At 35.9% G+C, this 142,008-nt stretch overlaps 11 protein-coding genes and 4 long non-coding RNA genes across 51 annotated transcripts in view; 9 read left to right on the top strand and 6 right to left on the bottom strand.

Annotated features, from left to right (window-relative positions):
* Positions 1-1,437, bottom strand: part of LOC103415608 (uncharacterized) — a 4,341-nt gene extending 2,904 nt beyond the window's left edge. For 5 of the 8 annotated variants that reach the window (XM_070813614.1, XM_070813615.1, XM_029094841.2 and 2 more), the window contains exons 1-2: positions 773-1,172; positions 463-534 (exon numbers count right to left, since the gene is read on the bottom strand). In XM_070813614.1, the coding sequence (XP_070669715.1) occupies positions 463-522 (60 nt within the window). In that variant the 5' untranslated portion in view covers positions 523-534; positions 773-1,172. Of the gene's footprint in view, positions 1-462; positions 535-772 lie in introns of all 8 variants that reach the window. The other 3 variants (XM_029094840.2, XM_029094842.2, XM_070813616.1) reach the window with 3 other exon arrangements.
* Positions 1,438-10,450: 9,013 nt separating this feature from the next.
* Positions 10,451-14,876, top strand: LOC103455997 (serine carboxypeptidase 1-like). The gene is made up of 8 exons (XM_008395618.3): positions 10,451-10,751; positions 11,522-11,632; positions 11,750-12,024; positions 12,677-12,949; positions 13,596-13,705; positions 13,891-13,977; positions 14,086-14,194; positions 14,480-14,876. The coding sequence occupies exons 1-8, from the start codon at positions 10,451-10,453 to the stop codon at positions 14,636-14,638; spliced, it is 1,425 nt and encodes a 474-aa protein (XP_008393840.3). The 3' UTR covers positions 14,639-14,876.
* Positions 14,877-17,280: 2,404 nt separating this feature from the next.
* LOC103415609 (uncharacterized) lies at positions 17,281-20,108 on the top strand. Its single transcript, XR_011576038.1, has 3 exons — positions 17,281-17,419; positions 19,137-19,244; positions 19,999-20,108. It is a non-coding gene; the product is annotated as an uncharacterized lncRNA (long non-coding RNA).
* Positions 20,109-22,279: 2,171 nt separating this feature from the next.
* LOC103455996 (uroporphyrinogen-III synthase, chloroplastic) lies at positions 22,280-26,143 on the bottom strand. Of its 6 annotated transcripts, none has more exons than XR_011576037.1 (10): positions 25,858-26,131; positions 25,147-25,234; positions 24,800-24,866; positions 24,590-24,708; positions 24,147-24,242; positions 23,847-23,902; positions 23,278-23,363; positions 23,043-23,154; positions 22,761-22,833; positions 22,280-22,618 (listed from the first exon to the last, which is right to left on the bottom strand). XR_011576037.1 is itself a non-coding variant. In XM_029094666.2 (10 exons), the coding sequence occupies exons 1-9, from the start codon at positions 26,053-26,055 to the stop codon at positions 22,785-22,787; spliced, it is 894 nt and encodes a 297-aa protein (XP_028950499.1). In that variant the 5' UTR covers positions 26,056-26,143; the 3' UTR covers positions 22,280-22,618; positions 22,761-22,784. The 6 variants fall into 6 exon arrangements, 4 of the variants coding, with proteins under 4 accessions (XP_028950499.1, XP_028950498.1, XP_028950500.1 ...); XR_003769366.2 differs by having other exon boundaries at positions 24,800-24,869; positions 25,858-26,130; XM_029094666.2 differs by having other exon boundaries at positions 23,043-23,177; positions 25,858-26,143.
* Positions 26,144-28,233: 2,090 nt separating this feature from the next.
* On the bottom strand, positions 28,234-32,332 carry LOC103455995 (polyadenylate-binding protein RBP47-like). Of its 2 annotated transcripts, none has more exons than XM_008395613.4 (6): positions 31,588-32,332; positions 29,740-30,220; positions 29,173-29,240; positions 28,956-29,086; positions 28,760-28,856; positions 28,234-28,605 (listed from the first exon to the last, which is right to left on the bottom strand). In XM_008395613.4, exons 1-6 carry the CDS (start codon positions 31,966-31,968, stop codon positions 28,429-28,431), a joined length of 1,335 nt encoding a protein of 444 aa, XP_008393835.2. In that variant the 5' UTR covers positions 31,969-32,332; the 3' UTR covers positions 28,234-28,428. The 2 variants fall into 2 exon arrangements, with proteins under 2 accessions (XP_008393835.2, XP_008361011.2); XM_008362789.4 differs by having other exon boundaries at positions 28,234-28,602; positions 31,588-32,235.
* Positions 32,333-66,210: 33,878 nt separating this feature from the next.
* Positions 66,211-73,802, top strand: LOC103455994 (uncharacterized). 2 transcript variants are annotated; one of them, XM_008395610.4, is made up of 16 exons: positions 66,211-66,554; positions 67,164-67,552; positions 67,698-67,923; positions 68,054-68,296; positions 68,428-68,543; positions 68,698-68,796; positions 68,904-68,991; positions 69,559-69,788; positions 70,747-70,931; positions 71,024-71,223; positions 71,750-72,082; positions 72,203-72,304; positions 72,488-72,785; positions 72,930-73,078; positions 73,151-73,435; positions 73,523-73,802. In XM_008395610.4, the coding sequence occupies exons 2-16, from the start codon at positions 67,254-67,256 to the stop codon at positions 73,733-73,735; spliced, it is 3,066 nt and encodes a 1,021-aa protein (XP_008393832.2). In that variant the 5' UTR covers positions 66,211-66,554; positions 67,164-67,253; the 3' UTR covers positions 73,736-73,802. The 2 variants fall into 2 exon arrangements, with proteins under 2 accessions (XP_008393832.2, XP_028949899.1); XM_029094066.2 differs by having other exon boundaries at positions 66,243-66,554; positions 67,164-67,307.
* Positions 73,803-74,196: 394 nt separating this feature from the next.
* LOC103455993 (probable inactive heme oxygenase 2, chloroplastic) lies at positions 74,197-76,443 on the bottom strand. 4 transcript variants are annotated; one of them, XM_008395609.4, is made up of 5 exons: positions 75,784-76,443; positions 75,445-75,668; positions 74,951-75,058; positions 74,711-74,846; positions 74,197-74,606 (listed from the first exon to the last, which is right to left on the bottom strand). In XM_008395609.4, exons 1-4 carry the CDS (start codon positions 76,352-76,354, stop codon positions 74,745-74,747), a joined length of 1,005 nt encoding a protein of 334 aa, XP_008393831.2. In that variant the 5' UTR covers positions 76,355-76,443; the 3' UTR covers positions 74,197-74,606; positions 74,711-74,744. The 4 variants fall into 4 exon arrangements, with proteins under 4 accessions (XP_008393831.2, XP_017178586.2, XP_017178587.2 ...); XM_017323097.3 differs by having other exon boundaries at positions 75,427-75,668; positions 75,754-76,427; XM_017323098.3 differs by having other exon boundaries at positions 75,754-76,424.
* Positions 76,444-76,811: 368 nt separating this feature from the next.
* LOC103455991 (uncharacterized) lies at positions 76,812-82,959 on the bottom strand. 2 transcript variants are annotated; one of them, XR_532215.4, is made up of 10 exons: positions 82,019-82,928; positions 80,526-81,683; positions 79,220-80,374; positions 79,083-79,124; positions 78,806-78,845; positions 78,186-78,270; positions 77,996-78,079; positions 77,763-77,864; positions 77,583-77,681; positions 76,812-77,380 (listed from the first exon to the last, which is right to left on the bottom strand). XR_532215.4 is itself a non-coding variant. In XM_008395608.4 (10 exons), the coding sequence occupies exons 1-10, from the start codon at positions 82,772-82,774 to the stop codon at positions 77,270-77,272; spliced, it is 3,669 nt and encodes a 1,222-aa protein (XP_008393830.2). In that variant the 5' UTR covers positions 82,775-82,959; the 3' UTR covers positions 76,812-77,269. The 2 variants fall into 2 exon arrangements, 1 of the variants encoding a protein (XP_008393830.2); XM_008395608.4 differs by having other exon boundaries at positions 78,769-78,845; positions 82,019-82,959.
* Positions 82,960-86,359: 3,400 nt separating this feature from the next.
* LOC103400169 (patatin-like protein 2) lies at positions 86,360-88,617 on the top strand. The gene is made up of 7 exons (XM_008338840.4): positions 86,360-86,528; positions 86,701-86,882; positions 86,987-87,176; positions 87,344-87,505; positions 87,630-87,932; positions 88,049-88,221; positions 88,321-88,617. The coding sequence occupies exons 1-7, from the start codon at positions 86,397-86,399 to the stop codon at positions 88,397-88,399; spliced, it is 1,221 nt and encodes a 406-aa protein (XP_008337062.2). The 5' UTR covers positions 86,360-86,396; the 3' UTR covers positions 88,400-88,617.
* A 1,329-nt stretch (positions 88,618-89,946) lies between these two features.
* Positions 89,947-96,005, top strand: LOC103455990 (uncharacterized). Of its 9 annotated transcripts, XR_011576036.1 has the most exons (6): positions 89,948-90,597; positions 90,867-90,986; positions 91,092-91,155; positions 91,495-91,564; positions 92,420-93,541; positions 95,578-96,005. It is a non-coding gene; the product is annotated as an uncharacterized lncRNA (long non-coding RNA). The 9 variants fall into 9 exon arrangements; XR_011576035.1 differs by having other exon boundaries at positions 89,947-90,597; positions 91,495-93,541; XR_003769545.2 differs by having other exon boundaries at positions 90,867-91,155.
* Positions 96,006-96,934: 929 nt separating this feature from the next.
* Positions 96,935-97,233, bottom strand: LOC139192155 (uncharacterized). The gene is made up of 2 exons (XR_011576029.1): positions 97,140-97,233; positions 96,935-96,997 (listed from the first exon to the last, which is right to left on the bottom strand). It is a non-coding gene; the product is annotated as an uncharacterized lncRNA (long non-coding RNA).
* Positions 97,234-102,022: 4,789 nt separating this feature from the next.
* Positions 102,023-119,244, top strand: LOC103425034 (glutamate dehydrogenase 1-like). 11 transcript variants are annotated; one of them, XM_070813602.1, is made up of 13 exons: positions 102,053-102,234; positions 102,408-102,613; positions 102,689-102,843; positions 103,115-103,291; positions 103,422-103,535; positions 103,655-103,708; positions 111,754-111,801; positions 112,900-112,945; positions 114,350-114,410; positions 114,931-114,987; positions 117,201-117,246; positions 118,150-118,242; positions 118,879-119,244. In XM_070813602.1, exons 4-8 carry the CDS (start codon positions 103,184-103,186, stop codon positions 112,906-112,908), a joined length of 333 nt encoding a protein of 110 aa, XP_070669703.1. In that variant the 5' UTR covers positions 102,053-102,234; positions 102,408-102,613; positions 102,689-102,843; positions 103,115-103,183; the 3' UTR covers positions 112,909-112,945; positions 114,350-114,410; positions 114,931-114,987; positions 117,201-117,246; positions 118,150-118,242; positions 118,879-119,244. The 11 variants fall into 11 exon arrangements, with proteins under 11 accessions (XP_070669709.1, XP_070669706.1, XP_070669710.1 ...); XM_070813608.1 differs by lacking the exons at positions 111,754-111,801; positions 114,350-114,410 and adding an exon at positions 104,035-104,109 and having other exon boundaries at positions 102,023-102,234; positions 102,530-102,613; positions 102,770-102,843; positions 103,163-103,291; positions 103,655-103,875; XM_070813609.1 differs by lacking the exons at positions 111,754-111,801; positions 114,350-114,410 and adding an exon at positions 104,035-104,109 and having other exon boundaries at positions 102,046-102,234; positions 102,530-102,613; positions 103,151-103,291; positions 103,655-103,875; positions 118,155-118,242.
* LOC139192154 (uncharacterized) lies at positions 105,502-108,045 on the top strand. The gene is made up of 2 exons (XR_011576028.1): positions 105,502-105,658; positions 105,755-108,045. It is a non-coding gene; the product is annotated as an uncharacterized lncRNA (long non-coding RNA).
* A 3,729-nt stretch (positions 119,245-122,973) lies between the features above and the next one.
* Positions 122,974-125,538, top strand: LOC103447536 (patatin-like protein 2). The gene is made up of 7 exons (XM_008386736.4): positions 122,974-123,166; positions 123,556-123,737; positions 123,872-124,055; positions 124,190-124,351; positions 124,508-124,810; positions 124,930-125,102; positions 125,203-125,538. Exons 1-7 carry the CDS (start codon positions 123,059-123,061, stop codon positions 125,282-125,284), a joined length of 1,194 nt encoding a protein of 397 aa, XP_008384958.4. The 5' UTR covers positions 122,974-123,058; the 3' UTR covers positions 125,285-125,538.
* An 11,186-nt stretch (positions 125,539-136,724) lies between these two features.
* Positions 136,725-139,216, top strand: LOC103424691 (patatin-like protein 2). The gene is made up of 7 exons (XM_008362788.4): positions 136,725-136,956; positions 137,418-137,599; positions 137,695-137,884; positions 138,013-138,174; positions 138,262-138,564; positions 138,694-138,866; positions 138,979-139,216. Exons 1-7 carry the CDS (start codon positions 136,822-136,824, stop codon positions 139,037-139,039), a joined length of 1,206 nt encoding a protein of 401 aa, XP_008361010.1. The 5' UTR covers positions 136,725-136,821; the 3' UTR covers positions 139,040-139,216.
* The last annotated feature ends 2,792 nt before the right edge of the window (positions 139,217-142,008 follow it).

The following is a 142,008-nucleotide window of genomic DNA, read 5'->3' as shown; positions in this document are numbered from 1 at the left end:
GAACTGGGCAGAGAAGAAAACTTGTAAAATTTAAACCCCATGTTGGAAATGGATCAAACAAGTTAAATTCACTTTCTTGTGTTGAAAACCAGTAGAAGGGTCAACGGAGAATTGGAAGAAAATATTATATAATTTTCCCGAGAAAATTTCGTGAGGCAGGGGAGATAAACAACTACTGAGATTGAAGTGGAAGAACCATCACGGAAATCTATCTAAAGATGTCAGCAATTTAAATTTTTTTGGGAGGCTCCAAACTTTGAAGCCATGATTTTGGTGAAAAACGGTTAAAGCTAAAAGTTGAAATGATAACAAATTCGCGCTCCATGGAAAATTTCCATAGGCTCCTCTCACAGTGAAAGCACTGAAAGGAAAAAAAAAATCGTTTTTCGAAAATTATGATTAAAAAATGTGAGAAAGGTGCATAACGTAAGCTTAGCTCAGAGTTCAAAGTATATGATTTACCTTTTGATTCTTCTCAGGTGGCTTCATAGACTGCAGCCTTGTCCTCACTCTGGTGTTCATCTTCCAACTTCTCTGCAAAATTGTTAGCAAACCAATCCAACTATTTCATTAGAGAAACAAACTTTGAAATGAGCAAAATTCAATTAGGATTTTCTAGTAATACTCCGGAGTTTTTAACGGTTAGATTATTGGTCAATGATAAAATGACCAATATCTAACTGCTAAAAACCTTGAAGTATAGATACTTTGGAGCACCATAGAATTTTCGAAGAATATGAGTTGAATTGCTATAAAGAGATCAGATTCATACCCTTTTACAGAAAATAGTTCATTCCCTTAAACAAAAACAGAGACAAGAAATTCAAGTTTCAATGCCACTAAACAGTAATCACTCTCCAATCTCTCCTGCCTTCCTCGTTCAAGGTGAACTAAAAAGTGCAAAACTAACCCAACCCATGTCACAAATTCTTGGGTATTTGAGCTGGGATGCTTTAGATTAAGCAAAACTTAGAGAGAGAGAGAGAGAGAGAGAGAGAGAGAGTGAGCGTTGGGTTTTGGATATGCAGAAAGATAAGGGGAAGAGAGCATCTAAGAGCAATGTGCAGAGCCGCACAAAAAAACTAGAAGCAAAGTGCACTACAGCAATGGTGCTCTCTCACTTCTTTGCGTCATCATGAACAACGTGCACCTTTCTCTTTTAAGCTCCTGCAGCGTAGCACCGACTCTGCTGCCTTTTATTTCACACCTTCTTCTTTCTTTCCCTATTTTTTTGTAATTCCGAGAATGCCCCTAATTCATGCCATACATATCAAAACTTAGTGGGGGAAAATACACTAGGAGACATAAATTGTGTTACCAAAATTATAAAAGTTTGTATTTATGTGTTCATAGTTCTAACAAGATGATGTAGTTGACTACTGGGGAAGATCGAGAGGTATTTATATATTTCTGGTTTTTCCACAATTTATGTGGAGGTCAAGTGACAAGTATGATTTGTTGATGCATTAAATAAGATTGTGGGGGTGTTTATTTGAAGGCAAAAGCTGCCCAAATCACATGTTTTGCCAACCAGCTAAATGGGTTTTAATCGTGGAAAAAGAACTAAAATATATGGGCACTAGCTCCTGGATTGCTTGACCATTCAAGATTTGATTCAGAGTTCAGACTTGTTCTTCTTAATTTACCATGTGTCACCGATTCTTCATTCATGCATGCTTAGTTAATGTTGTTATTTAATTCCTTATGTGCAGACGCTCCAATATTTAATAGATTGGATCCTATTTTCTTATGTTCTTTTTATTGGAGACTATATATATGATAATTACAAAGATCGTTATAATGAGATGACACATCATAATAAGTGTAAATTTCTCACAGATAAATCCTTTTTTGCAGTTGAGAATTACTTCCTTCAACTAAGTGAAGGTAATTACCATTTTCAATTAAGTAAAGTCAATTAATTACCAAAAACTAAAACTGGTTTGTAATATTTATTCAGTTAGGGGAGACAAAAAACTTTGCAGCTGTGAAATACTGAAATTATTGTTGGGGCTTCTCAACTTAGCATCATAATTCAATACTAGGATACAGTTAATAGAGTAAGAACCTGAGAATTCTAATTAGAGTAATGACAGTACTTTCACTTTTGGTTGAACTGATCTTTAAAAGAAAATTGAGAAAATAAACAATTCAAATACAAGAAAGTTCAATGAGAAGGTTGGTAGCATTCATTTTTATGACTACTACTATTAGAATAATACTATAACATACTTTAACCATAAAAATTTCTTAAAGCAACTGTTTAATTTCTTAATTCTCATGTGAAGATTATGCCTACAAAAAATCATTCGAAGCAAAGTACATTTATTCATTTAAATGTATCAAATATATCAACATTTAATTACCAAGTAACATATTTAATAAATTAATAAGTTATCAATTAGTTGATAAATTAATAATTAATCATTTATTGATTATTTAATCTCTACTAATTAATGAAACCCTCCTTGTCAACCAAAAGAGGGTGAAAAAATAATTTAGTCTTCTATCATACAAAAAAAAAAATGATGGGCAATAATTTTATTTCACATATCCAAATTTTACTGTTTTTTTATTGAAGCCTCATCTACAGGTGATGGTAAAATATCTCTAATATTTAAAATTAAAAAAAAAACCTCTCACTCTCCCTATGTTCTCTCTTTCTCTCTCTCTTCCTCTCTCCTTCTCATTTTCTAAAAAAATGTGTTCATACACACAAAGTGTGTAGACAAATACTAGTATTTATTAGCTTAACATATTTTTCTATCGAAAAATTTATTAATTTATAGAAATTTAACTGTATAATTGTGATAAGAGATGATCATGCACACATGGGATATTGGAATTGGTGTTCTGAAAGGAAAGCTATCATGATGTTGATGGCAGGAAATTACAAATATGTGAGTATATAAGTAAAGTGACACAAATTCTCACTCCAAATGCAAGCCCAACGCATGGCCAATTAGAAAAAAAAAAAAATCCCAGGAATGGTCCAACACTTTCAAAAACAAAGAGAAAAATAAAAACTACAAAATATGGACACGGCATTCCAGCCACGTGAGACCGAGTCTCAAGCACAAAAATGAAACCTATTTTAATGCTTATTTGATTACTTAATTATTAGATTAGTTTAATTGTCCATTATCAAGTAACTAATCAACTAATTAATAATTTAGTCGATTATTGTGAAATGACCTCAAGCAACCTCTCCTGGAAGGGTAGTTTCATCATTTTCTTGCAGGACCAACAAAAGCGCAACGAAACAAAACTCAGATCAGCTAGACCTTTCGTGCAAATTAATTTTCCCTTAAAAAAATGAGATTACTTTCTTTAGCTTCCTTTAAATATTCATTTATTTGTCTTCCAAAAATGGGTAATTGATTTTTTCTGGATTTGCTGAGGAAGCTGGAGCCAGTTTTTTTTTCAAGAAATGTACGTAAGGTGGAAAAGATTATGCAAATTATGGCGTCCTAGTAAATGTCATTTTCGACTGCCATCAAATTCATTACTTATCTAATTAATAATTGAATGGAGCTGTTTAACGTGATGGCAATGTGAAGTACATATGTATGAAAGCCGGTTTACATTAATTTAGAGGGGACCTGATGATGTATCTTGCGCTGCAGGAAAAACCAGGACATATATACTTTTAGTATTGTTTGTGAGAAATTCTAAAAGTTCTGTTACCCTTTATTTTAATAAATTTAGGGTGTGTTTGATTGGCTTCTCTAAATTTCACTGGACTAGCTAGGATACTTAGATCATGTTTAGTGCAAGTAGGGATTGTATTTAATGAGACTAAGCTGGAATCGTTGGGATTAAACGCTTCGCTAAGGGGCCTTAGCGAGACCCCCCCCCGGGGAAAAGGAGAGGATTGCTAATCCCGTCTCCTACACTTGCTTTGCTTCATCTCAGGCTCGTCCAGGACTTCAATATTCTTCACATAGTCCTCGTAGCCATCCGACGATCGACGACGGACCTGCATTGTCGTCGAAACCCAAATCCCTAAAAGACAAGATATTTGAAAGAACGTTGCTGGAGGAGCGCTGTTGCAAGCGCAACAACGGCCATAAGTGTTCTCAATCCCCGCTTCAACAACGGCGCTGCAAGCACAAACCACCACTTCAAGGAGGTCGGACCCAAAATCGAACGGATCTAAGCCAACCAAGCTCGCCCATTCAGGATTCCACGCCCACCGAACAAAAACTTGAAAAACCAAGCTCGATTCTTCGTTTTGTAGAATTTTTTTTTGGCAATTAATTGGAAAAAAGAGGGAAGGGAAGGAGAGCGTGGGACGAAGACAACGAGGGAGATAAAAGGGAGAAAAAGATGGACTGATGGAGGCTTCCAAAGAGAGATAGAATTAATTAATATAATATTATTAGATATAAATTAAAAAAATATAATATTGTAGTTTGGTATTATCCTTCTTTTTAGTCCGACACTGCACCAAACGCTTTACTAAGTCAGTCCAGCTTAGTGTAGTCTAAGGCAATCTAGCTTAATCCCTAAAGCTAATTTAGTCTGAGATAGTCCGGTGCAACAAACACACCCTTATATTATTGGTAAGGTTTACTAGTGGTGAAGCCAAAATTTCAGTTCATTGGGATCGTGAAGGGAGATGTTGTAACATTTTTTTGTATATATAATTCATGACTCGTTCTTATATTATGGACTCATCGTTGTACCGTTGTACGATATCATTTTCAATATCGACACTATTATTTTGATGTATACAATCAAATTATAACTACATATTGATCTTCACTATATGATTAGCCTCTTTCACTTAAACAATCGCAACCGTTAATTTGATTATCATAACCAAATACACCAACTTTTGCGAAAGATCAATCCTTTCAATTGATTGAACTCACTATGAAAGACTATGGATCAATCATTTCAATCGATTGAACTCACTATGAATGACTATTGTTTAATAGAGTGTTTGAGAATAAAGGAAATAAAATAAGAAATCAAACGCATGAAGACATAAAACTTAAGCTGAACCTAATTATTGGAAGTTTTTATTGGGATAATGGGGATCGGTAGCAAGAATTATATGGAGTAATATAGAGCTGCTGGGGGTCATGTTATATGGTACATGATAATGCTGATATTATAAAATGTTTATTACACTACTAATGTTGATAGTTACACAATAATTGTATTGTTAACAATATAGATATAAGCTCTACCTTCACGTTTAATGGTATTATAGTATGACATTAACATTCAATGTTCGAAATACAATAAATGTAAGTTACATTATAATCGGCTAATTTTAAAGTCCAACGTTATAGCAAATAACATAGAATGTCATTACTGTAAAATGCTGATTATTACATTATTCACATCATATTAGTATACAACACTGAAAAAGTAGGACTTGCCGCGTCACCTCATTACATTACAAAAGCATCGTTTGATTAAAAGTATCATTACATTTTTTTAAGAGAAAACTAATGAAAAGACTTTAAAAATTTTGAGTTTTAATGATAAGGACGAAATAAAGGGTAGAGTGAATAGTATGAGGATTGACTTTTTAGTGTAAAATTATGATTTTTCGTTAAAGTGAGAGATTTTCGTTAAAGTTCCATTTTCTTAAAGGTATCATAAACTAAACTTTTTCTGTAACAATTATTTTTCTCTTGGCTGTAGCTAGGCATCCTGTAATTTTTCTTTTAAATTGTCTATAATAGATTTGCTGCTGTTCTATCCTCATATTCTAATCCCATGCACGTTATTTCTGGTTTGACCAACCATAAACAAAATGAGAAATTGAGAATGGAAAATATAACAGTTCGTGCGCATTAGATTTCTATCTATTTGATAAATGACCAAAATTAAAAAAGAAAACTAATGAAAAAGGCTTGAAAACATTAAATTTTAATCAAAAGGATAAAAATGTGTTGTAAGTGAATAGTACCATAAGTGATTTTTTAGAGTAAAAATGTCATTTTTCGTTAAAGTGAACAGTATCAGAAATGTTTCGTTAAAACTTCCAAATTAAGAATCGTTAGGGGCCATTAGACACACAGAAACTATTGCTTGATCATACAACAATTAAGATATGTTGTCTCAACCGACTTTCAACAGACCATTCTCTCTGGCAAAAGAGATTACAATTTTTGAAAAATCTAATTTAAAAAAAAAACACAAAAATTACTACTATTATAAAACTACACATCAAATTTCTAATCTGAGTGAAAAAGGATTTGCCATAATATATAGGAGAACATGTTCCAAAATGGTTCATAATTAATCTTTGATTAATTCGTAGTGGTGTCCCGGCTTCAACTGAGAGCCTTATATACACTACCCCACAAGTCATTTCGTGCACACAGCCATCTACTCAGCCATGTTTTCTATAAAGTGCTCATTTTTTTGGTCTTTTAAAAGCTCTTCAGTGTGGGGACTTTGATGAGTACCGAAGTTGCTCATTGAGGCCTATCGAGCTCATAGCTTTTATCTAATTCCTTTTCTCCTCTCTTATTTGTTTCCATAATTGCAATGTAATTGTAATAAAACTAACACACTTTTTTCATATTACATTACATTAGAAGGTTTCAAATTCTCGACCTAGCCTAGTCATACTTATTACCCTATCCACTTTCACCACTAAACTAACCTCAATGGCTTAAACTCACACACTTGCATAATGCCAGCCAACAAACTCGAATTTGCAGTAAATCTCCAATTGTAACATGTCATAGCTCAATCCTCATCAAGATATTGTAACCTTTAAGTCATATTGGCACGGTTTTGTTGGCTTTCAGATTCACAATCAAAGATGTCATCTAAACATATAAAGCACAACACTATTACCACAATCTACCTCGAAGGGGGCCTGAAGTTCCTGTCAGCACACTTCAGGTCAAGTCTAGCTATAACTTCCATCTTAATCCAACTTTATGAATAAAACATTTCCGAAATTTAAAGGTGACAAAAAACATGAAACTAATAATCAATATATTTTTTTTTTTGGAATACTAATTATGGAGAGCAAAGTACAATCATTCTGGAAAATGATGGTTGATAATTTAGGAAATACATGGCAAACAAATAATCATGGAATGTGGTCCAAAGCTGGATGTGGGCTTGATCAGTAACAGGTCTTACTATCCTTGCATTCTAAATAACTGAGATGAATCTGGTTCTAGGGTTTCTGGGAACTTTTTAGGTGCACGTCTGGCCAAAATAGAAAGTGAGAAACGTATTTTTGCAGTACTAGTAGTTCTGATAAAAGAGAAGGAAAAGAAGCTACATGTTTAAAAGTCTATTTTTCTTCTCTCACTTTTAGGTCCACCACATAAGAATCAAAGCTAGCATGCTTTGGCTTGGGGCTCTTTGTAGTTTGTATGTTAATTAAGGTCAATTGATGTTTGGCTGTCTCCTATGTAAGGGTCCATTGTTAGACCAGCCGAAGTGACACCATACAAATCCACATTATTGGATTATTGAATGATAAAGCTAGCTCAAGATCGATATATGTGTGCTTTTATCAGAATAAAGGGAGAGATTTGGTATGCTTTTTACACTAGGATAAAATAATTCACCAGGATTTGTTCATAGCTCTCACAAGGACAAAAGTTTTGCCAGCTAGCTGAACCATTTTTGCATCCTTTACTCTACACTTAACTTTGTCTTCTAATCACAAGGCAGGGCATGTCTCAATGTGTACTTCATACAAAAAAAATCACACTACATTTATGTATACGCCGTATTTATTATTTAATTATGATGAAAGTTGGTGATACATATCATTTGTTTATTTTTTCATATATTATTATTAGTTGAGGGAACATTAGGAAACCCCAATCTCTAACATGTTAATAAGAGATCTACATTGCATGAACTTACAAATGAATTGCAAACTTCCTAGTTTTCCAATGTGGGACACTTTTCACATCTTTACACATCCTCTTCTAAAACCATGAAACAAGTTGAGATTTCTTGCAAAGCAAATAATAAAGCGAGTTGCATGCACGTGAGCTAGTTACTAATGAACGGAAATGGATATTTATATGATGAGGTAACTTTGTCCAAAGTTATAATATAGGATTTCTTTTTGGCCTTTTTGCTTCTCAAAGATTTAAATATTGGTGGTGGATTTAGTAGAGAGGAAGAGTCCAAGATTTCTCAGGGTGACGAGGACGGGAAATGAGACAAAGCTGCAAGTATACAATGAGAAATCTCGAGAGGTTGTTCAAAGTTTCAAGGACCCGTCATTTTCTGCTGATATGTTTTTTGGGTTTGCCAGCTCGAACCAGGGAGTACTGGTCCCTGCTTATTTGTGTTTCTTCTACTATTTCTCTAATTATATATCTACTTCTTCTCTCGCAACCAACAATGTCCATCAATGGTTTGCTCTCACATCCAAATTCCAACCCCAAATTATGCAGTCATTTTCCGATCAAGTAAATTAAAAGAACTGGAGCAATTAATTCAGGTGAACTGTTAATTTAGATGCTGGCCCTCCACAGTGGAGGGTAGTCAAGCCTCAACCTTCTTTATTTTGTTTGTATGTTAAAATTTTGAAGATCTTTTTGAGTTTTGGGTGTAGTGATGACATTGTCGGGTGCATATGCTCCCGAGACAAAACTAGTTGTATGTCATAAATAACTTTCTAATCCAACATCTTGGCAGGCTTGTTGATTACGTCTAGAGTAGAATTGGGCCACAAAGTTAGCTTGGTTGTGTTGAAGGATTACCTTCAGCTTTGTGCAAGGAATTAAACACCAAATCAAAGATTGGAGGGAACATGTTGATACTAAGATAAACAATTGTATAGTAGTAGCACAGATTTTAGAGATGTAAGTTTTAATTGAAAGATATGAGTTGAACATCAAAGTTGAATATCAGAGTGCCCATACCACAATGAACGAACAAACGGATTACAAAACTAGAAATATTATTGATATCAAACACTACAAAATCGCCGAGACGGCTACATAAACTCCAAGAGGCTACATTGTGAATAACTTATATCTCAAACTAAATTACAAGCAATATTTATAGAGAACTAAACCTAAGAAACCCTAACTAGGATGGGCTAGGCCCAAATCATAAACTAACAAAGAAAACCCAAATACTAAAATAAACATAAATATTAATATTTTCCAACATCCCCTTGGTCAAACTCATGGTGGTACATGACATGGGTTTGCCAAAGTAGATGTGAATGCAAGACTCCAAATTTCAGTGCCAATGTCAATGCCAATACCATTGCCAATACCAATGCTAATGCCAATGGCAATGCTGATGTTGATGCCAATGCCAATGCAAATTCCAACTTCCGAACAAAAAAAAAAATTCCAATTTACTCTGTCCACAATGTCATTCGAATAGTTACCAATCCAAATACTCGAACGATCGTCACGGTGGGCAACAACATGTTTCCCAATACAAGCCAAACAAACCATATTTCTTTCTTGCCCGTGTAGACCTAAAACCTCCAACTTTTTTCCTTTGCCCGTATGGGCCTTAAACAAGCAACCAATTTTGTATTTTAACATTTTCTTGTTTCTTCCTCTTTTTGTTTTTTTAGCTTTTCGACAGACCATTTTTTTCCTTGTGAACAATCAATACCAACTAACAATCTAAAACGAATGACGAGCAAGACAGACAAATTGATACCAATGATAACAGATTAAATCCCAAAGGATCAAACCTGCTCTGATACTAACTTGAATATCAGAGTGCGCATACCACAATGAACGAACAAATAGATTACAAAACTAGAAATATTATTGATATCAAACACTACAAAATCGCCGAGACGGCTACATAAACTCCAAGAGGCTACATTGTGAATGACATATATCTCAAACTAAATTACAAACAATATTTATAGAGAACTAAACCTAAGAAACCCTAATTAGGATGGGCTAGGCCCAAATCCTAAACTAACAGGGAAAACCCAAATACTAAAATAAACATAAATATTAATATTTTCCAACAATATGTAGGCTGCTAAGCTAGTATCAGCAAATGAATTGAGATGATTTATATGTTGGAAGCATATTAGGAGATATACCATAGCATAGTAGTACTCTTGTGCAAGAACTGAACAAGAAGAACATACTCATGAAACTATTCTGTAGTTGTACACTCAATTAAAACAAACATATGAGACTCGAGGATTAGCCTATATTTACAATGTTTCGTCTCATATGCGAAGTGCATTGGTTTCTCCAATTTAAAAAATTTACAAATCCGAATACATAGTTAATTACACGCAAACGCCTAAGTAATCTCGTCTAAGCACTTGCATGGCTTATTAGGTCTATAAATTGAAGTTATGGTTTAGTCGATATATCAGATCCTCAAGTCTATTCTTAGCAGCAAATAGTGAAAAATGAAGCTTTCATTGCTTTCATGTTTGTTGCTTCTCTCTTGCTACCAGTTGGCCTTTCTCATATTATCATGCAATGCGACCATTTACCAAATGAAGAACCTCAACAAATTGATCAAGTCTCGCAAATCTGGAAATCCTCTTCATTCTAAATCATGGGATCGCTTAGATGTCGCACCAGACCACTATTCTCCGGTGTATGTCGGATCACAAGAAGGGTTGATGGAAGCTGATAAGATTGATGCCTTGCCAGGACAGCCTGAAGGAGTAAATTTTAATCACTATGCAGGCTATGTTACTGTGGACCCTAAAGCTGGGAGGGAATCGTTCTACTATTTTGTAGAGTCACCCCAAAATTCTTCAACCAATCCTCTGGTGGTGTCATTACACGGAGGTAAATGTTACTAAAATTTTTAACTAGTCCCACGTCGAAAACATGACTAAATAACATATAACTTATATTGAATGGTTTCACTTCTAATTGTACTCAAGCTTTTTATGATAAAACTCAACACTTTTGTATATTGGATTACACATGTATTTAAGTTGAGGGCAGTGTTAGTGCGGTTAGTATAGTGGACTTCTAGCTGGTCAGTCTTTGTTGGTATTTCAAAGTTTACTAACTCAATACCAAAAATATGTGGGTGATAAGTTTTCTAACTTTATCACATCTCTCACTATCACTCTCAATAAAATTGGACAAACGAAAGGAAAGAAGTAGCAAATTTGTTGATAACAACACACTTTGAAATATTAGAAGAGTTTATAACTATTAAAAGGTTACAAGCTGAAAAATGAGAATGGGAATTACAAAGAGCCTTACAGGAAGGCTTTCTTATACTTGCAAAAACAAAAGGAACCATACAAGTGCTTTTAATAAACAAATACAACATGTCCGCTTTCCTAAAAGCAGTTCAGCTATCACATGTCAGCACACTGCTGTCTTGTAATCACCTTTCGGTTGACAGATAGAGGGAGCAATGATGTTTGTAGTTGTAGGTGAACGACCTAAAAAAACAACATGCTAGCTAAAAAGTGTTCCACCACTTTTTGCCACTGTATTTGATTTGAACTTCCAACAGTCTTCACAATTACTCCTCTATCTCTGAAACAAGTAATTTCAAATGTAAATAGGGTAAATTAATATTGTTGTCTCCGTCACAGGACCTGGAGGATGCTCACCTTTTGGATATGGAGCCTTGGAAGAACTAGGACCATTCAGAGTTAGCAGTGACAACAAGACACTAATCTCTAATGACTATGCTTGGAACAACGGTATTACATACATGTAGCACCTTAATTATATCTTCTTTCTTAATTAACTAATGTAAAATAGCGTCTTAAGTCGATATGTAGATTTGATTATAAGAGGAACAAATGAATGGCTTGCAGTGGCAAACGTGCTCTTCTTGGAGACTCCATTAGGGACTGGGTTCTCATATTCAAACACATCGTCTGACTATGAAACTGTGGGTGATCAGAGCACAGCTGAGGACAACTACGTTTTTCTTGTAAACTGGCTGGAGAGATTTCCCCAATATAAAACCAGGGATTTGTTCATCACTGGAGAGAGTTCTGCAGGCCATTACGCACCTCAACTTGCTTACACCATTCTCTCTAACAACAATGTCACCAATCAAACAAAAATCAATCTCAAAGGAATTGCAGTGAGTACTCGATTAATTTGGATTTATTTGCGTCCTAATGCTAAACCATGACATTTTTTTTATCACAAAAATGCTTATGTTATTCTACTCTTATAGTATTATAGTAATACAGTGTAAGAAGTTGAGGTTTTATCATAAAACTAATTGGTAGTTAATATAGGTAGTAGTCTAATTCTTTATATGCACCTGCAATGTTGGTATACTTCCAAACTGGGACATTTCTTCACCTCCTCACACATTCTTACGTGTGCTGAATATTCAAGTCTAACAAAAAGACAACACAGATTGGTGGGTGACATGGAGTACGTGTGTGCACTGTGCTTTACAGGTGGAGCAGTATTGTTGAGGCCAATGGCCTATGTGTTGTTCATGTGTCTGACTTAAGTAACACCACACGTAAATGATGTTTGAGAGTAGAAATTCCATGCTAGGATATTAAGGACCTTGCATTGCATGTATTTACAAAAAGTTAAACTACTCTCCATATTGCTAATCTATTTTATAATGGAGTCTTCTTACCTGAATGCATGGGTGTGGTCCACATTAATTTACTGGCAACATAAGGATGTGCATGGTAATATAAGTCTTTCAAATTAACATCACTCAATATACCGATGATATTAATGCATGGTTAATTATTTTATACTTGCAGATTGGGAATCCTTATATCGATGATAATACCGCTCTACTAGCCATTTTCGATAATTTGTGGACACATGCTTTCAACTCTGACGAAACCAATGCAGGAATACACAAATATTGTAACCTTACTAATTTAGGTGATAATCCCTCCGAAGAGTGTCGTAGATATGTGTCTCAAGCAGTCATGGAGCTAGGAGAAGATATTGATATTGCCAACATCTATGCTCCAGTTTGCACAACATCAGAGGACGATTCAGAACCCAAATCTGCCTCAACTGGTTCTGTAAATCTCTAAACTGATTTTAACAAAATAAAGCACGAAAAAAGAACAAAAAAATAATCTGATCGGAAGTTATTAATAAAAAGATACATAAAATCTTCTTCTGAGTATATTTGATGACCGTATATAATTTGATAGTGGATGTGTTATTAACAGTTTGGCATGAAGCTGGCTGATGTGATCAAATGGTAATAAGGCCTTGGCTCCGTTTTTGTATAACACTTATGCTCATAAGGAGTGCTTTTATTAGAAATATGCATGTTTGAATTTTATCAAAAAGACATGCAATTCTTGAAAAACACTTGGAGATGTTATGGGAAGCATCTCTGCAACATTAGGAAGCATATAACAAGTGCTTCTCCATGAAACATTTCCATGATCTAATAGTACTTTTTTTATTTTTTTTATCATACACAGTCATAACACTTTTGATTGCCAAAAAACACTTACAGTCTTTCTAGATTTAGTCCCAAACATCCCCTGGCTGTCATTGAGCTAATTATTTGACCAGAAAATATAATCCTTTTAACATTTTTCCTGCTGTCAACACTGTTTGAAAGGAGAGCTGTTTCCCATTAGGTTACATACACTATGAATCAATTGCAAGGACTTAATTATGACTTGGATTTTATGTTACATGCATTATCAGGTTGCTGCTGATTTTGATCCATGTTCTGACAACTATGTGGAGGCCTATCTAAACCTTGCCGAGGTGCAGTCAGCTCTTCATGCAAGACCGACAAAGTGGACTGCTTGCAGGTAAATATATAAGAAAGTTCTGTTTGTTCTGCAGCAAATTTTCACTTTCACCAAGAAAAAAAGCAGCAAGATTTTTCACCTTGGTTCACAACTACAAATCAACTTAATTGAAATGTATAGTGCTGGATCATCTGAGAATAAATACGCGCACACACACATATCTAACCTTTTCTTGTGGTCACTAGTGATACTGATTGGACGGACAGCCCAACAACCATGCTACCCACAATACAACAGCTCATTGAAAGTGGGATAAGCTTGTGGATATATAGGTGAGGCACCTTGAGCTTGAATTGTTAAGCTTCTATAATATTTGCTAAATTGTATGATCACAGATGGAATGGGAACTAAATAGTTTTTATGTTGAATGCAATTTGCAGTGGAGACACCGATGGGTACTTTTCAGTCACATCTTCTAGATACGCCCTACACATCCTCAACTTACCAATCCAGACACCCTGGAGGCCATGGCACTCTAGTACTGAAGAGGTAATACTTAATTCTTTTATTGATAAGGATGGTAGGATGCCCTATGAATTTTTTTTATGTTTATTTGGAACGCTTGTCAAGTGATGTATTGTTTATGTATTATGTTATAAGTGGTGATTTAGTCAATATATATCCTAATTCTAAGATATATATTACTAAAAAAAATACTTATTATAATTTGAATAAAATAATAATTAGAGAAGACAGTGTTCAAGTACATTGATATATTAATTAATTAATTTCCCCATGATCATCTTTGGCCTATTGGCACATATGGCAATCCAGGTCGGAGGATATGTGGTTGGGTACGAAGGGCTGACATTTGCTACGGTGAGGGGAGCTGGGCTCATGGTTCCCACCTACCAACCAGAGCGAGCACTCACCTTGATCTCATCTTTCCTTCAAGGACAGCTTCCTCCTCTCCCTCCCCCTCCCTCTCCCTAATTCCAAGAACATCATTTTCCGCCGGCACCGCTGCCGTCGTATGGAGCTATTCACTCGGCCAGATAGTCATTTGGTTTAGGAGGTGTTTTCAATAATATAAGCCCAATATAATAGGCTTTAGGCTTCAGTTTCATTAATATTTGCTTTTCCGGAGCTGTAGGGTTTTCATATCCTACATCGATGTTTATTGTCTCTTTTATTTAGAAAATAATACAAGCTTCACATTCCTACTTAATAATATGAATTAAAAGTTGAAAAACGATTGAAAGTGGGGTTGAAGAGAAGAGCAATATCTCACAATTCACATACGTATCTACATGAAACAGTAAAGCGATGATTTCACACTCAATTTTTTTCTTTGATATTACACCTTTGTTATTTTTTATTATTTGATTCTCATTTGATTATTTTTTGTTTTTTGATTCTCATTTAAAAAAAAATTTATTGTACATTAGAAAATATTTCAATATGATTGTCATATAATCATGAAATATTATTTATCAATTCATATTATAATATGTATATTTACTTATTAATATTATAATTCTAGAACCATGACATCTATATTATTAATATTATAATTCTAGAACCATGACTTATAAACCCTACTGTTTATTTATATTATAACACATAAGATAGTAGAATTAAATAAATGCGAACGTCACACTAAAAAACTTCTTCACGGTTTACCAATTCCTTTAAATAATAAAAAGATCCAAACTTGCTAAACTAATTATCCAATCAAAGGATTGGAATCTGCGGCATTCAAAGCGAATAGGATCCTATCCGGATCCTATTTGTTGGATCCAAAGAATCAATTAATCGTGTCCGTTCATCATACATTATGCAGTTAAAAATTATTTAAAATTAAATATAAATAGTACCTAACAAAAATTGACCGTACGATGTACGATGAACGAACACGATTGATTAATTCTCCGGATCCCCACAAAGAGGATCTGGAGAGGACCCTCGTCCCATTTAAAGCACAAGTACCCTTGTTCTACGATATTTTAATAATGGACACATAAATCGTAGCTTAGAATCTTTAGATGTGGCATTTTAATATGAACTATAAAGACACTCAGTACTATGGTTTGATGATATTCATTTTCACTTGAAAATGAGAGGTCTTAGGTTCAAATCTCGTGGATGGCGAATTCGATACCAAATTAGGTTGCCCATTGTGTGGCTTAACCGAACTCCCCTTCCTCATAGTGCAAAAAATATTGATGTACTAAAAAAAAACAATAAATGAATGAACAACTGTATTCACATTTAGCACAAAGCTACGATGAAAATACAGTTGTGGGATATGTTTAGTCCAAAAGCCGATAATTCCTTATTTACCAATCAACAAGGAAAGTGCTCTACAATCTTTCTCATTTATGTTGACCACATTTTGATTACATGAAATGATTTGCATGCCATTGATAGTCTTAAAAGTTCTTTAAATAACAAGTTTTGTATCAAAGATCTTGGTAGTTTAAGGTATTTTTTGAGCATAGAAGTGCACTCCATGAAAGGTATTTCATGATTTGAGAATAAAATCAATGGCCGGCCACTCCATTTTGTGATATCAATGAAACAGCTCCATATTGCCATAAATCCCTTGTTTTATAAACGAACAAGACGCATAAAGATTGTTTGCCATTTTGTTCAAGATAAGATTAAGGAAGGAAAGATTGTCACTGGATTCGTTCCATCCAAATCCCAGTTGGAAGACATTTTACCAAGGCCTAAGGCAAGGAACGCTTTTTTTGTTCTTTGTTAGACAAGTTTGGTGTTTATGATGTTTACTCTCCAAATTGATGGACAATGTTGAGAAAGTCAACAGCGTACAAGATATTTGCATAGATTAGCATCCAATCAAGCAAATATGTTGGAATGATTACCTTCCTACTTAGTGTTGATTATATCAATTAGCTAAATATTTACTTTCTTGCTTTGTACCAATTGTACCAATTGTAAGAATCAATTATAGGATTCTTTCCTATTAATATTTGTATATTGTAACTTATGAAAATAATCAATCAAGAAAATATTCAAAAATACTCAAACTATCAAATTCAATTGTTTCCGCATATATGTGTCCAAAGAAAAATCCTCTCGAGACAATGATAGGATGTGTTAAATAATAATTATTTTTCATAATTTTCTAGCCATTGAACCTAGCCATTGTATGTATTCCTTTTTTAGCCATTGTACTTAGCCATTGTCTCTAGCCATTGTATGTATTTCTTTCCTAGTATGCCTTATGTTGTCCCTAAAGCTAAGGCCTTAGCATTCTCATCCCAAACTTTCAGTTCTTGAAATTTATTCCTACAAATAGTATAAGCTAGTGTTTGATACTACTAGTTCACCAGCATATTCAAGCAACATAAATAGTGGAGATCATGAAGCTTTCACTGCTTACACGTTTGCTTCTCCTGTCAAGCAACCTATTAGCCTTTCTCATAATATCATGCAACGGTAACCAAATCGACAACCTCAAGAAGTTTTTTAAGTCCCGCAAATCTGCGAATCCTCCTCGGACAGACTTGTGGGATATCTTCAATGTTGCAGAAGGCCAATTTTCTCCGGTTTATGTTGGAGTCCAACATGGGTTGAAGGAAGCTGATAAGATTGGTTCTTTGCCAGGACAACCTCAAGGTGTAAACTTTGATCAATAAGCAGGGTATGTTACTGTGGACCAGAAAGCTGGGAGAGCATTGTTCCACTACTTTGTAGAGTCGCCGCAGGATTCATCAACTAAACCATTGGTGCTATGGTTAAATGGAGGTAAATGTTGCTTTGAAGTGTTACTATACAATTATTCATCTATCCTATAAGTTCCTTACCTTTTTAATTATGTTATCGTGGAGGTATATATGCGTATTAATATTCTTCAATCGATCAAGAGAGATGAGGGCGCGGGTCTGTGTATGAGGAGGGTTAGTGAGATGGGTTAATAAGAACAGCAAAAATTTAAAAATTGAATAATCCGAATTTTTGAATCCTTCTGCTTTGGGTCATTCCTAATAAAACATTTATTTGTAACAAACTATATATACCTACTCTTACTTTTGGTCAAAAACTATATAACCACTCGGAGCAAGTTGTAGTTATTTTCTAGGAAAACAACAAATCGGTGGATCGATGGATAACATGATAACATCATTTGTGACAGCAGTACTACTTTAAGGGAAAATAATACTTGAAAACAGTTAAAATTGTTGAAATATCTCACATCGACAGTATTTAGGAGAAAAAAAAGTGTTTAAATATCTTAATCCTTTCAACTAATACCAAGATTTTTTATGATAAAACTTCATATCTGACGGATTGTGCATGTGAAAATTACCAAATTGGAGATAATATTGATGTTGTTAGAAGTAGACCTTATGTCTGTCTCGCTGATAATTTCACTACTATAATAATAGACTTAAGGCGATCGATCAGTCGGTTTGTTGTTTAGCTATCAACCAAATTTGATATAAACAGCCACGATATATATAATTAATGCTTAAAGTAAAAAAGAATGCATGGGGTTTACATCCCAAATGTTTCCTGGCCAGCCAAGCGAGCTAGGTGGACAACACTTGCAAGAATTTTCCGAATAATCTTGTATTCTTGAGCACCAACTATCCCTGTACGTACGTAGTGTGTTTCCCAATATACATAAATCAAACACGGTTTGTGGTACAATTCTTGTGGAAACTCATGAGACATCATCACTTTTAATAAAAAAATTATGATGTTTTGTAATATCGGATATTTTAAACTTTTTAATTGTTAAATCTTTGATTAAAATTATAAAAACTATAACCTAACAGTTGAAAAGTCCAGTGTATAATTATATACTCGAGAGCACCATTAAATAGTCTAATCGTCAAAAAGTACTAGGGTGATAGTATCCACCACTAAATGAAGATATTTTTATGTCCATGGCAGCAGATTCTATAGGTTTGAAAATAACCGTTACTAAGTTGTTTGAATGGTTTTGAGCCATGTAATGTGTTGTATATTCTGATTTCCACTTGTAAAGGGCATACTATTTTCTCTCTTCATGAAAAGAAAGCACATACAAGAGACACGAGAGAGAACAAACAATCAAAATTAGCAAAAAATGGACAAGAACGAAGAACTTTTTGGCCAGTTCTCATTGTTGTTGCCACAACTACTTATGAAGTTATGAAGTCTAATGACAGTTTGACCATAAAATTGTGAATAACTCCCATTACATGACACAATTTTATGCTACAACAATGCCACACTCCAACAGTTCACATCTCTTATATAGTCTCAGAATTAGAGCTAAAACTTCTTTGGCTTCAAGTACTCACTATAATTAACTGGCTAAACCATCTTCTAACAACTCAAAGCTGACATACAATATTTTAACACCTCAATGCTGACTTGTCAGTCAGTATCAGACAACAGTTTCATGCCACGTACAACGATGCCACCTCCAATAATTTCATGTGTATGATTTACGTTGTTGTGTACATATATACAGGACCAGGATGCTCATCTTTTGGATATAGAGCCATGGAAGAACTTGGACCCTTCAGAGTCAACAGTGGTAGAATGACACTATTCAGAAACGACTATGCTTGGAACAACGGTAATTACAAAAATTATGTCAACTTCAGCAATTTTTTTCATAGAACGTAGCAATTAGTGGTACGAAAAAAAGCTGAAATTAAAAATAGAAAACTTAACAATTGTGGAAATCAAACAACGACTATAACATTCATAGCATTGAGTGCTATGGGGCACTGAAGCCACACAATCCCCAACTTTAGACTCGTTAGAATAATAAACACCAAAAAATGTAGCAGTGGTACACGTGATCTTCTTGGAGTCACCAGCGATAGTTGGGTTCTCATATTCAAACACAACGTCCGACTATGAAAACGAGGGTGACAAGAGAACAGCGGAAGACTCTTACAAATTTCTCATAAACTGGCTGGAGAGATTTCCCCAATACAAATCCAGGGATTTCTTCAATACAAATCCAGGGATTTCTTCATTATTGGAGAGAGCTATGCTGGTAATTACGTGCCTCAACTTGCCTCCACCATAATCTCAAATAATAAAGTCACAAATCAAACAAAAATTAATCTCAAAGGAATTGCTGTGAGTATCGTACATTATTTATTAGTTAATTAACTGTAGATCTTATATTATATTTTTATCTGATCTTCATGTGTTAATTATATATATATATTATATGAATAATCACGTGTTTAGATTTACCGAATTAGGATAAGTTCAGAGTTCAATTCCCTCTAACTTAATAAAAAGAAACATGTTTAGAATTTAGATAGTTCACAGTTCATTTCCTTCCAATGTAACAAAAAACACACTTTGTGCAGATTGGAAATGCTTGGATCGATGATAGTACGGGTGAGCTGGGGATTCATGATTATGCGTGGACACATGGTATGAACTCCAACGAGACGAGTGCAGGGATACACAAATATTGTGATTTTTCTTCCGGCAATTCCTCCAGCGCATGTGACAAATATCAAAGTCAAGCAAGGGAGGAGCTTGGAAATATATAGATTTATAACATCTATGCTTCCCTCTGCAAAACAATATCAGAAGCCACTAAATCTCTCCCAAAATCTTCTGTAAGTCTATCTGCAGCTAGCTAGAGAGCTCAAAGGAGTATAATATACATTATATTAGACTGAGTTAATCAAGCGTTCAAAGTAAATGATTAACTGGGATGCTATCATGATACAGGTTGATGATTTTGATCCATGCTCTGACAATTATGTGGAGACCTATCTAAATCTTCCGGAGGTTCAAGCGGCACTTCGTGTAATACCTACAGAGTGGTCAGCTTGCGGGTATATATATTTTTGGACAACTTTGTGCCTTAATGGTACATTAAAATATGCACTACAACAAGGGTTGCCGGGAGCTAATTTTATCACCTTAAAAATGTCATTCTGCACTCTAATTCTATAGAAAACAAGAGAAAAATTGTATAATAAAAGAGAAAGGCGTGCCACAGGGCGGGGGCTAGGGAAATTCTGCCCTGATGTGGCTGTTAAAGTCCCACATCGGTGGGTTCAAAGAAACCCAATAGGTTTAAATAGAATTGTCCTACTCTAACTAATATTGAGTTTTTTGTGGTAAAACTCAACACCCGACGGATTGGGCAGGTGATTAAGTTGGGAATAGTATCAGCATCGTTAGAGTGAGACGGACCCATTGATCCAAAAATGGTGATTAAGTTGGGAATAGTATCAGCATCGTTAGAGTGAGACGGACCCATTGATCCAAAAATCGAACAGTGTCTTCACGGCTGATAAATTATTTTAAATTGTCAGACAGGGAAAGAGAAAGACGTTTTATTTATAACTAACTCACTCTTATTTTTCATGAGTTGCGTCTAGTGGAGTTGGATGGACGGACAGCCCAACCACCACTCTACTCACGATAAAGCAGCTGATAGCAAGGGGGATAAATTTATGGATATACAGGTGAAACCCTTCAGTTGATTAAGCTAAGTTTAATGATCCCAAAGTTCCCCTTCCACTTCAGAAGATTAATTTTCATGAGAAATGCTAATGAGACTCTTTTAATGTGAGATTCTCTGTCACCTCATAGTTTAACATTAATTTCGGTGCCAATATTATAAAACATTGTGCAAAAAATATGACAGATGGTCTATGGAGAGTCTCATTTTAAGAATCTCCTTAGCATTTTTCAATTTTCATTCACTAATTGATTAAGGTTATATTATTTCTGCATTTATGTTACATAGATATAAACACATGCATATTATAATTATATTTTAGTAATCTATAGCACCTGAGATTTTTCATGTTAAATATGCAACCCGCAGTGGAGATACTGATGGGAGAGTACCAGTCACATCTTCTAGATGCCCCATAAATTACACTTTGAAATTGCCTCTACAAACTCCATGGCGACCCTGGTATCCAAATGGACAGGTACTTAAACATCCACATCCTGTTAGAGTATGTTTAGTATTAACAGATAAACACGTGTTATAACAAGAGCAAACTATAATACCAGTAGATATGATACAAAAGCGTAACTCCATACACTAATTTATATATGTCAATCCAAGATGGTATGACACATAATTGGCTGGCAGGTTGGAGGATATGTAGCTGGGTACAAAGGGTTGACATTTATCACCATAAGAGGAGCAGGTCATATCAACCGCAGCGATCATTTACCTTCATCTCATCTTTTCTTCAGGGGAAGCTTCCACCTTCCTCCTAATTAAATCATATCAAATTCCCAACCCCACTTGATTAATCCTAGGTTAATTATCTGAATATACAGATATTTACGTTCAAATATTCAAAAAGTATATATGGTTTGTAACCACATATATATTTAAATTCAGTAATTAAAACAATGACCAAGATGATCGGATTATATAATTTATTGGGTTTCTTCTTGTTTTGAAATTTGTGTTGGATGAAAATGATTCATGAATAAAATTTTCTGTTACAAAGCTTATAGATAAGATAAGAGGAAGATTTGTCTCATTCAAAATTTTTTTTTTCTTTGCCAAGTTTTTTTTTTTTTTTTTTTATTGGGGACGGGGACAGTGCTATATACAACAAATTCATGCACTAAGTGATGTGATGCATTCAACACGAACAATGACAAGAACTCTCGAAAAATTAAGAATAAAATGTACAAATAATTATACTCGTATCTCGTTACTACACATGAACTGGCAGTCAAACATAGCACCAAAACTGCTGTTACATAGCGTAATTGAATAAAACAAAATTTACATAAACACAATAGTCTCTTCAGGGACCAGGAAGAAGCTTTGCCTAATGAATATGATCCCCTCGGGGTGTTGAATATCTTGACGCCTTCCATTCATACTCTTTGCAAATATTTCGTCCTCGTTCTGCAGCTAGTTTATGCAGAAACTAGGAAATTCAACTTCCCATTTCTGCTCCGGCTATCTCCTGGTCAGCCTGCCTGGGCCTGGGAGAGAATTGAAGACACGCAGCTTATTTAATCTATACCACCACAGGAAAAAACAAAAAACAAAAAACAAAAAAACAAAAAAAAAAAGAAAAGAAAAGAGGATGCAAGTTACTAAACCGTAGCAGAAGGAAAACTCAACCTGCAAAACAGACCGCCTACAAATTTACAAATGTACATTTGCTTGCAACGCTTCAAGTATGCTACCCACCCACCTGTTGTCCAAAACAAAAAGGTTCAGAAAGAACAAGAAAAGAAAAAGGATATAAGAAGGCATCTCATAGTAGCTCAGTACAACGATCGTCTGGGGAAAAATCAGATATAAGAAAATCCGAACAATGAAAACCATAGAGTATATTTGAATTCACCATCTCTTCACATCGGATGAAAAGGATAACATACAGTAATGAAAAGTCAATATTACCCTTCAAGACCTGGGTTTGCCGGGTAGTAAACATTTCTCAGGCCTAATTTCTTAGCAGCCTTAGCAGTTGTCTGACCAATACAGGCAATTGAATTGCTCCATTTCTCTGGCTCTGAAATAAGACCGACCCAGGCACTGTTGGAGAAAACAGATAGTGAAAAACAAATAACTCTTTAAGTAGCTTCAAGAAAGTATCCACATGCTACATATGACAAAAAAGCAACCAGTTACTGACCGAATAGCTGAAGGAGAAGCAACTGCTATGACAGGAGCGGTGAGTGCCTGCTTTAAAACTGTTTGGTCGACACGATGGACAGGTCCCTAGAAGGAAGTATCCCAAGAAACATGATAAGTTATGACGGAAATAAGTCATTAGCTATCAAAAGTAGTCCTATTCAATTAGTGCTAATATAACATCAACTGTCGACCTGCAACCTATAACAAAAAGGTTCAGACAAACATATCAAACTCCAAATGTCCACATTACACTGTAGCAAGGCAATGATTGAGAAGAGGAGCAGGGACGCCTATTGATCCTGAATGACGTACTAACTTTTATGGTGGACAACTATAATTTCCAAAACCAAAAACCTGGAAAGAGAAATTATCTTTGATGGAATCCAACAGCAACACAGAAAAGATGACCAATCGATGACAACAAATATAGAAAAGTGAAGTGTAAATATCTTGTCGTTAATCTACAAGAAATTTTTCACAGAACCGTTAATAAAAAGTAGAAATTATAGATCACTTAAAACCAGTATAAGGAGACCACACTTGCATGCCAAAGTTGAGTAAGCACACCGTTGTGTATGTATTTAGCCTTGTGACCTCAAACCCACGATTGGACAGGCCTTCCTCTGAAACAAATACAAAAGATGAAAATGGTGAATCAAAGATATGTGACAGCGCACATAATCTTATAAGCCACTACAACTCTAAATTGACCAAACTGCAGGCTTCATCACGTGACATACCCTATGTATCCCAAAAATAAGACTTGCAAAAGATTGCAATCATGAATATGCCTAATCCTAAAATGGTGAAAGCAATAAAAACTCTATCCAAAAGAAGCAGGCATCCAGATTGAAGCATTCCATGTACCAATCTCATTGCTGGCCTTCGCAGAAGCAGGATATAAAACAGTGCATTTTTCAATCCCATTCTTAGGAAGCTCTGAAGCCAAAACCTTGCCTGTTGCTGAAGAGTTGCAGTTATTAAAAAAAGAGCAAGAATCATCAGAATCCAGCAATGGCATGGAGAGCATACCCACAATATTGAGTCTTAAATTAAACAAAAGAAAATGATAATAAAATCAAGCTCAGCAATCTAGAAAACTTTTGTTCAGATATTCAATATTCAATGAATCTCATACTTCGATGCATCTACATTTGGAGAGTTTTTAATTTAATACTTTCCAGAGGTTTCATAATGTTTTTAAGATGAAGTTCGCCTTTCTTGGACCTTCACATTGATTGAAGGAAGCATAACAGGCAATAGTACAGTTTGCACAAACTAAATTATTGCCTACACTGTTTCATAAGTACCTTTGGATGGCACAAAGGCAATGTTGAGGGATCGCTTTGAGGACTGTACTACTTCCTCAAATATGCTTGCTGTACCAGCCCCCACAACCCCTACTGTAACATTTGGACTTCCAGCAGCCCTAAAGGTCAATAATAAAGTAACAATTTGTATGAACAAGTCTTTAAATGCAAAATACGCCAGGTTTTTGTTTATTGAGTTTTCTCCCTTACTTCCAGGCCTCTAAGAAGACTGAACCCGCTTCAGGGGAAGTTATGACAATCCAATCAAATGTAGTATCTGCTGCCAACAAGGGCCATTAAATGAAGAACGCTATTAGAAAATAGTTGTACATTTGTTTGAACTATGCTAGGTGAGCATGTAATCAAATAAACACAATCCATCACAAATTCTTTTCATACACACGGGACATAACTTGAACTTTGTGAAAAGAAATTTGGAAACATCGAGCTGAAGTTTGAAGGCCAAAGGACAAAATGGGTGAAGTCAACTTGGTTGCATTATCTGTGAAATTACTCAACGACATCGACAAATTAGAAAAGGAAGTTGAAGAATTTACCACTTAACACTGTACAAAGCCTATCCAGATCAGGCCCCCGTGTATGCTGAATGAGCGGAAGCTCCAAACAGCTGATTCCCTGCTTGGCCTGCACTCAAAATTCGAAAATTCAATCACACTGCCACCAGAGCGACCTGTTCTACAAGTACATATAAACACACACATCCATCCATGTAGACATAAACAGGCATACGCGTACATATACGTATTGACTCAAAAAGGCAAGCATTTTCAAATTTCGTGTTTAGGTGCCGAAAAATATGTCAACTGAATATGAAAGAATTAAACTTTCAAATGTGATTGTGTTGGAGAATATCAAAGAATTAAACTTTCGATAAACGGTGGAAATGGCAAAATAAAAAATTGATGATTTACAAATGCTGAAGAACAAAATGCCGTAAACTGCCAATCACTGTCGCATTTCATCAAACACCTAGCTGGTAATCCAAAAGCTAAACTGCGGCCCGAAAACATTTCAAAATATACTTTGAGAATTTTGACAACCCATCAACAGTAAATGCAGAGTATTTCACATTTCACAAGATCAAATTCGAAAATGCAAGAGGGCGTCCCCAGAGTACATTTCCAAAATGCAGAGCCCTAGAAATCCAACACAGCACAAACAGCCAAATTTCCAGTCCCCCAACAAAATCGCAGGTAAAAAAAATGGCAGAGACAGAGGGAAAGCGAGAGGCGGAGAGAAATGCGTACCAGGGAGGCGATGAGCTTGCTGTTCTTGCCGTGCTCTCTAGTCACGACGACTCTCGGCGGCGCGTGTGAATTGGAGGTGGAAGTTACGGAGGCCACTTGGATTCTGGAAGCAACCACGAAGGTTCGCCGTTGAAGTGGCGGACAAGAAGGTGGGTAGGAAATAGGAGGAGAGAGAGAGGAGAGAGAAAGGTGTGCCATTCGAAACGTGTTGCGCAGAGAGGATTGCAGTAGGCCATCAAGTATACAAAATGTCTATTAATTAATTTTTCATTAATCATCTGATTCCGCTATGAAAATTATGTTACCTCCTGCTAATATTTTATATTATTATTTTTTTATTTATTATTTTTATAAAAATAATAAACAAAAGAGCACGGAAAATGAAAGAGCAGGGAATCTGTCTCTGAAAATTATAAATTAGCCCACTATGACTGACCAGAATGGTCGGATGACACGTGTAGGGTGGGTTGGTGGACACGTGGCAGTTCTTGGTGAGATGTGTCACATGGCTGTGGACTGTCCTCCAGGCATCCAACCAATCAGCTTCCTGTCATATGCTTGTCTTTGGAGCTATCATTGTGCTGCACGTAGGATATGGTTTCCTTTTTGACCTCCACCTTACGGGCATCTCCAAGGGACGAATGCAGAGGTGAAGTTGTACGTGGCGGGGCGTTCGGCCGTTTTTGGATCATTCCGTCAAACAATCTCCAAGAACGGCCAAAAATCATGATTACAATGATCTTCCTTTTTAATTGTTAATTATCTTCCTATCCTTCTTCTTCTCTTACACTTTCTTTTTTATCTCTCTCTATTAAGAAAAATGAATGTAAGATGTTAAAGTGACTAAATCGTAACGTTCAAATAAGAGGGAAGAGAATGAGAGGAGAATTAGAAGGGGTGAGAATCATAATTCAAAATTCATAATTAGTGGAGGATATATGGTTTCCTTCCAATATTTATCTTGTCAAAATTTGTCCTTATGGCGAGGGTTTTCGGCCATTCTTGGCCGAATCCTTTTATATAGTCCCTATTTATCTTAAAATTCGACCACATTCAACAATGTGGTCTAAACGTTGTAAATTTTTATGATCCCTTGTTACATGTTTTAACTTTATAACAAAGAAAAACATTTTACATCATGTCATCCTCACACACTACCTGACATGTAGCTTCACTCTTAGGTGAATATATTGCAATGCCATGAAGAAAGTTGAACTTCAGATCCTAAAACCAAGTAGCAAAATTTCTTAATTTTATTGCAAGGATTAAGTCTGTTGAAGGTAGAAATCTGCATAATCATTTTTTAGTTTGTGCTAAATTTTGGCTCCCCATGTGTCCCGAATGCCCAACCCAACTCAAGGGTGTTGTGCGCCCCAAGGTTCCAACACCCGCCAGCTCAATTTTGATTCATGGTAGATTTGAGTCTGTTTATGGCTACTTGATCGTACGTCGATGTGAGCAGTATAATATATATAAGACTGGGACCTGCACAATGATGATGATGGTTGTTGTCAATTATCACTAACGCACATTATTCTAACGGCCCGCTTGCAAATGTTTATTTAGAAATTTAGTAAATGCGCTTTTATCGTAAACACGTTTAAACTTTCAATAAAGCAAAGCGCGATTTTAAAAAACTCATGTGAAATTTTATAGTGCTTTTGATCATCTAAAATAGCGAAACTAAGTTCATTTATGTTACTATATTGACAGTCTAATACTACGTAAAATCCAGTGCATTGGCTTGTAATATTTACCGAATGTAGTTCAAAGATAACCAATCCAACCCGTAAAACTCATTTTGGAGCAGAAAATTTTGGATCCTCTAATGTTTGCTGGCTACCAATGAAAAAATAAGGGAGGTATACTTACAAGATAGCTTGACGCTCAAGTAGCGAGTGTTTGAGATGATTACAGCAGAAAGCATGCAAACAATAAGAAACAACCCCCCACTCGACCCTTCTCTAAGAAAAAACCTCAACATATTGAGTTGGAAAGAGGTTGTCATCAGAAGCCTTGTTGCCTTTGAACAATGCTACTACAACGACAAGCGGTACATAATGTTATTCTCATGGACCGCTTTGTGAACGATGAGAAGGATGTGGAGTTACTCGTTGAGAATGAGAGAAGTGTGCGGCAGCGAAACACCAAGTTTAAAACATAACACAAGTCAAATTTGCCTTGTATTTGCGGCACGGCCTTCTGCAGTACTTGTTCAGGTCTTCACCCAAAAGTAGACTGCAGTCCCGTGTCAAACATAACACAAGGGCAACTTGGCACTAGCATGCTAAAGATTATCTCGCATATTTTAAATTCATGGAGGCCATGTACTGATCGAATAATAGTTTCCCTAAAAATTACGTAAATCTGAAGAAATGATCAACGAAATCCCTTGCATAACTACCTTAAGTTGTCAAAATTCAGTTCCACTCCACAATTAGAGGGATTTATAAGAATTCTAGAGAGCCGAGCAAATTACAGATCCATTAAGTCTGATTTCTAAACTACTTACGCAGCTTACTCGGTTTGCTCACTGATGGTAGGTTGCTACCGTACGCAGGAGCTGCTGTCTCAACTTACTTGTTGTTGGTGGGTGCCATACACCGGATAAGCTCCATATGCGGCCGCAGCTGCAGCATACATGCTTGGGTCATGATGTGGTGGTAGAGCATAACCGTAACCTTCATAAACAGGTCCTCCATAGTAGGAGGCACCTCCCCATTGGTTGCCAAAATCCGATCTGAACTGCTGAAAATCAAAATCAAGGAAAACAAAAGAGTGGTGAGAATAAAAAAAACTAAAGGCATGATAGAGGCGTTACAATTGTATTTCTTCACACAACACGAAGAAGACGAGTTTTGTTGTGGACTTGGGAAGGGGTTATGAAAAGGGAGAAATATACCTGCTTATTTGCTGGATTGCGACCCCATGAAAGGCGGACTGTTTGCTTGCCAATTACTGTGCCATTCAGTTTCGGCAATGCCTCCTCGGCGTTATTTCTGTCACAAGAGGTCAAAAGGATCATGTCCCAACTCGTTGTTAAGTAAAAACTATACCACCACCAGTGTTGCAGACCAATATCATGACGAACAGTTTACCTGTTAGCAAATTGTACAAATCCACATCCTTTTCCAACTGGTATTTTAACGGAAACTATCTCACCATACTGAGAGAAGGGCTGCCTGAGATCTTCATCAGTAACATTAGGATCAAGCCCCCCAACAAATATCTACAAATGACATACACATCAGCAAAGGGGGTAGAGAAAAGCACAGTGTCGATTGGTTAAAAAACCATGAAAGTTAGAAGACTCACTGTTGTGTTCGTAGAATCTCCATCAGATTGGAATCCTTGGGTTGGTGTACCATTTGAAACATAACCCCCTGCAGAAACCACAAAATATAAGCAGATAAAAGAGAACATAACATTCAAGCCATGGTCATGCAGAGATTTATTAGCCTCTTTCACAATATAAAACCATCGTTTGGAAACGGAACAATCTAATTTGAATAGATCACAAAGGACGAGAAAATTACAAACAGCTAATAAAAAATAGTCCAATAAAAGGAAGAGGATTGATGATTACAACTATTCCAGAAAGATACCATCAATTTAATGTGCAATATGTGGGAAAACCGGCTCCTACTTGCCAAAATGAACTTTAAACACCTTAACTAGGCAGTGAATACTTCTAGCAGTAGTTTCAAATATTCCATGATGGAGGTAAAACTACAGCATGACATTCATATAACTCCTTACTACATATATACAAAAGATTTGAAGTACCAAAAATCAACTTCAAATAGAGCAAGTCGAGGCAAATACCTTTCTTACCAAAGAGAAGAACTAAACACCTCCTTATCAAAAAGCAGAACTAAATACCTTGTGAAGAGTATTGTTGCTGATACGCAGATGATTTCCTAGGAGTTGCGGCCCCGATGCGCATAGGCCTGCTGGAACAAAAGCTACCATTCATTTCAGTCATAGCCTGTGACCTTTCATTCTCGTCTCCAAACCTCACAAAACCGTATCCCTTTGAACGGCCAGTATTGGCATCAAAGACAACTTTTGCAGCTTTAACAGATGGATATTTACTAGAAAAAGTTTCGTACAATAAACTATCTGTAACATCTGCAGCTAAATCTCCTACAAAAATGGAAAGATCAGGAGCATTATCTGAACGCTTATCACCCGTGCTAAATGTAGCCCAGTTCAGACGGAAGGGCTGCTCTGTGTTGGGCATTAGAATGCCAGCGTAGTTCTGTAGAACTTTCTCAGCTGTTGCATGTGAAAAAAATTCTACGAATCCGTAGCCCTCTGATAAAAGAGTCTGCTTATTGCGAATAACCTTAATGGAGGCAATCTGCAAGGCATAGGAAATACATGTTATCGAAAAGGGCAGTCATGATCAATTACACAGACAGAAACAATAGGTAACAATTTCTTCAAGAAATCAGCCGAGTTTGTTTCGGAAAAAATTCCGACTGCAAAGAAGAAGGAAAATAAGAAACAAATAAACACAATTTCATGCCTGGACAAACAAAATATCATAACCTTTAAAATCTACCTTCTGACAGAATTAGAAATCAGAACAAGCAATATGCACTCAAAATATATTCTTCCGGTTTGTACTTTTCAGCCTTTTTTTTCAGTAATTGCCTCAAATATGTACAGTTTCCAATACATTTTTAGTAATGCCTCAAAATACCCAAATGAGAAAAAAAAGCCTACAAAAGTACTGTTGTTCGTGCACATTCCTTTCCCATCCAGCATTAGCCACCAAAAGGGCAAAATTTTCCAATAGTATACTACTATAATTATATATCCCCTCTTTAGTCCATCATTAATTGGGTTAGCTTAACACTTTCAGACCTTGTTTGGTACGCTATACTATATAACTATGTCTACTGGATAAACTAATTTGGCATCAGATAATACTGACTATATCAACCACAACAATTGCACCATTTTTTACTATATCAACCACAAAAATTGCACCATTTTTGTCATGTATACCAACAGATCCCTTAACAAGAGGATCCCCATTATTTGAAAAAAAATGAGGATTAGATGTGGAACCCACTTCACATTGAACTTCCATGATCCGAACCGTCTATTTTGTAAGTCTCGATTTATAGATCATCCTTGCAAAAATTCAATTCAATCCGAAACCATTTGCTTATTTAATTATCAAGATAAAATTTCATTGTTTCTTATATAACAAAATATTCGTTAATTTCTTTGAACCCAATTAGATGTCTTAAACATTCCCGATTTGGTTAATATTTTGCAAGGATGATCTATGTGGTACAACTTGAAAAAATTAACGGTTCAAATCGTTGAAGTTCGATGTGGATTGGACCCTATACCTAATCCCCATTTTTTGAAAAAAATGGAGATCCCTTTTGTTAAAGGATCTGTGAATACCAAATGCAGCTCAGATAAATATACCAACCCATAAAACCCAACACAGAACTATAGCAAAATTAAATGAACTAATAAACCATGCAACAAGTCATTAAACCCCAGCTACATGCTTGCAACCCAATTAAGCAGAAACGTCAAAGCATCCAACTTTCAACCCAAACATCAATTTTCACAATAAAACAAAATAAAGGTTTCATCTTTAATATGAATTAATATACCGACGTTAAAAAACCCATACAAATGTGTACGTGAATATATATATATATATATATATAGACAGGAGAGAGAGAAACAGAGAGAGACCTCGCCAGTGGATGCAAAGCAGGTGTGGAGGTAATTCTCGTCCATCCAATGGTGCAAATCGCCCACCCAGATGGTCTTGTTCTCACCGCTAGATCCCAACTGCTGCTGCTGGAGGTGTTGTACGTGCTGCTGCTGCTGGTACTGGTGGTACGCCATGTAGTGCTGCGGCGGAGGCGGAGGCGTCGCGTAATGCTGCGGCGGCATCATCTGGTGCTGCATTACCATCGCCGCCGCCGGGTACTGCATCCCCATCCACTGCTGCTGCTGCGGCGGCGGCGGCGTCGTCTGGGCTTGAGCCTGTTGCGGCTGCGGCCGTTGGTTATTATTCTGTTGCTGCTCCTCCTGCTGCTGCACCGACGAATCAGAGCCGTTCGATTGCATCCTCACACCACAAAAACACACTCTTTATTCTCCCTCTCCTTCCGCTAAACGACGCAGTTGAATTCGAACTTAAGGAAGTTATGGATTCAACGAACTGAGAAGTAGTTCTGGGAGTTCTAGAGAGAGAAAGAGAGAGAGAGCTTTTCCGAATCTGGAGGTTTTAGAGAGAGAAAGTAAGAGGGAGGAGCGAGCGGCTTGGGCTGCGGGAGGAAGGGGAGGATTTATTATTTGTGAGGACGACGGATTCATGGGTTGGCTTCGTAAAATGCGGTTGGTTTCTCCACCGACGGATTAAACGGTGGGGTCTGTTGTCCACCGTTGGATCTCACACACAAATGATAAGTGATAAGCACAAGTATACTGTTTTGTTGATCCGCCGCCAGCTGCCCTTTGCCCTCGTAACGAAAATATTTCCTTTTTTATTTTTATTTTTTATAATATTTTTGGGGGTTTTGGATTTACCGCGTGACGTCACGCTCTGTTCTCGGATTTCAGTGAGGATTTATTGAGGTGAAAAGAAATCCTTATTTTTTTATTGGATTCACCTTCTTTTTCTGTTTGCCTTCCATCTTCTTCTTTTACTCTTTACTTTTTTTACAGAACGCGGATAAGTACGGAGGTCAGGGGAAACCCAGAGGAGGATGTTTGTGTTGGCAAGCTGAAGTTTGGGTCCTCTTCTGGAAAGCTATAGATGGAACAACCAGGAGTTAAAGGTTAGATTCAACTCAAGTTAGATTTTGAGGGTGAGAGGGAAGGATGGAGAGAGAATGGTAGCTGCAATCAACAGCTAGGAGTTAAAGGTTAGATTCAACAGTGATTAATCATTTCGCAATAAATTCATGCATTTTTTTTTATTTATAAATATGGTAACTTTCATTAAGTAAAATGTTAACACGGGCAGCGGAAGCTCGAATAGACGGTCTAAAATAACCAAGTAAAAGCATAGCGAGGTAATTTTCACTTTATTGCTCTTAGATACTGTAATTTTCAAATTTTGATACATAAGATTTTTTTCATTTTAGTTTTATACTTAAAATGCGTATTATGTGACATTTTCTTACTTTTGTCAATTTTTCAGAACCACCTTTAAAGCGTAATATGGCGCTTAGTTGGTGACCATGACTAAGTGACATGTGGCATGTGGGCATTAAATTTTGTTTTTTAATAAAAATCAATAAATTATAAAAATTATAAAACTAAAAACCAATATCTTCTCGTCATCGTCATCATCATCATCGTTGCTACTTCACCGTCTTCAAACCCAAAGACCCCAAAATCTCTATCTCTGTCGTCCAACTCCCTTCCTTCTCCATCCAAAACTCCACCGTTAACTTCACCTTCGCCAAATACATCTCCATCCGCAACCCTAACGGCGCCGCTTTCAGCCACTACGACAACATTGTCCAGCTCCTCTACTCCGGCAGCGAGTCGGGTTCATGTTCATACCTGTTGGTAAGATCAAAGTGGGTCTGACCCAGTTCATGGCCCCCAACTTCGCTGTCTAGTTGTTCTAGTCTTCGATGCTAATCGGGCTTCCAGAATCGTCCAGAACCCAATGGGGCTGACTTTCGGAGGCTAAACCATCTTCAAATTGAATGTTTTTTACGAGATGATCTTTAGATCATGAAAAAGAAAGTATACTGTTCCAATTAAAATGTTGTCCTGTGAAAATAAATCATAAATAAGTAGACAATTAAGTTTCCCATAAGTTACAAACACAAGTACTATCCTTTAATCTTCTACATTTCTTCTACCATTTTTGCTCTTATATATTCCTCATCTTCCTCATGTACTATTTTTCGTCACCTCTAACACAAAAATAAAAAATAACTTTAGCGTAATATGTTTGAGTTTGACCACAATGCACTACCAAATTAGACATTAATTGTCACAGAAATTATGACTAAAGAATGAATTGTGACGTAATTGATAAAAATGTCATTCTTTTTGTTGGAGTATAAGATTCTAAATCAGGTATATGACAAAATAGTATACAATTAATAAATGAGAGTTTCCATCCCATAAGGCTTTGGTGATAAAATCCAACACCTAGTAATAAAGTGATTAAGTTGGGACAATATCGGTGATGTCAGCGGTCAACCATACTAGGGTTGTAAAGTTTACCGTGGTATCAAAGCATCTATTCTTTTGACAGCCCTACACCTGATTTAATGGAGTGGAATTTACCTTTTTAAGTTGAGCTTTTCTAAATATTGTGCTAGCTCTAGCTTAAGAATATTGATAACTGGATCCTCAAAAAGTTGTGTTGACTCTAATCCATGAATGATGACCAGACTCTCGAAAAGTTGCATTAGCTCCTGTACAATGACTTGACAAGTTCTCGATGTGGAAATTGGTTTCCCTTGTGACCTTGTGTGAAGCAACTTGTCAGGGGGCGTATTGCAGAATAAGATCTCAAACCGGGCATAGACAAAATAATATATAATTCATATATGAGAGTTTCACCCTTAATATCATTGAGGCATTTTTAACAAAATTCAACACCTAGTAATAAGCGGTTAAGTTGGGACAACATCGGTGATCTGATGGTGGACCATGTTGGTCCTATAGGACGTGTTTGCTTGGCCTCGTTAAGTTTCACTTGACTAGACCAAATTACATATTAGTATAAGCATGTGTTTGTTACAAGCAGAACTAAGTTTAATAGGATAAAGGAGGACTCACCGCGACTAAATCCCTCACTAGGAGGTCTTAGCGAGACCCCAATGGTCCGTTTGTTTGCACTCACTAGCATTCACTAGACTGGATTGGACTAAGTGGTAGTCTAGTCCCGTGTTTGGCACAAACCAAGACAAGCTTTAATGAGACTCACCCCGACTAAACGAGACTAAGAACTTTGCTAAAGGGTCTTAGCGAGACCCCCCAAAATCGACCAGACTGGTAAGCCAACTCTTCCCTACTTCGTCCCTCCCATTTACTTGTTCCTCACAAGATTTGAAACCCAGGTCCCATATACAAACTATGCCCTGCTTCGCCCCTTTCATCTACCACTTCCAAACCCATATCCCGCAAAATTCAAAACAAAAAAGGCAAAAAAATATACAATATTTCCATTTTCAAAACCAGATCCAAATCCAAAATTCTAAACAAACAAAAAAATAAAATAAAATTTACAAAAATCGTTTTGCGTCTGAAACGCACAGCAATTGCTCTAATCACAGTGCACCTAGTCCAGACTCCTTGATCGCAGACCTTCGCCATTGACGCCAAAAAACAGACCCATTAATACCCAGGTGACCCAACTCTAATTTGGGTTCTGATTCGCTAATTGGGTCCCAGAAAAATTAGGGAGAAAAGAGGGAGATGAATGGAGAGCAATAGAAAGAAAAAGATGGAGATGAAAAGGGAAAGGGACGAAGAGAAAGAGGGAGAGGGGCGAAGAAAAATTAGGAAGAAACATAGAGGGGGACGGAACAAAATTAGGAAGAAAAAGAGGGTTAACGGAAAAGAATTGGGAGGTTTCTATAATGAAAAAAAATAGACAGTAGTAGTAATAAAATATTACTAAATACTAGCCTCTCTGCACGCATTGCATCATGGGCGCTACACGCCCCTAAAGGTGTATTGTGTTAGTTTTTTTTGTTCCATTGTAATTGTAGAGATATATTTTAAATGTATTGTGCAAAGATGAACTTTTTCTTTACCATGCACGTCCTAAAAAGTTGTCATGTTTTTCGTTTTCACTTTGCATAAAGTAATGATTTAAATGTATTCATGCAATTGTCAAACTTACAGTCAAATAGTCTACCTTGTCAATTTTTGTTGCTTGACCTAAAGAGGTGCAAAATTACTCAATCTGAATGCTTTCAAATTGTCCATTTCCCCTGATTTTTCTGTTTTTGTGTCATTTCGAAATGTTTGTTGGAATAAGAGTGCACCCCTAATGGAATCACCAACAAAGTGATTCAAACTCTTGGTAGCGTGCAGTTACACTCTAGAGGCCCCATCATTCTTTGTAATTCTGCAAAGAAAGAAGAAAATAAGGATCGTGATTGAAGTATTCACCAATTCAAAAATTCGACCTTAAGAAAATTTTGTCGATTTTCTCTCCCTTTTTGCATGATCTGTGGGTAGATAATAATTGATTAACCCATTCTCCTCTTCTTAAACGTGTGGATGGCGGTTTCTATGTCCATTATCTGCAATGCACTTTGTTTACAATTAATCTCTATGTGTGGGTGTGTGGGTTTGCTTCATCTAACAGTTGAAAGGTAACTGAATAAGAGCACATCATGTGTTGCTTGAAGGTGAACAAATTGCCTATTGTGAAGACACAAATAACCAGTTAAGGAGACCCGAATTCCTTAAGGAATGACATTCATACCTGCTACCTTAATGCTCGTTAATCAAAGAAGAAAGAAATCAAAATCTGGAATAAAACAGAATGTATAAACTGCAAATTACAAACTAATGTTTGTAAGACTAAAACTGACAATGAATTGAGAAACTAAAATTGTAAAGGAAAATTAATAATAGAGAGAAAAAGAAATATCGGTGTAGCATATTCTCATAGAATTTGAATCAGTATGTGAACCTGTGTAATAAAATAAAAATATAAAAAGCAATGAAAGAAACAAATATATGAAGTCAATAGTTTTTTATATACTTGCTCGGGAAACGAAAGCATGTAAGAGAGAGCAAACCTGAAAGAAATCAGAAATGATTGTTTAGAGATCTTTGAGCGTGCGTGCGATTAGTAAAATTAGAATGAGGCATCAAATCTAATTATCTCTGAAGAGTAGTCTGCATAAAGAAAACACAAACATAAGGAGGGTCTTTTTGTGGCCTAGAAACTGAGTGAAAATAAACCCAGGAAACGCACCAAATATGATAAAAAAAAAACACTCAAAAAGCTAAATTGTTATAAGAAAATAACACATGAAAAATAAACCAAGAGAACCTCTGTTGGAGGATACAACGTACCAAAAGAAAAAACGAAGTTTGTGGTTGAGGCATGGGCTTAGGGTGCCGATGGGTGAATACTAAGTGTTGATGTGAAAAATGGTTGAAAATGAACACCCCAATCTCCTTTTCAGAACGTGGGTTGTACTTGAAGATGACAGTTTCCATCGTCAAATCATTGCAACTACCGTTTGTTTGGATAGTTGGATAGTGCTTATATAAAAAATCGGAGTGATGTTTTCATCGTCCATTTTTTTAATCTAAGGGGCCACATTCATTGATGAAATTTAGGATGAAGCTTTGAGGGAGGGTTTGATTCATCCAACGAATAAAAACAATGTTGGCTAAGAGTGCAGAAAAAGTATATCTCACGTAAGCATCTCCTATGTGTGTTGTGTTTCATTTTACTATGTTACCCCTACTATAAGCAGTTACTTTTGTGTTGTCTTTTTTATTGAATGAGGACATTATGAGAATATTGAAAGCTTCACCAAACTGGGGTTCTCCTTTTATATACTAGCATTTGTCTACACATTTTTTTTAGAAAATGAGAAGGAGAGAGGGAGAGAACGTGGGAGGTTTTTGTTTTTGGTTTGTTTTTATTTTTTTTTGGTTTTTTAAAATTTTTATTTTACATATTAAAGATATTTTAATATCACCGGTAGGTGAGGCTTCAATAAAAAACAGTAAAATTTAGACATGTGAAATTATATTATTGCCCATCATTTTTTTTTGTGTGATAGAAGACTGAGTTATCTTTTCACCATTTTGGTTGACAAAGAGAGTTTTATTAATTAGTAGAGATATAGATAGGGATGACAATTATAACCGTTAAACCCGATAACTGTGATAACAACCCGAATGGATTTGATTTGGATATGAAAATTCGGGTATGGTATGAATATGGGGAAAAACCGTGAACTTTATTCGGTTATGGTTTTAGATATAGTTATAGGGGCCCCCAATCCATATCCGTCTCCGAATCTGACCCGAATATATTGTGTGTGTGTGTGTGTATATATATATTTGATATATAATATAATTTTATTCAATTTACCGAACCCTCCCTATACTAATTCATTATGCATGAATCAAACCCTATACTATCTTTATTATGCACCAAACATCATGCATAGGGCATACCAACAACCTCATCAATTCAATACTCTTATTGTTATACTCAACCAAATTAATTCATTGAATCATTTTATATATCAATTATCAAATGTTCCAAGTTTATCAGATTCATCTCTCTTCAAGAGTCTCACTGTCAAGAAATTAATTCATTGAATAAATTTGTTTTGTCTTCCTTTCGTATTTGCTTTTGTCCTTTTTTTTCTTTTATTGGACCAATTTATCATATTGGCTTATCATAAACAACTTCAAATATATTGTTATGTTTTTTGTAATTGGATGTTACTATTTAATGATGGAATTAGTATCTACTAAAATTTATAGTGCATCAATTGGATTAATATATATATTTTTTAATTTTTTGACGAACATGGATATAACCAATAACCGATTGAAAATCCGTTATCCAGTGGATATGGTTGTGGATAATCTCCGATGCTTAATTTACAGTTATGGATATGGTTAATTTTCGTGGTTATGAGGATGGATATAGCATTTCCGTCCCCAAACCGAACCATTGCCATCCCTAAATATAGATAGATGTATTAAATAATATAAAATATTTATAAATATGAGTAATAATAGAATATTAGAATTTGTTATTGTCAGACATTTTAGTCCGACATTGCACCAAACGTTTCACTAAGTTAGTCTAGCTTAGTTTAGTTTAAATTCAGATTAATTCCTAAAGATAGTCTAGTGTGAGATGGTCGGTACAACAAACGCATTCCAAAAAAACCACGAGTTACTATCCCGTCTCCCTCATCTGCAAGCAGCGTCCCGCGAATCCAGTTTCTCCTACATCGTCTGCGACGCCTCGTCGCCAACTCTGACACCTCACCCAAATCAACCTCGTCGCTTAATCATGTCTCCAAACTTGCGTCCTTTGTATGTTGCATAGCGTCGTCTGCAACAACAACTCTCAAATGATGCCCAAGATGCAGAAACCCAACCGTGCTTAGTGTCGTCATCTGCGTACCGTCGTCTGTAGCACCTAAATCTCAACACAGTAACAACAACAATTCCAATAACAGCGTCGTCTACACAATTTTAGAGGAGGCGCGACGAAGCCTCTGCACAATCTGTGATCCGACGAAGTCTGCACAATCCAACAAAGCCTTTGCAAATTGAAAAAAAACAATTAGGGATTTTTTGGGGTTTGATTTGAATTCATTATTGTAATTACTATTAGAGAGATTGGGTACAATGTTTGGCTTTTGGGGTGAGATACTTTTTCATAATTTCCTAATTTGTTGATAGGAAATGAAATGAAAAGAAGAAGAGAAATTCTGGACTAGCAGAAAAATCCTGGAAGAGAAAGGAAAGGAAGGTAGAGAGATGGGAGAGAGAGTGAGTCAAATAAAAAAGTGATAATAAAAAAATATTGGTAAGATAAATTGATAAATGACAAAAAAATATTTAAAACCAAAAATAATTTAATTATTATTTAGTTCGATACTGCATTAAACTCCTCATTATTCTTATACTACTTAATTCATGTCAAGCTAATCTAGTTTAGTTCCTGAAGCTAGTCTAGTTCAAGATAGTTCAGTGCAACAAACGCACACATAAAATTTATCACTGTTGACTGATCATAATTACAAAATGATGGAATGTCCAAATAGTTACGTTTGTTTGTTTTTGTTTTTGTTTTTTTTTTACTTATTATGTTCCGGGTTCAGACCCTCTCCCTCTTCCCCTCACCCTTAATTTAGACTAACCGATATATGCACGCCGTTCATGCGACATGCTTTTTTTTATTAGCAAGGGCGCTACGCTCATGGGTGAGAGAGAGAGGTGAGAATCACAAATTTCCTTTAATTAAACATTTTTCTTGAGTCGTGTGATTATACGTTACTAGCCTTTCTGCACGCGCCTTACCCGTGCGAAAGGCTTTTTTTACGTCACGGCACGCTACGCGCGGCAGTCAGAGTTATTTTTCCCTTCCACATTTGGTTCGAGTGGAAAAGTGTTTTAATTTTGTTTTTGTGAAGGCAAATGAACCATACTAATATAACCAAAATATAAATTGAACTATTAATTGAAACACACTAAAATTTTAATCAATACAAAAAGGAATAATGCAGATAAGGTGATGATCTATGATATGTTACTCCTATCATTTCCCTACATACTTGATCTGTTGAAGTCCATTTTAAATCCTTTTGGATTCCTACATTTAAAAAAAATGGACACAATATAATTTATTTGACAAAAGAAAAGACAACATGATGAGGAAAATTACTATAATAGTTAAGTAACATATGAAAGTGATCAATAATAAAAATTCATGTCACATATTTTGTACATTACCATTTATGTTAATGTTGTGAGGTTAGAGGAGAAAGATACATTTAATAGCACCGCTACTTTTCATTCTAATATTCATGTAGTCTAAGGACACTTGTCCATAATATAACATCAATTCATAATTCAACCAATAAATCAAAGTTTATATTGGTTTTGAATTTGTGTAGCATGTGGATCAACAAATCAAAGTTGTTGGTGTGCAAAATGAGATTGTCTAATTTATTGTAATTGGTATTTTTTTTTTCATCAAAAGGTTTTTTGATGCAATTGCTGTTGCTAAAATTTTGAATGCCTCTTTGGTTATTCCACACCTTGATGTTAATCCCGTGTGGCAAGTGGCAAGATTCAAGATATAAAGTGAGTATGCTAACCTGGAATTGTTCCTAGATGTTATTATTTCTATCCAAGGGGAGCCATTGATGGGAAACTTCTCTTGCAACCCGTTTGATCTTTCAACTATTCCACATAGGGCTATCTGCAAGCCAAAACCTAAGAGCAAAAAGCAAAAAGTCGGCGGCGGCTTCATTTTATATTGAACTCTTCTAGTTGGACAAAGAGAGAAAAAGAAGAGAGTGAGTGAGTAAAAAAATTAACCAAAGAGAACACAGAACAATGAAGACCGAATTAACTTCATTACCTTGAGGAATATGAGTCAATGATTAAAGAAGAGAGATCCAGAGAGAGAAAAGATAACATCGAGGCTACAACACCCTTAACAACTAAGGTACATCCTTGTTGCTACGTAAGGGGAACTCGTGCACTGATACACATTAGTAAGAGCTAACCACATGCTGTAAAATAAAGTGAAGCAACACAAATACAAAGAATTAACACTTCAAAATATTCATCATATACATCAATCTGTCTCTTGTGCTTGAATTGGGCATATGTGTGTAAATTCCAATTCACATGTCTAAAAACGAAATTCCCTTCTTTTAGCAAATTCCATATCGAATTGTACCTGTACCAATAACAATTTGAGGCAACTGAACCTACACATTTAGGCCTTTCGACTATTAAAAAATAGATTTGTAAGTCAAACAATCTAATAATCCAAGCACAAAAATGCAAATTGCAAAAGCTAAAGCACATACCTTAGTGGGCAAAAGTTTTGATTACCTGACATAATTCCTTTGATATCACTACAAATTCCATCGCATTTAGAATCGCACACCTCCATCAACAAATGGCAAAGCAAAAAAATCAAAACAATTGAAAAAAGAAGAATCGATGAATCGAGAAGACGTACTTGGAGAGGTTGAGATCGAGATCAAGGTGATCAGACGTTGGTTCTACTCGTTTTATCCCATGTTGGAGTCTTAAAACTGCACGACAACATGTTGATAGCAATTGCAAAACTGAATTGAACATGGTGATCCTAAACCCACGTTAATTTTTTTTTTGAGTTTTTTTAAACAATTTTAAATTTCTAAGTGTGTTTTTAAATATTTTATTTTCTGACAAAATTGGCCTTGTGTTTTTTATGTATCAAATTCGGTCAGTTTTAGTTTTTTTTTTTTTTAGGAGCTTTTTAGTTCAATTATTTTCGGTGAAGCCTTGAGACACAAAAATGTGCTTCTGGCATTCTAATAATAGAGATACATATTAAATCACATATCTAATAGAAGTGAAACTTATCGATCCATATGCATAAGTATCGATTTAATAAATTAAGATGTGGTTTAAATTGTGCATATGGTCTCAGAAAATGATTACAAAGTAGTGAATTATCCTGATGGTTGCGGTCTTTCTTTTTAACTCAGTATTTTTCGGGTTTAAACCCTCTCCCCACCTGCACGCGCATGTGAGAGGCCTTGTTATTATCATGGGCACTACGCGCCCCTTAAAATATCTATGTAAATCGATATCACGTGTCATATGGTATTAAGGTTTTTTTTAATCAAACGCACCACGTGCTAGTTACATATATGCGAGAGACCATTTAAATTACGTGAACTATACATTACTTACAAATTTTTCTATCACGACGTTGTTAGAAAATTTAATATTATTATTATATTAAATTAAATAATTGAATGGAAATTAGAAGTGGAGCCTTTTGGTAGAAAGATGCGTTTATTCAAATGTAGAGTTGCAATATTTGACTCTTCATGAATAATTACATACTTTCCAAAGAGGTATCTCAAATTCTATAAATAGGGAAGTCCCTTGTAATCATAAAAAAACTTTTCATTTTTACATAATCATACATAGAGAGCACTAAATATTAGAGAGTCTCATTGAGTGCCTATGAGAGAGTTTTCAACACAATCGTGGTTCATAGAGCTTTGTGATTTGGAGTGCTACTATTATAAGGACGTGGTCGTTGTATCTTAGGAGACAACCGCCGATCAACTATAAGCACCGTAGTGGGGCGTAAATTGTCTTAAGGACAAAGTGTTCAACACTTGCCTCAACCGTAATTCTAGGTTTTTCTAGTCCATTATGTCATGTTCATTTAACATTGGTTACTCATGTGCATACATTACTCTGATATATAATTGCATGAATTATTTCTTGATTTTCTATGTGATTTAATATAGTAATTAGACCTAATTTTTTTAACACGCGTTAAGCGTAACTTATCCCTATTTTCAATTGGACGATGCAAGTATTATTCATATATAAAGATCCTTGGTAAAAGCAAAGAAAATAATTAAATTGAAACTATAAATTTAACAATGCAGAAAAAGATAAAGGGTGAAGAGAATTATTATTTTTTATTATTGAGATACCATGGGATATTACATTTAACATGATCCTGGTGTTGTAGGTAGGAGACAGGTGCCTTCATCTACTGCCGCATAGCACTGGGGTATTTGGTTAGTATTTGGACAAAGCAGTCGGCTTTGCTTCATGCAATGATGCCGGCATAGGCGGCATATGATCTTGAACAGCTGAATTTGTGTCTTCTGTGTTCAACAACCTTGCTTCAGCTGCAATGATTCCATAAGACAGAATTACTGCAAGAAGAAACACATTTGGCCACAAAAGCTTGGATCTTTTGGCTACGAGCGCCATGAGAGAGAGAGAGAGAGAGAGATGGAGGTGTTCTTTCAATTGAATGTTAATTATGAAGGGTATATATAGGATAGTTAGATGAGCAGCATTTTACTGCTCTCACAGTACACTCTTTCTTCAAGACTCACGAGGAAGAGAAACTTACTACTGCCATTGCATGGAGAAGGAAAGAATTGCTTGGTGTTCCGGAAAAAAAGGCTGCAGACCTGTCAGAATTTCAGGTTTGTCAAAGCAGTTACATCCTTGTTTTCCAGTAAAAAATCACAAATTTCCTTTAATTAAACATTTTTTCTTGAGTCGTGTGATTATACGTTATGTTCTGTTCGGGGGCGTTTGTTTGACCGGATTAGGGGGGACTGGACTAGACTAGACTGTAGTCCCCTGTTTGGTCTGGACAAGGATTAGGTTTAATGGGACTAAAGGGGACTCGCCCCGACTGAATGTTTCGCTAAACGTTCTTAAGGAGACCCCTCGATTTCAAGCGGACTGCTAGTCCCGTTCTCTCCCCCGCCGCTGATCCCTCGTCGTCTCCCTTCTCCTTCGCCCTCTCCCTTCTGATTCGCACCTTCGCCCACTCCCTTGGGCCTTCACTATCCCACCCAAAAGCCTAAACCTAGACCTCGAACAAAAATTGAAAAACAATCCACTGATTCTCTTCCTTTCTTCTTCGTTCAATTCACTCTCTTTCTCAGCAAAATCGTCATGGTTGCAACCACCAGATGACCATCACCAGAAGCTCGTTGTCGATCTCCGCGTTTGTGTGTGACCCATACGCAAGTCGAAACCGAAAGTGTACCAAATGCCCAGGTACCAGTTGGGGTTTTCGTAGGTGGTGGGGAAGAAGCTGAGAAACTTGTGAAATTTAGTAGAAAGTTGTGAAATTTGGTATTTGAATTTTGTGATCTGTGAGAAACTTGTAAAATTTGGACCTTATGTTTTGTGATTCATGAGAAGTAGAGGTGGGGTTTGATGGGAAAAGAGGTAGAGGGAGAAGGAAGAGAGGCTTGACACGGGATGGGAGTAGGCCTGGCAAACGGGTCGTGTCAGTCGTGTTCGTGTCGTTTTCGTGTAACACATGTTATCTTAACAGGTCGTGTCGTGTCACACCCGTTATCTTAACGGGTCCTTAACAGGTCATGTCACTTTACCCACCCGACCCATTATGACCCGTTATGACCCGTTAAGAAAAATATATTTTTTTTCTTAAATTTGCACATACCACACATTGCCACATAAATATTACTTCAAAACATTAAAACACATTTGTCGTTTAAGTACTACATCTACACTCGAAAATAAGAGCCTAATAAAAAAATAATACATACACTACTAATCTATTACAAATTTTAAATGTGCAAGGATATGCAAAATGAAACAGTTTTTGTTTTCAAGGTTGTGAAATCTTTCTCAAAAGTTTAAACCTCAATTTACAAAATCCTCGATTTACATCGATCATCATGAAATTGCATTGGAACTTTGGCTTGATCTATTGCCTTCAAGAGTTAAGTTGATGATGTTTTCAATAAGGTTTTCCACGTCATAACTATCTTCTGCATAAACTAAGCATAGAAAAACCAAACATTAAAAATCATTCAAATTATGAGAAGTTTACCAAAATAATTATGAAAAAAAATAAAACAATAGTACTATACCATACTTTTATTAAGTATAAACATAAGATTTTGTGGTATCCACTAGTGTAAATATTTTAAATTGAAGATCGAATTCAATCATTGTATTCATATAAGGTCAATGAGTGTAGCTGCAAAAAATCATCAAAATTAGAGTTAAAATGACCGTTAAATCGTGATTTTTCTTTTTATAACCGTCGAAAAGTTTTGTCCCGTTAATTGATCTCTGAATGTTTGTTTTTTGTAATTTTTGACGTATGCGATCTCGAAGTATATACAAACATGTTTGACGGTTGGATCTTTGAAACTAGTTTTGTAGAATGAGTATCCCATCAAAACAATAGATTCACTAATACTTAATAGTTTATTCATACTTTTATTAAGTATAACATAAGATTTTGTGGTATCCACTAGTGTAAATATTTTAAATTGAAGATCGAATTCAATCATTGTATTCATATAAGGTCAAGGAGTGTAATTGTAAAAAATCATCAAAATCGGAGTTAAATTAACCGTTAAATCGTGATTTTTCGTTTATAACCGTCGAAAAATTTTGTCCCGTTACTTGCTCTCTGAATGTTTGTTTTTTGCAATTTTTGGCGTATGCGATCTCGAAATATATACAAACATGTTTGACGGTTGGATCATTGAAACTAGTTTCGTAGAATGAGTATCCCATTAAAACAATAGATTCACTAATACTTAAGAGTTTATTCATACTTTTATTAAGTATAACATAAGATTTTGTGGTATCCACTAGTGTAAATATTTTAAATTGAAGATCGAATTCAATCATTGTATTCATATAAGGTCAAGGAGTGTAGTTGTAAAAAATCATCAAAATCGGAGTTAAATTAACCGTTAAATCGTGATTTTTCGTTTATAACCGTCGAAAAGTTTTGTCCCGTTACTTGCTCTCTGAATTTGTTTTTTGCAATTTTTGGCGTATGCGATCTCGAAATATATAAAAACATGTTTGACGGTTGGATCAATGAAACTAGTTTCGTAGAATGAGTATCCCATCAAAACAATAGATTCACTAATACTTAAGAGTTTATTCATACTTTTATTAAGTATAACATAAGATTTTGTGGTATCCACTAGTGTAAATATTTTAAATTGAAGATCGAATTCAATCATTGTATTCATATAGGGTCAAGGAGTGTACTTGTAAAAAATCATCAAAATCGGAGTTAAAATGACCGTTAAATCATGGTTTTTCGTTTATAACCGTCGAAATGTTTTGTCTCGTTACTTGATCTCTGAATGTTTGTTTTTTGCAATTTTTGGCGTATGCGATCTCGAAGTATATATAAACATGTTTGACGGTTGGATCATTGAAACTAGTTTCATAGAATGAGTATCCCATCAAAACAATAGATTCACTAATACTTAATAGTTTATTCATATTTTTATTAAGTATAATATAAGATTTTGTGGTATCCACTAGTGTAAATATTTTAAATTGAAGATCGAATTCAATCATTGTATTTATATAAGGTCAAGGAGTGTAGCTGCAAAAAATCATCAAAATCAGAATTAAAATGACCGTTAAATCGTGATTTTTCTTTTTATAACCGTCGAAAAGTTTTGTCCCGTTAATTGATCTCTGAATGTTTGTTTTTTGTAATTTTTGACGTATGTGATCTCGAAGTATATACAAATATGTTTGACGGTTGGATCTTTGAAACTAGTTTCGTAGAATGAGTATCCCATCAAAACAATAGATTCACTAATACTTAATAGTTTATTCATACTTTTATTAAGTATAACATAAGATTTTGTGGTATCCACTAGTGTAAATATTTTAAATTGAAGATCGAATTCATTACTTGTATTCATATAGGGTCAAGGAGTGTAGTTGTAAAAAATCATCAAAATCGGAGTTAAAATAACCGTTAAATCGTGATTTTTCGTTTATAACCGTCGAAAACTTTTGTCCCATTACTTGATCTCTGAATGTTTGTTTTTTGCAATTTTTGGCGTATGCGATCTTGAAGTATATACAAACCTGTTTGACGGTTGGATCATTGAAACTAGTTTTGTAGAATGAGTATCCCATCAAAACAATAGATTCACTAATACTTAAGAGTTTGTTCATACTTTTATTAAGTATAACATAAGATTTTGTGGTATCCACTAGTGTAAATATTTTAAATTGAAGATCGAATTCAATCATTGTATTCATATAAGGTCAAGGAGTGTGGTTGTAAAAAATCATCAAAATCGGAGTTAAAATGACCGTTAAATCGTGATTTTTCGTTTATAACCGTCAAAAAGTTTTGTCCCGTTACTTGCTCTCTGAATGTTTGTTTTTTGCAATTTTTGGCGTATGCGATCTGGAAGTATATACAAACATGTTTGACGGTTGGATCGTTGAAATTAGTTTCGTATAATTCGTATCCCATGAAGTTCAATGGTGTGTGTGTGTATATATATATATTTATTTATTAAGTAGATTTAAATCTATTTATTTTGTATGTATAATTATTATAGTTTTTAGGGGTATAAAATTTAATATATATATATATATATATAATTATTATAGTTAATATTTTGGGTATAATTATTATAGTATATATAATTATTATAATTATTATAGTTAATTTAATATATATACATATATATATATATATATATATATATAATTATTATAGTTTTTAGGGGTATAAAATTGTTAAATTAATATATATATATATATATATATATATAATTATTATAGTATTTTTTTAGGGTTATAAATTATTAAATTAATATTCTGCTTATCGTGTATCGTGTTACCCACGTGTATACCCGAACAAACCCGTTATCTTAACAGGTGCTTATCGGGTTACCCGATAACGACCCGTTTCGTTATCGTGTCGACCCGAACACCTGTTAATTTCGTGTCGTGTCGTGTCAGGAATTGCCAGGCCTAGATGGGAGGTGCGGGTTGACGGGAAAAGAGGTAGAGGGAGAAGGAAAGAGGCTTGACACAGGATGGAGAGGTGGGGTTTGACGGGAAAAAGGTAGAGGGACAAGGAAAAAGATAAAGTAATGGTAAAATATTAATATATAATAAAATATTAATTATATATATATTAATTTAATATAAAATAATATGATATTGTAGTCCTACTTCTTAGTCCGACACTGCACCAAACACTTCATTAAATCAATCCAGCTTAGTCTAGTCTAAGCCAGTTTAACTTAATCCCCGAAGCTAATTCAGTCTGAGATAGTCTGGTATAACAAACGCACCTTTCATGACATAAGTTTCACTAGTAGTCCTAAATTTACATGAATCACATATTAGATCACATATCTAATAAAAGTGAAACTTATCTATATACATAAGTCTCAGCTTAATAAATTAAGATGTGGTTTAAAATGTGCATGGTCTCAGAAAATGATTCAAATAGCTTTGTTTATGTGCACAAGGCAGAGGCCAAAGGCCTCTCAATTCGAAAACCACAGGTTGAACGAAATGGAGTGAGCTAAGTTATATAGTGGACTGTCAAGATTTGAGAGTTCGGTTAGCGGTCCACTATTAATTATATCGATATTGTCTCAATTTTATCACATGCATAGCCCGTGAGGTGTTGTGTTTTATCACAAAACGTTTCGGTACTGTTATTTGTAGTGAAACCATTTATGTATAATTAGTATTATATCTTGTCAAGTTTTCGACGTGGGATTGCATTCTTCAAAAAGTATACCACCATAATAATTTGTTATTAAATTTATCATTTGTGACAATCGAACATAAAAACTCCTACTCACAAGTGATGACAAATACTAAATCTTAGTGGTACTAAATCATCTGATAGTGGCAGATATCAATTATTATGTATTATGGTTACCCATAATTTTTTTTTTAAATACAGGTTCAAAAGTACCAGTGTTAAATAAGACCGTAAGTGATGGCTGGTCCATGTCGTAGGTGTGTTGTTGAATGATCATATTATAGTTCACACCGTTAAAAACTATAACTCCTAGATAGATCTTGGAATTTCTGAGGGCTAATTTAACCCATAAAAGTGGATGGGAAATTAAAAAAAAAAAAATCCAACTTTACGTTGATGTATCTTTTAAAAAATGTAAAGCCTTCAGTATTGTTTAAGATGTCGTTGGTAAGTTAATTTGCAATAGAACATATATAGTTTCACAATATTTGTTACAAATATGCAAACGATCAAGCTTTGAAATCAAGTAATACATGAGAAACAAAATTCAAATTTATACTAATTGATACAACGGAGGACATATATATATATATCCAAATACATAAAGGAAACACTTACATATATATATATATCCAAATACATAAAGGAAACACTTACATAAAAGATCACAGATGAAAATAAAATATTTATATAGAAAGCTACAGGTACATGCTAATAAAGCCTTAATTAATATTTTTAATATATATGTTTGATCGATTGCAGTTCAAATTTTTTTTTTTGGCTAACGATTGCATTAATAATTACTTAATTTACTGATTTGGCTCTACTTGAGGTCCTACAGAATGACCAGCACCGGGACTGTGCCCCGGTGTTGTGGGCCGGTAATCGGAAGCACTGTGATAGCCTGGAACCGGTGGCACAGAGTCTGATAATTCATTTTCGAACACGTTTCGGCGCGAGTTGAGATAATTGTCATGGCTGATCATTGATGTCGATCCTCCGTTCGTGTGATCTGTTTTCAGAAATCTTTCTTCAGTTGAAATGATCCCATAAGAGGAAATTAGAACAAGAAGAAGAAAACTGAGCTTGCCATTGGCCATGATAATAAGATTAGTTTAGAAAACAACTGATGGAAGAGAGAGAGAGAGAGAGGGAGAGAGAGATAGGTGTGCTGTGGTTCCAACTGAATGCAATGGAGGGTATATATAGAGTTTGAGCTGGGGAGTTGGCGTAGTGGAGTGAAATTCTTGAAATATGAAATTCGAGCAAATTCAAAGAGGTACTTAGTACATTAATTAAGAATTAAACGGTTAAATGATTATATGTTCCTCTCCTCAAGATTCTCTCAATTTTCATGTCCCATGCATAGCCTTGTGTATGTTTCTAACTTGCTTTACAATGTTTTTCAAATGTTTTCTAGCCTGGCTAATTAAGGTTAGCTGTAGGGATTAAATTGTATGTAATGTTTCAATAAATTAGGGAAGAATTTAAATGGTGCGAAACATCCAGACCCACTAGCCGGAGCTGGATGAGACGTTTCTGGCATGAATCCAACATTTGACCTATAGGACTGTGCAGTACTAAGCCTGTAACCATTCATGCATATTCAACTGTTTTACATGGCCAACATGGTCAAGCAGATTCATGATCTTCGTTTAACCAAAAGTACATATCATATTTCATGTGATAGCGATGCAACGTTAATGTTTTACCTTATTTCTTATTCATCATAAATATATGTTTTTGAATTAATACAATATTTATTAAAGATGGAGCGATATATTGGTGATGTTGGCGGTGAATCATGATGGGCTTATAAAGTTTATCATGGTATCAGGGCAGATTATTCTTTTGATACGTTCTAACTTGATTTACTTGGATTGAATTTGCCTCCTTAGGTTGGGCTTTCAAAAAGTTGCTTTAGTTTCAGCTTAGAGATATTGAATAACTGGGCCCTCAGAAAATTATGTTGGCTTTAGTCCTTAACTGAAGACCGGGCTCTCGAAAAGTTACTTAAGCTACGGTATAATCACTTGACTAGTTCTCGATGTGGGAACTAATTTCCCTTGTGACCTTGTGTGAGGCCACTCATGAGGGGACTTGTTGGATAATGAGACCCCACATTGAGCATATGACAAAATAGTATACAATTAATATATAGGAGTTTTCACCCTTAATATCACTAAGACTTTTTGTGACCTAGTAATATATGGTTAAGTTAACACAATATCGGTGATGTTGGTGGTGGACCATGTTGGGTCCATGAAGTTTATCACTTTTGAGTGATCATAATTACAAAGTAGTAGACTGTCCTGGTGGTTATGGTCTTTCTTTCAACTCAATATGTTTTGGGTTCAAACCATCTTCCCTCCCCGTTAATTTAGACTACCTCTCGGCATGCGAGGAAGGCATGCGCTTCCGCGCATGCGAGAGGCCTTTTCATTATCACAGGAGCTCCGAGGCTTCTTACAATATTTATATAAATCGAAATCACATGTCATATGGTACCAAGGCTTTTTTTAATCAGGCGCGCTACGCGTTAGTTACATATGTGCAAGAGACCCTTTAAATTATGCACACTATACACTATTTATAGATTTTTAATCACTGTGCTAGGCGTGCTTATTTCTATTTTTAATTAGGTTTTCATCCTTATTTTTACTACTCTATTGATTAAAACCTTATTACTTTTCAATTTTTGATCAAGGTCCTTTGTATTAATAATATCATTAATTATTTCAATAATAAAATATTTTTTATTTCTAAATATATTCATTTAATATTAAAAATGTTACAATTAGTATATTTATATTTATGGCTAAATTTTTTATCATATATTTTTATTTTTAGTTTGTACCCATTTTTAATTTGCAACCCTTTTTTAATTTGTACCAATTTTCCTTTCAATTTTAATTTGTACCCATATATTAATTTCTTTTTGTGCCCATATTTTTTAAAGTTTTATTTGTATTGTACCCATATTTTTTTATTTATTTGTACCCATTTTTATTTTTGCTAAATGTACCCATTTTGAAGAATGTACTCATGTTTTGATACAATAATTTTTTGGTTATTTTATATGAATGTACCCATGTTTACACACACACACACAATAGTATATTTATATTTTAATATTTTTAATCCCAAAAATTATGTTTTTTATTTAAAATCTCATTACTATAAACAACTATAAATTTTAATTTTTAATTTAAAAAATATAGTAACGTACATAGAAATAAATTATCAATTAATTTTAGGGACTTGGATCAAAAATTGAAAACCAACAAAGTTTCAGTCAAAGATTATTCATAACTAGGGACCGCATCCAAAGTCTCCCTATATATATATATATATATAAACATCTTGCAAAGACAGTAATTAAATTCAAGCTATGCAAAACTTACCCATGCAGAAAAATATATTGGGAGAAGAGTATTAATTTTTAATTATATTGATACACCATGGGATATTACTACATTTAACATGATCCTGGTGTTGTAGGCAGGAGAGAGGTGCCTTCATCTACTGCCGCATAGCTCTGGGGTGTTTGGTTTGTATTTGGACGAAGCAGGCGGCTTTGCTTCCTGTAATGATGCCGGCATAGACGGCATAGGATCTTAAACAGCTGAATTCGTGTCTGCTGTGTTCAACAATCTTGCTTCAGCTGCAATGATTCCATAAGAGAGAATCAATGCAAAAAGAAACACACTTAGCCACAGAAAGCTTGGATCTTTTGGCTACGAGCTCCAATAGAGTGAGAGAGAGAGAGAGGTAGGTGTTCTTTAAACTGAATGTTACGAAGGGTATATATGGGATAGTTTGATGAGCAACATTTCACTGCTCTCACATACTCTTTCTTCAAGACTCACGAAGAAGAGAAATTTATAACTGCCATTGCATGGAGAAGGAAAGAAGTGCTTGGCGTTCCGGAAAAAAGGCTGAAGACTTGTCAGAATTTTAGGTTTGACAGAGCAGTTACATCCTTGTTTTCCAGAGCTGGTAAAAAAATAAAAAAATCACAAATTTCCTTTAATTAAACATTTTTCTTGAGTCGTGTGATTATACGTTATGTTCCGTTCATGACATAAGTTTCACTAGTAGTCTTAAATTTACATGAATCGCGTATTAAATCACATATCTAATAATAGCGAAACAGATCGATATACATAAGTCTCAGTTTAATAAATTAAGATGTGAATGGTCTCAGAAAATGATTCAAATAGCTTTATTTTTGTCACGCAAGGCCAAAGGCCTTTAAATTCGAAAATCAGTAAACCACAGGTTGAAGGACATGGGGAATTGAGATAAGAACCACAGGTTGAACGAAATATGGAATTGAGCTAAGTTATATAATGATACTGTCAGGATTTAAGAGTCGGTTTTGCGGCCCACTATAATTACATAGATATTATCTCATTTTATTACACACACAACTTGAGAGGTGTTGAATTTATCATAAATTAAAGGTTTCGGTGTTATTTGTAGTGTAAGCATTCATGTATAAGTAGTAATATTTTGTCAAAGTTTCCATGTGGGTTTGTATTCTTCAAAAGGTACCATCATAATAATTTGTTATCAAACTTGTCATTTGTGAGAATCGAACATAAAAGCTTCTTACAAAGAAAATCCAAATTTATACTAATTGATACAATGGATGACACACATCTATATATATCTCTCCAACTACATAAGGGAAGCACTTACATATAAGATCATAGATAAAAGTAAAATACACTATACAGTCTAACTACAGATGAAAACTAGAATAATATTTTACAACCAAATTATATATATATATATATATATGATCGATTAACTAATATTCTTAATATGTATATGATCGACTGCAGTTCTTTTTTTCTTTTTTGGGCTAACGATTGCAATTCATGATAGTCATGAACTTAATTGGACCCATATACAAATAAAGAAGTTAATAATGATTTAATTTACTGGTTTGGCTCTACTGCTTGAGGTCCAGCAGAATGACCAGCGTCATGGCCAGCACCGGGACTGTGGCCCGGCGTTGTAGACCGGTGGGAATCGACACCAGAATCGGTTAGAACCGGTGGCACAGAGTCTGATAATTCATTTCCCAACACATTTCGGCGCGAGTTGAGATAATTGTCGTCGCTGATCATTGATGTTGATCCCCCGTTCGTATGATCTGTTTTCAGAAACCTTTCTTCAGTTGAAATGATCCCATAAGAGAAAATTAGAACAAGAAGAAGCACACTGAGCTTGCCATTGGCCATGATAATAAGATTAGTTTAGAAAACAAACTGATGGGAGAGAGAGAGAGAGAGAGAGAGAGAGAGAGAGAGGTGTGCTGTGGTTCCAACTGAATGCATTGGAGGGTATATATAGAGTTTGAGCTGGGGAGTTGGCGTAGTGGAGTGAAATACTTGAAATATGAAATTTGAGCAAATTCAAAGAGGTACTTAGTAAATTAATCAAGAATTAAACGGTTAAATGATTATATGTTCCCCTCCTCAAGATTCTCTGAATATGCATGTCCCATGCATAACCATATGTATGTTTCCAACTTGCGTACATTGTTTTTCAAATGTGTTTTCTAGCCTGGCTAATTAAGTTTAGCTGTAGGAATTAAAATGTATGTAATGCTTCAACAAATTAAGGAAGAATTTAAATGGTGTGAAACGCATAACCATATGTATGTTTCCAACTTGCGTACATTGTTTTTCAAATGTTTTTTCTAGCCTGGCTAATTAAGTTTAGCTGTAGGAATTAAAATGTATGTAATGCTTCAACAAATTAAGGAAGAATTTAAATGGTGCGAAACATCCAGACCCACTAGCCAGAGCCTGATGAGACGTTTCTGGCATGAATCCAACACTTGACCTGCTGTGCTGTAACCATTCATGCATATTCAACTATTTTGAAGTAATACAAATCATCAAAGATGGAACAAATATCTAGCCTATATAAGAACAGTAATGCTATTTTTACCACATTAATATACCACATTATGTGGCATCTGATGGGGCTGTTCACATCATCTAAATTAATCTTAATTTAATTTAAATTAAAAACAATTTAATAAACCAATAATAAAAAAAAATCTGGAATTGAATGGTGATTGTGGCATACGAGGAGTCGTCTCCTTCCTTCCTTCCTTCCTTCCCCGTTGCTTCTTCTCCCGTTTCTTCTTCCACGCCATTTTTTTGTTTCAGCCCAGATTTCTTCCCCATATATTTTCCAAACTTCTCCTGAGTCTGGATATTCAAACATTTAGCGATCTTCCTTTTTATAGAAGCCCGCATCGAAGAAAATGGAGCTTTTTTTTCCAGATTGACTAGCTTACTAGAGGTGCTAGAATAGCAGTCTAGTACGCTTAAGACTCATTGGGCTTCTCTTTTAGTAGCATGAGAAAACAACACAGAATCATTCGCAAAGAATAAATGTGAAATCATAGAACGGTCATTCTGGGCTGAAACAAAAAAATGGCGTGGAAGAAGAAACGGGAGAAGAAGCAACGGGGAAGGAAGAAAGGAAGAAGAAGACTTCTCGTATGCTACAATCACCATTTAGATTATGTGGACAGCCACATCAGATGCCACATAATGTGGTACACTAATATGGTATATTAATGTGGTAAGAATATCATTATTAATATAAGATTGATGATGCACGATTGGTGAGCTCATTAAAATCTTGCTGGAACTTGCAACTCAGTCAAATGAAATAGAGTGCTACGCATATCCCAAGAGAAACTAATCTTTGCTATAGTTTAGTAAAAAATTTACAATGTATGTCTTAATTCCTATCAAGTACTAATAGTAATAACGCAATTGTTAAGCAGAAAATCAAAGATGCAAATTAAATAAATTAAAATTTCATCATTAAAATTTTTAAATCAAATCTAACACTAGGGTTTAGTAAAAAGTCATCTAATTTAATGCTCACAGTTGAATTTTTTATACAATTTGAGTTAGCTAAGTTTTAATAGTACTATAAATATAGTGCAGTCAAATGGTGTGAAAATTAAGGGGCGTTTTGTGCGCTGGTTATCATATATGATAACTATCAAACCATCACAGGGGGACCAAAAAAAAAAAAAAACCATCACAGGGGTGGCCGTTTGAGACAAATTTTAGGCCCTTATGAATACGGCATGTCCTGGGTTCGATTTCTGCAACTGGTGAATCGCACGATGGTGGCCAGAAGAGGCTAAAATATTTTTGTGAATCTTCCCGGTCCCCGGAATGGTAGAGTGTCGTAACGAAACCACCAATTAGTCTATTTTTTTTAATATATATATATAAGTATCAAACTAGGAATAGGATATTGTGTGGGGATACAGGCTATAAATCTCCCTTTGACTGAATCTTTCGTATATTCCGCGATCGAGTATACTTCGAACTGTACGTACGTAATGCCATTTTTTTCAGTTGGGCACTTAAGCATCTGGCCATGATTCTGTCGCCAATTCCAAGCCCTCCAAATACACAAGATTATGAAATCACCATGACCCAAGTCGATCTAATCAAGTACACTAGGCCATGTTGGTTATACTGGATTGATTTGGCTTGAAAACTCACCAATATTATTGAGTTTTGAATGAAAATATACTAATTTCTATATTTTGTTCAAGTGAAGGTAGACGGTAGAAAAACCATGAAGAAAGCTTACTTTTCCTAATGCCCACAAAAAGTAGGATTAAGAGAGAATTTTTTTCATGACCTCTCTACAATCTACCACTTACACAAAACTATGCAAGTTGACATCCGTATTTTTATCTAACATTCATGAGTAATGCTACACTTATCATCTATTTGTAATAGTATTTGTACCATGTTTCTAATAAAGGTAGGATCTGCTAACGTATGTGGGTCATATTTCTATTAGAAAGATAATACAAATATATGGTAAAAAGTAGCACTTGTGAACATTCATTGAATCTAATATAGGTTATCCAAGCCATGTCAATCATAGACAACAAATAAGTTAGAGCTTTCATCATGATTTGACTTCTGAGAATGAGAGAGATTTTGGATATAATAATCTCATTATTATGTGATTTTATTAATTCATACGTTATAATATGAATAGATGACAAAATTAATATTCATAAAATTAGGGTACAAAGCTAATAAAAGATTATTATTAGAGCATCAGAAAAATCATTCTACCCTCCTCATTCTCTCACTTTTTTCATTAGGAAACAAAGTGCAATTACTCTTTTACGTGTTAATAATTATTTTTTATTAACAAATAGATACACATGTTATATAACATGAGGGCATTACCCAGTGCGTGATTCACAAATGTTAACACATAATTAGTGGTCTGGTCGCACCTTTCAATTAAGGGACAAATTTTTTGCACGGGTGAGAAGCAACTCACAATTGATGAACAAGATGAGAAGCCACTAGATATAAAATATACGAGTTAAACAAATACCAATGGAGGTTAAACGTCATTCTAATCATCGTTTTCCTAACAAAAAATGGTGATATCAATGATTTTAGTCTAGCAAATACAAAATTAATCAAGATTTAGTCTAAGCATAATTCAAAGATCTTGAAGCATTACTAAAAGTGGTCGACTGCAAGTGTTCAATCTTGGTACCACGTGCGCAGTGCGCACTAACATTTTCAAAAACTAGTCTTGCTAGTAAAAGAAAGGTCATCAAGGTTTGAAGCCCCACAAAGATACACAGCAGCCCCTTATAGCCTATAGGAATAAGAAACTACAGTACCCAATGAAACGTGTAATAATTCATGTTCTAGGCCTTTCAACCCCCAATATATATTCTCTATCCAAATTGACTTCTATGGATACAAAGTTTCATGTTCTCGATCTTTCAGTAATGTCCGGTCGAATATTCTAAGAGAATTTCCTTAATATTTCTCTTTTGCTTATCATTATGTGAAAAGAGAAACATGATAATGCTGGAGAATAAAGTTCTCATCGGAAAACAAAAAAAAAACAACAATTTATGGATTATTATATGTGGGAGTTCTCACCTAATACACCAAGTATTTTTTTTGTGATAAAATCCAACGCCTAGTAATATGTGGGTAAGATGGGACACATATCGATAATGTTGGTGGTGGACTATATATTGGGTCTAAAACGTTTATCATTGTATTCTTCCGACATGTCTAGAGCTATATTTACTAGGCTCGAACCTTATAATTGGACTTCTGAAAACTTGGCTTACCTTCAACTTTAGTGTACCAATAGGCCTTCGAAAAGTTACGTTGGCTCTAGTAAATGAATAATATATTACCATACTCTCGAAAAGTGGTGTAAGCAGTAAGCTCATTTAGGCTTGGTTTGGTATTGTTGTGCTTTGAAAAAAAAATTGTTTCTACTGTACTGTGAGAATAAGCTCATTTTTGCTACTTCACGTTTTCAACTTTTTTTTCACAAAAAAAAAAAGTGAAAATAAGCTGTTTTTAAATGTTTATCAAACATATTTTTGAGCTTAGCTTTTTTTTATATCCACTTTTTATAAAAACACCTCAGTACCAAACCAGTACTTAAAGGGTTGTCCAAAATTTGTGAGATCTTGGTATCCACATCTGGTTGGTTCCTAAAGTCATGGAAGTCCCACCATCCAATTTGTTTGGACCCTACAAAATGGAGTAAGCTTTCAGTCGATGAGAATTACCGTGAGTGACTACATACCTACTTCTTCAATTAAAATGAGGCTGACTTTTGTTGAAATTGAGAGAGCATTATAAGAGGCTGACAAATCTTAAGTTCTTACCAAGTCGTTGAAAACAATAGATATGCAACTGAGAGGAGGAATCTGTCGAAATAAAGGGTAATTGAGCACTTTGTGGAAGCTTAAGAGGGAGAGATTCCATTCGCTTTAACGGCTGAGCTACTATATAAAAATAGTGTAAAGTCAATGGGAAGCAGCTGTTTAGAAGAGTGGAGGAAAAAACTCTGGTGGGAGAAAAATGACGAGTGCCAAGAGAAATTAAGTTAATACTATCTATGCTTGATGCTTTATATCACACATGATTAGTAAATCTTCCAAGGTAAACCAAAAATTAACAAGTGAGTTCAATCTAGCTACCCACTCAAATATGCGTGGAACAAATCAAAGACGAGAAAAGAAGAAGGGCTGCTTACAAACTATGATTTTTGTTTTATGGATTAAAATAAAGAAGAACACTACATCTTGTCAAAGATTTTTTTTTTCCTAACTTACTAAGTTACAAACTATATTTATAAATCGGAAAAATCAGTATCTGGCTCCTAATTACTAATGTTTATTGATTAAAACCTTATCAGTTTTTAGATTTTGACAGAACTTCCAAATGAGAATTACAAGCATTGCATATGAATAGTTAGACATACCAATTCCTCAGACAAACTTCTGAAAGTTTGACTTCAACAGTGACGTCGTGTAAAGGTCGGCAAGGTTGTCTAAGATTAACTTGCATGACTTCAATCTTCTGATGCTTTGCTGATATAGAAGTAGACTTAATATGTCTTGGCATTGACTTCGTTGATGTATCATGTCTTGGTTGGGTTAATAAATGCGGTATAGTCTTCATGGATCGTCGTTGGGACTCAACGATGGATGAAAACATCAAGTACTTCGAATATGCTCAACAAGAACTCGTAACCATGTCTCATGTGTGGTGTAGTGAAGTGAGGTAAGTCTTGGAACGATTCGAATGTTTCTCAACTAAGGTCATATCGTGGACCTCCAAGATATTGTGATATCCCTTAACGGTAAAGACATAACTATTCAGGGGATATGCCTTGTGTGGGTCTGATAAGTAACCAGCGTCAGCATAACAAACAAGGCAAGCATCATTCCGAGGATCAGGGGGGTCGGATCCGCTCAAGATGCTTTGGGATTAGCCCAAATTCATAGTACATTTCAGGGTAGCAGAAAAATGTCTTTAATTGGTTGCGGGTAGGCGCAGTGTTGAATCTTTACCAGTAGATCAACAACGAAATAGATGTCCTATCTAACGCAATGAGCTAAGTATAACAAAGCGCAAAGTTGAACTTAGATATGGAATTTCAAATTCCATAACCTCTTCAAGAGTCTCATTTGCATATAACGTATGAAAGATGATAAGTATACTCAAAGGTAACACCTTCGGGGTGTAGTTTGACTGGTATACCAAAGTACAATCAGAACAACGCTTCAACTTCAGGTCAAGGTATAAACGAGTTTTCCCAAGATCCTTCATCCCAAATTATGTCTTCTTATATGAGGCAGTTTTCTCAAGTTCTTCTAGAGTCTTAGTGAGATTCATGTCATTGACATAAACTGTAACTCTAGCAATTCAGAATAAGACTTCATAGTTTAACACGCAAGGGTGTAGTTCATATCCCTGATTGATTAAATAATCACTTAGACATGTATACCATATCCGTCGGATTGCTTTAATTCATAAGTGAACGCTTTAAACAAGTTAAGAGGTTGTTCCATGGTTTGGAACTATTTGAACCAGTCCATGTAATTCTTCCAGAACTTACATGTCAATCTCCGTATCTATATCCCTATGGAGAAACACTAACCACATTCATAATGTTGCTTTCAATCACATGGCGTTTGAGAGAAACCTTGCGTTGTAAGGCGTGCATCATATCGCACTATTTCATTCATCTTATTACGTTTCTTTTCCCACTTGTAACACAACAAGGTTACCTTAGGCAGTGTAGGAACGATAGGTCCAAAACACAAGTTGGTAAAGAATTTAACCTGGATTGTAATTTCGGTTGTCTAATCAGTTCAACGTTGTTACTAATCAACGGAACATGGTTCAATATCGTTGCTTTCATTTAAGTCGGTATCTACCATATAAGTGAAAACATCATCGATGATAATCTCATTTCAATTCCATTATCTCATCCAAACTAGTATACTAGACTAAGAACTTCAAGTCTCAGGGGTAATATGGATTAATCTCATGTGATGGAAATTATTGAACCACGATCGAGTATGGATTCATGTTGTGATGTGATATTCCTTTTCTAGGGAAGTGAATCCTGAGTGATCTGTCATGTTTCAGGTCGAGACAGATTGATTGACTATCCGTCGGTGTACCAGGTCGTCCAATAAGGGTGGCCAAACCGTCCTACATGGGCGATATACCCTTCAGGGATGTTGACTTGACGTCCATTAAGTACGTCTATCCTTGCAGACATGTTTGCAGTTGATATATGATCTCATCACTTTAGCTAGATTAGAAGAATACGTTTGGAGCAATATTCTGAAAGCTAGAATACATCGCACTTGTTTATCACACTTGTGCGGTACGGGGATCAAGATGAGACATAGTGAGCAACATCCGCAGAAATTCGCACTGTTGTACAAGAACATTGACGTTCTTATCTCCTCTTAACAAAAGGAAGGTTGTCTCATTGAAGTGACAATCTGCAAATGAGCGGTAAAAAGATCGCTTGCAAAGGCTCTGAGATAGCTATTATGAAGGAGAATCATAATCAACAAAGATTCACAACTTTTTGTGAGGACCTATATTGGTACGTTACAACAGCCCAACTTGGCACATTGAATGCACACCTAAAACACGTAAATACGAAGCGTTAGGTTCGTACCTAGTAACCAATTGTAACGTCAAAAATGGTTGGGTGGCAATGGTCCTTAAGGCGGACCAACATAGTTGCGTACAAGATTGCACTGCCTTAAGCAGAAATCGAAAGCTTGGTGCGTTCACCAAGGTCTGGGCATTCAATTAAATTGTGCTTTAGGATCGCTCTACGAGGCTATTTTGGGGTGAACATGGGAATTCGATGTCCAATTATAAACCCAAAAGACATGCAATACTTTATCAAAAATCGTAGATATAAACTCTCTGACATTATCCAGTATTCCAAACTTTATGAGATAAGTAGGGTGGTGAACCCTTAAAATCGGTCAGGAGGTTTAGTAGCAATTTGTATGGACAAACATGTGACCAGTTTGTTGATTCATCAACCAAAACCATAAGTATTTATATAGTCCGCATTTTGATTGGATTAGTCCACATATATTCCCTTAAATCCATTGTGAAAAAGGGTGATTTCATATCTTTGCGAATGATGATTTAGAAAATCAATTTCCCCAACGAGTAGGCTTAGCAAAATGTGCTTGTAGGCATAAGATCATTACTTTAGGTAAGGAGATGTGTCGTGGCATCATTGTTCGACCTAAGTGTCCCAAACGGTTGTGCCAAGGTAAGTAAACTACTTAATCACCAAGCTCCAAGTCGGCCACATGTAACGTGTTCCCAGTTGAGAGACAGCCCATTGGCCCCAAAGCAAAGCTTCAGGCTCATTTTTAGAGGTGGTGCAAATATATTCTACTCTATTTTCCATCAATGGATTCATTCATGATTATTGTCATCTTGAATATCCTTAAAATTTAACGACGTTCTTCCAGAACGAGGAGAATACAAGGTCTCTTACATGGTAATTTAGTACCATTCATACAACGAGGAGCGTGCCAATGCTCTTAATCAGGTTGGATAGACCTGAAGTCGTTGTTATAGATGTGATTTAGGTATAAAGTTAGTGTGCGTAGTATCGCATTAATCCAAATAACGAACTTTCCCACATTCGTACCTAATCATGTATTTAATTGAATTCAGTCACATGTATACAAGAAACATGATTCAATTAACTCATATTCAAGGACAATATCGATAAGATTATCCATAATTAAAACAAACATCAAATGTGAATCTAAGAGCATAAAGAAATGTTCACAAAGTAAATGGTTTACCAAGGGGATTTGGCCAACAAGGCCATCCATGTCAAAATTCTCCTCTTCCAACGATGTTTGGTGGAGCAAAATTAGTCTCACATATTAACTATGAGAATGGTAATCCTCAACAACATTGGTAGAGACACAAACAAGTGCATAACCAGTGATCTATTTTATTAAGACGAAAGTAGATTCTGCAGGATTGAGGTTTGGGAATATTATCCCTTATTCTTGAAGTTTTAAGTCTTAGGTGCCAAGGATTATGCTTCGGGCATGATGCCACACCTTAGCAGCCCATGATTATACCATATGTTGTAAAAACAAACTCGAAATTGGATTGTGAGAGAGACATACCCAAAATTAGATTCTATAGGCTCCAGCCAAAGCTGGAAGGGTCTGTTCAGTAGGCATCTATCGAAGCAGAGCAATACCGTTCGGTGCATCTCTGCCGAAGCAGATCATGCCCTTCGGTGCATCCCTGTCGAAGCAAGGCATCACCATTCGGTTGACTCCAGTCGAAGCTGAGTCTACACCATGTTCTCACATTTATGGTAGTAATCAGATTCGAGAATTTGGTAAACTTCTGCTTTCTACATTACTGCTTCAGGAGTGAGTTAGAAACTTGGAAGGACGAGAAAAATATTTTCCAATCAAAATTCGATCGGATTTATTAACTTCATAATCGTACTCATTCATGGATGTAATCATGGTGTGTTTCAAGCAATATCTCGCATGATCAGATGGTCCATAGGAGCAAGCCAAAAAGCCATGGAATCCTTGTTCATGAGGTACTTCTGTTTGTAATGCTTTGGGTATAAGTCTTTGAATGAAGATCATATCGGAGGCTTATTCAGCTCTTCCATGCCATTGTTGGCTTCAACAGCTTCTTAGCTTCTTAATAGTCAAGTGAAGATTCACGTCTTGTACCCACATAAAGTGGTTTCTGTTAGAAACATGCAAATAAGGGAAATCGAACTTATGACGGTTTGACAATCCACTGAATTGGAGGGAACAAGATTGTGATTGGTGTTATGAGAATGAATCATCCATAAGCATCAAAGTTAAAACATTCGAGTTCTAAGACATTGTTTTCATGAAAAACATCGGGTTTTCATGGGTGTATTGTTTTAAGAAAACATCGGGTTTCAAGGGCACTAAATTTGAAACTACAGGTTCAATTTAGTTTATGAATGGTTAGTTCATAAAAGAGAGGTTCCTGTAGAACACATAATACAATATGTTGATTTAATTGTAGTGGATTTGAGTTGTTTCAATTTACTAAACTATAATAAGGACATAGAGAGAGGATATGCGGCAATAGTAGAGAGAAAGAGAGAGATGTATAATTGTGAGGTGTGTTCTATTCCACCCCATTGTGACTTTATTTATAATATCAGGAAGGTTAATTCCTTACTCTAATAAGATTACAACTCTAATAGGATAATATATAATCTAAGAGATATAGTACAATCCCATGAGGATATCCTGGATATGTTAGGATTTACACAATCACATTTTTTAATCTAATAGGACTGCAACAATTTTTAATTTTTTAATCTTAAATGTACTCATTCATGTAACTTTTCAATTTTTTTAATCGTAAATGTACCAATTCTTAAATATATCAATTAGTTGTACGTAAAATGTATTATTTTTATATAAAATGTACCCTTTTTTTTAATCAAATTCATTCAATCTTTTTCTAATCTATTTTTTAAACTTATAAGAGTACATTCCATTTCGTTGATTTGAGCATGTCAATTGTAAACGAAGAAATTTAATAATGTTATTAAGCCTAATATATATTATTTTTTGTGTGATTTTGAAAGATGTACCCATGTTTTGGTACAATAACATTTTTTGTTAAATTTGGGTGAATATACCCACACACACACACACACACTATTGGAGAGTATAATTTATCCTTTAATATTTTTAATCCCACAAATTATGGGTTTTATTTAAAATCTCATTAATATAAACAACTACATATTTCAATTTTTAATTTAAAAATATAATAACTTACATAAAATGTAACATCCCACATCGCCCAAGGGAGTGGATCATGTAAGCCTTATATGTATATTCTCATCTCTACCTAGCACAAGGTCTTTTGAGAGCTCACTGGCTTCGAGTTCCATCAAAACTTCGAAGTTAAGCGAGTTCACGCGAGAGCAATCCCATGATGGGTGACCCACTGAGAAGTTCTCGTGTGAGTTCCCAGAAACAAAACCGTGAGAGCGTGGTCGGGGCCCAAAGCGGACAATATCGTGCTACGGTGGAGTTGAGCCCGGGATGTAGTGAGGGCCCGGGCTGGGATGTGACATAAAAGACATTATTATCAACGTCAAGGATTTCGATAAAAAACTAAAAACTAATAAGGTTTTAGTAAAAAAATATTGATAGTTAGGGATTGTATCCAAAGTCTCCCTTATAATACCTAATTATGAACAAAATGGAAATCAATCATAAACTCTAGAGGAAAACAATCATAATAGTTAGGGTGGTGTTGTCCACACATACTTTTTATTATGACTAATGCAACTCCAATTGAGCTCAGTTAGTTGGCACTTCATCTATTTTATTTCTTATACACCTCTTGTTAAATTTTTGTTTTTTGATTTTCTTTAATTCATTCGATCTGGCAGTCGAAAAATAAGAGAAATGTGTAGAATGTAAAAATAGGTATGTGAATAACACCACTCTTATCCTATTGCAAACCCTAAAACGTAAAATACCAAACTTCTACTCAAACATAAAACTGAACTAGGCTACTAACCTATTGACTTTACCAAGGTGAGTCAAGTGAGATTCACCCTTAGTATATATCACTATTGTTACTAGCATATGTGCTATTATTTAAGTGAATAGACTGTTAAACTTTGTAAACAAAACACCTCATATGCCCATGTTTTACTAATTTTAGCATTACTAAAACTACAAAATACAACAATAAAAAATGTTATCCTTATGATCTTATCATATTTTTCATATCACATTTGTACCATCTCTCTATTAGAGATGAGATCCACATGTGTTGGTGGACTCTACCTCCATTAGAGAGGTGGTACAAATGTGGTGTGAAAAATGTAAGTAAGTGTAGTATTACTCATATAACAAAGTCTTAAAACTTATTTCCAAAAAAAAAAAAAAGTAATGGTAAGGAGATCACATATTTATACAATATTAATAGACAATTTCATGTGGCAACGTGATGCATACAACCAACATCTAAAGAACACAAAAACATTTTCCTCACAATACTCTCTTATTTTGCATTAACAGGTACCCCTTTCCTTGAATGTTTCTTCTCCTATTTTCCAAATCCGTAGGATGGTATGAGCATTCTTTTTACAGTGCATTAGTCAAGTTTATTGAATACAAATCAACAACTATATACTCGTTTGGAAACGCTTTTAAAATGGTAGAAAGTCTTCTAGTGAAAATATTTTTAAAACTAATCTTTAGTAAAATTGCAAGTGAATTGTTAAAAAAAATAAGCATTTTTAGAACTCAAAAACATTTTTACTAAAAAAGCTATCAATCATTTTAAAAACACTTGCAAACCATTTCAGTCGATCGCATAACAACTGTAAGATCGACGAAATGTTAACCGACGGTAGATAAATTCATGATACGAGTAGAACAGTCCTTGGTGGACAACAGAGCCAAATCAGGTCGGATCCGAACGGGATTCCATCAAATTGGGCTTAAGTAAAAAAATAGGGCCGAAATATCTCAAAGGGTCCATAAAAACAAACACCAAAAAAAAGCCCAACCCACCATCACAAACCCAATAACGGCCTAAACGACTCTGCAACGAAAGCAAGAGCACGAGGGAAACGTGGAAGAAAACGGAAAACGCAAGCAAGAGGCAGGGAGGGAGAGAGAGAGAGCCCAAATGATAGAACTCAAGGTTTCAACGGTCGTTGGCGTGAGAGTCTGGCCGGTGCGGTTTGGCGCAAAAATAAAATAAAAAGAGAATATGCCGTTGAAATAATGCTTTTGTGTCCTCGCAGACGTTCTTAAATGCCAAGTCGGTTGAGTCGAGTCTCTCAGAAATCAAAGAAAAAGATACCCGGGATTCCCAACTACTAGCAATACCCATATTCCCTCTCCACGTCCTCTCTCTCTCTCTCTCTCTCTAGAAAAGTTTCAATCTTGAGAGGTCTCCGAGCATTCTTGGATCAATTTCTGGTGGGTGTTTCCGGCGTCCGACGGTGGTTTCTGATAATTTTGTGATTAATTTAGTTTGATTTTCATTTGCTTCTGTGCTTTCTGCAATGGTTTGCCTTTCGTTTTGGGTTTCCTGGAATTTTGGAATCAAACCCTAGTGCCTAATACTCTCTGTATAGTTTCTGTTTTTCTGCTTCAAATCTGGGTTGCTTGCGTATTGGTGTCTGCTTTGTTAGTTTCTTCTGAGTAACTTTACGGTGTCGTTTGAGCTGTTTGCATTTTGGGCGATGTGATTAGCTTTGTTATCAGTTTTAATGAATTGGGTTACTTCTAATTATTTTCAAAAGTATTGATTTTTAGTTCAAACTTGGTGGTATGGTTGATAGAAATTTTTGTATCGATGTTAACTTGCATTGCAGACGATATTATCAGCTTGGAACTAGTTCTTTTTGTGCATTTGTATAAGATGAGAGACCGAAAGATGTTAGTAGTTTGCTTATTTTGAACCCTTCACACGTTTGTTATCTGGGTTTCTTTTTGTTCTACGTAAAACAATATGAAACATTAGTAATTTGCTTATTTTGATCCACTTATTGACTTTTTTTTTTTGTAATCTGTCTTTGTGCTCAGGATATCGGAGTTGGTCTATGTGGCGATTCTGGCAATCACGACTGTAGTGTGGTTTATTTGTAATAACTTGAAGGAGTGCGTGTACATTCGATGGGGTCGGATGTGCAGTCCGTTGGTTTTCTAGACACTTTAAAAATGGAGAGGGTTAGGACAATTCTAACCCATACATATCCTTATCCGCATGAACATTCCCGTCATGCCGTAATTGCTGTTGTTGTGGGTTGCCTCTTTTTTATCTCATCCGACAACATCAACACCCTTATAGAAAAGTTAGACAACAATATTAAATGGTGGTCTATGTATGCATGCTTGCTGGGTTTCTTCTATTTCTTTTCGTCCCCATTTATAGGGAAGACTATCAAACCGAGCTATTCAAATTTCAGTAGGTGGTAAGTACATGTCTCTGTATCCTATCAATGTGAGTACATTTGCACCGTCTCACATTCGTACACCTGTACTCATACAGTGTATATAAGTTTGCATGAAAGCATTAAGAGTCGAAACAAGTTTTAAATATGTGAATTGCTTTTGTAGGTATATACTCTGGATTCTAGTTGCGGCTGTCTATCATCTTCCTAGTTTTCAATCAATGGGAGTTGATATGAGGATGAATCTGTCTTTGGGCTTTAATGTATTTGTCACTTCTGTTTTGTTTCTTCTTTTCTTCCACATTATATTCATTGGCCTTTGGTACATTGGTCTCGTGTCGCGTGTTGCTGGAAGGAGGCCAGCAATTTTGACCATTCTCCAAAATTGTGCTGTAAGTTACAGTAACACCATTTCTACTCATGATTTTATATTTACTCAGGATGTAGTACAGGAGAACCTTAAATGCTTATGCATCAATATATTATCTTTGGGTATTATATTCATGCTTTTTGTTCATGTAGGTTCTTAGCGTAGCCTGCTGTGTGTTTTATAGTCATTGTGGCAACCGTGCTATTCTGAGAGATAGACAACTGGTGCGACGAAACTCTTGGTTTAATTTCTGGAAGAAAGATGAGAGGAACACATGGCTTTCGAAGTTCCTCCGAATGAATGAGTTGAAAGATCAGGTCTGCTCATCTTGGTTTGCTCCAGTTGGATCTGCAAGTGATTATCCACTTTTGTCCAAATGGGTCATTTATGGTGAGGTACATGTAGAACAAGAAAAGGATCCCCTCCCCTCTGCAACCACCTCCCCAAAAAAAACACTTTTACCGTTTGCTTCTTCTTTTTCTGTTATTATTATGATTATATACTTATTAATGTTTTAATTTCTCAGTTAGCATGCAATGGTGCATGTGCTGGTTCATCGGATGAAATCTCCCCATTATACTCGTTATGGGCCACATTCATAGGCCTCTACATTGCTAATTATGTAGTGGAGAGATCAACAGGGTAAGTGGTGATTGTAAAACAGATTAAAAAATGAAACTAATGGAAAATGAGGAAAATATGTAACAAAAATTTTGTTAGATGAATGATTTATGGCCGTATGCCTTTTAATTCTTTTTATAACTGCCTCATGCTCATTTGTTTCTTAAATAAATAGGTGGGCTCTTACTCACCCCCTGTCTGTTGAAGAACGTCAGAAGTCGAAGAAGAAGCAAATGAAGCCAGATTTTTTGGATATGGTTCCTTGGTATTCAGGGTATATGCTTTCTCTGTTTATCTGTCTCTCCTCTCTCCTCTTTCCCTTCCCTTCTATTCTCGTGCGCAGGGGGAGCTGTGCTGACTTTGCTGATGTTTATATTGCAGAACATCAGCTGATTTATTCAAGACTGTCTTTGACCTCTTGGTATCAGTAACCGTCTTTGTTGGCCGCTTTGACATGCGTATGATGCAGGTAATCTCATAGCTTCATGTTCTGTATTCTAGCTTAGCTTTGAGATTATCCTCTCAAAATTTTGAATGCCTATCATGCACTTGAATCATTTCATTTTTCCAATATACATGGTAGCATTCAAGAAATTTTTTTTCATTGTTTTACTTTTCCAGAGAAACCATTTTTTCCATTTACTATTTTAATTTTTATGCTTCTGTGACTTCCCTTATATATATATTATATATATATATATATTACAAATAGTGTCTAATTGGTTAGAAGTTTCTTGTTCACATTAGTGTCTCTATATATTCCTTCTTGTCAGTAGTATCTCTATGGTACGCTATTGTATGGTTGTCTTTTATAAGTCTAATTAATTAATAAATAGAAAGAAGAAAAATGTATTTTTGATTATCGGTTGATCATGAAACATATATTCTAATTTCAAAAATTGATCTCCTGTTTTCTTTGGTTAAAATGAGCTGTCTTTTTATTTGTCAATATTTACTTTGTTTTGAAATTTCTTCTGTAATTTAAATAAGGGCCATGATATAGTGACATATTTATGTTTCCCTCTCCACTGATCAGGCAGCTATGGACAAGGTCCATGATGGAGCCAAACAAAAGGATCTTTTATTTGATAACTTTGCCGAGAGGGATGATTTATGGTTTGACTTCATGGCTGATACTGGCGATGGTGGAAACTCATCTTATTCTGTGGCTCGGCTCCTTGCTCAACCTTCCATTAATATTAACAGAGATGATTCCATGCTGAAGTTACCACGTGGAGACTTGCTTCTTATTGGAGGGGATCTTGCGTAAGTTGACATTCTTATTTGTATTTAACATATGGCATCATTGGCATGGCTGATCAGTTATTAACTTATTATATAGATTTTTGTTTCATCGTAAATTATAAGTGATGATTTGTGAGCTTCTTTCTGTGGCTTAAATGATTACTCTAAAGTAGTTCATCAGTAGTGTATTCTTGACATGGTATGAAATGAAATGAATTAATTTTTGAGTCTCAAATATCCAAACCCTTATAGACCAAATATCTGTTTACACTTAAAAATGCTAGAAAAATTTTGAATTTAAAGTTAAGATTTCAGATTTGGTGGCTATTTCTTTTAGTTATAGACCTTTACTGAAGGTAGTTCTCTTCAATGACTACTCCTGGAACCGGTTTGATCTGAGATTGAATATCCCTGTTGTAAGTGTAACTAGAGTTTTGTGGACTACGTAAACCAATGTTTGAGGTGGGAAATGTGAATTTCATCAGAAACGTTGATGAGCAGCACTATGATGAAACCACCACTAACAACCCTATTGCCCTCAATGCTGTCTGCATCATACGTTGCCCTGCCCTGGTCCAATATTGGCTTTTCATTGCCACCATTTTCTCTGCTTACACTATTTCACTGACCAGTTGAACATTGGTTAGCTGCTCAGCTGGTGCTGTCTACTTTATTCCCTGGTTGAGAGAAAATTCGTGTTGGAACCTTGGTTAAGATAATGTTAATTACCTAAATACATGAATATGCCCATGATGTTTCATTTGAAGATTCCATTCAAGTTTTGCCGATGTTTTTCAACCTTTCCTTCGTATGCATATGCCAATCATGTTTTATTCAGACCTTTGTTTGTCATGAGTACTTCAACCTTTCATTCCATTGGTTTTTTTGTTTTGTTTAGGCATTTTAATATAAAGGCATACCTGATAATGATAGTTTATCATGTTAAATATCTAATAATCTGTGAATTTGACATGTTTAGGTATCCTAATCCATCATCTTTCACGTATGAAAGGCGCCTCTTTTGTCCTTTTGAGTATGCTCTCCAGCCTCCTCCATGGTCTAAACAAGAGCATATAGCTGTAGATAAGCCTGAACTACCTCGTGGTGTGTCTGAACTGAAGAAATACGATGGGCCTCAGTGTTTTGTCATTCCTGGAAACCATGGTTCGCCTTACTTCTTAGCCTGAACATCTTTGTAAAACCTATAATGTTAATATGGTTTAGTAAATATTCTTTGTTTCTTTTTGGAATTACAGATTGGTTTGATGGACTTAATACATTCATGAGGTATATATGCCATAAAAACTGGTTGGGTGGGTGGTTTATGCCTCAAAAGAAGAGTTATTTTGCTCTTCAACTCCCTAAAAGATGGTGGGTATTTGGTTTTGATCTCGCACTCCATGGTGATATTGATGTGTACCAGTTCAAATTCTTTACAGAACTTATTAAGAACAAGGTATTTCTTATTTTTCTTTTGCTTTTTAATTTCAATATGGTTTACTTAAAGTGGCACCCATAGCTTCTCAAGTTGTGCTGCATTTTGTGAGTTGTTTCTTTTGTCCTTTGCCTTTTCTTTTAACTTTTTGGAGATGTAAATAGAAGGATCCAATTTTTGTACGCATGGCTTTTTTAATTGTTTCTATGGTTAACATTACACAAGCAATATGTTGGTTGAGGATGAGACTGGTGCTTTTGTTTTTCTAATAGTGAACTGGAGAGGATTCGCACTAGACTTGCTATGAGTTCATATATATTTTCCCCTGTTTATAAAAGTAGAAATGTCGTATATTATGTCTTAGAATTGAGAGTTTCACCAATGTGATAGCTACGCCTGTGCTTGATGCATGTAAACCTACATAAACTACGTATATGCTTACCAGGGACACTGTTGAGCTTTTTACTGTTTGCTTATTTCTAATTTTTCAAGTTCCAAAAATTTTCTGATCGTAGTTAACATTCCCATCTCATCATGTTTCTTTCAGGTTAGAAATGGCGACTCTGTAATCATTATGACGCATGAACCAAATTGGCTTCTTGATTGGTACTGGAATGATGTTTCTGGAAAGAATGTTGCGCACCTGATATGCGATTATTTAAAAGGGAGATGTAAGCTTCGAGTGGCTGGAGATTTGCATCATTATATGCGTCATTCATTTATTAAAACAGATGGCCCAGTTCCCGTGCAACATTTAATTGTAAATGGTTGCGGTGGGGCTTTTCTACATCCCACTCACACTTTTAGTAATTTTAAGAAATTTTGTGGAGTTTCTTATGAGACCAAGGCTGCTTATCCTTCATTTGAAGATTCAAGCAGGGTTAGTTTCGGTTTTTAATTTATTATGAGACCAAGATTGTCAATAAAAATTCACATTTATATTTATTTCGTTCACATTCTTAGTCCTAATGTGTGTTTCTTGTTCTGTTTTCTCTTTCAGATTGCTCTGGGAAATATTTTAAAGTTTCGAAAGAAGAACTGGCAATTTGATTTTATTGGTGGAATTATATACTTCATATTGGTTTTTTCTATGTTCCCACAGGTGAGTTGTTGATTGATTCTTCGCTGTTATTGAAATAACTTGTGCCTTACCAACCTTTGTTAAACTAGTGTTTTTCCTTCCTTGGAGCTTGCAAAATTGTTTTTATATTTGCTTATCCAGTGATGGGATCGTACTCTGTTATTGTGACATGAAAATTGTAATTTTCCTTTTTCGTTTTTGTAGTGTAAGCTTGGTCATATCCTGCGAGAAGATTCATTTTCTGGTCACGTGGGGTCTTTCTTTCAAACAGTGTGGAATGCTTTTATGTACATGCTGGCACGCTCTTATGTATCTTTAGCAGGTGCCCTGCTGCTGCTAATTGTGGCAGTTACATTTGTCCCCTCTAAGGTGTCTCGGAAGAAACGATTGATGATTGGAGTTCTTCATGTGTCTGCGCACCTGGCTGCAGCTCTAATTCTTATGTTACTGTTGGAACTGGGTGTTGAGATGTGCATCCAGCATAAACTACTGGGAACTTCAGGTGAGCTTTATATTCTCTGTTATTTTCTGTCCTTATCTGTTGCATTTGTTTATCTGATCACCTTTAAGTATCCGATGATTTTTACCATTATGAAAATCATGTTCTTGGATTTTGTATGCTGTATGATGTACTTTTTACTTTCAGGCTATCATACTTTATATCAGTGGTACCGATCGGTGGAGAGTGAGCACTTTCCAGATCCAACTGGCCTTCGAGCTCGTATAGAACAATGGACTTTTGGCCTTTATCCAGCATGCATCAAGTATTTCATGTCTGCATTTGATGTTCCAGAGGTATGGAAAACTCTTTGCAAACTCGGTATTCCTTTTCTTTGTTATATATTGACGATGAAGTAATATCATCAGGTTATGGCTGTCACCCGAAACAATATATGCAAGACTGGGATGGAATCACTATCTAGAGCTGGTGGTGTCATATATTATGCTTCCGTGTTCCTCTATTTCTGGGTCTTCTCGACTCCAGTAGTTTCTTTGGTGTTTGGAAGTTATTTATACATCTGCATTAATTGGCTTCACATACACTTCGATGAAGCCTTTTCCTCTCTCCGAATTGCAAATTACAAGTCTTTCACCCGATTTCACATCAACAGTGACGGCGATCTTGAAGTTTACACTCTTGCAGTCGATAAGGTAAGAAAGCAATGCTCAGTGCTGGTTCTCTTTCCGATAACATATTCAGGCCCTTTCAAAATTAACATCCAAAATTAAAACGTGCAGGTCCCCAAAAAATGGAAGCTAGACCCTGAATGGGATCGGGAGCCAAAACAGCCGGAACAAATGAGCCACCTTAGAAAATTTCCGAGCAAATGGAGTGCGTCAGCTGGTCAACAAGATCCGTTAAATACAGTTAAAATCGTTGATCAGTTTGTTATTCGACAAACAGATAAAACTGATGTTGGAGCAAGTGATGCATCAGTAATATTATTGTAGCCCCCTTCGTTTAGATAGCAATGAATGAAAAGCAATAGGAAAAAAAAAATTAGTTTGTATTGTGATATTTTGCATCCTAAATTTTTTACCTGCCCGATTTGTACAGAAACTTCGTCATGCGCATCGGTTCCGGATTGAATCGTGTCGTCCATGCCATGAGCACAGATTCTTAGGTACAACGATCGGCAATATATCCCCTTGTTTACACCCGGAACCGGAACGAGAGATGTAGATACAAAAAGATATATTACTGGTTACGTAGCAGAATATCTCTTCTACAACGGAGATTTAGGGTTCAAAGTCTCCCTACTTTGAAGGCCAAGGAGTTACACCCGGAACCGGAACGAGAGATGTAGATACAAAAAGATATATTACTGGTTACGTAGCAGAATATCTATTCTACAACGGAGATTTAGGGTTCAAAGTCTCCCTACTTTGAAGGCCAAGGAGGACAAGGGAAGTGCATTTACAAGATCCAATCAATTAAATACAATGAAATTTACAAAAGCAAAAAGTTCTGCTGAAAAATACGAAAAAGTTGATAAAAAGAAAAGCTGGAGGATTAAAAATAAAAATATGAATCAACAACAAATTTAAATAGAAAAAAAAATTGATTTTCTGAACTGAAGTGGTTAATTATGTACATTTCAAACTGATGAGAGAGTGATGAACCCAAATTAGGGGGTGAAACTGAAGAATGCAGTTGATAGTTTGCATGCATGAAACTCTCATACGACGTCCCTCTGAGTGTTCTCTCCACATCTTCCCAGTCCTCGACTTGTTTTGACACCGGCGTTGTATGTATCTTAACCTGACGGCTCTTGAGCTCCCTGTGTGGTAACCTTAGGAAGTCCTGAACCTCATCCAGTTTCTGCAAAACCAAAATTTTAGTTGACAAGATGTTGAATAATAAGGAATCTGTTAATTTCAGAGGAATTCAAAACACGAGGGTAAAGAACTATCTTCCAGCCGTACCAATGAGTGAGATCCCGAGCATTTTGATTTCAGATTACTTGAGCTCCAAGATGATCAAACGAACTATCTGCCCCAAATACCGAAATGATTTTGTTGTTTCTTTTAAGCATTTGTTTTTGTCATCTCGCGTCCAGTGCTGTAGTCACGAAACAAAAATTTCCAACTTCTAAGTACTAGTAAGAACTAAACACAATTGAAAACTCAACCGAAGTGAGCACAAATAGTTGCTCAGGCATTAACCTCTCCGAGCTTGTTGAGCTTCTCACGAACACCTTTCAATAACTCCTGCACGTCCTCTTCCCATGCGCAAAATGCCAACTCCCTTCCTTCCAGCAACTTCTCAGATACCTAAAATTCACCAATCCCAGTTTCCAGAAGGCAAAAGTAGCTACCAGTCAGTTGATTTGGTCCTGGAAAAAACACTCAAAAAACCTCATCTTTTCCACACATGGATCAAAACCTTCATGCTTTAACGAAAGAGACTGAAAGAAGTCAATAACTTGGAGTCCTTCTACTCTACATCAATGCATTGCATTTTACGTGGCTTAGAATCGCACACCAAAATCCGTTACATTTTTCAGCGCAAATTCAGCAAATGTATGTCATGCATTGATGTACTCTAGAATTTACGCAAATTCACCAACGCCGCCTCAGAATTCGGAACAATCATAATAAAATTCAAGACTTTGAATCATATGGGCAAAGATTGGAAGTACCGAAAAATCGAAAAGTACCTGTCTTGCAATGACCTGCCCACCAGCTATATGTGAAAAGTAGATGTTGTAGAAGTGGCAGAGGAACAATGGGGCAGACTCCTCTGCCAGCCCCTCCAAATACTTAGCATATGAAACTCCTGGATTACTGGGTTCTGGAATCACATTGCCCTGCTGCTTAAACCATTCGAGATCTTCCGAGAGACTCTCCGATCTCTCCAATCCAGTCTTCCTAAAATATGCATCTAAATTGAAGAAAAATAAAAAATACCCAATTAATTTGTAATTAAAATTCCCAATTAATTTGAAAAAAAAAGAAAAGACACAAACGTGATGAAATGAAATCAGCCATAAACTCACAAGCGACGTCGTTCGATTCATCGACAATGCGCTCGACGGTGTCGAAGACGAGCTTGCTGTCCACCAAGTACTTGATAAACCCTTCCAAGCTCGGCCGCCAAGTCTCCGTTTCACCCCCGTCGCCGTCGGCATCCGATTCCGAGCTGTTGTCCTCGACGGGGGCATTATCGTCATTTTCACCATCGCCGTCATCGTCATCAGAAGAGGAATTGTTACTGTTGGTGTTCAATTTCTTGCCGTTTATGTTGCGGAGCTTCATGGCGACGAACCTCATCTCCTCAGTGATGCCTTTGCTCTCCCCTGGGTACTGCTTCCGGTACCTCATCCTCCTCCTCACCACCGGCGGCGCCGTACCGGTGTTCGCCGTCGAAATGGGCGGCGGAGAAAGAGACGTGGAAGCGACGGCGCTCGAGTCGGAGCAGCGGAGCGGCGGGGCTCGACGACGAAACTTTCTGGTTGAAATGGTTGAGGCATTCGACGAATGGGGGTGCGGAAAGAAGAAAGTAGCGATTGATGGTGAGACGGCTTTCTCCATTAACGACGACATCGTTGCGCACTGCATAATTTGCATTGCAGAAGATAATGGCGTTATGTTGCAAACAGTGTCACGAGCACCCTTAACTCATTCCACCCTTTATATCTACCGACGTATCCCAACTTATATCAGTTGTTAGTAACTTTGTCTCTTCTAAGGGGGTAGGAAAAAAATTGATTAAGAACTCGCTGATATTAAGATTCGGATTAAAACTTCTCACTTACAAATGAAGAAGAATATTATTAGACCGTAATATTAAGCGGTCATTTATTTTCGATACGGGCATCGTCGTACATGATAGACGACCTTAATTATCGATAACTCACAACGGGCACAACAATTGTAATTTCACAAGAACAAATAGTTGAGTTTTGGATTATCACAAGAACAAATAATCCTTGAAAAAGAAAATCAAGTATGAAAGTTGAGAGAAAAGTTTGAGTTGAGAGTTTCTTTTCCAATCGGAATAAGTCTAAGTAAACCAGACAAACAATTGCAACAATAAAACTTTTATTCATTTCGTTTCGTATAAATGAAATCTTTACTAATACGGAGTTTTACATGGATATGATCTCATACAACTGCCTTGTTTATGGTGCTTTTCTACAAAAAAAATAAAACAATGCTAATGAGTACAACCAAGAACGGCAGCGATTCTGGAGAATGTACAAAACAATCTGCCGTCTTTCCGCTTCTGTCAGATGGCAATTGCAGTTTCACGTAACAAGTCCGCTTACGGGTTGGAGCGGATTAGTTTCTGTTATACATAAAAGATACCTGACTTAACTATCATGTGTCAAAAATATGCTTTTGGTTCCGCTCGGCCAGGCGTGACTCGCGGTGACCTGATCCCTGTTGGATCAGAAACCACCAGGGACGCCTGGTGGTGTTGGATTTGGACGATTCATGAACATAATTTCTGAGGCATGCTTCCTTTGCACTATTGCCTGTTCATTTCTGGCTTGCTTTCAGCTTCCGCAAAAACTGTAATATCTCTGTATATGAGGGATCGGTGCGGCTGAGTGGTTTGCATGAGTTTATGTGATCTGTTGAGTCTAATACCTGTTCCAAAGTTACAAAATTAATGCTGAAAATAAAAAGACATGTCGCGTATGGAACACTAACGAAATTAAGATATTCTAGTTCGTTATATATCATTTTTAGGGGATGACCTAATCGATTTATTTAATTGGTTTTAAGCAAGTTAGTCAACCCTAAACCTAATCGATCTTTAGGTGATCTATACTCGTTCAGTCATACTTACAACGAGATCACCAAATCCAGGATATGCTGATTCGATTGATACAATTTCCATCCGGAAGGCCCATCCGCCATAGCCTTCAACAATTGGAGTTACCTTGGTCTGCAAAAGGAGTCATTACATGATTAACAAGTTCACAAAGACGCAAATAGACACAAGCACAGCCTCACAACTTTGGACTACCTCACAGAAACTAAGGACTTGAAGCATCCCCTTCTTGTGAAGGCGGCGGATATAGTCATTAAGCTCTACTAATCTTGGAGATCCACTTCTTAGCTCCCCTATCTAGGAAACATCAAGAAATAATTCTATTAACATTATTAATACGTCAAGATTTGCTGGTTGTAACATTGGGAACCAGCGATGTGATACTATTGGAATGGAAAACTTTGTGGTTGTAAAGATCATATACTAACAGTTGGTGCTGGGCGAAACACCAGTCCCATCCTCCAAGGCATGTCTGCAAGTTTGCTTCCAAAATGCGGGCAGCTATAGAAAACCTGAAGCCAGCATAAAACATGAGTTTATCACATAACAAGTAATAATACGCAGGTGGGAGAAGAACTGCATTGTAAGTGAAATATTCAATTATAGAGAGGTGCATACAACTCCAGCGGTGTTTTTCACAAGGTTATCAATATTATCTGCTCTTGCTTTATGTAATATCTGCTTGACAACCAGACCTCCCATGCTGCAAACAAGAGGAAGCTAGTACATTATTTAAAATCATCTATAAAATATAATGTATAAAACCTTAGTAATAAAAGGATGCTGTGAACCGTTCATAAAAAAAAGAGAAAGATCGCATTAATTACTGCACTAAAATTTGAAGGGAGAAAAGGAAGACACTTTAAAAGACTATATCCTTCAGTTGTTAGACTGTCTACCACATTTGGTTTTTACCAGAACGTTCATTTAAAAGAAAAACGTCCGCAGCACCTGCTCCCTTTACTTTTGTTTCGTTTTTCTTTTGGGATACAAAAAACTCTAAGACAACACACAAGACCACAAAGACATCCTTAAATTGGTCAAAGTTAGAACTCGAAATTGAAAAAACAAAGAGGAGTTTATTTTTATATGTGTGCGTGTGATGACTGAAAAAATATATATCTTATGGCTAATGTATGAGAAAACTGAAAATGGGACACCAGTGGGATACATTTAAACACACAAGCAACACTATACAGACCTGTGAGTCACGAAAACAACAGGTCGATTCCCAATACCTGCAGAAACAAGCTTCTCTAACAGCATTGAGCTAACTTCCTGCACAATCCAAAACAAAGGAAGACAATTGGAAACTGCAAGAAGCTAAAAACATCTCCATCAGCCAGAGACTCAAACATGAATTGTTGGTGAAACCAAAAATCATTTCCTAAAATTAACTCATGCACAGATTCATATGTTCTACAAAACAATACACTCCTGAAGTCATTAGAATCTGAAGCACTAGCGCCCTTAACACACTATAGAGACCAATTTTCGTCAACCAAATACACTAACCTGAAGAGGCAGGCTAGCGCCAGACCACTGTGTTAAATTTGTCTGCATATATCATTCAGATAAAGAGTTAGATGCCAATGAGGGGACCAGCATATAAAAGAAATAATAAATTTATTACAACCATCACCAGACCAAACCTTGTATTTAAGGGTAAACATACGAGCTCGAGGGAAGTCAGATGAAAGCCATTCACCTGGCCAGAATGTACCTAGCTTTCCTGCTTCCTGGTCAATCTTCTCTACTAAGCCAGACTTGGTGGATGACTTGTCCTCGGATATGCGCCAAGTCTTATAAGGGCCTCCACGGAGGCCATGGACAAAAACAATATCCAGAAGAGGCTCCCTTGTGTCTGCACTACTTTGAGATCCATTCACAGAACTGGATATGTTAACATCATCTGAAATTCTGGTCACAGATTTATCCACACCCTCAACAGAAATTGCCTCATCCGAAGAGGATGCATCGCTTGGACTTGTGTCTTGGTCACTTTTTTCAGGGCAATTCCAATGGGAAAGTTCAGGATTGATTAAGAATATCATGTCATCATAACGGGGACAATTTTTGTTTCCGTTTGCAATACCAGAGTCGGCAACGTCACCATTTGCAGAATCTTTATTAATTTGGCGACCACAAAATACATTTATAAGTGTTTTTCTAGCATAACTTTGAATTTTAAGATCACTACAACCTGAGATTTTACCGTTAGCGCAATCCTCAAGCCATTTACACCAAGGTTTATCCGCTATTATGACTCTCTGGACTTTTGGATGTATCGAGAGAATTGTTAACAGCCTAGCTGCATGCCTACGGATGTGAGCTGTAGGTGGAACTTGGACACTAGATGGACCATTACTATCTGGAATAGATGACTCTTTAGGAACAACTGAAGTTCGCTCTTGTGCCTCAAGCGTCTTAGAAGCATCATACGCTTCTATGGCAGCAAGTTTCTCATAATCATCACGTAACAAAAACCGTCTCAGCAAACTTAAGATTCCAAAATCTGTTAGTTTCTCCTGACATAAAGAATCGTCAGCACAAACTTCAGTCAGTGCTTTGATTCCCTTCAGAGTTGCCACTGCAGAATCTGCCGCATTAACCTTAGGCAAACTATCTTTCTCTAGAGTTTTAAATGGCCTGGAAAAAGGTTCAGCGGAAAGAAGATCTGCCAGTGGAAATGTATCAGTAGAATCAGTGGTTGTTCCTAGCTGATTTCCTGCTAGATTAACAACAGCTGCCACTAACTGATTAGAAGTCTGTGAAGCGGAAAGCATGTTTGACTGATCAATTTGAGTCTGCAAAAGAAAAATTAAGGTTACTATGTACATTCTAAACAAAACTAGATGAGAGATATGAAACTTTAATTGGTTTAAGCATAATGCAAAATTGGAAGCAACCCTCTTAAAGGTACAAAAGAATTTGCAAACAGGAAATAAGAATGCAGACCTTCACTTTGACAGATCTAGCCTGAGGTGTTCCTTTAACTGATGATGCCTTTTTCCCAGTCAGAATTTCAGTAAGAAGAATAGCTAACCATCCCTGAGAAATGGGTACAGAGTATGGTCCATAATCTTCGAGAATGCGAGAAAGGATTTTTATCGCTGACAAACGTATAGTGTCAGAGGAAGATTTTCCAAACACCCAAGGAAGCAAAACAGCAGACCACCTTTGGCCTTCTTCAAGAGGTAAATGCAAGTCCCCAGAACAAAGCAATTCCAATGCCTTTGACAATGCTTCTTGCACATGATCATGCTTCATCGTCCGCTTCGCAGTGTCTCTCATCAGATGAAGACCCTTCTCCATCACAATCTTTTGTGCTTCAGGGCTCCTCTCAACAGAAATCAAGAATGCTGACAAAGCCACCCGAGCCAAAGGAATGTCTTCATTTTTGGTTGCCTGAGAAACAGTAGAAAGAAGACTGGAACTCCAATCAGAAACTGAATCAATCAGGGGTAGTTTCTGATCCTCTAATAGCAAGCGAGCCACCAAACTTCCGTGCCATTTAACTGATCTCTCAGGCGCCATTAAAGCAGTCATGATAGCTTGCCCATCAGCGTCCAGTTCCTGTATCCGTGATCTATTCACTTCTGATGCCATCGCCCAGTTAGCCAATGCCCAAGTAGCAAAAGGAACAGCAACATGTTGACAATTCAAATCATCCCAGAGGCCAGGAACAACAGCAGAAGACAGATTAATTTGTGCTATCAAACTTTCATGCGTATTTTGCAGGACAAGATTATGAGGAGTAACCCTTTCTGATCCCACCTCACTAGTTTCAACACTTCCCAGCTTCATAACTCCATTTGTTCTTGATAGGCCTAAAACTGATGTACCCCCAAGAACCTTAATACCAATCCCCTTCATTCCAGTGTCCCCATCTTCGTCATCATTTTCATGTGACTCGTCCAAACGCATGCCACCATCTTCAATAACTTGAATGGCAGCTGCTATATCCCGTGTTTCAGCATTCGCTGACAGGGATGGCTTAAAGGACACTTTTCCTAAACTATCACAGTTGGCTGTGACGATATCCATAATGGCAGCTACAAGCATGCTCCTGCCTTTCAAGTTTTCATAAACATCGAGTGAACTGCGTCTTGCACGCTGCTCAGACAGAAATTCCATTGATTATATTAAAACAAAACCAAACGCATCAACAAACTCGGTTATGAAGCTCGAGTGATTTTAATTAAAATGGGGCTCAAAGGATCCTACCGATACTCACTCACTGGAAATTGCCTCAAAGCATTTCCCTATTGAAAGTTATCGTCTTTATCATGTTGATCTCGGTTACTATTCTAGTGCTCCGAGTTCACAATAGAAAGACAACGCCAACGTTCATAACGAAAAACGAACTCAATGCGCAAATGCTAAAGGCACAAAATTTTCCTAATTTGAAGAATTTAACGAAATTCAAGAGAAGAATGGAGAAATCTCACCTTCTTAGACGACTGAGGCTGGCAGGAGAAAATGAACTTTAAGAGATTGGGAACGGCGCCGGGCCTGCCGAGCACGGCGGCGGACACATTAGGATCGGCGATCAAGAAGGCGAGAGCTCTAGCCGACTCGGCCTGGGTCCCACAGCCATCTCTTGGGACCGCCACCGACTCGAGCAGCCAATCGACAACGACGCCACCTCCAGCCCCAACAAGGGCGGACCTTCGGCGGGCATTGGCGGCGGCGATATCGGCAAGGAGCGCGGCGACCCGGAGCTCGAAGCCGGAGCGGACCTCGTGGTTGGCAGAGGACAAGACGGAGCTGAGAGAGTGCCACAAAACGGAGGCGGCGACGCCGGTCTGTTTGGCGTGGTGGAGGAGCTTCCTAAACGACTCGGTGGAATTGAGGACGGCGTGTCGTACGCCGTCATATAGAGAATTTGACGACTTGTCGTCGGAGTCCGTCGAAACGAAGACGTACGAGACGATCAGGGCGGAGGCGAGAGTGCCGGAGAGCGCGATGGCGGCGGTGCAAGGGAGAGAGGAAGCGAGAGGGATAGGATATAGAGGGTTTAAGCGGCGGTGGAGAACAGAAGGAGGATGCTGGACTTGATTGGAATTCTTGAGATTGCTGAGGGGCTCGTTGGGGTTTCTGGAAGCGGATGAGGAAAATAAACGGGCGCGATTGTGATGACGGCGGTGGTGGGGGAAGAGGTGGTGGCAGTAGCGGCGGGTTGTGTAACAGAGGCGGAGCAACATTTGGGGAATTGGGAATTTGGGGATTGTGGGGAAATGATTATTTTAAGTTTGGGGGAAAAGAAAAGAAAACAGGGAGAAGAGGGGAGTGAAGGTGGTGGCGTTGCGGAGGGAGGCTTTCCATGGCGGGAGGAAATTTGGCGATTTATACGGGGAACTCAAGGGTCTACGGAGAGAGGAATTTTCTTGGGGGATATGCGAACCTCTGCCTCAAGTAACGGTATGGGCTCGTAAACTGGGCCTGATGGGCCTCGGCTACGCTTGGTTTTTACTTTTTTTTTTTGTCAGAATTTTCTCTTTATTTTCATAAAGCCCAAGTTTATGCCTTTTGCTAAGTCAGAATTTTCACCTTGCATAGGGAATTGTCTTTGGGAACTCCACTCGTAAAACATGAGCATCAAATAAAAGGTAGAAAGTTGGGCATATCTTGCCCGGGCAAGGTTTTAAAAGACACTAGACGTTAGTCGGGCGGTAAGTTGAGGCCTAGGCGGACTAGGCGGATTTAAGTAAATTTAATATATATCTTTAGTATCTTAGTGAATTTGGTGGTATGAAATAGAAGTTCAAATAATCACAAGTATGTATTAATTTATAAAATATCTTTTAGAGATCATAATAATTTATTTTGAATTTAAAGAGAAATGAAAGTGTCAAATATGTGGGTATGAAAAGAAAAGTGGAACATTGGGACGCATAAAGATGGGCAACATCATCCTGACAATCTATGTTTTTTTAATGAGAAAAAATCAATAGCACCTGATGCTATGGACTAACAACTTTTTTTTTTTTTTAAAGTCAAGCAGCTTATGCTAGCTGTCCAAACTTGAGTGGACAGAAACCAAAAAAATATAATAATATTAACTTAAACAGTTTGAGAGTGGTCACGTGGGCGAGGAAGGAAGAAAGAGAAACTAATTTTCTCTCATCTTTTTCCTCTTTGCAAGAACACAAACCAGAAGCTCAGGAAGTCCAGAAAAACCATAACACAGTTGATCTGCATTCATCCTTTCTCAAGTTCGAAACCAGAAAATATTGAAATTCCCAGACCACCTAGGCCACCTAGTCGCCCGCCTCGGCGCCAGCCTAATCCCTATCCTGATTTTGCTTCCGATTATGCATTAATCTCGACGGTTGGCCACTGTCCAACGTCTAGGCCGATTTTTAGAACAATGTGCATGGGCATTTGGTCGAGCTTGACTTGGCCTACCACTTCCCCTTTGATTTTTAGGTCGCTAGAGCAACTTCTAAGGTTAAAGGGCAAAAATGAAAGTAACTCATTTATTTTATGTTATGTAGAAGTCATATGGATTTTGATTTCAATTTCGAAGAAGAATACGAAGTCCATCAATCCCACGTATTGTTGTTATGTAAGATGAGAATAAATACACAACTAACACTTACTGGACGGGTGACGCAACTCGAACTATGTTTTGAGTGTAAGAGAGAATATGTCCTCACCCTAAGGAGCACCTTCATATCCACCCTAATTTATATAGACCAATAGTAAGTTTAAACCTGTCTTTTTCAATAATTAAAAAAAAACCCCAAATAATTAAACAAGAAGATGAAAGTATCCTTCAATTGTTTTACCAAAAAAAAGTATCCTTCAATTGAAACAGAATAATTCGTTTGCTCCTTTTTTTCAAACCCGGAATTGAATTTAGGGTTTGGCTTATTTCAATAGTTTGATTTAAAACCAACATCTGACTGTTTTGGTTCGTTTTTTAGGGCACGTGATAGAGTCTAATTATTTACAAGCTAAGAGATGAATATTCTTCACTCTTTAAAAAGAAGAATTTGAAGTCCTATTGGATAAAGCTACATATTATCCTATGTGTCAACCTGATATTGTTGAATTGGCTACTGCCTACTGGCATATGTAAGACCAATTGGTTGACAATGGCATGGAATAAATTCAATCGCTTTTTCTGTTTGTTGAACTGAATTAATGAAACACGGCTGCATGACATTGAATAAATGAAATATATAGTTGTGATAACAAAAATTCGTTGTCTTGCTTATCAATTAATTGGCGGAGACTGAGGTATTTATAGGTCATAGGGCTCACCGCATGTGTAGGGTTTGCCATGCACGTGTCATCGTCTAATTGGCCAAGTTGTATCATATGTTGGATAGGAAAGAATTATCACGAAGATAATATTGAATAATAATATCTTGTAGAATCTGGGCCTGATTGAATTTGGTTGTGATTCCTTACTTAGACTTGTCTGAGGAAGCGGTCTTCATTTAATTAAAGATAAGATTTGGTGATTGATCTTATTTTTAATATGTTTGACTTTTCTCAGGGAGGTTGATGAGATTGTAGTGAGCAAATATATTTTTTTTTTGTCAAACTATAGATTTGTTAAATTAGATGTTAGATTAGGGAGCCAACATGATTCAAACCTACGCCGTGGTGCAAGAGCAACACTCATCTCCACCACTGTGATAGAGAGACACTTGCGAGCAGTTCAGGTCTTCAACAAGGTTGAATTGCGCGCGTAATAAATATGGCCTTACCAATTGAATAAGACCATTATTGTCATTTGTTGGTAAAAATGTATGTGTCAGCTCTAAGATTTTTTGGATTATTTTTTGCTCCATAATAGTTATTCCCATTTATGCATGAGCATATATACAAGGGTAAGGTGATGCCAGGGAGACTAAATTTTGAAATTTAATTTTGTAAATAAAATGATATGGTTGTTGATAATTGGATTATTACTTTTAAGTGTTGATTAATGTGCTTATTTTGCTATTGGGACACACCATTTAGCTTATAAATTTGGTTTAAAAATTTGGTCTACTTAATATTACCCTATATATAAGCCTTGAGGCACTACATGAACATTTACAAGTCAATGTTGCATGCAGGAGTATATAACATACGCAAGAGCCTCATCAAGCTGGACATTGGCTCCATAAAATTTGGTAGGAGATTCTAGTCATCGAAATGTATAAAGCCAGATGATCGGAATCAAGAAAAGTATTACGAACTGTCTATTTATTTATTATAGTTTTTTTTTTTGAAAAAAAATGAGGACAACTGGTGGCAAGCCATGGTTATCCACCTCTTTCGGGGGCCGGGAAGACTCACAGAGGCATTTCAGCCTCCCCTGACCACAAGTCTGGGGGAGGCTGAAGAAAAAAATTCCTTATAGAGATTATTATACAAGGTGTCAAATAATATAAACAGTTCCGATCATAAACAAAAATTCCTTGAATTAGCTATGATGTAATTTTTGTGGAAATTTCTCTATAATTCTTCTGGAGTCAAGTATCTCTCTTATCGTATATAGGAGCTTGCCGGATTGTTGTGTTACGTTTGGTTACTCAATCTATAAAGACTAGAATAATCGTCAGTCCGACCTTTGTAATTAAAGAGTCGATTGAATATAGCTATACATTAGTTAATTCGCCTAATTTCTGAAGGACGAGCTAGGCAATTCAGGGAGGTTGCATATTTACAATGCAGAAACACGCATGCACGAAAGTTCGAGTCTATAAATACGAAGACTACATCTCTCAAAGCATAACTCAAAAATCTATCTCTATCTCTATCTCTCTCTCTCTCTCTCTCTCTCTCTCTCTCTCTCTCTCTCTCTCTCTCTCTCTCTCTCATCTGATGGAAAGAAGCGGTAGCGTAGGGCGCCCCCCAGTCTTAGGAAAGATGGTCAGAGTTCTCAGTATCGATGGGGGCGGAATAAGAGGCCTCATTCCGGCAACCATTCTTGCTTTCCTTGAATCTGAACTTCAGGTATATAAGACTGTCTGTCAATATATATATATATATATATATATATATATATATATATATATATATATATATATATATATAAGTACTTTACCATCTATGTTATAATAATACTTTAATTAAATGAATATAATTAAGTACTAATAGCAGATTAATGTCATTGATGGTATTGCAGAAGCTGGATGGTGAAGATGCAAGAATCGCCGACTATTTTGATGTGATTGCAGGAACAAGCACAGGTGGTCTTGTGACTGCTATGCTCGCAGCCCCAAACGAGAATAACCGCCCACTATTCGCCGCCAAAGATATAATTGACTTCTACTTTCATCACTGCCCTAAAATCTTCCCCCAGAACACGTAATGCATGCTTAATTGATTACATGTTAATTATGTCCACTTAAATAATTTTTAATATTTTGGATTATTCATAATAATTTTTACTCTAATGATTCAAACTGCAGTTGCCCAATTTTTCGTTATACGATAAAGATTATTAAAGCTCTAGCAGGACCAAAATACAATGGAAAATATCTGCATAGCTTGATCAGAGAAAAAATGGGCAACAAAAAACTACATGAAACATTGACTAATGTTGTCATTCCCACGTTTGACATCAAGAATCTCCAGCCAACTGTCTTCTCCAACCATAGGGTACTTCACCTTCTTTCTGATATATTCACTATTTCAAGATTTTTTAGTATATGCCAGAGTATTTATACGTGGAAGCACTGTAAAATTTGTTCATGTCCAAAAATTATTTAAGCAAATTACTTATATGGTTGTAATATAATATGATATGCTTATTATTTGATTGACAGGTGAAAAGGAAGCCATCCTACAATGCCTTACTCTCTGACATATGGATTGCAACCTCAGCAGCACCAACTTATCTTCCAGCTCATTATTTTAAAACCAAGGACGCTGCAGGCAGAGATAAAGAATTCAACCTTATAGATGGCGGCGTGGCTGCAAATAATCCAGTATGTATAATATTAGAGCAGGAGTTACATATATTGCCAGAGACTCTCAATCTACACCATTGCTTTTAAAAGTAAACTTAGCGTTTAGAATAACTTAAACACTTAAAATACTTTTGTCTTGCAGACTTTACTTGCTGTTTGTGAAATGACGAACGAAATAAAGAAGGAGAATCCAGTCCTCTTTCCCGTGAAACCTGTGGACTATGGGAGATTTCTAGTGATATCATTAGGAACTGGCTCATCAAAAGCTGAACTGAAATACCATGCACGTTCTGCAGCAAAATGGGGCCTGTTGAATTGGTTAACCAGCGGTGGCTCCACCCCAATCATTGATGTTTTCAGTCAAGCAAGCGCTGACATGGTTGATCTTCACCTTTCTGGAGTTTTCCAAGCCCTTCATTCTGAAAAAAACTATCTTAGAATTCAGGTACTGAACTTGTTGCATACGAAATGCATTTTATCCATGGATTTTTTGGTATAACTTTTTTAGACTAATGTTATTTAAACACACAAAACTGACATCATTTCTGATACCAAACGTAGGATGATACCCTTCATGGGACCATATCTTCTGTGGATATAGCCACGAAGAAGAATTTGGCCAATCTTGTGAAAGTTGGTGAAGGGCTATTGAAACAACAAGTTTCTCGGGTTAATTTGGACAGCGGTAAATTTGAGGCTTCTAATCATGAGACAAATGCAGAGGCTCTTATAAGGTAAAACATTTATCGTTAAACTTGCAGATTTATTTATGTAAATGATGATCAGTGGGAAGTTGTAACTTAATTAACTATATAATTTACTATAATTTTCAGGTTTGCTAAACTACTCTCGAAAGAGAAGAGGAGTCGCCAAGCAGGGTCAACCAACGGGAATGCTGAAAGTACTTACTGATTGATTGTTACCCTAAGACGATAACAAGTCGTAATTCTTTAAATTATACTGTTTGGAAATGTAAATTATAATAAATTATTGATAGTTCGAGGGCATGGGGGCAAATGGCCACCATATATACTTCAGTCTTTCAATATTTGTTTGTGTTCGAATAAATCCTGTTGGGATATCACTGTAATAGATCTCTCTGTATTCGATATATTCATTCTTTTTGTTAATTTGTTGCTTGTTGGTTCCTCAATAAAATTAAGCTTTCATTTTAAAAACATGGACTACAGTCTACATGTGGATGCAAATTTCTTCATTCTTGTTTTTAGACAAAAATGCACTTGCAAAAACAATTAACACCTTAGGTCAAAGCCAAGAGCCTCACGCGCCTACCATGAGTTGGGGAGAGGGGCTTTGGCCGAAGAACTTCCAATGCCAAAGTTAGAATTTTGAGGGAAAAATGTTTAGAGAATTTAAAGAATTTTGCAAGAGGATTCCACCTAGGTTTTTGGAGAAATGGAGTAGTATTTATAGGGGTGTGGCCGGCCCCCTTTGGAGAGGTGGGAACCGGCCACATTTAGTGGTTTTAGGGTGTAATTATAATATGTTGCAATCAATTAAGAAATTAATTAGAAAATCAATTAATTAATTTAGGTAATTAATTCTATTTTGCATGAATATTTGGAGGTTACCTTGTGGGGAGGATTTGATGAGGATGAATGAAATATGTTTTGAATAAATACCTATTTCAATCACTTTTGACTCCGCACTACAGTTCTTCATCATATACGCAAGAGTATCAAAAATACGATTACAAGAAGCAGGCATCCTAGTCACGCAGCATTATGTATATATTTGGAGGATATTAAACCGAATATGCAGAGTGAAATGATGAGATTTTGGGATTAATTTCCTCAACTCCCACATACAGCTTTTTCTTTCTTCTTTTTTTTTTTTTTTAATTTTTGAAATTTTCAAACTTCCTTAATTCAGTACAAATCACAGTAATCACCTCTTATTTTGTGGCAGAACACAGACCGTAAAGATATGGAATAGCGTGAAGTGGAAAAAATAGCATGAATACGATGTTAGTTGTAGTTTGACCGCACATCAACTCAAAAGATGTTATGTGGGTCCAAAATTGACATTCTATATATACTAAAACCCAAACGGGTGGAACACTGTTGATGAACAGTGATAAACACAATCCATCTCTTTATATCCACGTCTCAAATAAAAAAAAATCCTACACAAAAATGTGACACAAAGTTAGCGATCACATTGCTTCCCTATATCAACACAAATGTATGAAAAATAACGACAAATGAAAAGAAGAAAGGTGGACACATATCATATTTTCATTGTATATGCCATAAGTAAGACAAAGATCAATTCCAATTAAAGTTAAATACTCACTGGTTAAAATTGTCTACACCACACATATGCAAATAAATTCCTGATAAATTAAGAGAACAAATAAAGGTAAGTGATATATTAATTTATGGTTGGAACCATTTTGACAATCGGTAAAAGATCATCTCTTACAAAACTGAAAATAGAACGATTTGTACTCGAATATAGAAGAATGAACATAATATTGTCTTATTAGCTAAAATTATAAATTGAGTACACCTCAAAATATCCTATGGACTTGAAAGATCATCTCCATACACAGGTATCGTTTCTCCCGTAATTATATATTTAATTATTTGAAAGTTAGTTCTTCTGTGTAAAATTCTTGAGCTTTTGATTACCTGCAATTTTCAATTTTCTACGATATAGGATTTTTGGATAATTTCATGATTTAGCGATCCTACTAATGATAAATCAAGTAGAATCAATATGAGGAATAGATTCTTCAATTTCGTAGCTTCCAAGCCTAGACAAGAGATTTTTTGCGTTTGTTTATGTCTGATTTGCACCGATTTTGGTCCTATCTATTTCTGATTTTGTTTTCCGTTTGAGCACCGGTTGTTTTTGCATCGCTGGGAAGTTAATTTTCTACAACTGAGGTGTGTTTTCTAACTGCTGTGTTTTGATTGTTATTCTGTGTTTTGATTAATTTTGGATGGAATTGTAACCGTTTGGTTTTGGGTTGGCTCTGTTCCTGTGCTAGAGTTTTCCTGGCTAACAGGATATTTTGCGCTTTGGTTCCTTGCTTGGTCAGTCTCAGATTTACTGACGGTTCCGGCGGTCCTGTTATTTTTTGGGTAAGTTTTTTCTCTTTTTGATTTTTCCTGATTTGACAACTCCTTGGTTGGTGTTAGATTAAAATGTGTGTGATTTTTTCGAAAAATTACTGGTGAGATGGATTGACAAGATTCTTGAGTGAAAAACAGGCTTTTTAGTGCGGTTAAACAGAAATATAGAGCTTTATTGTAAGAAAGTTATGGACGATTTAATCAAATTAATTGTACTGATAGAGATATGAATGAGCCATGTTTATTCTTTTCACTTAAACATCATTATACCATTACAGAAAATCAGGAATTTGAACATCAGCTTGTGACTTTGCCGTCGATTTGAACGCCACCAGCTTCGATGCAGTCCTTGGAGACACCCCTGCCTCCTCTGCCATAGTCGAATTCTTTGCTCACTGGTCAGCTTTTCTAATTTCTATGTAAACCATTGATTTTATTTGGGAAATAAATGGAACCCCTTATGTTTTTGCTTAAAGTATTGATCTTTGAGTGTTACTCGGTAGATATTAGATCGATTGGAGGCTACCCATTTGAAAAAGAAGTGAGATCACATGGATGATGGATCATGTGAGGTTCTCCAATTATTTGAGATCACATGGAAATATTTAAGTTGTCATAACTAAAATGATCTGAAAGCTTATTGAGAATTGTTGTAATTTGCTTTTCATTGTAGCTTTACTTTCTTAAACTGATTAGAGCTAAAGATTGCTAATTCCTTAGCATTCAGTGCATATGCTTATTAATGTCTGTTTGTTATCGTAGAGGCATATGGTGGTTTAGTTGCACCCTGCACACGTGAAGCTCAAGGCTGACCCTAAATTGTTCCTCCTGAAATGATGTTGTGCTTATTTGTAAATTTTGCTTCTTATCTGCAACTCACCTTTTGTCTCTTGATATCTTTTACAGGTGCAAAACGCCATAGAGTATTTAAACGTCATCGGGGCCTTGGATGAGAATGAGAATCTGACTGTTTTAGGTGGGGAGAGATTTATTATTCTTTTAATATTTCAATTATGCATTGTGATGCTTGCAACTCTTTGAAATGGTTGTGAGTTTAAATTTGAAAATAATTAGCCTAATGCAGTTTAAATCACTTGACAGTTTAAATGCAGGTTGTTATATAGAGCTTAGGATTTAGGTTTTCCAGTTCAATCAAAGCTAATTAAACCGAATCATGAATTAATTAAATGTGGTGTCTTCCTTTCTCCTCTGTTTTTTTGTTGTTGTTGGGTGAGAGTGAGCATGGGTTTATGATAACCTATTTAAAAGGAAAGCTGGAGAGAGAGAGGGTAATAAAGTAGGTGCATATAGGGAGTCAAAGGTTAAGGCATACTGATGCACAGATTGGTATGGTAAAAATGAAAAAAAATGAAAAGAAAGTGAACCCAATAGAATATAGAAAATGAAGTGTTCATCCAATGGAAGAACCCATATGTGGTGTTTTATTTTTAGACAAGATGAGAAGATGTAAACAGTTGGAGGTCCATACCATTTTCCAAGTTCTTTATTAATGTGAATGTTTATGTTATTCTGATTAGGAACTTAAGTGAATAAATCGCTTTCGAATTTGTAAACAAATAATTGCTTACAAAATAATGAACTTCGTTAAACAAAAATAATTGCTTACAGTAGAGAATAACTGTAAACATTATTGAAGTGTATATTTAAATATTTTTAATTTATATAAATAGATAGGTTGCTATTGCATTCTGTGCCTAAATCAAATCACTAACTTGAACCATGCTCTTTATTTGGGAACTGTGTGCATTTCTTATTTGAATTAGTATGGTTTGTTTTTCAAATTTGATTTTGTGTAATTTCATTTTGATAGATATTTCAGAATTTCAAAAAGCAGGTGCGGTTTGATCAATTAAGGCCAACCTGATTTACAGGGGTCTGATTAGTGGTACACTACTAATTACCTCACTTTTCTCCCAAGAGTATGCTGCTTTTTCCAAAAGGAAAATATTAGCTTGGTTTGATCTCTTATTTGAATTGTGTAGATTTGGTTTGATCTCTTAATTTGTGTTGTGCAAATTTTGTATGAATTAATTTGGGTTGGGCAGAGGAAGCAAATAATTTTTTAAATTAATAAATTTAGTTTGGTTTATACATATGCTGATGAATATTATTTACCGAAGCATGAACAAGTTAAGAAACTATTCGTTTCAAACTATTCATTACAACTTTGCACCAACTGCTTTTGTTATGCCTAACAGTTTTAAAACCCGCAGCATCACAGGCTCCTTTGCTAGTGCCATTCTAAAGCTATGTTAACTCCAACAAGCCGAAAAATAAAAAACCTTAATTTTGGGGATATGCTACAACAAATAACCTTCATTGAACGTCTCTCCATTCTTCTAGTTTACATCAAGCTACTCCTCAATACATGATGACATATACATCCACTACAAAAAAAAAGGGCTAAGAAAAGAACACAATTGATTTGTGCTCTTTACATTTTCATTCAACACAAAAACATATTTGTGCTTTTTAAATGTCATTGAGCACAAAACTAACTCAAATGTGCCCTCTGAACAAAAAGACACATCGAAAAAGAAAAACAGGAGAGTGTATTTGTGCTCTTTACTACACGCCTCACTCACTCTCCCTCCCTCCCTCCTCAATCCTCAATTACTCCGCCTCTCCTTTATTTGCTTTCTCTCACTCTTAAACTCTCCTTGTTCTCAGTTTCCCAAAAAATAAACTCTCCTTGTTCTCAGCCATCTTCCTCCCTCCCACATCCTCTCTCCCTCTTCTCTTTGGCGCAACAGCGCCGCTGTTCACCGATCACCAACGACCGTCAAATCATGCCTTCAGAATTTCCTCAATTTCAAATCTAAGAAACGATTCTTACCACGGATTTTCTGGCCAATTTTTGACCAAGTCTTCCGGAATTGGACCTCGACTGAAGAGGTAAAAATGATCCTCTCATCGTGGGCTATCATCCAGTGTAAGTGATTTTTCAAAATAAAAACGTCCAGTTTTGTGATTGATGAGTTTTCAAAATAATTGTCTAATTAAGTTAATCTGAAGTAGTTGCATGTTTGCATTAATTTAGGGCTATATGAGTTTTTAGGAAGCACTTAACTATAATTGAGTTTTAAATTGATTTTGAATCTACGAAACCAGTGGGAGCCAGCCATTGAGTTTTTGGTTTGTTCTTTCAATTTTAAATGTAATAAGGATTTTACAATTATGGACGTGCGCGTTTTGTTCGTATCTAGCTCTGGACGAAATGGAGTTTTAAAATAGGAAAAATTAGTATCCGGTCCCTAGTTCTTACTGTTCATTGACTAAGACCTTATTAGTTCTCAAATTTTGATTCAAGTCCCTAGCATTAATGTGATAATGAATTTACATGTTTATTATATAATTTTTTAATATAAAAATTAGTAATTAATTTAGGGTTTAATACTCACACCTCTATTAAACTTCTAATTAATTTTCAATTCAAACATTTCCAAAATAATAAAAAAATTAAATTAAATTAAGTTTGTACCTATTAGTTTTTTTTTATATATAAAAAGATTCTCAATTTTTTAATCTTAAATGTACCCATTCATATAATTTTTACATTTTTTTAATCTTAAATGTACCCATTCTCAAATATATCAAAAATTTGTTATATGTAAAATGTACCCTTTTTTTAATATAAAATCCTTTCAAATTTTTTAATCCATGTTTAAACTTATATGGGTACATTCTTTTTCGTTGATTTGAGAATGTATCCATGTTTTGGTACAATAACTTTTTTTGTTAATTTTGGCTAATGTACATATATGTACACACACACACACAATATAATAGAGAGTATAATTTATATTTTATTATTTTTAATCCCATAAATTATGGGTTTTATTTAAAATCTCATTAATATAAACAATTACAATTTTCAATTTTTAATTTTTAATTTTTAATTTGAAAAATATAGTAACTTACATTATTACATTAATGTCAGGGACCTCAATAAAAAACTAAAAACTAACAAGGTTCCAATCAAAGAATATTGATAGCTAAGGACCGCATCCAAAATGTCCCTTTAAAATATCACCGCATTGGAAATCAAGAAGGAAATGATCTAGAGGTTCCGTTTGAGAAGGCTTCCCTCGTGCTAATTGATGTTTCTTTGACAGTAACTGAGGTGCACAATGTTATTCCCTGTATTATTTTGATTCATCCTCTCTCCTGTTCTGCCATTGACAAACAAATATTCATATTATAACTTTAATTCATGGTAGGAGTTAGGAAAATGCAATAAGATTTCGCTGGAGGATCTCTTTCACATTTTAGTATCCCCCTATTGCTATCTACTTCTCTTCTCCCTCTCTAAATGTTTTCTTCTAATATCTCTACTTCTCTTCTCCCTCTCTAATATACAAGTATCGAGTAAAATTGCTTCTCTCAGCTCTCTGAGGAAAGTTGAGGTGTTAATTTTCTCTTTTCCACAACCCATAAAATTTGTTCCTTTTCTACTTTCTTGGTATGCAGCTGGAGTGCTACAACTCATTTCTACTAGATTTTTCAGGGCAATATTATGATTGGATATAAAACTATTAGAAGTTGTTTCAAGATACAAGACTTATGTTGATGTTTCCCATCTGAGACATGTGGTGCCCCTATCAGAGGGTCTGTATTTGTGGTGGCGTGATGCTGCTCAAGCTGCCCTGCAGCAGAAGAAAATGTGGTAACACATATATATACACTACACTTGACAGATAAAAGTGTATCTATATACTCTTTTATGGTCTATGCTTGTATGCCTGTTTACGGCCTGGTATTCAAGGCTTTTTTGTCAGCTTCTTATTTTTACAATATTCCTTTAAATTTTATAAATAAAAATACTAGAATTGAGTTGAAGTTTGTATTTACTTTTCAAATATTTGGTGAAACTTCTCACCATATGCTTTTGGATGTATTTTACAAATCGATGTACTTTTATGAATTTCCCATGTTGGTTCTGACTTCACACTTGTTTTCTTGAATCAGTTGCCGATCCTCTTGGGACCGCATTCGAGATCTTTGTCAACTTTGTCGCCGTTACATTCAGTTGTACGCTGGTTCATTGCAACACTCGTCAATTATTAATAATGCAGCAATTAGAGAAATTAAGGAAGATCTGGATTCTAACGTAATTCTTTTATTAAGGTAAATGTTTTATCGACCTTTTGACTTCATTGATATTTATTAAAATTGATTGTAGGTTTTAGGGGATGCATACATTCCATATTAACCTTGGCCTTACACCTCATAGTTGTTATTTTGGGTTCAGAGGACCACAATTGAATTTGGATTGGGTTTGGATTCTAGTGTATGGATTAGCAATTTAAACCCATTTGGTATGTTTCATATGGAATTTGCAAAGTGATTAGCTTTCATTCCCTTAAATTAGTTGGAATAAAATGTGATTGATGACATATGGAATTCTAGTGTATGGATTAGCAATTCAAACCCATTTGGTACATTGGACATTTAGTTGTACCAATAGAAAAATGTTCTCTCTTTTTGTCGGAGAAAATGAAATTGTTATTGTTATCAGATATGTCACTACTACAATATACCTTATCAGTGGCGAAGCAAAAACCGACAAGAAACCCAATTTCTGTCGGAAATTTAGCAAAAATCCGACATAAAACAATGTAATGTTAGATTGGAATAGCGACACTAATGCTGGCGTCACGAAAGGGCTTCAATGTTGATTTGTACGCTTAATCCGCCAGTACGCAGCGTCGGTTAAAAGCGACACTGACACTGACGTCGGTTTAAAGCGACGCAAACTTCAACATTACGTCGGTTTAAAACGACGCTAATTACCAATTTAATTATAAAATATCCAAACTACCATCAGTTTTGACCGTTATGATGTCGTTCATAAGCGACACCAAATATATTAATAATAAAAAAAATCATTTTCCGTTTTTAAATAATAATAATTAAAAATTATTATATAAAAATAAATCCCACCATATGTCAATGAAAAAACAAACAATTTTAAGCAAACTTCATATTAAAAATAAAATTTCTACCAACTATATATTAAATTTAAAATTAACTACAATTCCTAAAAATGTACAACTCATACAAATTCTTCCCAAACTCTTGCAAAAGATTTTGAACCGGTTGTATGGTTCATAGTTTTCAACTGCCGATTATGCTTATTTTTTTCGGCAATCTCCTAAAAAATAAAAGAATTTATTAGACAAATTTCAAGGTATAATAAAATAAATCATGGAGCGTTTACCATTGTTTTTTCTTTATTCCAGTATGCCACCATCTAAATATTTTTGTAATCTTTAACCTCTGCCGCTACATGTTTCGAAAACGCACTAGAATTATAACTAATGCATTTTCCAGACGAATCAAACGAACAAGGCTATTCTTTCCAATTCGGAATTGAGGGTCCGTATCTCTGTTGAGTTGATCCTTATAAATATAGAAAAAAACAATTAAAAACCAAGAAACAAAAATAAATTTTCAATTTAAGCATAAAACTAGTTAGAATACAAAACATAAACTAAAATTAATAATCATAATAATGTAAAATGAACCACCTTCGAGCTCTTCCTCGTCGAAGTGGAGTTCCTCAGAATGTTGATCTTCAAAATGGCGATCCATAGAAAATGGGGAAGGAGAAGAGGAAAACCTAAAAAGGAGGAAGAAAGGGATGCACAGATGAAATGGGGAAACAAAAGAAGAAAGTCTGAAATTAGGGGAGAAATGAAAGCACGGATGAAATGGGAAAGAGAGGGGTTTAAATATGGGTACTTAGTTTGCGTCGGTTTAAACCGACGCCAACTTCTGACACACTTTTTGAAATTCACATAGCGTCGCTTTAATGAAACTAGCGTCAATTAAAACCGACACTAAGTTTCTCCATCCATGTCCTCGTGCAAAACAAGCGAGAAATTTCCCGCCTAATATTTCAAATACTATAATTTTATATATATTAATTTTATAATTTTATAACCCTAAAATACTATAATAATTATATATATTAATTTAACAATTTTATACCCCTAAAAACTATAATAATTATATATATTAAAATAAATTTTAAAAAATGGTGACCATTGGATTGGCTTAAATATACATACCATTCAATTTCTTAAGTGTTATACGTACAAAATAAATAAATTTAAATCTACTTAATATATATATGTACACACACCATTGAACTTGATGGGATACGAATTCTACGAAATTAATTTCAACGATCTAACAGTCAAACTTGTTTGTATATGCTTCGAGATCGCATCAGTAAAAAATCACAAAAAACAAACATTCAAAGATAAATTAACGAGACAAAACTTTTCGACGGTTATAAAATGAAAAATCACGATTTAACGGTTATTTTAACTCTGATTTTGATGATTTTTTACAGCTACACTCCTTAACCTTATATAAATACAATGAATGAGCTCGATCTTCAATTTAAAATATATTACACTATTGGATACCACAAATTCTTATGTTATACTTAATGAAAGTATAAATAAATTCTAAGTGTTAGTGAATCTATCATTTTCATGGAATACGCATTCTACGAAACTAATTTCAACGATCCAATCGTCAAACTTGTTTATATATGTTTTGAGATCGCATACGCCAAAAATTGCAAAAAACAAACATTCAGAGATCATGTAAGGAGACAAAACTTTTTTATGGTTATAAACGAAAAATCACGATTTAACAGTTATTTTAACTCTGATTTTGATGATTTTTTATAGCTACACTCCTTGATCCTATATGAATACAATGAATGAGCTCGATATTCAATTTAAAATATTTACACTAGTGGATACTACAAATTCTTATGTTATACTTAATGAAAGTATAAATAAACTTTAAGTGTTAGTGAATCAATCATTTTCATGGGATACGCATTCTATGAAACTAATTTTAACGATCCAACCGTCAAACTTGTTTATATATGCTTCGAGATCGCATACGCCAAAAATTGCAAAAAACAAACATTCAGAGATCATGTAAGGAGAGAAAACTTTTTGACGGTTATAAAAGAAAAATCACGATTTAACGGTTATTTTAACTTTGATTTTGATGATTTTTTATTGCTACACTCCTTGATCTTATATGAATACAATGAATGAGCTCGATCTTCAATTTAAAATATTTACACTAGTGAATACCACAAATTCTTATGTTATACTTAATGAAAGTATAAATAAACTCTAAGTGTTAGTGAATCTATTATTTTCATGGGATACGCATTGTACGAAACTAATTTCAACGATCCAACCGTTAAACTTATTTGTATATGCTTCGAGATCGCATACGCCAAAAATCTCAAAAAACAAACATTCAGAGATCAAGTAATGAGACAAAACTTTTCGACGGTTATAAACGAAAAATCACGATTTAACGGCTATTTTAACTCTGATTTTGATGATTTTTTACACTTACACTCCTTGATTCTATATGAATACAAGGAACTAATTTGATCGTCAATTTAAAATATTTATAGAAGTGGATACCACAAAATCTTATGTTATACTCAATGAAAGTGTAAATTACTTTAGTCTAAAGAAGGCTTTTCAATTGCACTGTACACATGAACAGTGTTTTGAACCACATTTCAGTTTATTTACAAGATTGCCACTCAGATGCTTTTAACCAGCTTTCTCTTAATTTACAAAATTGCCACTCAGGCTTGAGGACCTATCTTCAGCCGTTCGCTGCATTTCAGCTTTTGACTCAGCGAGAGAGAGGGGGGACATCACGGCTGACAAATTGGAGAGAGAAGATCGCTCCTATTTTTGACTCGGAGACAGCTGGGTGTGCCTGTGGATAGCGGAGAGAGGGGGACAGAGCGACTACAGAGGAGGGAGACACAGGGCCTGACAAATTGGAGAGAGATAGGAGCTACGGGTTTGGATTGAGTGTGAGAGATATTTAGGTAGGTGCTCTGCCAGGATCTATGGGATTTTCTCCCATTTTAGAGAGATAGATGGACAGGGAGAGATACAGAGCGGAAAGCATAGGTGTGTGTATTCTTTGGTCTTCCGAAAACGCTAGAAATCTAAGGGCCTGTTTGGTATCCTACTCAAAAACTTGAATTGTTGTTAAAACTAATTTTCAGGATCATCTCTTAGAAACAGTTTTTTTTAGGTTTCAAAAACTTGTTTGGCATTGAACTTAAAAACTATTTTTGAATCTAAAAATTTGAAAACTTGTTTGGTTTAACTCTTGAAAAAAGTTTTTTTTTTTTTTTCAATTATGTATTTGTTTTAAGATATACAAAACATATGAAATTAAACCTTAAACATACTATTTTGATATCCATGTGCAAATACAACATATATATGCTCGATAATCAAATTAAACTTCAAGTCTTAGATAATAAATATTACATTAAAATATTCTAGAAAACCAATAAACTTTGAGACTAATTGTTATTGACGTAATCAAGCCACATTGACTGTGAATATCGAAAAGTTTGTGTCAGTTTATATTGCGTAAGACAAACTAATAACATGCTGGCAGAAGTTTGGCACAGTAACCTCCAAAAATGAATAATTCAGAATGCATGAACTTGTAGAGTCAAATACCAAACATGTGTAATAGAATTCATGTCACTCACAAAACTACAAAGCTATACAAGTAAATCAAAACACCTGCTCCCAAAAAGAAACTATTAGCCATTCAAATATAGGGATTCATTAAATTTCACATAAGTAATTCAAGACAATATGAAGAGTTAATATCATGGAGTGAGACATTTCAGTCTACCGTATACGCAGAAGCATATTATAAATGAACCAAGGGAACGGTAAAAGATGCAAAAGTTGGTCCTAGCTAGCACTCACTAATGTCTTTGAAGAGTTGCATCCCGGCTTTTTGCTCAGATTTGAAGGTGCGGGGTTACAATTCAAAAAGCTAAGGACATGAAGATACACCAACTAAACTAAAGCAACTGGCCAAAAAGCCTACATTCCCCCATAACAGCTGTGGGCATCTTTATAATCTGCAACATAATAAAAATGAATAAGGGATATAGAAATAAAAAACAGTAGCAGTTCAGGGGAAGTACACTCGTGAAAGAAGGATTCTCAGTACGATATGCCACAAATTCTCATAATCCAAAAAATTTGAATTGGTAATGAACCCCCAAATTAGAGAAGACGCTAAGGTTGGATCACAGAACATAAATGCACGAGGAAAGTTTTGAAAAACTTTTTGGTCAATACAACCAAAACTCATGGCCACTCATTCAGATATCCAAGAGAATGGTAAAGAAAAGAAAACAAAATTATGACAGTTCTGAATTTGGGTTTCAAAGTACAAACCTGCAGTTTGGTGCTTCAATCAGCAAGCTGTTAATATCTTAATGAATATTAACAGTACTATGGTTGATCTTATGTTTTCAACCACCCAAAAAAATTTAAAAAAGGAAGAAACACCCAAAACAAACCAGTGGAAAAGCTACTGGAATGACTCAATTTCGATAGCAAGCAGAACACTAGCACAACAATGTAAACCTATGACTCAAATTCTAGACTAAATTCATGCATTTTTCAAGTTTCATTAGCATTTGGTCAGGGGATTCTTTGAGAATGCAAGGGAAATGCTGACCGGATTAGGAGAAATTCACGTGACACACAAGACAACATTTCCCTTCAGTGAATGGAAAATAGTGGAGTTAGCTTATATGGCTGGATTATATTTGGTTCATGAAGAACAATTCTCGATATGGGATTATCCAGAAAACCAAGAAAAATCATATCAATACGTTTTTTTAACAAAATTGAAAGAGAAAAAAAAAATTGCAGGGCCTCCAAGTAAATTCCAGATAAACCCATCACTCCAAGTAGATTCCAAGTTCGAGATTTCCATACCTCGAACCGAAGGTGGCTAATTCTAAAGAAATTTTGCAACATTTTCCCTCAATTTTCCCAATAGTTGCCTAATTCTAAAGAAACCCAATAAACCCAGCTGCAACAGACCTCCAAAACCACCAATAAAAACACAAAATTGACCAATTATACAAACAATCAAACATTCATGCAATTCAACACAAACAGATAATACAGAAAACAAGAGAGAGAGAGTTACAGAAAATTAAATCCGAAATCGAGTCACAAATATGCAAGGTGAAATGGGTCTCTTCGAATTGGATTGAGGAATTGCAGTCTCAAAGACCCAGAAACTCAAAAAAAGGGATTACCTATTCGTCTTTATATTTGGTAGTTCGTTGTTGGTGAGGCGCAACGCTAGATCATGGTCTGCGCAGCACAGCTTAGACCTCCATCGCGGTACAGGAACTGAACTCGTGAAAAAAAAAACACTAAAACCTAACTTTTGTTGTTTTGAAATTATAATGAACTGTTTTTAAAAATTTTTAAGTCCAGTTTTGCAAAATGGGCCTACCAAACATGTATTTTTACCTTAAAACTTAAAAATTGTTTTTAAGTTAAAAACTTTGAACTCAAATCCAATACCAAACAAGCTAACATTCTCAGCTGCTCTGCAACGGGTTGGCGACTTCGATCATGCGTCCTACAGTCCACATCGATCTCTTCCATCTCTGCTTCGTGATCCCTTCGATCCCTGCTTCCTCATCTTTTCGATCTTTGCTTCACGATCTTCTCGCCCCCTTATCCTGCACCCAAATTCTCTAGCCTTCAAGAGGTAATTAAATCTCACTTCTTTCTCTGATTCGTGTCTTATTCTCACTATTTTTCTTCGATATTGTTGTGTTTCGATCCCAAATTTTTTCGTATTTTAAGAAATCTTATTTCTGGTATCTGATTTGTGGAGGGTTTTTTATCCTTTTAAACGTGGGTTGTGGGTGTTTTGTCCAGGGAGCAAAATTGATCTGGTTAGGCTTTTTCCCTTTGAAAATTAATAGATGTTCAAATTCGGAACCGTGAATTATTAATTTATTTGTTGATGCGCTTCATGAAAGCGAGGCAATCATGGTTAGATTTCATGCGGTTCATGAAAGACTCAGTCAGGCTTAGAAGGTTTGCCTGATGAGCTTTGCCCATCAGATGAAGTTGAGGAACAGGTATATACATATATGTCCCTTTTTTCCGTTTTCAAGCTAATGCTTCTCATGTGTTATTTCATTTTTTTCACACAGACAGATCTTTTATCAATTCAAACTACTCTCGTTTTGCTGCACACGTTTGATATAAGTTTGTCTGGGTTTGACGAGATTCAGAGTACTTTTTATCAAATTGGTCGCACGGACCACTACAAGGAAGACATCTTCCAAACCCTCTACATAGCATCGAGGTAAATCCCACTTCTGCTCTGCTTCACAAATTATTTGTATTTTTCCGTAATATATTTTGATTTCTAGAACTGTAATTTCAAATTATTGCCCCTTCGACTCCTCTCCCACTGCCTCAAGCCAAAACCAAACCCAGCTCTAGCCTCCAGTCCTCTACAAATCAAACCTTACAAAGTAAAGCACTGTGATTTCGTTTTTTATTTCTGGTCCAGTAACCTTAGGTAAAGCAAAGAACTGTATAAATCCTTATGCATGTGGTTTGTTCTTTTGCAGAATCCGATATTGGAGGTGATAAGTAGCTGGTTTTAGCTTTTGAGGCAGGCACTTGAAGAAGGAGCAAAGATGAATGCATTAGTGGCAACGAACAGAAACTTTAAGTTTGCTGCTCAGCTTTTGGGATTGGACTTCAAGCTTGAGAAAAGTTTACTTATACCATTTAGGGAAATCAAGGTAATTTTGCATATAATCTCCCTTTTGTATATCCCTTACTCTTAATTATAGGTAGATTTCAGACCCTAAAACTAATGTGGTTATTGAGTTTTCTCCTTTCTTTGCTTTTGAACTATATACTTTGGTGCAGGTTGATTGTACTATGCCAAAAGACGATGGCAGTTTGGCTTCATTTGTTGGCTTCAGGGTTCAACATGACAATGCTAGAGGCCCCATGAAGGGAGGAATCAGATATCACCCAGGGGTATATGCATACTTTGTTAAGTTCCACTTCTACGACAAATGTGAATGGTTGTCATATATCAAGACTCGCTGCCGTGAAATTGTCTTTAATTGTTATCGATCCTTTTATGGAAAATGTAGGTTGATCCAGATGTGGTGAATGCTTTGGCGCAGCTGATGACATGGAAGACGGCGGTAGCCAACATCCCATACGGGGGTGCCAAATGGGGTATATGATGTAATCCAGGGGAGTTGAGTCTTTCCAAACTAGAGCAACTCACCAGAGTTTTCACACAAAAGATGCACGATCTTATCGGAATCCACACCGATGTTCCAGCACCAGATATGGGGATGGTCCACAGGTTGAGCACGCCACATTTTCCATTAATTTTGTTCAAGAGATTTGATTACAACAGAATTTGGTTATCAAGTAGATCAGCTTGAATGTCCGAAAAACTTTGAACTGTATTTTAATAGTTTTCTCTTCTCGATCTTTTCGGTTTTTTTTTATGTTTAAACAGACCATGGCATGGATACTAGACAAATACTCAAAGTTTCATGGCTACTCACCTGCACTAGTGACTGGAAAACCTATTGTAAGTAAATCATGGAAATGTGCTTAATGGTTTGCATTGGTTGCTGTTGTTGCATAATGGTTTGAATATGTGCTTAGGTTGGTTTGAAACTCAGGTTGTGTGAATTAAGGTTGTTGATGCACAAAATCAGTGAGGACTTTGGTACAACAGAAAATGTTAAGTTTGTGGTCTCGGGTTCGAGACTTGGGAGCAGCCTCTCCATAAAATGGGGGTAAGGCTAGCCGACATTCACCTCTCCCAGACCCTGCGTAAAGCGGGAGACTTGTGCACTTGGTACAACCTTTTTTTGTGATCTTCGCTAGATTGCTTCGGTCACTAGTGTGGATAAATATGTAAATGGATAGGGACAGGGAAGCAAACACAAGATGTACATGGTTTATCCAGATTGGCTACGTCCACGGAGTATAGGAGTTCTCATTAATTGTGAAGGGTTTACACAAGTACATAGGTTCAAGCTCTCCTTTAGTGAGTACTAGTGAATGATTTAGTACAAATGACATTAGGAAATATTGTGAGAGAATGATCTCTATTTATAGAAGAGAGTTTCTAGTTTCATTCTGACATTGACACGTGTCGTGTTGTGATTGGCTTCTGACGTTGACACGTGTCACACTATGATTGACTTCTGATGTCGACACGTGTCACGCTGTGATTGGCCTCCTGGTTGGAGGGAAACTCTTCTGGGTCCTTGACAGTATAACGTTGACCGGTGCTCAGTAGTTTCGGGATTGGTCAAGTATGGTACAAACAGTGCTCCCCTAAGTTCCCGAGTGAGGGAAGCTCCTCGGTTGGGGACTTGCAAGATCCAAGCCATTGAGTAATCACGAAACTTCTAAGTACTGAAATGTGGTATCATTTTCACTTGCCTTATCTGTCTTATACGTAGATGTGGCATCTTCTCTAGAAGTACTTTTCCTCTATCCAGGGGTGGTATCTTTAACCGATGAAGATGCACAAGGTAATGTATCAATTTCACTTGAAGCTTACTTGTAGTTTCGGGCTTGGTCAAGTGCGATACAAAACCCTATAATAGGAGTCCCCTAAGTCGCCGAGCTAAGAGATTTGCCGAAAGAGGTAACATATAAGGTAAACAATCAGACTTCCAAGCAAGCCACCTGGATTGGAGGTTCGACTTCGGCTTCCGGTTGATTGTTCTTCTTCTCATTGTGTCGTAAACAGCAACAAAGATAAGGAGAAGCAAATGGAGAAGAGATGATATGAGATACTTTTGCTTTTGAAGAAGTAACTTTCCACATGCTTATTCTTGAACTGTGCTGGAGGGTTTTCTGGTATCCTCCAAAGTATAAGGTCGACTCAAGAATTTGAGGGTCAAAACAAGTTCATCAAATCAAGAGTGCGTTCGACCTTGATGATATGTGATACTTTTGCTGTTGATGAAGTAATAGATGAATCGGCACGTGTTCTGTTACGCTTGTCTCCACATGCTTCCTTGTATCCTTCTCACTTGCCCTATCTGTTCCTCAGGCAGATGTGGTATCTTTCCTGGAAGCATAAGATGTTGAAAATGAGTACTCGAGAGCAATGCCAGGTAAGTAATCAGGCAATGGGTTACATGCAGTCAATTCATGACTGAAAGTTTGATTCCAAGTGCTGACTGATGACTCTCTTTCTCATTGTCTTGCAGGTAAGAACAATGCCAAAGGAAAAGACAGGGAAAAAGCATGATATGGGATACTCTTGCTTTTGACCCTGATGATATGAGATACTCTTGCTCTGGTGTGGCTGGTTTGCATAGGTATTATTAGGGGGGGAAGAAAGCTGAGTATTTTGAGAGGCTTCGTTGGGAGTGCCATTTTAGATATGAGGAAGGGTTGAGCATTTTTGCAGGTCTGCCTGTCCGTTGAGGATGAAGGTCGACATATATAGGAGTCTCCCTAACAACAAGTAGTAATGCTATTCCTTTACCCTTCTTGGTCGTAGCAATGTAGTGGGAGCTGCAAGCTTCACGTGTTTTAACTTTGTTAGAGCACTTTGAAAAAGTGGTATGTGGTATCTGGAAAGCTGATGTTACGTATGAAGATTGCAAACAAGTTTTATCCAAGGAAATTTGGCTTTCGAAGTTCGGAGAGCGATGCCTCTTCGGTCTTCGAACAAGCAATCCTGTCGGGGATCTGGCTCTCGAGATTCGGAGAACGATGCCTCTTAGATTTTTGAGAAAGCAATCATGTTGGGAGTCTGGCTCTTGAGATTCGGAGAGCGGTGCCTCTTCAATTTTTGAGAAAGTAATCCTGTTGGGAGTCTGGCTCTGGAGATTCGGAGGGCGGTGCCTCTTCGATTTTTTAGCAAGTAATAATGTTATTCATTTACTCTTCTTGGTCATAGTAATGTAGTGGGAGCTGCAAGCTTCCCATTTTTTAACTTTGTCAGAGCGCTTTGAAAAAGTGGTTTGTGGTATCTGGAAAGCTGATGTTGTGTGTGAAGATTGCAGACAAGCTTTATCCAAGGAAATCTGGCTCTCGAAGTTCGGAGAGCGGTACCTCTTCAGTTTTCGAACAAGCAATCTTGTCGGGGATCTGGCTCTCGAGATTCAGAGAAAGGTGCCTCTTCGATTTTTGAGAAAGCAATCCTGCTGGGAGTCTGACTCTTGAGATTCGGAGAGCAGTGTCTCTTCGATTTTTGAGAAAGTAATCCTGTTGGGAGTCTGGCTCTCGAGATTCAGAGAGTGGTTCCTCTTCGATTTTTGAGCAAGCAATCTTGTTGGGAGTGTTTTCTCCAATGTGAGTAAAGGTTGGGCATTTTTGCTAATCTGCCTTGCCACGGAGCATGGAGGTTGACACACATTGGGATTTTCTAATTATCAAGCAGTGGTGCTATTCCTTTACCCTTGTGGGTAATAGTAGGGTAGCTGGACCTTCAAAATTTATGTGTCTAAACTTTGTCAGAAATATTTGGCAAAGTTATCTGTGGTACCCGAAGAGCTGATGTTGAGTATGGAAAGTGGTGCCTCTTCGAAATCCGAAGAGTGGTGCCTCTTCGAAATCGGAAGAGTGGTGCCTCTTCGATTTTTGAACCAACGGCCATGTTGCCCTTTCTTTTATAAGGGCACCAATTGTGTGCAAGAAGTACATTCAAAGAGTTATTACTTGTATGAATTTTCCCCTTACTTCAGAGATTTATTGCACCTCATTTCTTATTCATCATTTCTGAGAATGTCTGGCCCATCCGACCGTCGTTTTGACTTGAACTTTGGTGAAGAGGCAACCATGCTTTCTCAAGGCAACATATGGCGTCTATCCTTCTTCCCCTACTGGTCCTCTTACCGTTGAGGACTCTATGATGAAGAATGATATGACTGCTGCGGTGGTGGCCAGGAACCTTCTCACTCCCAAAGATAACAGACTTCTTTCCAAACGATCTGATGAGTTGGCTGTTAAGGATTATCTGGCTCTCAGTGTTTAGTGTGCAATTTCTGTGTCTAATATGGCCCAACGTCTATTTGCTCGAACCCGCCAAGTTGAATTATTGGCGGCTGAAGTGATAAGTCTCGAACAGGAGATCAGAGGGCTCAAGCATGAGAATAAACAGTTGCACAAGCTCACACATGATTATGCTACAAACATGAAGAGGAAGCTCGACCAGCTGCAGGAATTTGATGGTCAGATTTTACTTGTTCATCAGAGGTTTGTGGGTTTGTTCCAAAGACATTTATTGCCTTTGTCTTCTGGGGTTGTACCGCGTAATGAAGCTCCAAATGATTAACCTTCGGTGCCTCCTCCTTCCGGGGTTCAGCCTAGTATTGAGGCTCCGAATAATCACCCTTTGGTGCCTCCTCTTTCTGGGGCTCTGCTGACTGCTGAGACTTCTTCTGAGCAACCTTTGTGAAGGCTCCCTCTTGTTTGTTTATTTTGATTCATGTATATGTACATATTTGTAACTTATCGGAGATATCAATAAACAAACTTTGCTTCATTTCAACGTATTGTGTTAAATACATCAAGACCTTCTTCACTAAGTTCTTTAAATTTTTCCTTTTGTTGAAACTTGTATGTTGAAGCTTTGTGAGTGAAGCATGTAGGTTGAGGTAGTGCTCCCTTAATTTCCCGAGTGAGGAAAACTTCTCGTTTGGAGACTTGAAAAATCCAAGTCACTGAGTGGTCGTGAGACTTCCGAGTATCAAGGTGCAGTAGCATATGGTAGGAGTCACTGTTTATACCATATTTAGGGTCTCGTATTTAGACTTCGTATAAATACTCAGGGGACTTAAATGTAATTATGTAATAAAGGAAGGGGCAAATATGTAATTAGAGAATGAGCCCTTATTCTATAAAAGGGCCTCCTTACCCTCACACACCCGAAACCTCTCCTATCTAGAGCAAAGCTTTCACTCTCTCCCTCACTTCTCAGAGAAATACAATACAATCAGTGTGGACGTAGCCCAAACCTTGGGGTGAACCACGATACATCTTGTGTCATTTACATTACTTGCAGATTCACAGTCGGATTTACGTTGTTCCAAGACCTCCGGTTTTGTGTATCAACATTTGGTGCCGTGTGGGAATTGACACGAAAAGCTATGTCGGTTCTCTTTCATTTTTTTCACCTCCACCGTGAATTTGCAGAAACCCAGAACCTCCATTCTTGGGCTTTTCTAGAAAACCCCCACTTACTTTCTCTCGTCCCTTCCTCTTACTTTCTCTCTCTAATAACCCATACCTCTAACTCTTGAGCTCCATCATCACTAGAAACCCTTGGCAGGAACCTTTCGCACTTCATTTCCACAAGGAAGGATCCCGTAATCGGAGGAAGGAGTGGCAGTTTTGGTAATTACGGGGTCATTGATGGGCGGTTTCTAGAGGAGGCGTTCAGACTCGCCTTCATCACAATACTCGAACCTGGTGAAGGAAGGGTGGGTGCAAGTCAGGAGAGGGAGGGAGGAGTAATCGTCGTCATCCTCATCGATTTCATCGCTGCTGTCCTCATTGATGTCTTGGTCCTCATTTTTCAGCCGGGTAATCGTCTTCTTCAGCCCAATCTGCATTTCCAGTTTTTGCTTTCTGGGTTTTTGCAAAACGCGGTCATTTTCAGCTTCCATGGGCTTTCGTGAAGCGGTTGGTCTCGGAGGCCAAACAGTTCCGCCATAACAAGAGCTCTGTTTTGAGCTCCTCCACCTCCCCTGTTCTCTACGCACCGTCGAGCCGGGTAAATGTCTTGGTCCTTATCGATTTCGTCGCTGCTGTCCTCATTGGGTCAGGAGGGATAATCTGCTGTGGGTCTACCTCCTCGTCACTTTCCTCCTCTTTAATTCTTAAATGGCAGAAGAGGAGCTCGTTAATAGTGACAAGAAAAACATGGCTGCAAGTGTTGAAAAACCGAGCCAGCTGCTACCCAAAGGTGACGATGGTCATAGTGATGAGGTTGATCTAGATGAAGAGGACGATGAGGTCGCCGCATTGGAATCGGAAAAGGATCAGTTGGTTTTTGGCCTTCAGTTTTCTCTCAAGGAGCAGATCGAGAAAATAAAAAAGAAAAGAGAAAAGTGAGAAACAGAAACAAAAGCAAAAGCTAAAAGAGAAAGGAAATGATTATATTTTTGCTTTTGTCCACCACTAAATGATGCATGTTCCTATTTTTTGAAAGCCAGAGAAAAGCAAATGGGTGATGTCGGAAAGGCTATCCAAAGCAGCTGTCATTTCAGAGAAAACACAAAAAGCAAAAGAAAGGTGCGGTGGAAAAGAGAAAAGCAAAAGCAAGGAATAAACACCCCACCAGAATGATGTAATTTATTTTTATTATCTTTCGGAGACATCTGTATAAACCCCATCAGAGGGTAATATGTATAAACCCCATCAGAGGGTAACTAAAAAAAAAAAAAAAAACAGCAAAGCCCAAAACAAATGGGCTGGCATGTTGTAGAGGGCGAAGGCCCATAAGCCCGAAATAGCACCAACCAGGTGATCAAAAGTACGCCCAGTACTCCACAATTATTCGGCAACCCGCCGCTATTACCACCAATCAGGTGATCAAAAGTACGCTCAGTACTTCAAAATTATTCGGCAACCTGCCGCTTTTACCACCAACCAGGTGATGAAATGTACAGCCCGTACTCTAATATCATTTGGCAACTAGCCATTCATACCACCAACCAGGTGACGAAATGTACAACTCGTACTCTCCTTTATGCCACCAACCAGGTGATCAGAAGTACGCCCAATACTCCAAATTATACATGAGCATTACTCATGTCATTCATACATAAACATTCATGAGCATCACTCATGACAATCATACATAAACATTCATGACCATCATTCATGTCAACATTCATGAGCATCACTCATGTTAACATTCATGAGCATCACTCATGACAACATCCATGAGCATCACTCATGTCAATCAACATAAACATTCATGAGCATCACTCATGTTAACATTCATGAGCATCACTCATGACAACATCCATGAGCATCACTCATGTCAATCAACATAAACATTCATGAGCATCATTCATGTCAATCAGCTTCAAAAGCTTCATTTATAGAGCTCTAGCTTCAAAAACATCATTTACAGAGCCCTAGCTTTAAAGCTTCACTTGCAAAGCTTCACCTACAAAGTTTCAGTGCAGGGTATACAAATACCACCTCCGAACAACCACCACTTCGGCCCATACATGGATTCAATTTGAAGTCTCCAGCCAACAAACTCTATTGACCGAAGACTTGGGGGACTACATTATGTACCATTTATTGGGCCTCAACTGGGCCTCATGAAAAATACTTGGAGGACTTGGCCCATTACTTATGTATTGAGGAGCGAGCCTTTATTCTATAAAAGGGACTCCCTCACCATCATTAGAGAGCATCGTCGCCTACTGAGCAACCGCCTCGCCGCGAACATGAACTCTAGCCCATCATTTATGTATTGAGGAACGAGCCCTTATTCTATAAAAGGGACTCCCTCACCATCATTAGAGAGCATCAACTCTAACCCATCATTCATGTATTGAGGAGCGAGTCCTTATTCTATAAAAAGGACTCCCTTACCTTCAAACGCCACAAGCCGAGTCAACCAAGGCAACATAAGCCACGAGCCAAGCAGCCTCGCAGCGTGTGCTACTTCTAGTTGAGCGTCATTTCAGATTGAGCACTGACTTATATCGAACATCGGTTCAAGACAGCATCTAGTTACTTCGGCCCACACATGGACTGAATTTCAAGTCTCTAGCCAACAGACTCTCTTGACTGAAGACTTGGCGGACTACTGTTTATACCATGTTTAGGGTCTCGTATTTAGACCTTGTATAAATACTCGGGGGACTTAAATGTAATTATGTAATTAAGGAAGGGGAAAATATGTAATTAGAGGAGGAGCCCTTATTCTATAAAAGGGCCTCCTCACCCTCACAAACCCGAAGCCTCTCCTATCTAGAGCAAAGCTCTCACATTTTCTCCCTCACTTCTCAGATAAATACAATACAATTAGTGTGAACGTAGCCTAAACCTTGGGGTGAACCACGATACATCTTGTGTCATTTACATTACTTGCAGATTCACGGTCGGATTTACGTTGTTCCAAGACCTTCGGTTTTGTGCATCAACAAAGGTGTAAAAAATGAATATGAATGAACCTTTAGCTACTGCATGTAGATTCAGTTTTCCTTTGCATTTCAGTGAGTTGGAAACTGAGTGGAACTGTTTGAGAGAGAGAAAGAGAAAGGATGATGTTTGGATTTTGGTATATGCAGCCCTACTGTAACTTTTTATACACACTGAATACACTTACCTTTTGTTATATGCACACATAGATTGCATACGCATACAATACACACACACACACACACACATCACACACTTATCCACATAGAGTACACACACATTTTATATGCATTCACAGTACATGCACATGCAATGTCACACAAACACTATCATGTACTTATACACACACAACACATACAATATATACTCACACGCTTATGCCTTTTTTTATCACTTGGAAGATTTTTTTGTTTTTCCTTAGCAATACAATATACACTCACACACTTATGCAGCACAAGCACTCACACACACAGTACACACATTGTTGTTTTTCCTTATTTGGTTATTGGGATGCCAAACTTTAAGAATTTGTGTTTAATTTGATTCTTTGGTATACTCAGTTAATTAGCTAAGTAGTGGTTTACATTTAGATAATATATATATATATATATATATATGTATATATATGATTTTGGACTGTAGTTTTTCTCTAACTTAATTTGTTTTGATTCAATGGGTTAGTGAGTTAAGGTTGTTCTTAACTTTCTGTTTCCTGATTGAATTTGTTTTGATTCAATTGGGTTAGTGAGCTAAATTTCAAAAGGGGGGGGGGGTTTGGTTTCCGAATGCCTCTTATGGGTTGTGCATGAGGCTAGAGGATTTGAACTAAACCACGCAATGGACATTCATAATAATGTGCAAGTAGGTATTGCATATACGCTTAATGGTTTGCATTGCTTGCTGTTTTTGCATAATGGTTTCAATATGTGCTTAGGTTGGTTTAAAACCCAGGTTCTGTGAGTATAGCGGTTTAATTGGGGGAATGAAAAATTAAAGTTGGCCTTTCATTGAAGATGGTTAAACAATTGGAGTTTGTTTTATTAGAAAGATGGTTAAACAATTTTGGCTGTTCCCTTTTTCACTGTGGCTCTGTTTCAACCATTACATTTCATACATTTGAAATTTGTTTACTATCTCATTAATTGGTGTACGTTAGCTCATTAACTCAAATTTAATGAGATTTGGTCCTCCAATTTGTCTGATTTCCTAACGGATTTACTTTCTTTGGAAATTTCAGGAACCCTGATTATGGGAGGAAGAATACGCTTCATTGCCATCTTTAGGTATACAATTTTGCACACTGATTACATGTTCAAAGCCTAATTAATTGTACACCAATTTTTTATTACTTTTGTAAAGCTTTTGTACTTAGATTTAAATATGTGATTAGTTTGTGAAGAATAAACGAGAAAACTAATCATGGGGACATACTTCTTTTTCGATTTTCTCCGCTGCATGGTTTCTTGAATGAAATTGGATTCATGGATGTAGGGATACAGCAACGACTGAGGTGTGAATAAAAGGTCTAGGCGTAACGATTTCAAGGTTTAGAATTGATTCGAAAATGCGAGAAAATGCTGCATTCTCTGTTCTTTTTTGCTGTTTGCTGTAGTGATTCCAACTTAGTATATACCCATTTTTAGAGAACCATGAATGGTGGTTGTTAAATGTTGAGCCATTTGACAATCCTTAGTTCTGCATTCCTTGATTTTTTTTTGCTGTTTCAAGTTTGAACAACCTTTCATGTTCTTTTCTGATGGTTTATAATTGTATATTTGCAAAGATGCATGGCTATTAGACCTTCAATTAGAGATCATCATGATTGCATTGTCATAAGACTAAAGCTGTACAATTACTATTTGCTAAATATTACTTCTGTCATTTAATTGAGGTTCGTGTAGAAGAGGACTCAGGCATGTTGTTAGTGTAGATTTACATTTCTTATTACTTTCGTGTAGTATTTGATTGTAAGTCATGAACAAGCCAATGTTTTTCAAACTTTACAGATGCCTATGTTCACATATGAATTCTTTTCAAAAAAAAAAAAAAAAATGTTCACATATGAATAATTTGGCTTATGGACATTAATGTTGTAAGCATATATGGTAATTGTTCAATCTATGGAATATCTATTTAAGGTCTCATTGGTTTAACATTATCAAAACTTCTGCATATGTCTGAAGTTTAATGAATGCTTATATATACATATAAGATCTGAAACCGATGGAATTGTTTTCTTATTTAGTAACCACCGTGTATATATATATATATATATATATATATATACACACATATGTATGTATATGTATATGTATACGTATGTGTGTATGCATATGCGTATGTGTATGTGTATTCCAATAAACTTGCTTATATCTTTGGAAATATGTACGTACCAACTGTCAAAGCATGTATATACTGGTGTCCAAGTTGAGCACAACAATGACACTCCATTCTATTCAATCTCAGTTATTGATACAGCGTTTGATGATCTAATTCACCTATTTTCTCTATTGCGATTTTGTCTTATATCTCTTGGTTAACATTAAAATTTGGATGGGGGAAAATGGTTTGTGGTTAGATGGGTATTTATTAACCCATAGTGCTCAACCACATAAGTTAGACCTTTTAGTTACTTTATTTTGCTCTAATCCTGTCAATTTTTTGGCTGACATTTCACGTAATTAAAGGTTTATATTTCCCACTAGGAAGTATCTGGGAAAAGAAAAGGGGAAGGAAACAAGAGCCGAAGTAAGGGCTGTTTTCTTTTCTTTTAAATTGTTTAACGTTTATGCTTTTTATTTGTCGAGTTCGTAATTTAGTTCATTTATACCGTGTTTTTGGCATGGTTTATTCTTTTAAGTGCCGGTTACCCTATAGCCGTTATAATTTAGGTCTTTAGTTGTTTGATAGAAAATCGCTTTGATCTACTATTCATAGCTTACCACATGTGGTAGCAGAGTGATTGCGTTAGTAGCTTATGTATACAAGTGAATTCAGATGACACAATGAGTTAGATATTCGAAAAAACGTCTGTTCATTTTTTGAATTTATAAAAACTGTCGAATCAATTTGAGTATGTAATTTTATGTTAATTGTTAGGTAAATTGTTGTTTTTTTTTCGCTGATAAGAAGTATAGAGTTTGGCTGTGTAAATGTGTGTAGTTTTATACATTTCGCTTGGTTGACAATTTGATAATGGCTGAAGTGCATTCTTTAATCAAATGTGTTTTCTTTCCTCGATCGTAAATGTCTTTTTGGTATTTTGCAGATCAAAACAAAGTGAAAGCTTTTGACTAAATTTTGCAACTGCTACTTTGCTGCTTTGGTAAAGTCTCAACTTCTTGATAATATCAATTAATTTTGGCTGTAATGTTAGGGTATTGAGTTGAATGCATATGCTACATGGCATAGGTCTAACATGATTAGAACTTTAATATCATGATGTGTGATGCTAATTAAGCACAATATGAGTATCTGTACCAAGAAAGACATGAGCATCTAACGGATTTACTTTCTTTGCAATTTCAATTTGGGAATTGAATTTATTTACAAAATTACGATCCTTTTTAAAATTTAGAAAAGAGCATGTTAAAAGACCAATTTTCTTTACAAAAACTTGAATTCAAAGTAGACCATCAGTGAAAACGAACCAACAACGATTATGGTAATTTAGTAAATTAAACATAAACCATCTTTGAGAGTCATACTCCCATTGTCGGTTTTCCTTGCGAGCATATTTCCTACCCAAAGTTTCCCAAACTGTGTTCTCAAACTGCTGCATCGGCATATCTTTCCAACTTCTAATAGTGTTTGGTCCCCATACTTTCCACAATTAGTTTTGGATCTTAATAATAGCTGCTATATTGCTTGCAATTGTCAATGATTTAAGTTTTTCGTTTTCTTTTCTTTTTGGAAAGCATGAGTGTGAAGTTTTATCAGAGTTTGACAAACAAATATATATTGAATATTTCAAATAGACTTTAAATTTATCCCATAGAATTTCTCCTTTTCTTTTTATGATTGTTGTTGCCATGCCGAGAAAAAAAAAATTATATTAATGGCTGTTCATTTACCTCTGTAGTATTTCATACTTATTCTGATCTCCACTGGTTCTTTAAATGGTGTGGTTTTTCAATCAGTTAACATTTTTTAAAACGGGAGTTTTAACAAAACACTCCCGGTACTATTCATTTTGAACGAAAAACCACTTTTTTTACCTTTAGCTGACACAATTCACTATACCTTTAAAAATGACTTTTCATTAAAAGAGAAGTTTTTTTGGACTTTTCATTAGTTTTCCTTTTTTAAAATTCAAACAACATTATGGTTCTAAGTGTATTCATTTGGCTAGCGTCGGCTAAATCCTCTCGAAATTTGGTTTAGTCAGTACATGTTTGTATAATATTTTGATAGAAAATGTGTTATATTCTCTTTGTATTTGGTTTGCAAAGGGAGGGCAACATTTTTCGGGCTTTGGATATTAAAGACTAAAGATGGTTTTACTTTGTTAATTAGTTTAATTAGCATGTGGTTTGGTGGGGTCTGGTACGTATGATTGAACTAAAGTGTGACAGAAGAAACTGTGAATAGTGATTGGTAAATATTTCGCATTTTTTTCTATGGGCCATTTGTGTTCTATTTGGGTTGTATTTTGAGTCATGTAATTTAAATTGCATACAAAGGGCTAAAGAAGTAAATCCAGTATACAGGCTCTCGCGGTAAAGTTTAAGTTGAAGCTACACTATGGAATGTTAAATATTTAGTTGAAATCTGAAGACTGAAAAATAAAATAACTTAGAAGCTAAACTGAGTAGAGTTAAGTTTTTAGCCTCAAATATCCTTAGGCGGACACAAAATTTTGACCCCGACATCCAAGATTTTGATCCCAACAGCGTGGATAAACATGCTGTCAGACGACTGATTCCAAAACACATTTTAACAGCTTTATCTGGCTGATAATTCAGAACATTATCAAGTATAAATGACTGGTTGTCAGTTAAACCCTTATGAGATTTACCCTTTGTTTGTTGCACTTTTGCAAATTTAATCCGTTCCACCATCACAGTTTTTTTTACTTTTACAGTTTCCGGAATGCATTTTCGATCTTAATACTATCTGCTCTGTTGCTTGCAGTGATCAATTTTTAAAACTTGAAACAACATTATAGTTCTAAGGAAAATTTGGGAAGACCAAGGATGTAACCATCTTCAGTTTCACATTGTTCGCCATTAGATTTCCTAATATAAGTATTTTTTACATGATCTTACTGGTGAATTGTTAAACGGTACAAAGAGAGAAAACAGCATGCAATTTTATAAACTAAACTTTACATGCATTCTCTTTAGTATGGGGTATCCGAGAAAATAGGTTGAAGGATTAGGTTTGGTTGGATTTCAACCATTACATTTCATAGATTTGAAATCTGTTTACTTTCTCATTTAATTCGTGTACGTTAACTCATTTAACTCAAATTTAATGAGATTTGGTCCTCCAATTTCTCGGATTTCCTAACGGATTTACATTCTTTGGAAATTTCAGGAACCCTGATTCTGGGAGGAACAATACGCTTCATTGCCTTCTTTAGGTATACAATTCTGCACACTGATTATATGTTCAAAGCCTAATTAGTTATACACCATTTTTTATTACCTTTGCAAAGCTTTTGTACTTAGATTTTAGATATGTGATTAGTTTGTGAAGAATAGACGAGAAAACTAATCATGGGGACATACTTCTTTTTCGATTTTCTCATCTGCATTGTTTCTTGAATGAAATTGGATTCATAGATGTAGGGATACAACAACGACTGAGGTGTGAATAAAAGGTCTAGGCGTAACGATTTCAGGGTTTATAATTGATTCGAAAATATGAGAAAATGCTGCATTCTCTGTTTTTCTTTTGCTATTTGCTGTAGTGATTCCAACTTAGTATATACCCATTTTTATAGAACCATGAATGGTGGTTGTTAAATGTTGAACCATTTGACAATCCTTAGTTCTGCATTCCTTCAATTTTTTTTTTGCTGTCTGCTGTTGTCATTCCAACTTAGTTTATACTTATTTTCATAGAACCATAAATGCTGGTTGTTAAATGCAGTCCAAATGTTCTATTCTAACTCAAAACCATCCTCTTCCAAAAATGAACAATCTCATTGATTTTCACTAAACGTACTCCACAGTAAACCATTATTTACTCTATTTAGCCTATTCCTTCTAAAACCAACGTTCTCACACTCTAACCCCTGTACTAATTAAGAACCGCCTGCGATACCTCATCCTTACTTTAGGCCTTTAAATTAATATGGTGACAGAAGATGCATTCCCGTTGTTAGCAGCTTTTCTTTCGTTAAATATAAATTTGTCGTACATTAAGTCCATTGAACTGTCCCAGTTAGAGTCCATTGCACTGTCGCAAATTGTGTTACTATTCCTGTATCCATTTGTTTGCGCATCGAATTCTAACTCTCAGTCTCACTGATTTGTTGTAGTTTAGATCAAGGTCTTATTGCAATGTTGTGATCTGCTCTTCTTGCTGCCTTTATCTAGGAATCCGCATCTATTGCATTTGAATCAAGGATTTGGTATGTCACCTAAACTAATATACATTGTTTCCCTGTGCTTTCCGTTTGAGTTAATGCAAATTTATCATGTTTAAGTCGATTGTTTGGTTTTATCAGCTTATGTCATTCGTTTGCTACCTGCTTTGTTTCTCATTCTTGGTTATCTCTGTAATCTTTTGATACTTCACAAGTTCATTGGTTTCTTTGTTTTTGTTGGTTTTAAATTGGTCTCAACCATTCTATTATTGTTCAAAGGTGCATTGGCGTCATCTGTGATTTTGCTTTAACTAGTTGTTCCTAATTCTTAGTCGAATGTTGTTAGTCATTTTATATATTTTTTTTGTCAATTGCTTTCTTTCTTTGTTGCGTTTTCAATTTCCAAACCATTCTTCAGACGTTAGTTACTTTGCTTGGTTGGTGTTTTCGTTAGGTTTTCCTAAGAGTCAACCATCTCATCCCTCCCAAAGTACATTAATAAGTGCTGTTAATAACTACGCTCTCCGAACAAACCTAAGTTATTTCCAAAAAACTCACAGCTTCTATATTTGAGTTTTAAATTTTTTTGACACAGTTACAGTTATTTTAAGATCTACAAGCTAAACACATTTTTCTTTCTAAATACATAAATATTAATGTTGTATTTAATTTGTTATTCAGGGTTAATAAAATGGTGAAAGAGATTGATCGAAGCGAATAACAAATTCTAGAAGGCGATTTGGTAAAAAAATTTAAGGGAACTGATTAAGGCTCGAAACGATGAAAAGAATGAAGGAACGATAGTGAAATGTTTCGATACTGCCCCAGGACCCAGTACAAAGAAATCAGTGAAAATAGAAAAAACAAGGTTCGGTTTGCGTGTTTATGGTAAGGGCCCAAACCGAAACAAATTGGTGGTGCACACTCTCTACTCACCTTATATATCCCTTTGTCATTCATTATTATGTTGAATTTATTTAGATAAATGTTTCTTATTCATCCAATTACGATTAGTACACTGATTTCCCGCAGTATAGCGCGGGCTTATTTTCTAGTAAACTCTAAGTGTTAGTGAATCTATCGTTTTGATGGGATACGCATCCTTCGAAACTAATTTCAACTATCGAACTGTCAAACTTGTTTATATATGCTTCGAGATCGCATACTCCAAAATTGCAAAAAACAAACATTCAGAGATCAAGCAACGAGACAAAACTTTTCAACGGTTATCAAGGAAAAATCACGATTTAACGGTGATTTTAACTCCGATTTTGATGATTTTTTACAGCTACACTCTTTGACCCTATATGAATACAATGAATGAATTCGATCTTTAATTTAAAATATTTACACTAGTGGATACCACAAAATCTTATATTATATTTACTGAAAGTATAAATAAATTATAAGTGTTAGTAAATCTATTGTTTTGATGAGATACACATTCTATGAAACTAATTTCAATGATCCAACCATCAAACTTGTTTATATATGCTTCCAGGTCGCATACGCCAAAAATGACAAAAAACAAACATTTAGAGATTAAGTAACAGGACAAAACTTTTCGACGGTTATAAATGAAAAATCACGATTTAACGGTTATTTTAAATCCGATTTAGATGATTTTTAGTAGCTACACTCCTTGACCCTATATGAATACAATGAATGAATTCGATCTTCAATTTAAAATATTTACACTAGTGGATACCACAAAATCTTATGTTATATTTAATGAAAGTATAAATAAATTCTAAGTGTTAGTAAATCTATCATTTTGACATAGATATTTAAAAAAAACTAAAATCTATGTCATTTAGAACCGACGCAGACTTTAAAATATTTAAAAACAATACTTTGTGTCGCTTAAAAGCGACACCAATGCTTTATGTCGCTTAAAAGCGACACTGTTTTGTTTAAAGCGACGCTAGTATTTAAAATTATTAAAATATATGTCAGTTATAAGCGACATTAAATGTTTACGTCGGTTTAAAAGCGACGTAGACATTTTATGACGCTTATAAGCGACAGTAAATCCTACGTCATCTTCAGTTAGTGTCGCAACTGTCTTATCTGCCACTATATTATATTAAACCGACGCCACTTACTGACACTATAAGGCCCTTTTGTAGTAGTGTGTGTAAAGCTAATGAATTCTCAATGTTGATTGGATGTTTGGGTAGTTAAACATCACTGGAAATATGTGATCCTTTCCCTTTTTCATTTTTCCTTTGGTTTGGATTTTAGGAAGATGATTGCATAATCCACCGAGCTGGGAAAAAGGGTAAAATCAGTTATGGGTGGCTATATGTAGGAATGCATGGATGCATTGATAGGATAATCTCATTATTTTGTTGGTCTTTTATCTTGAACATGTTCTTTATGAGTGTAGTTTCATTATAGACATTCCATTTCTACTATTGGATTGCTTTTTACAGCCGAGATTGCCATCTTTGATTTTATGAAAATTTTAAATTTTTGGTTTTATTTCAAAATTTTACATTTCTATTTTTTTTTAAATAGAACCTATTGGGCACAATAACAAAAATAGTGCAAACATGGATGGAGAAGGTCATCTGACAAGTTTGTCAGAACATAGACACACAAATGCCTTTATTTGTGCTTGCCTCTTTGAGCACCAAACAGTTTATTGTGCCCTTTTAGCAATGGTGATGCCTATAGAGGGCAATTATACAAATATAGTTGTTGCACTGTTGCTATTGGTCTATGGGTACATATGTTGGTGCTTTTTGGCCTTAAAGGGCACATATAATTTATTGTGCGCAGTGCTCAAATTTTGTGTAGTGATCATTTTATCATACAAACGTCATAATCACAGCCGTTCATTCTCTTTGATAATCATTATCTAAAGATCATATTTAGAAAAAATCATTCAATTTGAAGACTGTTAGCATCCATATAGATCATACAAATTGACCGTTTATCATAAGTACATTGCTTAATTATCACCATAACCATTGATTTGTTCGACACTTATGAATGACTAAACGGTCTTTAAATTGAATGACTTTTTCTAGATATGATAATGAAGGGTTCTGGTTATGATGTTTATATGTAAGACTATATTAGAGCTGCACACTTGTATGTAACGTCTCTTATAGATTAAGGATTGCAGAGATTGATTTTAATAATACTTGTACGCTAATGAGAAGAGTGTATTACTAGGTTTTTATAACTATAGAAGTCCTAATACGATTAGTAAACCTAATTAGATATGAATCTAAACTTTAGGTGATAAAGTCTTGTTTGAGCAGAATTACATGATGGGAAGTTCCCTACTCGGATTCTACCTCTATTATTATATAACAAGGGTCACTGCTCTCACATTCGGCACCCAGAAATAACCCTTCTAGCCCCATTGAATAGAGTTGTGATAAGATGAGTGAAAGAGAGTAGAAGATAATTTGTTTTTGCTATGGAGTTGTCACGATACAAAGAGAGATGTAGATACTCAAAAGATTGTTCAACGGATCACGGTTCTAATCCAAATAAGGGTTTTTAGTTGATTATGAATTTCATTCTTACACTATACAATGAAATGTTTCCACGTTTCCATTAAAGAAAGAAAGCATTACATGGAAGAGCCAAAAATGTCATAATAAATTGTATGTATGTGTCTCAATATAAAAAAAATATATAAAAACAAAAATTAAAAAGAAACTTTCCAAAACTTTTCGCTGATGTTGGGTTAGGCAAGATAGTGTGCATTCCCTTTTAGACTCAAATTTATTGTTTGGAGATTAGAGCAGTTCAAACTATTGTTTTTCGAAACTAAAAAAAATATTGTCTCTCCCTTTCACAACATACCGGACATTTGGTTAATTTTAATTCTTGTGAATGTAAAAAAAATAAAAATAAAGACATAAGGAGATGAAAGTCCGAATTCAACTGCGAGAGGGTGATTCAAAACTTGCAAACGAAGAGAGATGATTCATCTCACTTTAAATAAATAAATATAGTCGGATTGGATAAAACCATCGATTACGTGTCGTCCTATGTGTCAAGCTAATTGTTGAATTGGCTTTTGGGGCCATGGACCATTTGGTTGACGCAACAGTAATATGGGTGACGTTTTTTTTTTTTCTGTTGTTTGAATTGAACGAGTAAATAAGGCGGCAGGATGACATGAATAATAAAACCAGTTCAATTATATATTCCCGCATATATGCATATGCGGATATGGGGATATGTATAAATTTTGGAGGGACCACTACTTGGCCACTAGTGGTCATGAATAACAGGTCAATATTGCATGCGCAGGATATGCAACTAGCACGAAGAACTCTTCATGTTTATATCCTGTACGGAAGAGCCTCAAGGATTATGATCATGGAAGCTAGCTAAATTAATAAGTTTTGTTTTACGTTTTGAAATTCTCACATATATAAGACTAGTATACATTAGTCCGACTTTTATAATTAGAGAAATATTTTTGGGACTTCAGTCAAATAAAATAAGGAGAATTAGTAGACAGAAATAAACAGGGTGTGCAAAAGAAGAAAAAGCCGTATGCAAAATTCATTCCCTATATTTAAGTATGATTCAAACTCAGTTAATTGGCCTCTAAATTTCTGGATTAATTAGGGAGCTGGGCTGAGTTGGAGGATGAGCTTAAAGCCTTCAGCATGAGTTTAATATGTTAGTGACCATGTTGGAAATGAACTATCTAAAGGGAGAGGTTCATTCCTGGAAAATCATGGTATATACGTATTCGCGCAAGCAAGCTACCAAGCTAAAGTCTATAAATACCAACTACTCTCAAGGAGAAATCACAATCAAATTAAGAACTCTAGCTCATCAATTGTTCAGGCTCTATCTCCCTCTCCCTTTCTCAAACCTTCTAATGGAAATAACCAGTAGAAAGCTCATCACAGTTCTCAGCATCGACGGCGGCGGGATAAGAGGCCTTATTCCAGCCACCATCCTCGGTTTTCTTGAATCTGAACTTCAGGTAATGTGATTAACAATATTATGTTAACTTTGTTGGTCATGTACTTATCTCCAACTTTGTCCGAAGAGGTCTCAAGTTCCCCTCCCGGATAAGGTTAATTTTGCAAATATGTGAATGCATACACACCATGTCATTCCACATTTGCGTGTAACAAAATTATAGTTACATATAGTTTAATCAACGTCCGTCATGCGTAATACACTAGTTAGTACGTAGTTCAGTGTCATGTATTATCAAGTAGTTGGTAGGTGTCAGGTTTCCATGTGCCTCAGGTCCTAAAACTTCTTCTTTCCTAAAGTATTGTAATAGTTTCGAATTATTCTCCTCCCCTCAATAATAATAATAATTTAAAAATAAAAAAAGTATTAAATTGAGATTAATGTTTGCAGAAGCTGGACGGTGAGGATGCAAGAATTGCCGACTACTTCGATGTGATCGCAGGAACAAGCACTGGTGGTCTTGTGACAGCCATGCTCACAACCCCAAACGAGAATGACCGCCCACTGTTTGCTGCCGAAGATATTAAGGACTTTTACCTAAGTGAATGCCCTAAAATCTTCCCCCAAAAGATGTAATGCTTTTACAACAAGTTAAATTTCAAATTTGTGGATTACATGTTAAATTTCAAATTTATTATTTTGTTACTATATTGCTATTGTATATGGTTAAGATTCTTTATAGTCAATATATTACTTCTGTTTACAGTTGGCTTCCGTATACAAGAAAGATTATGAAAGCTCTAACAGGACCAAAATACGACGGTAAGTATCTACATGGCTTGATCAGGCAAAAATTAGGCAACAACAAGTTGCACAACACATTGACTAATGTTGTCATTCCCACATTCGACATTCGGAATCTCCAGCCAGTTGTCTTCTCTAGCCTTAGGGTTTGTACTTGATCACCTTCTTCTATCTGGAAATTTCACTTCTTCATCATCTCCAAAGAAATAGTTAAGAAAATTACTTAAAAATATGTAGTTGATATCTAATACGCATGGGCATTTATGTGGTTTTTTACCAGGTGGAAAAGAAGCCGTGCACCGATGCCTTACTCTCCGACATATGCATTGCAACCTCAGCAGCACCAACTTACCTTCCAGCTCATTATTTTGAAACCAAGTATGCTGCAGGAACAGTTAGAGAATATAACCTTATAGATGGCGGCGTGGCTGCAAATAATCCGGTAAATATTATAACACGATTCAAACCCCTGTTTTCTGTTATATTATTTTTATTATAGATTGCAGACAAGAGAATGTTGTACTGTATATCTAAGATTTCATTTATAATAAACTTGGTTTAATTAGAAAATGGCTTAAACATTTTTTTTACCTTGCAGACATTTGTTGCTATTTGTGAAGTGATGAACGAAATAGAGAAGGAGAATTCAGATATCGTTCCTGTAAAACTCATGGACTATGGACGATTTCTAGTAATATCATTAGGAACTGGCTCATCAAAAGCTGAACGGAAATACCATGCACCTGCTGCAGCCAAATGGGGCCTCTTGAATTGGTTAACCAGCGGTGGTTCCACCCCGATCATTGACGTTTTCAGTCAAGCGAGCGCCGATATGGTTGATCTTCACCTTTCTGGCGTTTTTCAAGCCCTTAATTCTGAAGAAAACTATCTTCGAATTCAGGTAATGAAATCATCATCTGAAATGTATTTTATCCATGGCTGCTAGTCTAATTTGTCTATTAATATGGTTTAGACACACAAAACAACATTTCTGATACGCTTCGTGGAAACAAAATGCAGGACGATACCCTTCACGGGACAGTATCTTCTGTAGATGTGGCAACAAAGAAAAATTTGGCCAATCTTGTGAAAGTTGGTGAAGGGCTATTGAAACAACCAGTTTCCAGGGTTAATTTGGACAGTGGCAGGTTTGAGGCTTCTAATCATGAGACTAATGCAGAGGCTCTTACAAGGTACATAACATAATTATTTATCTTATATATAATACACACGTATATATTGTAATGATTGTTTATTAATGAAAATTTGGAACTTAATTAATTATGATTTCAGGTTTGCTAAACTACTCTCCGAAGAGAAGCTGCTTCGCCAAGCAAGCAGGTCAACTAATGAGCCTGCTGGAAATACCTACTGATATATATTACCCTATGATTGATGAAGTCATGATTCTTTAATTTAGTAGTGTTTGGAATTGTAAATTGTAAAAAGTTATTGATAGTTCAAGAGTACGTGGGCAAATGCCATCATACTTCATTCTTGTAATATTTGTTCGTGTTCGATTAATCCCAGTTGGGATATCACTGTAACAGATGTATAACATATACATTCTTTCTTTTATTTGTTGTTCAATTATCAATAAAATTAAGCTTTGATTTTCTTACTTATAAATTTCTGTTATTCGTATTCTATTTGGGGTAAATAGAGCTCAAGTGTATTCATTTATTAGTCGAGTGGTGATGGTCATGGTAGTAATGGCAATGTAATGGTCATGGCGAGGGATGATGATTATGGAGTTGTGGAAAGTACGTTGTCTTGGTCAACTGATTTAATCTACATATGTATACATATTTCTATACTACATTTGACAATCTATATATACAACTCATAAGTTGTGATTAAATCAGTAGTATCTTGTGAACAAATTTGTCATGTGATACAAATTATGATTGAAAAAACTCCTCATATTGATTAGTTAAAATCCAATTTACTTTTGTTGACGTTCGATTTCGATTGACAACCAAGTAGTACAAGCCAATGCTTAAAGGAAAGATGCCTAAAAAGAAATTTTAAAATCTCTCCGATGCATATTGTAATTGCATAGAGTGTCGCATAAGGGTTACGTATAAGTTCCGCATAAGAAGTCATTCCGCCAAGACATCATCAGGCCTCCCACAACTTTTATCTCTTCTTCTATCATTCAATTACACAGAAACCTGCATTTTTCTTCAAACCATATCAAAATCCACGAAACCAGTGGCAATTAAGTACTAATGATACAAAATTCCGAATTTTTCTCCTGCCATACATATTTTCCAAAAATCAAATTGGCTGACACGATATTTACTTTTAGTTTGCAGTTTTTTGTTTCAAATACCCCTCGCAAATATGTCCGTATCTTTTCATTAGTTTTGTGGGTGGTATATTTAAAAGGGGAGCAGAGGAATTTGTGGAAGTCGAAGTACTGGGAAGGGCTCATCTGTTGACAAGTTGTTGAAGTCTGTACTCATACAACTAGATGCTTTACAAGAAACCACGGTTTACAACTAAACTATGTATCACTTACAGTTTTATGTTTATGTTTCAATCTTATTTCTGATTTCTTAGTTCCATTGCTGATACTTCATTTCTTTTTTCCGTTGCTTAAGATGCACAATTACCATTTTCAAGTATATGTCATTCTCCTTTATCTTATTGTTGTTGTTGTTAAGCCGAACAATGCAGTCCCACAATTTTAGTCCTCTATTTCAGAAAGTTAGGGTTCCACCATAAAACCAATTGGGAATATATACAGTAGCCTAATTACTTATAAGCAAATGTAATGTCCCTCCTTTCCCTAATGTGGGATTCACTCTCAACATGTATAGTGTGTGGCAAGGTTCCACCATAATACCAATTGGCAATATGGAGAATAACCCAATTACTTATAAGCACATATACAAGGTGCTCCTTTCCCTGACGTGGGATTCACTCTCAACGTCTATCACGTTTTCTTTTATTAACACACATTCGACCTTTTAGGAGTTTCAGAGTGGAATAATGCAATAATGCAAGGCAAAACACTATTTTGATTTCGAAGGTGCACTCAACTACCCTTTTCTGATTTCTTTGATTGCATAATAACAGAATGGTAGGTAGTATATGATGCAACATGTCGATAAAATGTCTGTTTATTGCTCTTCACTGATGTTTTTTTAATAACTTAATCTAGTCTAAAATATGAATTTTGAAATTTTGGATTGTTTTCTGTGAATGAGTTTATCTTAAACCGAATCACTGTTTTTTCTTCTTTTTTCTTTTCTTTACACAACATTTGATTTGGATTGTATAGAAGACACATACGAATGGTGTTCGGCCATGTTTTCTCCCTTTAGTTATGCTTTCAAAGGTATAATTTGAGAGGCAAAACTCAAATTTCCCAGAAAATCGTGTATGCTGGAACGATGCAACAACGATTAAGTATATCATTTTGTGAAATTTCATTCATTTCATTTTCTAACTCTTGATGCTTGGTATTTCAGAGTTTTGTTGGCCCTGTCTCATCTGATAGATGTTTTACTAATTGGATCTACACCAAAAGCATGCCAATTTGTTTTGCTTTGGAAAACAACATATAAATACATGTTACAAGTACCGATATTTTTACGAATCTGGATTTTTTCCCTCGATTTTTTTAGTCACCCATATTTGCATGCATTTCTTCATTCATAGTACAGGTAGGAAATTAAAAATATAAGTGCATCTTGGAAAGACTAACGAATTTACAGGTGAAACTAGGAAATGCAACATGTCAAGAAAAATATCAGATTAGAGTCTTAAGCAGAGAAACCCTTCTTAGATTTCTACAAATTTTATTAGCTATTACAGATGAGGAGAAACGGAGGAAAGTAATGAATTGAGTTGCTAGAGTACCAACATTACTAGAACATTAGAGACACATATTTTCATTAGTTCTTGTTCTCTACAAACTACAACGCTTCTCAACAGCTACGGATGAGAAATTATTTGGGGGAAAAGTTTTGTTGTGCTAGGATAGCACCAAGCCAATTGGAACCAACTCAAGCTAACCCACAGATAATATATCAAATGAAATACAAGAACAAAATATAAAAGACACCAAGATTTTAACAAGGTTCCTCAACAGTCAGTGTAACTGGAGTACGTTCTCGGAGCAGTAGGAGGTCACCCAATAATCCACTATTAGCCAAATGAGAGTGTTTACAAAGTGTTGGCAATCTCACAACCAAAACCCCAATACACCCAAAAACTCTCACTCACCAAAGAAACAAATAGAGAAAGAAATATAATGATTAATTTCTTCTCTATATAGAGCTCAAAACTATTACAACAAATACAACTTTTAATTGAGTGAGTGCTAACCAAATGAGAGGAGCACACTTTCTTCTTCTCTCCAAAAAGGGGGCTGCGGCACTCCTTTTTTTTTTCTTTCTTTTTCTGCTGCTAAAAAACAAAGGCAGCTGCTGCTGCCAATTAAAACCCTAGCCACAGCCATGGCTTTTCACATGGGCCAAAGAAGAAAGGCCCTTTAAATGGGCTGTTGGGCTTATAAATAAAGGCCCACTACAATTTGGCCATATATTCAACAATCTCCACTTTGGCCAAATTCCCGAAAGCGCCATGATTAGCCAAACAAACATAATCAACAATCAACACAAAACCACTCCCAAAAGTAGCAAGAGAATAACTCAAGTCGAGCCAAAATGCTCCAAAGCTCCTACTGCTCAATGCCTGCTTTATATGGGCAAAATGTGAGCCAAGTTTAAGCAATGAACAAACTTGGCTACACCAACAACCTTAGTCAACATATCAGCCGAGTTGTCTTTAGTTGGAATCTTCTATAAAATGATATCCCTTTCACCAACAACTTCACAAACAAAGTGATAATGCACATCTATGTGCTTGGTCATTGCATGATGAACCTGATACTTAGCCAAATAAATGGCACTCTAACTATCACAATGCAACTCCACCTGCTTCTAATCAACCCCCAAATCTTTGGCAACGACCATATATTCAGCATCTGTAGTGGACAAGGCAACAGAAGACTGCAAAATGGTCCTCCAACAAACTGGCCCTTTAGCCATAGTAAACACATAGCCTGTAGTAGACTTCCTTTTATCCAAATCATCTGAATAATCTGAATCAACATAACCAACTGCAAAGTGACCAATACCAGAGCCATTCTTCTCAAAACATAAACCAACATCTCGAGTACCATGGAGATACCTCAATATCCACTTAGATGCATGCCAATGCTCTTTACCAGGATTATGTATATATCGACTCATTATACCAACTGCATAAGTAATATCCGGTCTAGAGCATACCATTGCGTACATCAAACTACCAATCAAATTTGCATATGGTACATTTTTCATTTGCAACTTCTCTTTATCAGTTTTAGGACATTGTATATAACTCAATTTAAAATGAGGAGCTAAAGGGGTACTAACCGGTTTGGTTGAATCATGAACTCCAAACTTCTGAATCAACTTCTCAAGGTATTGTCTTTGATTCAAGCATACCAAACCCTTCTCTTTATCTCTAGTGATCTCCATGCCAATGATCTTCTTTGCTTCTCCAAGATCCTTCATCTCAAAATCATTCTTCATTTGCTTCTTCAATTTCTCAATCTCTTCGACATTCTTTGAGGCAATCAACATATCATCAACATATATCAACAAATAAATGAAAGACCCATCTTGCAACTTCTTGAAGTACACACAATAATCATATTGACTTCTAGAATAATTTTGCCCTCTCATAAATTTATCAAACCTCAAAAACCATTGTCTTGGAGATTGCTTTAAGCCATAAAGTGATTTCTTCAACTTGCAAAACAAATTTTCTTTCCCTTTCGCTTTGTACCCATTCGGTTGACACATATAAATCTCTTCATTTAAATCATCATGTAGGAAATCCGTCTTCACATCGAGTTGCACAAGCTCAAGATCATATTGTGCAACAAAAGCTAATATAATGCAAATTGAAGAGTGCTTCACAACCGGAGAAAAGCTTTCATTGTAGTCAATGCCCTCATTTTGTGCATACCCTTTAGCAACTAATCTTGCTTTGAATCTCACATTGCTTTTCTCATCAACACCTTCCTTCTTGGCATACACCCATTTGCAACCAATAGCTTTCTTACCCTTAGGTAATTTAGCTAACTCCCAAGTCTTGTTCTTCAAGAGAGAATTCATCTCATCACCCATGACATTGCACCATTTCTCCTTTTCTTCACTCTCAATAGCTTCTTCAAAATTGGATGGAATCTCATTAGTGATAATAGGAAGAGCAAAAGAAACGTAATTACTATATCGAGCTGGCTTGGTAATATTTCTCTTTCCTATGTTCTTGGCAATAGACTCGTGAGGTGAAACTTGCTCTTCATCTTGAAAATAGTCTTCAACTTCAACTTCTTCAACATCATCATGGTTTCCCACTTCTTCACTTGTAGTGGCTTCGACATCAGCGGAAATAGGATTTAAAGTACTAGAGGCAATTTTCTCAAGCTTCACCTGTTGGACATCTTTCACATTATTCCCATAGTCTTTAAACATACTTTCTTCATCAAATGTCACATCTCTACTGATTACAGGTTTCTTCATCTTTGGGCACCATAACCTATAACATTTGACACCATTACTAAAACCAAGAAAGATAGCCTTTTTGGCTTTAGGATCAAGTTTATTTTCAGTCACATGAAAATAAGCTGGTGAACCAAAAATACGGATATAGTCATAATTAGAAGAAGGTTTTCCAATCCATACCTTCATTGGTGTCTTGCCTTGAACAACAACTGATGGTAACCGGTTGATGATGTGACATGCATAAGTAACTGCCTCTGCTCAAAATGACTTGCTCAAACCTGACTGAGACAACATACATCTAACCTTCTCAAGCAAGGTTCGATTCGATCTTTTTGCAACTCCATTTTGTTGTGGAGTTCCCTGGACACTGAAATGCCTCACAATCCCTTCCTCTTTGCAAACTTTAAAGAAAGGGTTGGATGTGTATTCACCACCATTATCCGATCTCAAAATCTTAATCTTTCTCCCAGTCTGGTTCTCAATCATTTTCTTCCAACTCAAGAAAATGCTCAACACCCTACTCTTGTGCCTCATAGTGTAAACTCAAGACCTTCTAGAATAATCATCAACAAAGGTCACAAACCAATGTCTACCACTCAAAGAGGGAGTCTTTGTAGGACCCTAAACATCCAAATGCACATAATCAAGAATGCCCTTCGTCTGATGTACTGCAGTACCAAACTTCACTCTAGTTTGCTTCCCCAAGACACAATGCTCGCAGAAATCAAGCTTACAAGTTGTGACACATTTTAGAAGGCCTTGTTTCATAAGCCCTTGTAGAGCTCTCTCACCGGCATGGCCTAATCTCATATGCCACAGTCTAGTAGTATTTGAATCAGATGTGCCCATATTTTCTGAGACTACAGATGCTTCACCTGTCACAGTGCTTCCTTGCAATAGATACAAATGACCACATCGAGGAGCTTTCATCACAACAAGTGCACCATAAGTAACTTTCAATGTATGTCCATCTGAATGAAACCTGAAGCCTTTGGATTCTAAAGAGCCCAAAGAAATAAGATTTTTCTTCAAATTCGGTACATACCGAACACCTGTCATCTCTTTAACCATACCATCATGCAACTTCAAATGAATTGTACTGATCCCTTTTGTTGTACAAGGATTGTCATCTCCCATGAAAACAACACCACCATCAAACTCTTTCAAGCTTGAAAACCAATCCTTGTGAGGAGTCATATGATAAGTACAACTTTTATCCAACACCCACTTAGTAGCACAATCAAATGATGTGGAAGCGATTAAAGCAAAATCAGAAAAATCATTTTCAAGCTCAACAACATTAGCTTCAGAACTTATTTTGCCTTTGGTCCTTAACCTAGGACAATCTTTCTTCCAACGGCCCGTATTATGACAAAAACCACATTCATCCATTTCCAAGTTTTTTTCTAACTTTAGAATTTCCTCTAGGTCGAGACTATGATTTTTTCTTACTAGAGAAGGATCTCATTTCTAATGATCTACCTCTAACAAATAAAGCTTCACGGGTACTATCATGATTCTTATCTCTATGCCTCATTTCATAATTCATCAAGGCATTTGACACATCTTCAAATTTCACAGTTTCTTTACCATGCATAATAGTGGTAACAAAATGCTCATAAGAGTCCGGCAAGGAATTCAACAATATTAAGGCCTTATCTTCATCCTTAATATCCTCATCTAAATTCATTAAATAGGCAATCAACTTATTAAAAGCATCGAGGTGTCTAATCATTTTTGTACCTTCTTTGTATTGGAAGTGGTAGAGCTTTTTCTTCATGTGTAGTTGGTTCTCCACACTCTTTGTCATGTATTTGTCTTCTAATTTTTACCACAACACATTTGCCAATGTCTCTCGCATCACAAAATAATTCTGAATTTTTGCAAGGCACAACCGAATTGTAGAGCAAGCCCACAAATTTAATTTCTCCAATTCCGACTTGGACATAGCTACCGGCTTATCTCCCAAAGCGGCAAGTAGATATTGTTGAGCCAACACATCCTTGACCTCACATTGCCACATCCCGAAGTTATTTGTGCCATCAAACTTTTCCACTTTGAACCTTGCATTTTGCACCGTGGTTCTTGCAAACCCGGAGCTGTTTCCAAAAGGATTCTCATCTTGCCCATCTGACATCTTTAGCAACTAGACGGTACCCAAAAGCAACCAGTGCTCTGATACCAATTGTTGTGCTAAGATAACACCAAGCCAATTGGAACCAACTCAAGCTATAATATATCAAATGAAATGGAAGAACAAAATATAAAAGACACCAAGATTTTAACGAGGTTCCTCAACAGTCAGTGTAACTGGAGTACGTCCTCGGAGCAGTAGGAGTTCACCCAATAATCCACTAACAACCAAATGGGAGTGTTTACAAAGTGTTGGCAATCTTACAACCAAAACCCCAATACACCTAAAAGCTCTCACTCACTAAAGAAATAAATAGAGAAAGAAATATAATGATTAATTTCTTCTCCATATAGAGCTTAAAGCTATTACAACAAATACAACTTTTAATTAAGTGAGTGCTAACCAAATGAGAGGACCACACTTTCTTCTTCTCTCCAAAAAGGGGTTGCGGCACTCCTTTTTTTCTTTCTTTTTCTGCTGCTAAAAAATAAGGACCTAGCTTCTCTGCCCTCCCAGTTCCCATACACTCCCATCCCCTCTTATTTGTGCGGTCACGTTAAACCACGTCAACATTTTATATCACTATTGTTTTTTGTCTTATTATCTCTATTAAAAAAATCAATATAAAATGTTGACATAGCTTAACCGTGACCGCACAAAATAGGAGGGGATGAGAGTGTATGGGAACTGGAAGGGCAGAGAAGCCAGGTCTCAAAAACAAAAGCAGCTGTTGCTGCCAATTAAAACCCTAGCCACACCCGTGGCTTTTCATAGGGGCCAAAGAAGAAAGGCCCTTTAAATGGGCTGCTGGGCTTACAAATAAAGGCCCACTACAATTTGGCCATATATTCAACAAGTTTCAGTACTAACTTTGTAAGTCTCGGTTATTGTAAATCGTGTATTTCCTGATTACACCCCAACAAAACATACCCCATATCATATAGTTTCTCATAATTATGGAAATCGTTAATATCCTGATTACAGTACAACAAAACACCCTACAGGACACCCTTCTATGCACACTTATGCACGTCGGTGCCTGTTCAAGCTTTGCATTCACCAATGTTCGTTATTAATTAGTGGCCTTCAAATTTGGGAAACTAACAAATTAACGGTGTGGCTTACACAAATTTGATTTACAATTGGGATTATATGAATTGGATACAAAGTACGTATAGTGCGAATGAAGCAGAGCCAGATATGGGGAGTGTTTGGGTAGTTACTAAATGACCATTCTATTTCTACCCATTAGTAGATGTATTAACTTGAGCAAGTGCAGATATCAATTTCGTATGTATGTAGTTATCCCTGGCATCTGAATTTTTTGTTACCTTCCTTGGAATTCAGGTATCAACTGCTCAATCAGTCATCTATTATCAATCCGGTGCTTCATTTTATTGTGTATTATTCAGCCTAGTTATTAAATGGAATGGCTGAAATAAGTAAAAAAATGTAATATTGGTAGATACTAGTTGATGTTTCCACCAAGAAGAATTTGGAAAATCTTGCAAAGATGAGACTAATGAACAGTCTCGTATAAGTTGTGTGAAATTATTAATTTTAGCTTGTTGATTATAAACCTCTGTCCTATGATAAATTTTCTTTGAACAGTATGCAGGTCGACAAATAAGATACTCTCGCAAGAGAAGCACCTTCGTGATCAACCCTCATCATCGAGGAAACCAGTGGCAAATTAAGTACGACTTGTATCAAATTGTGAATACTTTGTGATGCATGTTAGTATGAATAAAAGTATCGCAAATAAATCACTTTGAGGCGGCTTTGATGACATGAAAATAAAAACTAATGCAACAAAATCTAATTGAGATAGAATTAGAAAACAGATCAAATTTGTAGGGCAGCAAGACTCTTAAATTAATAATAATGATATACGCCACAGGCCCCTTTCATACAGTAAGGGTTTTGGATTCTATATGTTATAAGTACCTATATTGGATGGTTTGAAACTTTGTTTTCTTATGTTTTGGGCACAAGAAAAAGTTATTCAATAAATGATGCTGGCGATGGGTTCATTTTTCTGCATGTTTAGAATTTTCCAGCTTCATTACAAAACTTGTTGGATTGCTACCAACATTTGACGACGCTAACTTGCAGTTCAAGAACTAAGACTAGTCGTCCTATATGATTTTCTTCTACGGCTGCTATGTATGTCTGAGAAGAGAGCAACTTCAGCAAAAACTCAGTATATTTTATTTCTGTCTCGAACTCAAACTCATAAGAATATAGAAGGAAAAGTTAATAGTTTTGAATATTAGTATCGTGCACGTACGCAATGGAATATGTCACCAACTTGTGACTAAGAACCCCAGCGCTGCCAGTTCAATTTTTTTATGACTTGACAAAGAAAAAGACAAATAAATTTTTTTTAATCTCGAAAGAATTAATTGTCAAACATTTTCCATGGACTGGGAATTCTGAGTTTGATCCTTCATGTACAGTGTGATACGTATTTTTTCCTCGGCATCGCCATCCACCTAGAGAAAAACTATGTTCCTCAGTAGTATATTATTGCAGACTCAGTTAACCATGCCATAATCTTAATTATGGTATTTTTGCATCTGCGCATCCTTTTTTTTTTCTCAGTTCATGATGATGCATGATGATAGTCTGACTCTTAGAAAAAAATTTGAACAAGCATGTACTAATTTGGGCTGCATATATGTACAAATCTTGAATATAGCATTTCAGCATATCATTCTTATATCTTCCGGTCACCCTAGGGCAAATAATTAAGTTACAGCTGTTTTCATACGCGGAAAAAATGATGAGAAGGCTAAAATCTTGAATGAGACTTAATTTAGAAAAGAAATATTTGTTACTTATGCAAGAGTATTTAATACAATTACAAGAAGCCGCCATCCTATTTACACAGCGCACTAGAAGAAGGATTACAGTAACTTTGTTGTATCCGGATAAGATTAGAAACGCAGTGAATTGATGAGGAACTGAGCTGGAGGGATTAGCTTCAGCTAGCCTCTGACAGCTAATTACCTCTCTGATATAGTTTGCTTGCAAACCATGCTCAGTTAAAAACTTTAGGGAATGTGCCAGGAAATGAATGACCAGTAAACGTACGAAAAATTCCAAATTTATAGTCAGGGGAAAAACTAGTATACATGGTATGGGAAAATAAGAAGTGAAGCAAAATGTTTTTCTTCTCCTATTTACAGAATACCGTGTATCGAAGAAGACGAAGCAGTGATGATCCGGATCCAAATGTTAACAATATAATAGAGTGCAAGATAGGTTATAGATAAATAACTTCTATCCTACCCAAGGCACAGGAGAAACATATGACCATAGAATATGCTTAAATTATGAACATTTCCTTGAGATACTATACATCTTTTTATTACATCATGCATGATAAAGATATACATAGGTAGACCATTATTCTTGGTTTCGTATGAGTACTTTAGACTAATATGTGCCACTGTTATTCATCCTAATTGACTTATAAACCTGCTATGCCCCTGTTGATCATCGCCGCCTTTTGCGAATCAAGCTAATTGTAGTACGTAGCATCAATCTTATCATGATTCCTTCATAGAATGTTGTCCGCACAAAAGAAACGGATTAAGTAATTATAAATCTAGAGCAGTTCTAGTTTTCTTGATGAAGGTTCCTTTAGAGGTTAGGCAAATTTCATGAGCAGAGGTTTGGCCCAACAAGCTGTTTCCTGTATGTTTGCTAACCTCAATTGTTTCACCTAATCACTCTTACCTACAATTCTCCTGGAGTCTCACCTACAATTCTTGAATTCTCAAATATGTTTGTCCAGGACATGGATAGGAGGGCAATGAACATTTTTTTCTTTAGCACAGGGCATAGCTGGACTACATATATATGAACAATTATTTAATTATATATCCTTTTGTTGTTTAGAAAACATGCCGTGTTCAGCTAAAACCATATCCAAGAAATATACAAACCGGGTCAAAATTTTGAATCGCATACATCCATTGACATTCTTGTTTATTAAATCACTTTTGTGGGGGGCATGTGATCTATTAACTTGGATGAATCTTGGAGTGTAATAGGGACTAGTCTATAAATACCTGTAGTTATCTCAAAGGAAAACTCACCAAAGAACTCTAGCTAGCTATTTGTCTAAAGCCTTTACTAGTTCAGACTCTTTCTCTTCAGCTCTCTTATACACACAGCAGCAGTTTTAAACTCTTAGGTGTCATGGATAGAACCACTAGCATTCCCCTTCAGCCCCCAACTTATGGAAACCTGATCAGTGTTCTAAGCATTGATGGGGGTGGAATAAGAGGACTTATCCCAGGAACCATCCTTGCTTTCCTGGAATCCGAGCTTCAGGTAGAATATGAATATCTTAGGTTATCTCATGCGGGGAGTATATAGATATAAATGTTATACGACTTTCATTTCACAAGATACAAACTCACGTGCAAATCATGCATCCAGTATGCATTGCTAGTTTTCGAGGATATATACATAACCTCACTGTGTGTTTTTAAGCCTTGCATCACAAGACATAAAATTCAAGACTTCTCAATCAAACGTTACCATTCAATTTTGAGTCAGATGCTCTAACTTTAACATGCATGTGCTAGTATACGTATTTGGTTATGTTCACCTTGCCACATTAATTTGCATGTACATATATATAGCATAATTATCCAGTTCACTTGTTAACCATCTGTCTTCTAATGTTAGTACTTTCTACTTTTTATTAAGAACTGTTGCAAAAGGATCTAATGTCGTATATCAATTTATTTATTTACTTATCTATATTTATGTTGCGGATCACGTTGCAGAAGCTGGATGGTGAGGATGCAAGACTTGCCGACTATTTTGATGTGATTTCAGGAACAAGTACAGGTGGTCTTGTGACTGCCATGCTAACTACTCCAGATGAGAATAACCGTCCTTTATTTGCTGCCAAAGATATAAAGGACTTCTACCTTACTGAGAGCCCTAAAATCTTCCCCCAGAAAACGTAATGTTTACATACTAATTTGCATATTGCAACGTTTTTGGATATAAATACTTTCTTCCTGGTTACTAATCTTAGTTTTATGTTTCAATTGATAGTGGTTCGTTGTTTCCTCATATTGCAAAGATTATCAAACGTCTAACAGGACCAAAGTACAATGGGAATTATCTACATAGCTTGGTTAGGCAAAAGCTTGGTGAAAAAAAGCTGCACCAGACATTGACTAATGTTGTCATTCCTACATTCGACATAAAGAATCTCCAGCCAACAATATTTTCTAGCTTTGAGGTTCACTTTCTTCTCTTCACCGCTTTAGTTTCTTCTCAAGGTTTAATTTTACCTTTAAAATATGCCTTGTTGTACATATATGTTTGTTGCCGAGTTATAACATCCATTTTTCTTGGGTGCTCGATCAGGCGAAACATAAGCCACCTTTTGATGCCTTAGTCTCAGACATATGCATTGCAACCTCAGCAGCACCAACTTATCTTCCAGCTCATTATTTTGAAACCAAAGACCACAATGGAAATGTTAGAGAATTCAACCTTATCGATGGTGGGGTGGCTGCAAATAATCCGGTACAGATTATAAATGGATCAAATAACGAATATTAAATTCTTTTAGAATAATATTGTTCAGCAAAATAACTTCAAGACAACTTTCAGACTTTAGTTGCTATTGGTGAAGTGACAAAGCAAATAATCAAGGGGAGCCCGGACTTCTTTCCTATCAAACCTATGGACTATGGACGATATCTAGTCATATCATTAGGAACTGGCTCATCAAAAGTTGAATTGAAATATAGTGCACATAATGCAGCTAAATGGGGCTTATTGAATTGGTTAACCAGCGGAGGCTCGACACCGATCATCGATGTTTTCAGTCAAGGAAGTGCTGATATGGTTGATCTTAACCTTTCTGTGGTTTTCCAAGCCCTTCACTCTGAGAAAAACTACCTTCGAATTCAGGTTTACTTTAATTAATTCTCTCTATTCGACTAATAACATCATAAAATAATGGAGTTGAGACTAAGATTGAAGGTTCAGATTTATTAACAAATTACATTTAAATGAAAAAATATATATATATATATGTAGGATGACAAGCTGCATGGGGACGTATCTTCTGTAGATATAGCAACAGAGAAGAATTTGGACAATCTTGTGAAAGTTGGTGAAGGCCTATTGAAACAACCTGTTTCTAGGGTTAATTTAGAGACGGGTAAATTTGAAGTTTGTAATCATGAGACTAATGAAGAAGCTCTTATAAGGTATACAGATCATATATTAATCATAATATATATTTCCACAATCTATATGCTAATATTTGCTCTGATTTATAACTCATCCACATTTTAAATATTGTCACTTATGATTTTGCAGGTTTGCAAAACTACTCTCTGAAGAGAAGTGGCTTCGTCTTGCAAAGTCGCCACATGGTTAATGTACTGCAAAACCCAACTGATCATCTAAAACACATTTTAATCTCTGTGTACACAGCTCATGATTCTTTGATCCAACATACTAGATTCTTTATGTAATCGAATAAATCCCCCGTGGGGTGGCAAATGTATTTCTTAGTTCATCTATTAATTGTTAGAAATAAGGGAAAAACACAACAGTACATAAGATCACAGTTATAAGCATGAATGTACAAAACCATATAGTACTAACCTGAAGCAGCATACATGATGCTAAGGTTATAGGGTAAGGAAGTTTTCTCCACACACAATCAGAATGTTCTTTACTGATGAATAAGGTAAACAGCACTAAAGAAGAACGCATACTATGTGTGCAGAAACATCCATATTTATATCACTTGGGTTTCCTACTAATCTGCCTATCATCGAATAGTCAGGAATATCCCATAGCTTATGATATCAATTATGTTTCTTAACATGATATATAAGTCTTACCAAATGAGGCCTCCTAATTAGTTGCATGTGATTAAGACTTCAAATCTCATTCATATCAAGACTCCCACATATTTGGCTGAGAATCAACTTGTTACCAAGTTGATTGTCGTGTAAGTCAACGGATGGGATTTCATTGATACTCAAATAATCTTACATTCTCCCACTTGAGTTTCAATGAATTCGATCCTGATACGACTAGAAACGGTGATCACTAAAGTCTTACAAAATTTGCAACAGATACCTCTTAAACAACTTGTCACTCTCATCTCAAATGCTGGACTATAGAAAACTAAGTGAATTCATTTTTTCACTTGCACTCTATAATCACACACTTAGACGAAAAGCACTATGTTGCAGACAATACCATGTTTTTAAGTTGATGAGTCTAAATATCAACTTCTTAAAATTTGAATATTACAGAAACTAACAAAATATTATGTTTATTCAGGAAATGATATGATGACAAAATCTTAAGTTTGGAAATAAACCTTTAACAACGAGTTCGAAATATTCAGAATAAACTTGGAGAGACATTTGAGTAGTTTACTCCCACTCATTCACGGAATCAAAAGTCTCCTTAATCCCCATGTTAAAAACATGTTTCTTGAATACTCCCACTGACAAGGCTTTAGTCATAGGATCTAAAACATAAAATTTGTGAGCTCAACATCTTTATTCCAGATATCTTTAGGGAAGTGACTCTTGTGACTGAAAAACTATACAAAATCATTTGGTCCGTTTTGTTCATCTAACATTTGACAGAAATAGAAAACTTTAACGGAACGTTTTCTGATTGCAACAAAAACATATAATTCCAGAATCATCTTTGGACAGAATCTAATTATATTAGGTTTTCACAGCTAAAACATATAAATACAAGAGCAAACGTATATAGTTTCAACACTTTTGAGCAGAAGAAGTATATACAATTTTGTCAATTCCATGTCAATTCCACTTTTGAGCAGATTAATTATCCATCAATAACATATAAATCACAAGTCCAATTTCTTGAACAACAAACAAGAATTAATAAGCAAAACACTTTTGAGCAGAATATACTCATTAACCCTTCTTGAATTTCCTGCAAGATTAGTTGCATATATAAAATATAAACAAGTATGATAATGTATGTTTTATCTACCAAAACTATGACCATTAAAAGCATGCAAAATTGATGAGTGTGAAGCCCATAATACATTATTTCTCCCACTTGGGCAAACACTCAAAATTGCAAGATTAAACACTAGAGACAGTGGTTTTCATATAACAAAATATAGGATAGTTGAATCAATAAAGATAGTGTAAGCTCTACCAAAATTTCACATTTAAACATAATTTAAATAAAACCAATTTACAATCTTTAATATGATCAAAACACGAAAATTTCTTAAATAAATTAAAGGTTCATTTCATTAGATAAATAACCTTTAATATGCCCAAAACATTAAAATTTCTTAAACAAATTTGTTGAGTCACAAAATAGTTGGTTTGGACAGAATAAACCAATCTATATGTATCAAAAATTAGGCTTATATAAGGAACAATATCTCAACATTATTAATCGATCTAAAAGTGACAAGTGATTAGATAAACTAATGGCTACGAAATTTATTTTAGTGTATGAGAGAAGACTCATATATGTGTTAAAGATTAGGTCATAAATTAAAATGAAACCTAATAAGAGAATCCAAACTCAAAATTTATGTTTTAATTCGAAAACAAAGTAGAATTAAGGTAAACACATAGATATCTCAACAACATCAATTTTTCAACAATAATTTTAATCCAATTTAGAACTCACAGAAAATTAAGGCAAAAGATTGGCAAATTTACCTACTCATTCTCGATTCTGCAAGATGCATCATGGATGTAGTCGAGTTGTGGACGATTGAACTAACTCCAAATTGCATGATTGTTACACCTTTGGGCAGAAACTAATCATGCAAAGAAAATACCTGCATAGCTAGCCAAAACATAAAATACACAAAATACATATAGCTTCAACAGCTTTGGCCAGATGAAAATATGTTAGAAGTACTTTATGATTTGCTATAATACTAATTTATTATAATTGGTGAGTTATTTCCTAAAATTCCCATTGGGACAAAAGTAATCACCATATAAATTAGAATTCTGATTTTTCAAAATAATCCTTTAGAACAGTATTAAATAACCGTTTTGTTGGATATTCAATGATTCTCAAAAGATTCAATCAGACACAAAATATGTCGTTATTGACATTGAACAATAGAGTTCTCGAAAGAGGAAACATGGTTATTCAGTTATTCGATAAGGACCAAAATGATCAATTAGTAAACTGATGCCACTTTCCAATTTTCTTTCAAAAGACAATTATCATCATAATCAGAATTGATGACCAAACAAAACATTGGTTTAAGCAAAACAAACCAATACATCTTTAAATCAATAATTTAATCAGTGTTGTCTAATAAAAGTCATTAGTATTAAGAATTCACATTAAATAAAGATATATTGG

Source organism: Malus domestica, chromosome 15, assembly GCF_042453785.1.
Source record: "Malus domestica chromosome 15, GDT2T_hap1".
In the NCBI taxonomy this organism is placed as follows: Eukaryota; Viridiplantae; Streptophyta; class Magnoliopsida; order Rosales; family Rosaceae; genus Malus; species Malus domestica.
The sequence above is the reverse complement of the archived record's forward strand: the minus strand, read 5'-3'. Positions and strand labels throughout refer to the sequence as shown.

Coding starts and splice junctions, on each gene's coding strand:
- LOC103455997 (XM_008395618.3), top strand. CDS start 10,451: ATGAAGAACCTCAACAAATTGATCAAGTCTCGCAAATCTGGAAATCCT. Junction 13,706..13,890: donor ACAAAGTGGACTGCTTGCAG/GTAAATATATAA, acceptor TGTGGTCACTAG/TGATACTGATTGGACGGACA. Junction 14,195..14,479: donor GGCACTCTAGTACTGAAGAG/GTAATACTTAAT, acceptor ATGGCAATCCAG/GTCGGAGGATATGTGGTTGG.
- LOC103455996 (XM_029094665.2), bottom strand. CDS start 26,055: ATGGCACACCTTTCTCTCTCCTCTCTCTCTCCTCCTATTTCCTACCCA. Junction 24,870..25,146: donor GCTTTGTACAGTGTTAAGTG/GTAAATTCTTCA, acceptor CCTTGTTGGCAG/CAGATACTACATTTGATTGG. Junction 22,834..23,042: donor GCAAACCCAGGTCTTGAAGG/GTAATATTGACT, acceptor TTTGGACAACAG/GTGGGTGGGTAGCATACTTG.
- LOC103455995 (XM_008395613.4), bottom strand. CDS start 31,968: ATGCAATCGAACGGCTCTGATTCGTCGGTGCAGCAGCAGGAGGAGCAG. Junction 28,857..28,955: donor TTTGTACAATTTGCTAACAG/GTAAACTGTTCG, acceptor CTCTTGTGACAG/AAATAACGCCGAGGAGGCAT. Junction 28,606..28,759: donor GCAATCCAGCAAATAAGCAG/GTATATTTCTCC, acceptor TTTGATTTTCAG/CAGTTCAGATCGGATTTTGG.
- LOC103455994 (XM_008395610.4), top strand. CDS start 67,254: ATGGGGTCGGATGTGCAGTCCGTTGGTTTTCTAGACACTTTAAAAATG. Junction 68,544..68,697: donor GTAGTGGAGAGATCAACAGG/GTAAGTGGTGAT, acceptor TTAAATAAATAG/GTGGGCTCTTACTCACCCCC. Junction 68,992..69,558: donor TTGACATGCGTATGATGCAG/GTAATCTCATAG, acceptor TCCACTGATCAG/GCAGCTATGGACAAGGTCCA.
- LOC103455993 (XM_017323097.3), bottom strand. CDS start 76,354: ATGCAAATTATGCAGTGCGCAACGATGTCGTCGTTAATGGAGAAAGCC. Junction 75,059..75,426: donor AGGTACTTTTCGATTTTTCG/GTACTTCCAATC, acceptor GGTGAATTTTAG/GTATCTGAGAAGTTGCTGGA. Junction 74,847..74,950: donor AGCTCAACAAGCTCGGAGAG/GTTAATGCCTGA, acceptor TCGTGACTACAG/CACTGGACGCGAGATGACAA.
- LOC103455991 (XM_008395608.4), bottom strand. CDS start 82,774: ATGTTGCTCCGCCTCTGTTACACAACCCGCCGCTACTGCCACCACCTC. Junction 81,684..82,018: donor AGCCTCAGTCGTCTAAGAAG/GTGAGATTTCTC, acceptor CTGTCTGAGCAG/CGTGCAAGACGCAGTTCACT. Junction 77,381..77,582: donor CTGGATTTGGTGATCTCGTT/GTAAGTATGACT, acceptor ACTTTGGAACAG/GTATTAGACTCAACAGATCA.
- LOC103400169 (XM_008338840.4), top strand. CDS start 86,397: ATGGAAAGAAGCGGTAGCGTAGGGCGCCCCCCAGTCTTAGGAAAGATG. Junction 87,177..87,343: donor CTGTCTTCTCCAACCATAGG/GTACTTCACCTT, acceptor TTTGATTGACAG/GTGAAAAGGAAGCCATCCTA. Junction 88,222..88,320: donor AATGCAGAGGCTCTTATAAG/GTAAAACATTTA, acceptor TATAATTTTCAG/GTTTGCTAAACTACTCTCGA.
- LOC103425034 (XM_070813602.1), top strand. CDS start 103,184: ATGAATGCATTAGTGGCAACGAACAGAAACTTTAAGTTTGCTGCTCAG. Junction 103,292..103,421: donor TACCATTTAGGGAAATCAAG/GTAATTTTGCAT, acceptor ACTTTGGTGCAG/GTTGATTGTACTATGCCAAA. Junction 103,536..103,654: donor GAATCAGATATCACCCAGGG/GTATATGCATAC, acceptor TGGAAAATGTAG/GTTGATCCAGATGTGGTGAA.
- LOC103447536 (XM_008386736.4), top strand. CDS start 123,059: ATGGAAATAACCAGTAGAAAGCTCATCACAGTTCTCAGCATCGACGGC. Junction 123,167..123,555: donor TTCTTGAATCTGAACTTCAG/GTAATGTGATTA, acceptor TAATGTTTGCAG/AAGCTGGACGGTGAGGATGC. Junction 123,738..123,871: donor AAAATCTTCCCCCAAAAGAT/GTAATGCTTTTA, acceptor TTCTGTTTACAG/TTGGCTTCCGTATACAAGAA.
- LOC103424691 (XM_008362788.4), top strand. CDS start 136,822: ATGGATAGAACCACTAGCATTCCCCTTCAGCCCCCAACTTATGGAAAC. Junction 136,957..137,417: donor TCCTGGAATCCGAGCTTCAG/GTAGAATATGAA, acceptor ATCACGTTGCAG/AAGCTGGATGGTGAGGATGC. Junction 138,175..138,261: donor GGGTGGCTGCAAATAATCCG/GTACAGATTATA, acceptor GACAACTTTCAG/ACTTTAGTTGCTATTGGTGA.